Source organism: Rhinolophus hipposideros (genome assembly GCF_964194185.1).
Source record: "Rhinolophus hipposideros genome assembly, chromosome: 1".
NCBI classification, from domain to species: Eukaryota; Metazoa; Chordata; class Mammalia; order Chiroptera; family Rhinolophidae; genus Rhinolophus; species Rhinolophus hipposideros.
Genome location: NC_138047.1, coordinates 4,793,443 through 4,937,621, shown reverse-complemented (window position 1 = coordinate 4,937,621; position 144,179 = coordinate 4,793,443). Strand labels below are relative to the sequence as shown.

General features: G+C 39.5%; 4 protein-coding genes and 1 pseudogene across 16 annotated transcripts in view; 3 read left to right on the top strand and 2 right to left on the bottom strand.

Annotated features, from left to right (window-relative positions):
• DHTKD1 (dehydrogenase E1 and transketolase domain containing 1) overlaps nucleotides 1-17,397 on the top strand; it is a 42,623-nt gene extending 25,226 nt beyond the window's left edge. Inside the window, exons 8-17 of the mRNA XM_081053334.1 lie at nucleotides 395-707; nucleotides 1,585-1,669; nucleotides 2,164-2,303; nucleotides 7,121-7,271; nucleotides 8,329-8,435; nucleotides 9,198-9,362; nucleotides 11,583-11,665; nucleotides 12,010-12,179; nucleotides 15,076-15,161; nucleotides 15,999-17,397. Coding sequence (XP_080909460.1) covers nucleotides 395-707; nucleotides 1,585-1,669; nucleotides 2,164-2,303; nucleotides 7,121-7,271; nucleotides 8,329-8,435; nucleotides 9,198-9,362; nucleotides 11,583-11,665; nucleotides 12,010-12,179; nucleotides 15,076-15,161; nucleotides 15,999-16,100 — 1,402 coding nt within the window. The 3' untranslated portion in view covers nucleotides 16,101-17,397. The remainder of the gene's footprint in view (nucleotides 1-394; nucleotides 708-1,584; nucleotides 1,670-2,163; nucleotides 2,304-7,120; nucleotides 7,272-8,328; nucleotides 8,436-9,197; nucleotides 9,363-11,582; nucleotides 11,666-12,009; nucleotides 12,180-15,075; nucleotides 15,162-15,998) is intronic.
• Nucleotides 5,160-5,711, bottom strand: LOC308501205 (large ribosomal subunit protein uL22-like; annotated as a pseudogene). Its single transcript has one exon. The product of its transcript is annotated as a large ribosomal subunit protein uL22-like (transcript).
• Nucleotides 16,097-52,482, top strand: SEC61A2 (SEC61 translocon subunit alpha 2). 2 transcript variants are annotated; one of them, XM_081053351.1, is made up of 12 exons: nucleotides 16,097-16,190; nucleotides 25,519-25,586; nucleotides 26,944-27,009; nucleotides 32,188-32,266; nucleotides 33,257-33,388; nucleotides 33,512-33,621; nucleotides 41,729-41,882; nucleotides 42,850-43,010; nucleotides 43,528-43,725; nucleotides 48,248-48,439; nucleotides 48,918-48,994; nucleotides 51,383-52,482. In XM_081053351.1, the coding sequence occupies exons 1-12, from the start codon at nucleotides 16,100-16,102 to the stop codon at nucleotides 51,567-51,569; spliced, it is 1,515 nt and encodes a 504-aa protein (XP_080909477.1). In that variant the 5' UTR covers nucleotides 16,097-16,099; the 3' UTR covers nucleotides 51,570-52,482. The 2 variants fall into 2 exon arrangements, with proteins under 2 accessions (XP_080909477.1, XP_080909478.1); XM_081053352.1 differs by lacking the exon at nucleotides 16,097-16,190 and adding an exon at nucleotides 23,105-23,242.
• A 2,205-nt stretch (nucleotides 52,483-54,687) lies between these two features.
• NUDT5 (nudix hydrolase 5) lies at nucleotides 54,688-82,041 on the bottom strand. 10 transcript variants are annotated; one of them, XM_081053244.1, is made up of 10 exons: nucleotides 81,885-81,978; nucleotides 81,145-81,249; nucleotides 70,546-70,651; nucleotides 66,437-66,504; nucleotides 63,887-63,982; nucleotides 62,706-62,755; nucleotides 61,620-61,727; nucleotides 60,089-60,184; nucleotides 59,360-59,461; nucleotides 57,732-57,961 (listed from the first exon to the last, which is right to left on the bottom strand). In XM_081053244.1, exons 3-10 carry the CDS (start codon nucleotides 70,606-70,608, stop codon nucleotides 57,867-57,869), a joined length of 678 nt encoding a protein of 225 aa, XP_080909370.1. In that variant the 5' UTR covers nucleotides 70,609-70,651; nucleotides 81,145-81,249; nucleotides 81,885-81,978; the 3' UTR covers nucleotides 57,732-57,866. The 10 variants fall into 10 exon arrangements, with proteins under 10 accessions (XP_080909379.1, XP_080909378.1, XP_080909370.1 ...); XM_081053253.1 differs by lacking the exons at nucleotides 63,887-63,982; nucleotides 81,145-81,249 and adding an exon at nucleotides 54,688-54,928 and having other exon boundaries at nucleotides 57,765-57,818; nucleotides 59,356-59,461; nucleotides 81,881-82,041; XM_081053252.1 differs by lacking the exons at nucleotides 63,887-63,982; nucleotides 81,145-81,249 and adding an exon at nucleotides 54,688-54,928 and having other exon boundaries at nucleotides 57,765-57,818; nucleotides 59,356-59,461; nucleotides 81,885-82,033.
• CDC123 (cell division cycle 123) lies at nucleotides 82,024-142,534 on the top strand. 2 transcript variants are annotated; one of them, XM_081053221.1, is made up of 14 exons: nucleotides 82,336-82,477; nucleotides 83,044-83,172; nucleotides 87,364-87,435; nucleotides 93,204-93,261; nucleotides 93,519-93,551; nucleotides 97,987-98,082; nucleotides 100,158-100,264; nucleotides 117,494-117,542; nucleotides 121,186-121,261; nucleotides 124,091-124,213; nucleotides 125,096-125,124; nucleotides 136,582-136,710; nucleotides 140,083-140,220; nucleotides 140,736-142,485. In XM_081053221.1, the coding sequence occupies exons 2-14, from the start codon at nucleotides 83,165-83,167 to the stop codon at nucleotides 140,760-140,762; spliced, it is 945 nt and encodes a 314-aa protein (XP_080909347.1). In that variant the 5' UTR covers nucleotides 82,336-82,477; nucleotides 83,044-83,164; the 3' UTR covers nucleotides 140,763-142,485. The 2 variants fall into 2 exon arrangements, with proteins under 2 accessions (XP_080909346.1, XP_080909347.1); XM_081053220.1 differs by lacking the exon at nucleotides 83,044-83,172 and having other exon boundaries at nucleotides 82,024-82,477; nucleotides 140,736-142,534.
• Nucleotides 142,535-144,179: the final 1,645 nt, after the last annotated feature.

Here is a 144,179-nt window from a genome sequence, read left to right as displayed (position 1 = left end):
TGTAGGTCAGGCCTGTAAATCACCATCCAGAGTTTACAATTTGTAGAAAAACTACCATGAATTATTTCTACCTGAATGTAGACAAAAATTTATAAAAATAAATTTGTTTTCTCGTGCTTGCCTGGACAAGGTTTTTACTCACCACTGCTTTTTTTTTGGGGGGGGGGCGAGAATCTGTTGGAATGAAAATCCCATAACATACATGGACCATTTTCAAGTGAATAATTCAGTGGCACTTAGTACAGCGCTGTGCGGCCACGTCCTCCGTGCAATTCTAAAATGTTTCCTACGTGCCTTTTTACAGCGATGGCACTCTACAGCACCTTCGACAATGACCGTGTGTGTCTCTTTGGTTTTACAAAGCAGATTCTTTTCCCCCCTCTTTTCTCGACAGAGCCCGAAAGAGCATTCCAGACACATATGCAGAGCACCTTATTGCCATTGGATTGATGACCCAGGACGAGGTGTCAGAAATCAAAGCCTCCTACTACGCAAAGTTAAATGACCATTTAACGAACATGGCCCATTATAGCCCCCCTGCCACTCACCTGCAGGCCCACTGGCAGGGTCTGCTTCAGCCGGAAGCTCACATTTCCACCTGGAACACAGGTGTGCCCCTGGACCTGCTGAGGTTTATTGGCGGGAAGTCTGTGGAGGTGCCCGAGGAACTCCAGATGCACAGTCACCTTCTGAAGATGTATGTTCAGGTAGGGGCGCTGACATCTCCGGGTGTGACGTCTTAGTCCTGTGCAGCAAAGGGCTTGGTGTCGCTCTGGGCGCGGGGTTGCCTATCTCACTTGACAATTCACTTGTTTATTGTGTGTCATTAGGTTCTAGGAACCTCCTAGGACTGCTTCAGTACAGTAAATTAACTCAGAATTTGTCTACTTCTTTCCTTTTTTCCTTCCTTCATACATGTTTGATACATTACATATACTTCATGCACATTATCAAAAATACAGCAATACAGGAATGCGTGTTTTGATTTTTCTGACTAGTGGTTAGAAAACACTTTCATTCTTTTGGGTGGCTTAAATAAAATAAATACAAATCAACACACATACACCTGAAGTCGACTATCTAGACCCTTAAACCAGTTGAGATTTTACACATTGTCTCATGTTAAATATGGATGTGACAGACCGTCCCGATTTGCCTGGGACTTAGGTTTTAGTGCTAAAAGCAGGAGAACAAAGAGTTCAAGGTCTTCATCTTTCTTAAACCTGAATAAAGAAACTCTACTGTGAGTTATTTTTAAAACACTGGCTTCATTTATGGGTTTTTATTATAGGTAGAGAGACTATTAAAACAAACGATGTACTCACTGTCCAGCTGAAGAAACAGAATAGTATAAATACAGTTCCGTCTCCTCTCATTCATCCGCAGGTTTAACCACTAAGTTGAGCACCTGAGTGTTTGCCTGTTATAAAATGTCATAGAATTGCTACCAGACTCGCATGTATCCTTCTTCACTTAATGTTTTATTTAACATTACTTATCATGTTGCACTGCATTTTTTTGAATTCTGGGGAAAAGAATATGGACTCTTAAAAGTTTTCTTTTTCCTCCCCTTCACTTTCACAGTCCAGACTGGAGAAGGTGATGGATGGAACCAAGTTAGACTGGGCCACAGCAGAAGCTCTCGCCTTGGGCTCATTACTTGCTCAAGGTAAAACATTTCTGTTTAGCTGCACAGCTGGCAGGGAATGGTTTATATGACGTTTGTTACTCTGTAAATCACAAAAATCTGTGATCTCTGCAGATTTTTGAGTTACAACTGCCTCCTATTGTTTGACTAGAGAGATTCCAAAACATGTTATCTTTTCTTACTTGACAATGTTGTTTAATCTTAGTGTGACTCATGTTGACAGCCTTCATTAGAGAATAGAGCAATTATGCTTGGAAAACAAAGAGCTCAGGGCCGGATGCATTAGAAAGATATTCTCCTCTAAAAATTGTAGGGCAAATGATGACTCTTCATTCTTGTACAATCTCACCTTGACTACAGACTTTTGGGCAGGGATATTTTAATAAAGATAATCTATTATCCGAAGGGAAATTCTCAGGATGAGCTGATGTATAAAAAGTCAGGGTCACCATGTCTTACCATTACTACATTATTTATGGCAATCTGGATTTTCTTTTCCTTCTTGCTTGCTTAAGGTTTTAATGTGCGTCTGAGTGGCCAAGATGTTGGCCGTGGAACTTTTAGTCAACGGCATGCAATGGTGGTTTGCCAGGAGACTGATGACACCTACATCCCCCTGAACCATATGGACCCTAATCAGAAGGGATTTCTAGAGGTAGGATGTTTTATTATCTACTATAAAATCCAGATGCTGATGATTATAGTGACAGGATTCTGGAAGCAAATAGAAACAGATGTTGGCAACTTTGGGTTCAATGCTTTTTGAAGTGTTGGAATCCAATAATATACTAGCAAGCGGATTCAGTTATTTTTCTCTGGCTACTTAGCTATAATCCTGTAAATGTCAAATGGATGTTTCCTTTGTCACTCAAAAATTGACATTATAATCTATATGTGGCTGGATTCATTAAATAAGCCAAAGATGTAAGTAAGTAGCCAATATTTCTTCCCTGTTAAAAATAAAAGCCATTTCCTCAGGTTACTTTATTCCCTAAGGTTTAGTAGGCTTGATAAACATATGTATTATGTATGTTCGTGTGCCAGTCACTGAGATATACTTGTTAGAGTCAAAGGTACAGGCTGAGTCTTTTCATTTTTATCTCTCCAACAGTCAGCATGTGCCTGGCACATGATGTTTATTATAATAAATTATCCTTTAAGGTATGATTAGTGGCATGTCATCTTCCTTTGACAGCCTTTTGTTTGAGAGTAAAATCTGGAGTTCACTGATACTCAATATTTATTTAAAAATTCACGTATCTAAAGTAAAACTACAGGAAGATTACTTAAAGGACATACAGCTCATCTTTTCTTAAAGTTAGTTTAAAGTCCACACCTGGATTAAGTCAGATTGGTGATGTAGATACTAAAATGTTTAGTATTTCCCCATCCCACCAATGTCTCTTATTGAATTGCGATTTGATATATGGTATCAGTTACCTTTAAATAGTACTCTTTGAAAAGCCCCAATTAAATGCTTTGTCTCTATTATCAGGAGGCAAGGTATTATCTAATACATTTAATAGATAATACGTGATATTATCTATTATAATACCATGTTTTTTAATACCTGGGAGGAACTCCTGCTTGATCTTGGTTTGTCTTTCTTGTGTGCATACTATGAATTGTGTGACTGAAGAGCATTTCCTTATCAATAATGACAATAGTAAAATCAGAAAATAAAATAATGAATATATGCACTTTTCAAAAAATGTATATAATGGCTTCTAGGAAAGGGTTAGAGACCATTGTAGCCTTAGTAAAAGTGAGTAGGTGACTGGGTTATGTCTTTCCCCAACTCTGTTCTATTTCTCAATCTTAATTTCTCTTCTTTCCCACTACTTAGGTTTATACCATCAAGTTATATATTATGTATACGTACAAGTCATCTTAAATACTTTTTGGAATAAATAAAAACATTAACAGATTCAAGTAAATAAGATATGCAAGTGTACAAAGTACAATAGAAGGAACAGTTAATCTACTGGGGGAAGTCAGGAAAAGCTTGGGGGAAGCCAGATTTCAGCTGGCATTTGAAGGACATTAGGAGTTACCTATTTTAATACATTTAGGGAGAACATTTGAGGTGGACACAATAGCACCGAAGAAAACTGAAGTAAGAGGATCTGATGTGCCCAGGGAACTACAAATAGCTTCATATGACCAGAGGTTAAACTGCAAAGTGGATACAGGAGTGAAAAAAAGGAGACAGGCCAGACAGAACTACCAACATTGTGAAAGACTTTGAGTATTATCGAAAGGAGAAACATGGTGGAATTTTGAACAGATGAGCTGATTTGCATGTTAGATCACTCCTGACAATACTTTGGAAGCCTAAGATGAAAAAAGATGAGAACTCAGGACAATTTCTAAGGAGGCTTCTCAATCATCTAGGCAGAAAATCACAGGGACCTGAAGTAGGGCAATAGCAGTGCAGATGGAAGATGGGGCCAGATATGAGAACTATTCAGGAAACCACAGCTTATGGGACTTAGTGGCATGTGGGGTGTGAAGAAGAAAAACTAGGCTTGGCTATCTCCTAGCTTCCTGACTCAGACACTCTCACCTGATGGCACTCACCCAGAGAGTAAAGGAGAGAAAACAGGTTTGGTAAGGAAAGATGATGGATTTAGTTTTGGACATTTGACTTAAAGACAGCAGAATGACATAGAAGTTTCTATCGGGCAATTAGGTATGTGTATCTGAAGTTAAGGAGCAAATCTGTCTTGAGATACAGATTTGGAAGTGTTAGAGTATAGGAGTGTATGAAACCACAAGGGTGGGAGAATCCCCCAGAGAGAGAGCAGAATGAGAAGAGGGCCAAGGGATGGGGTCCTGGGAAAAACAACATTTAAGGGGCTGGTGAAGGAAAAGTATTTGCCAAAAGAGCATCCTGGAAAAGGAGGAGAATTGGAGTCCCTGTGTTACTGAACTCAAGGAAGGATGAGTCAGATAAGAGGAAGAACACCCCGGTCATTGGATTTGGCAACTGGAGGGTCAAGGGTTGACCGCATGGAAAGCTGTTTTTTTTTTTCCCCTTTGGCTATCCCTTTATTTTTATGTAGAACTATTTTAGTGGAGTGGTGAAAGCAGAAACTAGATTATACTAGTTGAAAGGTAGACAGGAGTAAAGGAGGTGGAGACAGTGGATTAGATCATTCTTTCTAGAAGCTTGACTGTGAAAGGAAGCAATAACTGGAGAAGACTGGTCAACGGAATATTACTAGTTTAGGTTTTAAGCTTTTGATTGTCCATCTGCTGAGAGGAGAAAGCCAATGAGGAGAGGTTCAGAAAAGAGAGTTCGGTGACGAAGCCAGGAGAAGTGGAAGAGGGATGGATTTAGAATATGAGTGGGTTTGTCAGCGTTGGGAAGGAAAAGAGATGAGGAGGGAGGCCGATGACCGGCAGAGGTGCAAGGGAAGTGGCCAGTCCAAACCCCATTTACAAAACGCTCTGAGAAACATAACAGTCTTTTTCCCCCACTTCTATTAGCATTTATTTGTTGCTGAATTTACTCCCAGGCCGTAAAATTTTGTTTCTTCAGTTTCTTCTGGGAGATCTTTTTCTTCTGCAGCCTCCTCTTCTGGTTTAGGGACCATCTGCTCTTTCTCGGTGAGCATCACCTCAATGTGACAGGGAGAGCTCGTGTGTGGGTTAACCTGCCCACGAGCTCTGGTAAGTTCCGCACTGCATCTTGGGAGCTTTGTTCACTGAATGTGCTCAGTGACCAGACAGTCTACATGTAAACCCTTACATTCAGCATTACTCGCTGCATTTTCAGGCATGTGCAGCAAAAATTTTGTAATTTTTTTTGATCACTGACCCTGCGTCCAACCCCACTGTTTGGCCTGGGCACACCTCCTAACTCCACCGTTGTGACAAAGGAATGGTACACGTTGCTTCTGTAATGTGACATCCTTCAGATACTTGGTGGCTTTTCAGATATGCATATCCTTGATGGCCTTGGCAGTTTTACGAGTGTTCTTGAAGTGAACACAAAGATCTGGACCTCTCGATTGACATGATTTGTGGGGTTCTCTGGGTCAGGTGAATAGTGAACCATTTTCAGAGTTCACCTCAGGTTTCTTACGGGAAGAGGAAGCCGTAATAGTCCTTTTAAAATTAATGTATTATATCGATATAACTGAAATCAAAATAGAAATCAGAAAAGACAAATTAAGCATAATCCTGCCATGCTAACAAATCATCTATTTTCATTTTCTGTTGTCATTGAGTGCTTATACATATAAACCATAAATTTTTATAGTTGTAATCATCACAGAGTTGTAATTTTTCTATAGAGTTTCTTTAAAAAATAAAAGCTTTATTGAGATATAACTTATAGAATTCAGCCTTTCAATGTGTACAATGAAATGGTTTTTAGAGTATTCACAAAAAGTTGTGTAACCGTTACCACTATTTAATTTCAGAACATTTTTATCACCCCAAAAAGAAATTCCGTATTCATTAGCAGCCACTCACTATTCCTTCTTCGTGCTACCTCAGTCCCTGGCAACCACTAACTCACTTTCTGTTTCTATTGATATGCCTAGTGTGGACTTTTTATAAAAACAGAATCATACGACATGTGGCCTTTTGTGGCTGGCTTCTTTCATTTAGCATCACGTTTTCAAGGTCCATCCATGTTGTAGCATGTCAGCATTTCATTCCTTTTTCTTGCCAAATAATATTCTACAGATACGTAACTTTCAAAAAATATCTTTTAGAAAAATTTTGAAACAAGCACAAAATTACAAAAAAGTTGGATGTAGAATGCAAAAGGAACTTTTTCTCATTCTGAAACATGTGAGACATCATGTTGGAAGCATCAGGCCCTCACCGTCTATTTCCTACAAAATAGGACATTCTCCTACATTACCATGATATCACCATTCAAGTCAGGAAATGCACACTGTGGCATGGCTGCCACCTGGTCCTCACACCCAACTCAGAATCATGTTGCATTTAATTGTCATGCCTCTTGAGCGCCCTCGGAGATGTAATTGTGTATTCTGCCTTTTGTACCTTAATGTATCATGATGGTACTGTGGTCTCTTATGCAAGGAGGGTATTCGAATGATGGATTCTAACCAAAGGTCAGCCTTTGGGGGATCATTTTCCCCCTTTGTTTTGGGGCATGTTTTAAAAAGCTCATATGTCACAGTTTTACTCTCAGGTCCAAAGGCGGGTCATCTAAGAAGTGAATTTTGCTTACCCATGAGGAAAACCTTCAATGCCCATATTCCAGCCTCTTTCATCTCTTCCTCTCTTTGTCCCGACTTCCCTATACACATCCCTCATAGAGGGCATCGAGCTCCTTTCTCAAAGGCACGGAGAAGATTAAACAGAGCCCCTCTCTACACCCTTCCGCCCTCTTGAGAGATTGCTGTAAATGGGAGGCTTCTACCTTTACTGACTCCTGTGGCAGCTTCCCTTGCTGCACAGTGTCTCTGTCCCCTTCCTGTGCACTAGGTCAGCAACAGCCCACTGTCAGAAGAGGCCGTCCTGGGATTCGAGTACGGCATGAGCATCGAGAGCCCTAAGTTACTGCCCCTCTGGGAGGCTCAGTTTGGGGATTTCTTCAATGGCGCCCAGATCATCTTCGACACATTCATCTCCGGAGGTTGGTGTTGTCACATGGGTGTGCAGGGGCCACATGGTACCGGCCTCATGGGGACAAATACATGAAAAGGGGCCATAGCTGCTTACGACACCCCTTGTACCACAGCCCCTTGGGAGAGTTGGGGGTTGCCCTTAACCCACTGGGACATGGCTGCTTTCAGCTCATTAAATAAGTGGCTGGAGAGTGGGTGCCACTCAGCGGCTATGCAGAGAGCACCTTCCCGTCTGCGGGGCAATGTGCCTGGTTGTGGGGAGCAGGACATGGACCTGCCAGCTCCTTGGTGGTTTGACTTGCAGGTCTGCTCTTGGGGTTTGTTGAGTGGCTATGGAATGAATCCCCAGTAGGCGAAGATGACATAGTGAGGATTTGTGATCAGAGTGAATGGCAGCCTTGAAAATCTGCTTCCCTCGATCCAGGGACACTCATGTATCTGAACGTTGGGAGCTGTACATCTTTATTATATATAATCACCATTTATAAAATATAGTACCTGCTTCCTGTAACAATTGAAACTATATAAAGTAGAAGTCTGAGTGTCCCCCAGGCTCTCACCCCATTTTGGGGGGCAACCGCTCTTGGATTTTGAGTGTGCACTGCACCTCCTTCCCATGGTTGTTTCTCTGTAACTTTGTAGTGTGAGAAAGAGAAGTGCCTTAGGCAGACTAGACGGTGACATGTCCAGCAACTGTTCCTCAGCTTGAGGACAGAAGCAGGTGTTGTCAGTGGTGCTATGAGGAACGATAGGGGTTGCCCAGTCCTGGCAAAAATTATGCCCGAGATGGAGTCAGAGTGGCCACACTGTTGCTGGAAGCCAGATGTTCACCATTGAGTTTGTCTTCTATTTGCTAAAGCCCAGAGCACGTGTGACTCTGGGGTTTTGGCTGGTAGGATGGACATTTTTCTCCCAAGTATGGGGTGGCAATGCTAGAGAGTCCCTGTAATGAAAACAGTGTTAGGGGCTCAGGCAGCAAACTCACATTTGTTCTGCTCCCCAAGTCACGTCAGACTGTTTGTTCCTGCCTCATAGAAGCCTCACTCCCTCCCTCTGCTTTTCCAGGAGAGGCCAAGTGGCTCCTCCAGAGTGGCATTGTCATCCTCCTTCCGCACGGGTATGATGGGGCTGGACCTGACCACTCATCTTGTCGCATAGAGCGTTTCCTGCAGGTAGGTTCAATGGCTCCTGGATTCCCAGTACTGTTTTCCTGTTTCCCTGGTGCTTTGAACTAGGACTGCCTCTTGTGGATACTTTATGTGCACCCTATACTGTCAAGACATTGTAGTATTTGAAAGAAACACATTCAATGCCTTGGAAGTGGCAACCTGGCAGCCCCACCGCCTCCACCGAGCTCTGTAGGGGCTTCTGCTCTTGATTTTGCCTTTATTTATCCCCCTGGGTTGCCTACTCACACCCTTTCTTCTAGCTTTTCTCTTCACTGCTTGTGGGGTGGGGTTAGGAGCTATGCCTCAGCTTTCTATCCCACCAGGATCTTCTGAGATTTAATTCCTTGCTCTTAACTTTTCAACCTTGTTAGCTGCTGTGGATTTTGTTTTTGTCTTTTAAACAAACAAACAAAAACAAACCAAACTATAATTGTGCTTATTTTATTAGGAGAGTGGGATTCTGACAAGGGTTTCCTTCCACCATCTTACTCCCAACAGTGATCAGAATCTGTATTTTTTAAAAGATCACCTCCAGGGGCTTCTTGCAATCAGTTGTGTTTGGGAATAATCGTGTTCAAATATGTGGACTCAGGCAGATGGAGGAGTCATCATACCTCTCCTCTGTTAATTCTTCATAGGCTGTAAATTTACCTTCTAGTATGTTCTATAATGGCGGGAAAGTCTTTTCTCCTTATTGAGACCTTTGGCAAGCATATGTCATTATGATTGAATGCGATGATCTGAACGTTCTCCTTTCTCCCCCAGATGTGTGACAGCACAGAGGAGGGGGTGGATGGAGACACAGTGAACATGTTTGTGGTACACCCCACTACTCCTGCACAGTATTTCCATTTGCTCAGGAGACAGATGGTCCGGAACTTCAGAAAACCCCTCATCGTTGCTTCTCCGAAGATGTTACTCAGATTCCCTGTAAGTAGAAAAAGCTGGTTGGAAGCCTTTGTCCTCTCATCATTACCACATTTTCCTGTTTTCTGTATCTCATTATACTTCTAAGGTACAGAAACGTCGTTTTAGTTTTAGTTGGCTTTCTCTCTCTCTCTCTTCCTTCTCCCTCCCTCCCCAACCTTTTAAGAATAACTATAAATATAGATAGCTCTCAGTTTCACTGTAATGAAGTAGATACAGTCACACTGGGATCCTGATCTCAGCAGAAATAATTTTTTAGAAAGAGTTGAAAAGTCCAAATGATCTAGGCACTACTATGTTACTAATAGCAAGTTGGGAATTTGGACTATTTTTATGTAAATGAGTGGTCTTCTTCATTGACTTTTATTTAGATTTTTTCTCTTAAATGATTTATCACAGGTAGATTCCTGTTTCAATATGCATATTATAACCATGTAACTATTGCCACAGTTTTCAAAGTCCACTTTTTAAAAAGTGTACATTTTCTCTTGATTTACCTGAACTAAGTATTAAGTGCACAACATGCTTTTTAAATCACACAAATATACTAATTTTCAAATGGCAGAGTTCAAGGTAATAAATACTCGTCAGCATTTACTTGTCCCATCTTCTATAAGTTATTTTCAGTTTTATATGAGAGTCTTAATTAGGATTCACATTCGGAAAACTTGCATTTACTTGGACACTACTACTGCAGTGAAATGTCACTTAGGATTTGGCTGGTCAAGACAATCTTGTGCTCCTCACAAAGGTGTGAGAGCGTAGACTTGAAAAATCGAGGGTGTCAAGGAAAATTGTGATTGATCTGCTGTCACTGCATGTGTGTTTAAGCCCCGCCTAGCATTTGGAGGGGGTACGGAGACTGTCACGGTCGGCACTTGTGTGACCTTGGAGTGAGCACCTCCTTACACTTTGTACCCCAGGTACCTCACCGGCCTCACCCTAGTTCTGACTCTGCGAATCAATTATGAATGTCATGAAATTAAGTATAATGTATGTATGTTATCAAGTATTAAGTCACCTATTAGAAATTTTACTGAGAATCTCTTTTGCTGTTTGAAACAGAATAAGAGTTCATATTCTGGACATAATATTCCATCCCTGACCCCAAGTCTGATATATAACTTATCAAATAAAAGAGGCCTTATTAGGGAGCCTTAAAAAAATATCAACAACTATCCTATAGATTTGCAAGTGAAAAACTACTCTTGTTAAGTAGTCAAATATTTTCATTAAACATATGTCCTTTTATTAACTGAAATGACTATAAACATTATTGAATTCTGATTTCCTCCTAAAATTTGATTATTGGTATAAGTGATCTATCAGAATATAAGTCAACTCTTTTTTTTGATGGCCTATTGGGAGATGACTTCCCGTGTGGCAAACATGACTCGGGGCTATGGGAAGTTTATTGAAATCCCACCCCAACTTCCCACCCAACTCTGAACTGCCCTAGGAAGTGGGGACTGACAAAGGCTCTATTTCAAATGGAGAAAGATGACATGTTATTTAGTCGTAAGAATGGCTGGGTAGTTAATATTAATTTTTTAGGTTATATCACAATGTCACACAGCATTAATGTGCTGCCCACATGGCCTACTCAACGTGCCACAGCCCCATTTGGGACTAGACTGCAGGGAAACTAACTAGATGATGGCAAAGGGGGTCAAATCCCCAACCTCGGTTTCATCAGTTTGGTGCTCTAAGTTCTTTGCAACAAGTGTTTATTTAAATTGAGCTCATCACTAAAATTTCTTTTCATCACAGAAATATTCCCATATTGTTCCTACTTGTTCTGACTGAATAGGTTTCACTCATAAATTATAATCAAACACTTAAAGACAGAAATGATTGCCCTAGCTTAGCTTTTTTGATTCATAATATACATTGTATAAAATGTTGTTTGTAATGCCAAAGTATTAAAATGTGCTTTTTATTGGTAATAAAGGTGTATGATCAAATGAAATTTTGATTCTTAAAACTTTATTATGGCGCCAGACAGAAGGCTATCTTATGTTACCGCAGGAAAATAATTTCATTCTGAAGTATTCAGAACTGATACTTTTTAGAAAGCTATTGTATTTATTAGTGCATATATTTACTTACAGTCCTAGGCAAGAGTTTCGATACTATTTCTTGGTAAAGATCCCTTATAAGTAAAAGCATCTTCAACTCCTTCCCACTGGTCGGTAGATTTGTGGCTTTTTCCTCCCTCCTTAGGCAGCTGTGTCAACTCTTCAAGAAATGGCACCAGGAACGACATTCAAACCCGTCATTGGTGATTCATCTGTGGATCCAAAAAAGTAATTTGATATGTATCTCTGTTTTCATACTCGGCAATAGAATTTTAAAACGAGCTCCTGTTAAGGAACCCAAAGTGACCCAAATCTCCACTGTCCTGACATAAAGTCCGTTAAATCGGGGGGTGGGGTGTGGGGGTAGGAGTTAGAATGTGCATGGAGAATGAAATTTGGAGGCGTGTGTTGCTCAGGAAGACTTGCCAGGGTGTCGCAAATGACTAAACCCAACGACAGAGTCCCCCGCCCTTCATTAGTGAAGCATTGAAATCTGTGTGGTCTCCTTTTCGCCTGGTACAATTCTTTAAGGTATTTCTCCCCCACTCCACTGTCCGTTTTCTACACAACAGCGTTAAGAGTCTAGTGTTCTGCTGCGGCAAACACTTCTATGCCCTGCTGAAGCAGAGAGAATCTTTGGAGGCTAAGAAGCGTGAGTTTGCCATCATCCGAATAGAGGAACTGTGCCCTTTCCCACTGGACTCCTTACAACAGGAGATGAGCAAATACCAGCATGTTAAAGGTAAAGGTCGTTAGGTTGCTTCGCTCTTCACACACCTGAAACCTATTTGAACTCTCTCAAAGGAAAGGAGGTTACGGGGGCAGGGAGAGTTATTAGAAAATTTCATCTCATGGAATCTGGAGATAGGAAAATAATACTGCTAGAGCCAGTATCCCTGTCTTTTTTGGTCTTTCTTTCAGTCTCCCCTTCTCCCATTCAAGACTTCTAATTTCTTGGGCGTTTGGAGGGAATCGATGCTATACTACCAGTTATGATAAATCAACTATAATTGTGAAAGACAAGCCTTTTCAGCAACTGGGGCTAGAATAATTGGATGTCTTTATGTACCTTAACTTATGTACCTTAACCTTAACTCAAAATTGATCATAGACCTAAATGTAAAATGTAAAGCCATAAAACTTCTAGAAGAAAATTTTTGTGACCTTGGGTTTGGCAAACAGTTCTTAGATATAACGCCAGAAGCATGTTCCATAAAAGAAAAATTAGACTTTATCAAAATGAAAAACTTTTGCACTGTGAAGGGTACTGCAAAGAAAATAAAAAGACAAGCCACAAATAGGGAGAAAATATTTGCAAATAGATATCTGACAAAGGACTATCCACAGTGTTTAAAGAGTTCTTAAAATTCATCAATAAGCACATATATAACCCAATTTTTTTTATTAGTTTCAGGTGTACAAAAATGACATAATGATTAGACATTTACAACCCCTCACAAAGTGATAACCCCAACAAGTGTACTACCCCTCTGACACTGTACATAGCTATTACAATATCATTGGCTATGTTCCCTATGCTGTACTTCACACTCCGTGGCTATAAATTTTTTAAATTATAGTTGACATTCAATTTTATTTTATATTAGTTTCAGATGTATAGCACAGTGGTTAGGCATTTATATAATTTATGAAGTGTGGTAAGTCTAGTACCCGTCTGATACCATACATAGTTTTTACATTATTGACTATATTCTCCATACTGTACTTCACATCCCTGTGCCTATATTATGACTACCAAGTTGTAGCTCTTAATCCCTTCACCTTTCTCACCCATCCCCCAAACCCCTTCCCTTCTAGCAACTATGTTTGTTCTCTGTATCTATGAGTCTATTTCTGTTTTGTTTGTTCATTTATATAATCCAAATTTTTAAAGAACTGAATGGGCAGTTTACCAAAGAACCAGGTGGCAAATAACCATATGAAGAGATGTACAACATAATTAGTGATAAGGGAAATGCAAATTAAGCCAAACTGAGATATGGCTGCACACTTATTTGATTGGCTAAAATGAAAACAGAACAACAAATTGACACTATCAAGTGCTGATGAGGATGGGGAGCCAACTGTAACCCTCCTTCACTGCTGGTGGGAGCACAAACTGGTACCTACACTCTGGAACAGTCTGTCAGTTTGTTATGCAGTTACACATAGAGCTACTATACCACCCAACAGTCCCACTCGTGGGTGTTTATCCAAGAGAATGAAAAACACGTTCACAGAAAAATCTGCATGTGAATGTTTATAGCAGCTTTATTTATAATTGTCCCAAACTGGAAATGACCACAACGTCCTTCCACTAGTGAGTGAATAAACAATCTGTGGTACATCTCTACAATATCATATGACTCAACAATAAAAGAGAGTGAACGATTGCTGTAGGCAAAATCACAAATGGATCTGCTAATTCAGTGAAGCGAGACCCAAAAGTCTATGTACTGTATGATTCCATTCATGTGACATTCTGTAAAAGGCAAAAGTAGGGCAGAGGAAAGGTCAGTGGATGCTGGAGGTTGGAGGTGGGAGGAGGAGTGAGTACAAAGGGACAGGATAAGGGAATTTTTTGTGTGTTGATAGAGGTGCTCAGTATCATGATTATAGTGGTAGATACGTGACGACGCATTTATTAAAAAAAAAAGGACAAGCAACACTACACCATATTGGAAAGATGCATGCATGTGTGTGTGTGGTGGGGTGGGATGGACAGAGCCAGGAGTGCAGTTTCCAGGCTCTCGGCCTGACATAGAAAGGTGCTGGCTCAGGTAGTAAATGGCCATCAACTGTGATTGGATGGCCGTCAGCTGTGGCTAGTTGGCCGTCAGGTGTAACCAGTGAGCCATTGGCCACTAACATAACTGCTGTGGCTACGCTAGCAGAAAATGGGGGCTAACAAGAAGATGGTGGCTGAGCTAGCAAGAGCAGATTGCAGAGAGGCGGATGCCGCCAGCGAGAATATAGTGGTATGACTCCCTGTGGGGACAGAGCCAGGAGTGCAGTTTCCAGGCTCTCAGCCTCACATGGAAAAGTGCTGGCTCAGGTAGTAAATGGCCATCAACTGTGATTGGATGGCCATCGGCTGTGGCTAGTTGGCCCGTCAGCTGTACCCAGTGAGCCACTGGCCACTAATATAACTGCCGTGGCTACGCTAGCAGAAAAATGGGGGCTAGCAAGAAGATGGTGGCTGGTAAACGCGGATTACAGTTAGCATGGCGGATTACAGTTAGCGAGTAGAGTCGAGGAGAGTCGGTCAGTTGGCAGCAAAGTGGACAGCAGGTCACACGTTGTGTGAACCCAGCCATGTCGTATGAACCCAGCCTCCAGTGAGACTATAGTGGTATGACTGCCCTACCTATGGCTCCGTGGGGGTTCCTTTTTGGCCTCAGCATATCCTGTGTTTTTGTGTGGGGACCAGAGGCCCCACCTGTCACCCTGCATGACACTCCCCCATGTATGGCTCTGTGGGTGTTCCTTTTTGTCTTCACCATGTCCTGCGTTATTGTGGGGAGCAGGACCAGAGACTCCGTAGGCCGCCCCGCATGACAAATGGCGCAGCAAGCAGAGTCTCCCTCTCAACAGTGTGTGTGTTTACTTAAGGCACTGAGATGAACTTTCTTTTATAGATTTTATTTGGAGTCAGGAGGAACCTCAGAACATGGGTCCGTGGTGTTTTGTTTCTCCAAGATTTGAAAAGCAACTGGCCTGCAAGGTAATAGCTTTGTCTCTCATGTAGTGTTTTATGCGTGTGTCTTGTTTCTCCTGGAGCGCCAACAAGTTGGGTTTATTTCCTGTTTTGAGTCCAATTCTTTTAAAGATAAGCTAAAGTATAAAATCTAGTTTTAAGCTATTTTTTCAGAATAAGATGCTGAGTGTTTATCGAGCTATCTATGTGTACGTGCTAGTATAATGTAAAAAAAAAAAGTGACTATACTTACAAAAGTAAAAGCCTTTACCTGTGGGCTACTTTCCCAGTAGCCTACTCAGTATTCTCGTCCTAAGGTCAACATCCCAGCCTGGGGAACAGCGAGATGAACAGGCTTGTTTTACAGTCTGGGAGCAGAGCTACACAGTGATGCTTGTTCCAGGCCCATCCACACAACTGGGATCATCAAAGGCCCAATTCCTCCTGATCGTGCTATAGGAAGGGAAAAACAACGAGAAGGGCAGTTGTGCTTCTGTTTTATCTTTCTATTTTGCTTTGATTAGAAGGAATTTGCTCATGTGATACTAGTTTGCTGGGCCCAAATCATTTTCACATGTAAATAGTTCTAAATTAGAAAACTCTACAACTAAAACCAACAAATAGTTATTGAAGAATAGGACAAATTCAAGTGTTTATCTTACCTTATCATGCCTGGAATTTAGTTAATTTTTAGTTGTGACATACTTGTATATCTCCTCTAATCCGTAACTCATTATTTTTCTAAAAAGATGACTTATATTAACCAAGCTAAGAGAAATACATGTACCTCCTTGTGTGAACTAAGCAGAGCTCTGATTGGGTGAAAATGTCACTTTATTTTTTTTTCCCCGGCTCCAATGACAGCTCCGCCTTGTGAGCCGCCCCCCTTTGCCAACACCCGCTGTAGGAATCGGCACCGTTCACCTGCAGCAGCATGAAGATGTCCTCACCAAGACCTTTGCTTGATGATGTCCTTTGAAGAAAGACGACTTCCTGTTAAGAAAACTGCCGTAAAAAGAAAGGCCTGCTTCCTCTACTCTCTCCTCTTGCCGTTAGGTAATATGGAAAGCTAAGATCTGGGATTGATGAAGACCGTTTAATCTGGAATATGTGGACTAGCCAAGGAAATCAGTACTAGGAACTTTTATCCTTAAAAGTACCATAGTGTTATATTTTGCTTAGATCTGAGTGCGTTACACAGGTAGGTCATTATCCAGTTTTCAGATGCCACTCTTTCTCATTAACTGTATGTGCCCAGAAAAAGTTCTTAAGGTTGATTTCATAGATACATATAGATTGTCTCAACATTACCTTTCAATTGGTTTGATGCATATCACTGTCATTAATTTTCCCCTTCTTTATTCAAAGTCTAATATTTTAATTTGTGTCATTTTTGGTGCTGTTTTCCTGCTGCTGAAAAATGTTTCCCCAAACATTGTAGCAAAACTATGTTAGCCCTAATTTGTTTTCTTCTAGATCGTTGTACCCATTATCCTTAAATAAATTAAATTCCAATCTGTAGGTATGATCTTTCAGCATAGTATTAAGTTATACAACAAAATTGATTTGTGGTCTGTTTCACCATAATATCTATCTTTCCTAAATTGTTCTTGCAGTGATATTGTCATATTTTAAATTGACGTTCGGTGTCTGATACGGTGTCTGATACTGGTTGATTAACCAGTCTTGCCTCTAAAAGTCCCTGCTGCAGTATGATGTTTATTTGTGGTGTTTAAGGAGCTCTGTGACTTTGACAGTGGGAATGTCCCAAAGCCAGGGACTTGGGGATTCACCAACCCACTCCCTTACTCTGAAATGAAACTTAGTGCTGGAAGCATAACTAAACAGCAGAAACTGTGCATCTTTCCGTGGCTTGTTGCTGCAGAGGCCATCGACCATTCTTGTGCTGTGCCACTGTTTTACTCAGAAATGATGAGGAAGTACGAGGACACTGGAATGCCCTGTCCACTTTTACTGGTAAATAACTGGTAATGTCCTTCAGGATCAATGTATGAGTTGTTCTGGTTACAGCAGTAGACTCGCGATTCACATCTTAAATGTATTCATTAATGTACTGATTTAACATTTCTGTAATATTCACATCCCTTTTATTCCTTTCTGTGTCAAGCCTTATAAATCATGTAACTTGGTGCCACTCATGTAAAATTACAAAGTAAAATTACAAAGGACTGTTTAATAAGAATAGTTATCAATGTTGTATACCGAACTAGAAAAAAAATAAAAGCAGAGCCTTTTTTTTTTTTCAGATCTCTTGGTTTCCTGAGTTAAAAAAATTTTAAAAATCTAAGCCTAATATAAGAGATGGAATACTAGATTTTTTTTTTCAAGTTTAGTTTAGATCTCTCCAAATTTCTTACTTTATACCTCATCAGTCCTTTTATGGTTTCTTGTTATATCTTCTCCAACTTGAGCCATGAAATGTGCCTTTTGTAACTTAACCTTATTCTTAATCACTACAGTAACATGGGTAAGAGGAAGAGACCATTTGAAGAATTCCAAATTAAATACTCCCATGATAAAATATGGGATACAAATATAATAAGTTAAAATAAAAATATTTTACTTTATTCCTCTTGAAAATTTGACAATGTGATATTTGTATCCCATTTATAGTTATCTGTGCTAAATTACATATTCAAAGAAATATAGAGCTCAAATTGGGTATTCAGTGAATAGAAATATTAACAACCAGGAAGAAATTTTAATGTTGTTTAAAATGACACGTTCTTAGTAAAATAAAATTTTCTTCCTTATGAGAACCATTTATGTCAGTTTTCCTATGTTTTCTACACATATACTCTAAGGAATCATACTATGTTCTAAAGCATAACTTTTTTTAGGCTGACTGTATTACCTTTGAAGTTTTATTTTTTTTAAAAATTCCTTGACTGACTTTAAAAACAATGTCCCTTTTATGAAATTGAGGATTTGTGGTTTAAAGAAATTAGGGGTTACACAGGAAGTCATAGATTAAGAATGACGACTTTGGGGTTTTCAGGTTCCAAATGCTGTGCCTACATTTTTCTTGGATGTACTTGGATATTTGGTCTTCAGCTCTCACAGGGTTCGGGCTAAAACTATTATATTTTTGGGAAATTTGGACAAAATCTTTAAATCCTCCTCAACATTTATAAGACACTATTACACAAACAACTCCTAAATTACTCTGTGGAATAGTAATTCATTGTCTTTTTTATATTTAGCAATGTAAAGCAGACTGTTATTTCCCCATTGCCGATTGCAAAATCAGTTAACTTTTTAAAACTTTTAATGAAAGTATATTACTTTAGTGTTTCCCTGTGTCTTCTCTGACTTATATGGAGAACCAGCTATAATTGAACAAAAATAAGAAATGAAAGTATTTCCTCAATAAATAGTTTGTTAGACACCTGTTGCATATATGGCATTATGGCATTGAACTGGACATTACTAGGTGTGATTAAAGAATATAGTGAATGTTTAAATAAAAAAATTTATCCCAATAAAAGAAGCAATGCCATTAATCCCCCTCAAAATACCCCCCTTGCTTTGAAAACACTTATCCCATCATTCTTGCCACTTTCGAAAGCAGTTCTGGAAGTCCTCTTTCGTGAGCCTCTTTAGTTGCACTGTCGTGGCTGTCTCAATGACCCAAATCATTTTGACTTTGGGTAAGAGCCAGAAGTCGCAAGGTGCCAGATCTGGTGAACAAGGTGGCTGCGGACACACCGTAATGTTTTTATTTGACAGAAATTGCCGTATACCAGAAGTGATGTGTGACACGAAGTTTTGTCATGATGGAGGCTGATTTATGGCACACTTTAAAACACACCTGCTCTCAACCGTAGCTCACACTCAACTGACTGCACTGGACAAGTTGAAACTTGTCACACACTGTTACTAAGGTTTGACGCACCACTTCCCGTATTGAAGATCCCTGCCTTTCCGTGGGATGGCACTCGGTAGCAGCATTCACTGTATTTTGTGATCACAGCAGAAGGCCTCTGTGTCACATATTGCTTGTGGTATGCCAATTTCTGTCAAATAAAAACATTATGATGTGTCCTCATCTAACTTATTCACTGGATCTGGCACCGTGTGACTTCTGGCTCTTCCCCAAAGTCAAAATGACCATGAAAGATAAACGTTTGGATCCATTCAGGATATCGAGGCAGCCACAACAGCAGAACTAAAGACACGAAAGAGGACTTCCAGAACTGCTTCAGAAAATAGCAAGAACGATGGGATAAGTGCGTTCTAAGCAAGGAGGAATAGTTTGAGGGAGATTAATGGCAATGTGTCTTTTACTATAACTTTTTTTAATTTAAACGTTTACAGTATTTTGTGATCACACCTTGTAGAATTATTTAGACATAAAAGATAAAAAGTGTTCTCTATCTTCAGTGGACTAACAATCTATTTGACAAGACAAACCATTTTACTTGTAGAGAGAGAAATGTTTTGTTGGATGTACTAAAATAGTGTGGGAGGTCAAGGAAGAGGGATATTCTTAATGTACATTAGGTAGCATATTTTGGTTATATAAGGAAAAGTCATCAGTAGCATGTACTGGTAGAAAGTACATGCTAGAAAGACTGAAGAATGTTAGAAGGGTAGTTAAGAAAAGTTATCTAAAGTGTCAAAGCTTATTTCCAGGCTCTTACTTGAAACATGGAGCTGTCCCAGAAATAGGCAGTAATGAGAGGTGCGGGCTACTCTTCTTCTGTCAATTAGATTTTCAGTTTAGTGCATCTTCATTGACAGAATACTATATTCAGGAAATTGGCTCACAATCTAGTGTCAAACTATATTTAAGTCAACCATTTGCAGGTTACTATAGATGATACAAAACTTAATTAAGACCCTCCCTGCCATTTAGAAGTTTATGGTGTAGTAATGGAGATTAAACAAGTATGAAAATGACTGATACAAAGTAGAATGAGGTAAAAATGAAGTCATGGGATGTGAGATTGTGACTATGGTAGATTGCATTTTCAAAAGTGGCCAGAGTACTATTTTGCATCCCACATGCTGTTCCAGAACCTTGCCACACCCCCACCTAGAGGTGGACTCTTTTCCCTTCCCTCTTGAAATTGAGTAGGCCTTTGAGTGGCTGCCTCTATAAATAAAATGCACTGAAAGTGATACTGCCTCACTTCCAAGGACATGGCTTGGTACCCAGCTGCCATGTTGTGAGGAAGCTCAGGCCACATGGAAAAGTCTCATGGAGATGTTGGAGCTGACAGCTTCACCTGAAGTCTTAGCTGACAGCCAGCATCAAATGATAAACTTGTGAGTGAGAAAGCCTTCTGATAAGCTAAGTCCCAGCCTTCGAGTTGTCTCAGATGACTTCAAGTGGAACAGAGACCCATGCAAGCTGTGTGTGTGTGTTCAAAGATAAAGCCAGACACTAATGAAGGTGGTCTGGACAGATTTTAATCAGTAATTGTGGGAACAGAGCCAGGCTCTCAACCTCACGTGGAAAGGTGCTGGTTCAGGTAGTAAATGGCCATCAACTGTGATTGGATGGCCATCAGCTGTGGCTATTTGGCCGTCAGCTGTAACCAGTGAGCCATTGGCCACTAATATAATTGCTGTGGCTACGCTAGCAGAAAATGGGGGCTAGTAAGAAGATGGTGGCTGGCAAGCACGGATTGCAGTTAGCAAGTTGGTTGGTTGGCAGGCAGAGAAGCAGACAGCAGGTTGCAGGTCGTGTGACTCCAGCCTCCAGTGAGACTATAGTGGTATGACTCCCCTATCTATGGCTCCGTGGGTGTTCCTTTTTGGCCTAGCCATATAGTGAGTTCTAATGTGGGGAACGGGACCAGAGACCCTGCAGGCCGCGCCACAGGAGAGTAATATACTGTTGCAAGAGTTACAACAGGCCAGCATGAACTAAACTCAACTTTGATTTGTTGACTATTGATTTGGTGACTGGGCAGTTTAAAGGAGAATGAGGGAACAGAGAGGAGGGTAAGTGGGGGCTCATAGATTCAGGGAAGTAGAAAATTACAAAAAACAGGAAGGGGGGGTTGGGTCAAATGAAACCCATGTGGATTGTTAACTGAAGCTTATGGAAGTTAGACTCCAACCCTCCCACGACCTACGGAGACAGAGACCATAGGTGTTGGATGGAACAAAAGGTAAGTTCTTTGGCAGCCGTGAGCTTTCCCAGGCAGAGCCATCCTAGGGATGGAGCTGTTAGAAACTCTGTTAGTGTTTGTTGAAGTGTTTATAGGCCAAGGGAAGGCCTAGTGGAGAAAGGGCTTCCAGGAGTCTGGCTGGAGTTTGCTCCAGGAGAGAAGCATACACGTATTTTATTTCCTTCTTGGACATAGACCTAAGCATTAGAATAAATCATTGGATTTGGTGATTATAGGTCATTAGTGATGTTGTAAATAGCTTATTTCAGCAGATGTTAGAGCATAAGTTATATTGCATGGGTTTAAAAATTTTTTTTTAATTAATTTTATTGGGGTGACAATTGTTAGTAAATTTACATAGATTTCAGGTGTACAATTCTGTATTACATTGTCTATAAATCCCATTGTGTGTTCACCACCCAGAGTCAGTTCTCCTTCCATCACCATATATTTGATCCCCTTTATCCTCATCACCCACCCCCCACCCCCTTACCCTCTGGTAACCACTAAATTATTGTCTGTGTCTATGAGTTTTTGTTTCTCATTTGTTTGTCTTGTTCTTTTTGGTTTATATACCACATATCAGTGAAATCATAGGGTTCTCTGCTTTTTCTGTCTGACTTATTTCACTTAGCATTATTCTCTCGAGATCCATCCATGTTGTCACAAATGCTCCTATATCATCTTTCCTTAACGCCGAATAGTATTCCATTGTGTATATGTACCACAACTTCTTTATCCATTCATCTGTTGAAGGACATTTTGGTTGTTTCCATGTCTTGGCCACCGTAAACAAAGCTGCAATGAACATTGGAGTACACGTGTCTCTATAGAGAAATGCTTTTATATTTTTGGGGTAGATACCCAGGAGAGCGATTGCTGGGTCATATGGTAATTCTATTCGTAATTTCTTGAGGAACCTCCACACTGCCTTCCATAGCGGCTGCACCAGTCTGCATTCCCACCAACAGTGTATCAGGGTTCATTTTTCTCCACAGCCTCTCCAACACTTGTTACTATTTGTTTTGTTGACGAAAACCATTCTGACTGGGGTGAGGTGATATCGGGTTTAAAATTTGAATAAGGAAAATAAATTTGAGGGCCATCTATGTGTCCATCCCTTAATTTTTACACCTATAGGAAGTGGTATTATTATCCTTATTTTATGGTGTAGCTCAGAAAGGCTAATTGCACAAAGCTATTAAGAAGTAGAAAAGGGTCCACTGCAACTGAAAAAATATTTTTAATTAAAAAAAAAAGTAGAAGAAGAATTAAAATGGAGGGCTGGCTGATTTCTAAGACTTGTGTGTTTTCCTTTACACCACACCGTCGAAGAAGGGCTAAAAAGAGACTAGCCCAGGGGACAAAATTCTGATCTCTGAATTTTGGAGAAGCTAGATAGTGGAGAGTTCATAAGCTACTAACTATAAAGAACGTGTCATAAAATTTTTAAAACTTTCAAGACGTTGCGATAAGATGGAAGCAAAATAAAAAGGCCCTGTGGTTCACGCTGGCTCTTGGGGCGACGCGGTCTCATGCCTCGGGAACGGAACCCTGGGCCGCTGCTCCTTCGCCCAGGGTCCCGGGTCGAACGTGGCTGTGTAGGAAATGGCCACTGCTAGGCACTGAGCTCGGAGACGTGCTCAGCGAGTAAGGGTCCCGACCGCCTAGGCCTCTCAGCCTGTGCGGAAAGCCCTAACCGGCTTGAGCACGCCGGTCTGAGCGCCGGCGGTGGCCATGGCAACGCGCAGGATGTCGGCTGCGCTGCCAGCCAACCGCCAGTGTCTCGTCAGGGGGCGGGGCCACGCCGGCCGGACACGCGGTCCACGTGATCCTAGGCGGAGCCTGCGCGCGGCGGCTGGAGCGCGTCGGGAGCGGGCACAGAGGCCCGAGTCGCGGGACCGAAGCAGAGACAGCGCGGGACCGCTGTGCCCGGCCGAGCCGCAACAGCCGCCGCCATGGGCAGTGAGTCGTGCGGCCGGGTCGCTGGAGCCGGACTCTGGCCGGGCCCGGCGGGGTGCAGGCGGTGGGGTGGGGGCCCGCATGGGGTCGCTCCGCCGGCGGCCTGGGGAGGCGCGGGCCGCTGCCCAGGGTGCGGGTTGGAGGCCTCCGCCCGGGCTCCTCCAGCGGTGCGAGGCCTTGCCCGGGCCGGCCGCGGGGACCGGGACCTGGAGGTCCGCAGTTTGCACGCCGGGTGGCCAGGCGCGGAGGACGGCGCGGGGAGGCCATTGGTTTGGGGGGGGGGGGAGAGTTAGGGAACCGGGAGAAACCTAGCCACTGAATTTTTCAAATGCTTAGGAAACTCGTGTTTTTATTCCCCAAATCACTCTTCCTTGGCATGTTGTGATGAATAAAGCTCCCAACTTGTTTAATTTTTAGGAAAGTGATGCATGGCATGTATTTTAGGGGAGGAAAGAGAGCGATTAGTAGAATAGTGTTTTCCTTAAAAATTTCATTTCAGTCATTCTGTAGCGTTTAAAGAAAATTCGCTGTGTAAGGTTATGTATGCCTTAAGGATAAGACCGTGTGTTATGGGTTCCTTTGAGGGCCCTCTCCTAAACACTCAATACGAGGTATGTTCACGTATGTGCTTACAGAGCTGTTTGGATGATTGTAGGATGAATGGGTGACTGCACACCCAAGCCCCTCAACCATTGGCCAACTAGTGGACTTTTGGGGGAAACTAGAAAGAGGTGGAGGAGACCTGGCCTTGAATTTACAATTTAAAGGGTAAACTTCTGCAACACAACAGTAGATATGTAGCAGACAAAAGCATTGTTTGAGCATGGATACTTTCCAGCAGAGGTGATCTGTGAAATGTCAAGAAATCTGGGAGGGTGGCTTGGATTGAGATGGGAAGGAAAAGGAATAAAGGGACTATAGGAAGTTTCCTGATATGATTGCTATTTGTTTTGCATTAGAGATGAATGCTTTTGAAATTCAAATTTACTTTCCAAATGGTCCAAAATAGTCCTTGGGTTACAAACATCTGCCCATAAGAATTTGTGAATTCTTCTGTGAATTCATCCGTGAATGCCATTATTTTGAGAGGTTATCTAAAAAGTTGACTTTTGGCCACCTCTGGAAGTTTAATTACTTGTCAGTTCTAAAACAATTTCGTGGTATTAGTATACAGAATCCAGTGTTTGGAGGGGTAAATGATCATAGCTAATAGCTGGTTGTGGCCTCTTGTGTTTCTGCACATGGCAGATACTAGCGAGACTGAAGTTAGAGAGATTGTCTTTATCCTCTAGTTCTTTGGCTGAATTTGATTTCAGCCATGCCAGAAGATGGTGTTTATCCTTAATGAACCTTGGTTTATCTTATTTTTATATATTAGAAGAGTAGTCTAGGAAAACATTACTCTCTAATGAAATTGTCATTCTTGCGGCTGATTATTATACACAACCAAGTACTTTGAGATCACTATGTGGGAAAGCAAGCAGTGAATAGTGACTAATGAAATGAAGTAGAAGTTATCAGTAAAGGCGATTCATTGATCCCCCACACTTATTCATAGCATGCAGCGTCTTTCAGTTTTAAGTCATTTCTGCTGTCTCAGCCTATTTCCTTTTGTACTTTCCTCTGATATCTCCTGTTTTCTTCTTGAATGCATTGTGTTGTGGGTACCATCATAGGCTGCATTTGCTCTATGTTGATGTAGTGGTTCTCATTGAACTATTCCTTTGTGTATAAAAGGATTGGATACAAGTGTGAGGAAGCAAAATCATGGTAAAGGATACTTCCCTATTTCCCCGAAAATACGACCTAGCTGGATAATCAGCTGTAATGCATCTTTTGGAGCAAAAATTAATGTAAGACCTTGTGTTATATTGATATCATATTTTATATTATGTTATATTATATTGTATTATGTTATACCTGGTCTTATATTACATAAAACTGGGTCTTATATAGACCAGGTCTTATATTAATTTTTGCTCCAAAAGATGCATTAGAGCTAATTGTCTGGGCTAGGTCGTATTTTCCGGGAAACACGGTTGTATTACTTGTCTTTTACTGACAAAGCCCTTAAACCTTTTGGATTCTTTTGTCCTTTGAATTACTTCTCTTCCTCTGTATATTTGAAATGGAGAGCATTATGATAAAATTTGCGAGTGGGGAAGGGGTGGATTGCCATTAAAAGTTGGAGAACATTTGTATTTGATGCTGTAAAAAAAATGTATGTTTTTTAAAAACTTTGTAATAGGGACATTTCTTCTTCTTCTTTTTTTTAACAGTCAAATTTTTAGAAGTTATCAAACCTTTCTGTGCAGTATTACCAGAAATTCAGAAACCTGAAAGGAAGGTAAGTATAATATTTTAGTAATACAGATGGTACCCAAAGAACTTTACTAAACCACCAAGATTGATTTACTTTCCCCAACCCTGTTGTGGTTGTAATTGGAAAAATATTGCCTGCTGCTCCTCCTTGCAGGAGGCACAGAGTGAATAAAATCAGTATACACCCATTTAAATCTTGGTAGGGTATCTTATGATTTCAAAAATAACTCTTCTTAGCATTAGGAATAGAGACAGTGGAAATGTAATGGCTATATGCGATGTCAGAGGGGTAGTAGATTGGGGTAGGGGGTGTTATCACTTTGTGAGGGATATAAGTGATAAATGTCTGTTACATTGTTTTGTACACCTGAAACTAAAAAAAAATAAAATAAATAAAAATATTATTTGCATTGAAAATAAATAAATAACTGTTCTTTACGTTCTGACCTTTCCAAGCCAAGTTTTCTTTAGCCTGGGTGTTAGATAAGATACGGTGTTTTCCTATCTGCAGTGATCTTTATAATTCCTCTGGTTGGGGTATGCGCTGTGCTTGCTAATGATGTGATCCACTGCACTAGGATCGACCCTGTCTGCTGGGTTGGTTTGGATGAGTACAACCGTTTTACAAAACTGAGAGGTATATATACCTCGGAGGTATATATATATATACACACACATACAATATAATACAATATAATATACAATTCAGTGCACAGAAAAATCACAGAAATGCATATTGTGTCTGCATCAAATTGTTCTTCCATCATTGTGCGCTTTTGGAGCTAAGATACTTAAATTTCAGATATATTGTTAATTCCAGACTGGCCAGTTCCCAGACATTCCTCTTCTGCTATTTCAGTTTCTCATGAAACTAACAGGCATAGGGACATAGATAAGTAAAAGTTTTGTAAAACTTACTGTTTTATTTAGAAGTGTATTTGTTTTTTATATTGCTTTTAGATTATAAATAGATGTTACAGTTACATGTAAGGTATCCCAAGAAACTCTAGCTTTCCACATGAATGACATATTTATATAATACTACACACAATCCTAGCTTTGCACGATACTGTGTTACCTGAAATGTGGGCATATTGGATCTGTGTCTTGCTTTGCCTCCTTTTCAGTTTCAGTTAACATAGTATAGTGTGATGGGGACTACCTGTTTTTAAATTATTCTTGGAAAAAGGTAAGAAGGTTATGTTTGAGAAATGCAGCTGTTTGCTTTAACTGCTGCTAAGGAGGGTGAGAGTGTTTAAAGAGTAAATAATAGGAGCACTTCTTGATGGGGAATGTTAGTTGGCTATGCTTTAATATGGATTTTTGTTTCATATTTGCTTTTTCTTGGTTTTGATTGACCATTCTTTATATTTTGTTGTAAGATCCAGTTTAGGGAGAAGGTACTATGGACTGCTATAACTCTATTCATTTTCTTAGTATGTTGTCAGGTATGTAACCATAATATTAAATGTCTGTACTCTTATTCTAAAGTTTTGGTTGGTTGAAATTTGATAAACTTATTTTAATTAAAATAATAAATCTACTGAATGGTTTTGAGTATTATTATTCTTCTTAAGGAGTTGATTGTGAAAATGGTTATCTTGTCCTACTCTGTATTTCTTTTTAGTAGTGATTTTGAACATTCTTTCTTCTCTTAGTTTTTAGTTAATGATATTTACCCACTGTTTCCGTGAGATTTTTTTTTTTCTTATAGACTTACGACAGTTTTTCTATATAAAAGTGTTAAACCTTTGTTCTAAATACTGGAAATATTCTTTCCATTTTGTTTGCTTTTTATCATGTTATAAATAGCATGTATTAATTTAAAAGTCCCCAAAAGCCAAATTCTAGAATCCTAGGGATATATACTGTGTTTACGAAGTCTAACAATTAAGTTCGCAAACTCATCTTAGAAAAAGTACAACATACCTCATTGCTTAATATCACTACTGTCACCTTCGAAGTACTTCCCTTGGGAAGCTATGCACCGACGCCAGCACCTAGTCCACCCTTCAAAGCAATTTTGGAACTCTTTTTCTGGAATGGCCATCAGAGCTGTCTTCGTATTACCTTTAAATGTCCTGAATGTCATCAAAATGGCTTCCTTTTAATATTTCTTGTATCTTCGGGTAAAGAAAGAAGTCCAGATCAGGTGAGTAGGGAGGGTGTTCCAATACAGTTATTTGTTTACTGGCCAAAAACTCCCTCACAGACAGTGCCGTGTGAGCTGCTGCATTGTCGTGATGCAAGAGCCATGAATCGCTGGCAAAAAGTTCACGTCGTCTAACTTTTTCAACGCAGCCTTTTCAGCACTTACAAATAGTCACTTGGTTAATTGTCCAGTTGGTACAAATTCATAATGAATAATCCGATATCAAATAATAAATAATCTGATATCAAAAAAGTTTAGCAACATCATTGCAACAAATTTGCGAACTTAATTGTCTGAGCTCGTATAAATTAATACATTCCAGTGATGATGCCTTAAAAAAATTGCTGCAGAGATTAAGTTCATAAAATGTGAGTTCTTGTCAGAGGATTGTTGTAAGGATTAAATTAGATAGTTTGGGTGAAAGTTTTTTGAGGATTTTGAAAATCTATTAAAATACATACACAGAAGTTTTAAAAATTATATTAAGTAGTAAAGCAGATTAGGTTCATAATTTGGAGAAAAGCCAAATATATTTTTTTAAAGAGTGAAACCATTTGATCATTAAAGTATCTTATTATTTATTGTACTTAATTTAAAATTGATATGGGTGGCCAGGCAGAGAGAATTTTTTGAAAGTACAGAAGTGTACAAAGAAAAAAAGCATAATCACCCTCATCCTACCATCTACTTTTAACATCTTGGAAATTCCCCTCCCTTCTATTTAGAAAAAAATCAGCTTATGAAGGTATAATTTATGTATGGTAAAGTATCTACCCATTTTTTAAGTGTACATTTTGAAAAGTTTTGACGAACGTATACACCCACGTACCTACAACCTCACTGTATATAAAACATTTCTGTCACTCCAGAAAGTTCCTGTAACTTGTCTCAGTGAATCCTCACCTCACCTCCAACCCCAGGCAACCACTGACCTGCTTTCTGTTTCTGTAATTTGATTCATTTTTTCTAGAGTTTGATATAAATGGCACCATAGCGTATTACTCCTTAGTATCTAACCTCATCTGCTTTTTGAGATTCATCCATGTGGTGGGTACAGCAGTCATTTATCCTTTTTCATTTCTGAGTAATGTTCTACTGTGTAACTGTATCACAGTTTGTTCATCCTGTCACTTGTACATTTGGGTTGTTTCCAGATTTTGGCCATAACACATAAGTTGCTGTTAATATTCAAGAACAAGACTTTTTGTAGACATTTGTTTTCATTTGTCTTGGGTGAATTGCTGGGTGGTATGGTAAATATCTGTTCAGCTTTGTAAGAAACTGTCAAACTCTTTTCCACATGGTCACCCATTTTATGTTCCCGCAGCCACGTGTAGGAGTTCCAGTTGCTCTGCATCCTGCCTGCTCTGGGTGTTGTTGAGCATTTTAATATTAGACATTCCGAAGGGTGTGGTTTTGATTTGCATTGCCCTAATAAATGATATGGAAGTTTTAGCTTGCATTTTCCCGGTAAATGATATTGAGGAACTTTTTTATGTACCTATTGGCTACTTGGTAATCTTTTGTAAAGTGTCTTTTCAAGTCTTTTGCCCATTTGGAAAAAATTGGATTATTGTCTGTTATGGAATTACATACATTTTTAATATTTTCTGTATACAGTCCTTTGTCAGATATATGTACAATGAGTATTGCCTCCTAGCTATGGCTTGCCTTTTCATTTTATTAATATGTTTTGAAGAGAAGTTTTTAATTTTGATGAGATTTAGATGATTGTTTTCTTTGATGGCTCATGGTTTCTGTTTCCTATCTAAGAAGTTTTTGCCTATTCTAAGGTCGTGAAGATTTTCTCCTGTGTTCTTGTAAAAATTTTATAGTTATAGTTTGTATGTTTTGGTCTCTGATCTATTCCAAGTTAATTTTTGTGTCTGGCATGAGGTAAAGTTGGGGTTCACTTTTTTTTCTATATGGATAAGCCAGTTGTTGAAAAGGCTATCCTTTTTCTGTCGAATTACCTTGGCATCTTTGTTGAAATTAGTTAACCGTATAAGGATGGATCTATTTCTGTACTCTCTGCTGTTTTGATCTCTACATCCATTGTTATGGATGTGGAGATCACATTGCTTTGCTTACTGTAGTTTTATACTACTGCAGTTTTATACTACTACTGAGTCCTGTAATCACGTTGTAATAGTCCTCCAACTTTGTTCTTCTTTTTCAAAATTCTAGGGTCTTCATATTTGCATATAAATGTTAGAATCAGCTTGTCACTTTCTATAAGAAAAACTGCGATTATGATTTGTACTTGAATTTATAGATCAATTTCAAGAGAATTATCATCTTGGCAGTAGTGAATTTTCTAATTCAGGGGTGAGCAAAGGTTTTTCTATAAGGGTTAGATAGTAAATATTTTAAGTATGACGTTTCTCATGACTATTTCATGCAGTAAATTTATGCATTTTATGTTACTTCATTTTATTTTCTCATCATCTGTTTACATAGTTGCCAAGCTGTGTCTTTTGTCTTTCTCCTGCTTAGGCAGTATAGCCCAGTGCAGGTGATTCATTGATTCTTTTTCCACTGAACCTCAAGCAAGTTTATTTCCCCCTTCCAGTTGCAGTTAAGGGTTTGGTGTCTCCTGTTTGTACCGTGTTTTCTTCAGTTCCAGGGGATGGTAGCAGGTGAGATAAGCTGAGATCAGTGCAGTAAATGCCTGGCTCTGCTCTGTGTTTCTTCGATTTTTGTTCAGTGCCTTGTGAGGACTCTCCCCACCTGACTGAGGAGGGCTCTGTTTCATTCCCGACGTCAGAGTAAGACTAGTCGTCAGTCCCATCAGAGAGAGCCCCAGGGCCCACTTCTCTCATCGTTGCTTCTCACCTGCTGTCTGTGCTCCTCCGCTAGCCAAACGAGGTGGAATGATAAGGCTCTCTGTGCAGCCTGCTCTCTTCCAGCTGGGTTTGGAATGTAGAGGCAATTCTGAAGCCTCTGCTGCCTTCCCTTTGCGGTGGTTGGGGCAGCTTTGTGTGGAGTCTCTGCTCTTCCATTGTCTGCTGTTCTTCACCCTGTGACCACCCAGTACTTCAAGTTCATCATCCCTTTTCTTGTTTGGCTGCCTATGGATTTTGTTTTGTTTTCCTTAGCTTTTATAAATTCTTGTTGGCTTTTACTCTTGTTACATGTTGTTAAAAATGTTTTCTTGTATATCAGGGAGGGAAATTATGTGAATTAATTGCAACTTGCCATCTTAACCCAGAAATATCTTGCTTGGTTTTCGGTTCCTACTTCCTTTGGAAATCCCTCATGCTAATTTTTTGTTTGTCCATCTTTGGTTCAGGGTTTCCATTAAAGCATGAAATTATTGTTTTTGTGAAGTGCTGTACCAAATTTGTCAAATTGAAACCGATTATTATATGTCAGATAGTACAAAGCCTGAAACTCTGCAGTTGTGACAGTCACATAGTGCAAAGTCCTATGCCATCCAGCTGCTGTGCATGGTTCTGTAGTATGGAATTTACTGAGAAGGACAAAATTAGAGACTGAGTTTGATAATCCTGTTGACTACGGGAGGGAGGGAATACCACTGCTTAGGGGAGGCTGGCTGACGTTTTCTTGTTCAGTGTCCCACGTAGCATCTAACCATGGAGGTAATGCCAATCTCTATCAGATGCAGTTAAGGAAAGTCATTTGACTGATTGAGGGAATATTGTAATACTTTTACTTTTTACATACTTTCTTTTTATATACTAGCATTTCTCAACAATGGCAGTAAGTTTTAGGCCCAGTAAGTCTTTGTTGTGGAGTGCTGTCCCTTGCACTGTATGTGTTCAGCGGCGTCTCTGACCTCTACCTATTACATGACTGTACCATCTTCCCTCAAGTTGTGACAACCAAAAATGTCTGCAGTATTGCCAGATGTTCCTGGGGGCGCGGAATTGCCCCAGATTGAGAACCACTGTTTTGTACTTAATATTACAACATAAGTACTTCCTCATGCTTAATAAGCTTCATAAGTGTAATTTTTATTGGCTGCATGATATTCTCCTGTATTCATCCTCTTTAGTCTTACATTTGGAGCATGCCCATGGCTATCATTAGTAGCCATAGCTTTGCAGAATTATTCTGTGACTAGGTAGGTATATCCTATAATTTACTGATAGTATTTTTTAAAGTGTGGTAAAACATAAAACTTGCCATCTTAATCGTTTTTAAGTGCAGTTCGGCAGTGTTAAGTCTGCTCGTATTGCACAGGAGTGTTTACTAGTGAAATGCTGTAAGTAATTACTGCTGGTGTTTTTATTTTCGTTAAAGAACTTTACTTTTAAGGTATGCTTCTTTTATTAAAGAACCTGAGAAGTGTGCTTTTTTCCTTTCACTTTACTGTTTTTTTAATTGTCTTCACTTTATTCTTTCAGGATTTTTTTTTTTAAGTATTTCACACATTAAGTGAATGCATTACAAAATAAGTTCAAACTTAATTTGTATAATGCATTTTTATAAAATATTTTATGTACTGTAGATACCCCTATTTGGAATCATGTCATCTGATTCTGCAGATCCGTTCTACTGGATGAGAGTTATTCTGGCCTCCAACAGAGGTATGTACTTTTTTATTTTGCCTCTATACTAGTACTAGACATCAGATAGATCTGAAAATATGGCAACAACTATTTTTTGATGTCTACAGGGAGGGGGAAGATTTGATAAAAGAAACCTATTGTCTGAGAGAAGAGGCCAACATGTAAATAATTACAAGACCATGTGTTTATTGTAATAATAGAAATTTATGCAGACAATAGAGGTACAACAGAGAATGAAGTGATTAGCAGTGTCTAGAGCTTTGGTTCTCAACCCTTTTATGGATTTTCTATTTTTTCCATATTTTTCTATTTTCTCATTTTTTTCCTACGTTACTATGTCAAGAACATTTTTCATGTCATTATATATTCTACAACATTATTTTAGATGACTTTCTATTTAATTTTAGATTTTTGCATTGGAAGAGTGACAAATATTCTTAAGTATCATTCTTTTTTATTAGCTTGATATATAATGTTTGAGCTTTGTATACAATTTTAAATTTTGCATTAAAATAAAATGTTTAGTGTAAGTTTTAAAAATGTTTAGAACTGAAATCTTGGAAGATTGCCCTCAAAGGACTTCTTTAACATTTTAAGTGTAGAATTTATAGAAATTTACATCTTTATGGTATTTATAGTAATTTTTAAAAATTAAATTAAATTTAATTACTTACTTAATTAATTTTTTTGAGGAGGGCACAGCTCCCAGTGGGCCATGCAGGGGGATCGAACCAGCAAACTTGGTGTTATTGGCACCACACTCTAACCAACTGAGCTAACCGGCCAACCCCGTATTTATAATAATTTTTATTCAATGCATTGTTGCAAGGTTTTGTTAATAAATGAGAGGACTTTTTTTTTTAAGCAATTAATATTAAAGGAATGAAAATCTGCTTGTTGACATTTAAGCATGTGTTTCAGTAGACCTAATTAAGGATTGGGACACTTCTAAAGTCATCTGCATTGTGTATAGTAAAGATTCTTTCTTTCTTTCTTCTTTCTTTACAGGAACTTTAATGGAATTGGGTATCTCCCCGATTGTAACATCTGGTTTGATTATGCAGTTGTTAGCTGGAGCCAAAATCATTGAAGTTGGTGACACACCCAAAGATAGAGCTCTATTCAATGGAGCCCAGAAACGTGAGCATATTACAATTAAAGAGCCTTTTCTAGATTTGGGGATTTTGTGGCAGAGATGCTTTTCTGCATTCTTTTATGACTTTGGTTATAAGCATGTACTCCTTTTCCTCCAATTTTTGTCAGTATTTGGTATGATCATTACCATTGGGCAAGCCATTGTGTATGTCATGACGGGCATGTATGGGGATCCTGCTGAAATGGGTGCTGGAATCTGTCTCCTTATCATTATTCAGGTAAGAAATCCTATTCTTCATTTGCAGATAACAAAGCATTTTGATGCCTTTTTCTAACAATTCTTTAGGTGATTGATATACTCATTGTCTTACTTTTGAATTATTTCATTATAATATTTTGAGTATTGAAGTGACATGTAAATTGTGTTGATGTGAAAATTTTAAATTCTATAGCCATACAGCGGTGTGCTATAAAGAATTATATTTCATCAGTTCTAAGGAGCATGTATTTTACATTTTGATGTCTCTGCAATCAGGATGTTTTCTTACAGTTGACAGTGTCTTACAGTTGCCGTCAGGCAGGTGACAATCATGATAGTTGTCATTGCTTGCATATGTGTGTCACCATGGTCATAGCTGTCCATGTCATCGTTCCATCAGATGGTTATATGCAGTGTTGATATAACATGTGTTTGACTTCAATTGCTGTTTAAGATGTCTTCCCAAAATCTGCTGTGATTTGTTATTGAAATGAAAAGTTATTGCGTATACGCAAAGGCACAGAAAAAGCATGATAAACATCTGTGTCTAAGTCAAAAAGAACTTCTTTTATAAGTAGAACATAAAATTTCTTTGTAAGAAGTTATGTGAGAGTTTAATCGACAGTATATTTTTCTTTCTTAGTGGTACACAAAATGATGGCTTTAGAAATAATATCTTTGAGTCAATGAAATACCATATAAACACCCCGTACGTGTAGTCTATGGATTTTTAAAATGGATGCGTTGGAATGGAAGTTTTAAAGGCTGACATAATTCTCCCTCTACTAAGTATCTTAAAGTGTGTAAAGTTTGGTAGATATTTCTATAATGTATAATCCTTAAAAATTATTTAGAGAAGTTGCCAAGAATGGATTGTACTTAAGTTATGTAATAGTTATTTATTGAAATTTCACAAGAAATTTGCTTAAGTTAAATACAGGGCATCTGGTTATCTTGGAAATGCCTCTTCTTGCTCACTCTATGAAATTACGATTAATTTAGGAAATTTTTCTAATGGTCAAAAAGATCAAGGTCAGGAATGTGGTTTGAAATAAGATCAAAATTATATATTAAAATGTATGACCATCTCAGACTGGCATGGTCAACCATTCTGTTTTTATAAGAAACCTTATATAGAAAGCAGATCATAATCAGATCATTTAGTGAGTATGACTCAGAACAAGGAGAGTTAGATTGTCCAGGTATTTATTGGCATTATTAACAATAGGGAAAGCTTTTCCAATGAGATGGAAATTTTTTGTCTTTTGACCAAGGGAGGAATTTTAATGAATATCAGAGTCTTTGGTAGTTCTCTGTCCCTGTGTGTTCTCATTTGATATAAAGCACATTTCTTTAAAGAATAATATTGTCGTCATTTCTCCATTTAAAAAAAAAAACTTGACTGTCAAATTTATAACCCTTGGGAATTAGAGGAAGAAGAATTGGAATGGATGAGAGAAGAGCCTCTGAAAACTAATTTTAATATCTTCCAGTGATTAGGATCTCTTCATATACTTTTGGCATTGTTGAAGTTACTAATATACCAATTGTTGCCTTATGTTTTTTTCTTTATATGCAACCCATAATTTAGAATAGGCCTGATTTTTAAGAGATACTCAGAATTTGCATCTAGCTCTTACCATGTTTTCCCAAAAATAAGACCTACCCCCAAAATAAGACCCAGTTAAGATCGTCAGCCAGACGGACGCATTTAGTACGTTATGACGGTGTTCCAGAAGAAGATGACATGATTGTATTTGAATAAATGTAGATGGTCGTACATGAAAAAATGAGACATCCCCTGAAAATACATCCTAATGCATCTTTTGGAGCAAAAATTAATATAAGACCCGGTCTTATTTTTGGAGAAACACGGTAGAACATTGTGCTTCAGTAAAATATTTCTAGTATTTCCCTAAGGATATAATTAGACTCTTAAGGAACCTCAGCTGAGCAGTTCTGGGTTAGTAGAATAAAGTATTGACTTCTTACAGAATTAGTTATGAATTTGAATTGATACAAAATGAAATTTAAGCTATTTTAATTTCTTTTTCAATATCACAAATCCAGGAATAGTTATATTCTAGGAAGGAAACAAGTAAAGTAGATATATATTAATTTGTTTACATGAATTCTAGTGTACAAATATTTGTGTTGTGGTGAATTCTACCAGTGTTAATGTACAGAGAAATTTGTCATGTTTCATCATGGGTGGGGAGTGACTCATTTGTGTCTTTTTAAGGCATTGCTAACATTGAAAATGTGTGGGTACACCATAAAGATGTGATTGAATCAGTAAGTGTGTTTTTACCTAGAAACAGGTTTTAAAAATGGTTTGCATGTTATTACATAAGGTATCTCACCTTAATTATTCTTGTTTCATTCACATGGTCAGTGTCTTTCAACTAGTGAGTTTTGAAATCCAAATAGTGGGTCTTGATTAAAATACAAAAGAATTGAAACTATCAGTGTGCATGGCACGTAGTAAAGGTAAGTATTGTTTTGAAAAACTAAGTTGGGTGTCCATGCTCACATGCACGTGCAGGATTGAAATGTACAGTGTTATTTTTATACCTACCTTAGAGATTCATACATTCTACAAGAGCATGCAGTTAGTATTTAGTTTTTATCACTGTTCTAGGCAGTGAGATGCTGTAATTTCCTGGTGTCCAATTCTTCTCATAGGCAAGCATGCTTTTTACTACCTATTATTGTATTCCTTTAACTATAGAAACCATTTCTCATTTAGGTTTCTCTATAATTCCTTTCTTCAATTAGAAAAATATGAGTTTGATTGTCATAGGATATACACAAATCACTCTGTAGTCTGATGGAGAATCACAGTTTGGAGAATCACAGTTGATTAAGAGTTGCTCAGGTGACTCTGGACAGGTCATAAGTCATTCAGTCAGAAGCCCACGATAACACCGTGTTTCCACGAAAATAAGACCTAGCTGGACCATCAACTCTAATGCGTCTTGGAGCAAAAATTAATATAAGAACCGGTATTACATTACATTATATTACATTATATTATGTTATATTATATTATGTTATGTTATATTATATTACATTACACTATTATATTATATAATATAATACCCAATCTTATATATTATATTAAAATAAGACCAGGTCTTGTATTAATTTCTGCTCCAAAAGACGCATTAGAGCTGATGGTCCCACTAAGTCTTATTTTCGGGGAAACACAGTAGTTTTTGGTTAGCTGATAGTTTGTGGATAGCTATTATTCCCTGCACGGGCTTGGGTTTCTGCATGATTAGGAGTATTTATTTATTTATTTATTTATTATATAACTGTGGTCAAAATAAAATCTCAGTAGTAAGTCCTAACTTCTCTTATCTTGTCAAAATGTCAGACTAAGTTTTCAAACAGTAATGGATTTGTGAGAGCTGTCTTAGAAGTTTTGAGACTTGTACCCTTTTTCCAGTCCATTGAACGTCAATTTACAAGATTAATAAAGTTAGGCTCTGTACAACTGCTGGAATGACAGCCAAAAACCCTGTGTAAGCTAAGCATGCTTAAAATGGTGTCTTGTAGCTTGTTTGCTCTCTCTTCTAAAGGGATATTGGGGAAACTGAGTCAGTAATGGGGAGTGTTAAAAAACAGGGAGGATTGGAAGGGGCATTTCCTAGCTTCTGGAGGAGGGTGTCTTTAAAGTGGAGACAGGTATGAGTTTGAGGGCACAGAAGCATATTTTCTATCCCTCTTGATTAGGCTACTGAAATGTGGGGGTGGAGTCATGACCACAGAGGTCACTTGCATGGTTAGGGAGTTTTTAAAAAGATTTTTATTGGGGGTGGGGGGTGGGTGATGAGGGTAAAGGGGATCAAATATATGGTGATGGAAGGAGAACTGACTCTGGGTGGTGAACACGCAATGGGATTTATAGACGATGTAATACAGAATTGTACACCTGAAATCTATGTAAATTTACTAACAATTGTCACCCCAATAAAATTAATTAAAAAAAAAAGATTTTTATTAAAACATAGCTAACATACAGTATTATATTAGTTTCAGGTGTCCCTCACAGTACCCACTTGGCACTATACATAGTTATTACCATATTATTGACTGTGTTCCCTATGCTTTACTTTACATCTCCATGACTATGTTGTAACTACCAATTTGTATTTCTTAATCCCTTCACCTTTGTCACCTAGCCCCCAATCCCCCCTTCCATCTAGCACCCCAATAAATTTAGTACTCATCTGATGCCCTACCTGGTTATTAAAATATTATTGACTGTATTCCTTATGGTATATCCTGTATTTCTGTGACTACTTTATAACAACCAATTTGTACTTCTTAATCCCTTCCCCTTTCTCACCCACCCCTAACCCCCTCCCATCTGGCAACCATCAAAATGTTCTCTGTATCTGTGAGTTTGTTTTTGTTTCATTTGTTTGTTTAAAGTGGAATCATATGACGTGTCTTTTGCTGTTTGATTTACTCCACTCAGCACAATAGCATCTGGGTCCATCCATATTGTTGCAGATGGCAAGATTTCATTCTTTTCTTACGGCTGAGTAATATTCCACTGTATACATGTACCCTTTATCCATTCATCCATTCAGGGACACCCAGGTTGCCTTCATATCTTGGCTATTGTAAATAATGCTGCAGTGAACATATGATGAGCACATCCCCTCGAAGTAGCATTATGGGTTTCTTCAGATAAATACCCAGAAGTGGTATTTATCTGGTATTTATATTACTAGGTCCTTCTTTGTCTATTGTTAGTCTTTGTTTTAAAGTCTGTTTTGTCTGGTATAAGTATTGCTACCACAGCTTGTTTCCATTTTTATGAAATATCATTTTCCATCCCTTTACTTTCAGTCTGTGGGTGTCTTTTAATCTGAAGTGAGTCTCTTGTAGGGAACATATGTAAGGGTCTTGTTTTCTTATCCATTCAGGTCCCTCCCCACATCTTTTGATTGGATTATTTAATCAATTTACATTGAAAATAGTTGTTGATAAGTATGTAGCTATTGCCATTTTATTCATATTCTTGACTCTTTTTTTTTATCTTTAAGAAGTCCCTCTAAGTTTCCTTGTAATACTGGTTTGGTGGTGATGAACTCCTTTAGCTTTTTCTTGTCTGGGAGCTCTTTCTTTGTCCTTCAATTCTAAGTGATAGCTTTGCTGGGTAGAGTAATCTTGGTTGTAGGTCCTTGCTTTCCATCAATATTCACTTTGAATATTTCATGCCAGTCCCTTCTGGACTGCAACGATTCTGTTGAGAAATCAGCTGATAGTCTTATGGGAGCAGCCTTGTAGGTAACTGCTTTTCTCTCGCTGCTTTTAAGATTCTCTCGTCTTTAACCTTTGTCATTTTAATTATGATGTGTCTTGGTGTGGGCCTCTTTGGAATCATCTTGTTTGGGAGCCTCTGCACTTCCTGGGCTTTTATATCTATTTCCTTCACAAGATTAGGGAAGTTTTCTTTAAATAGGTTTTCAATTCCTAGCTTTCTTCTCCTTCCGGTACCCCTGTAACTTGATGTCCCAGAGGCTCCTTAAGCTCTCCTCATTGTTTTTGGATTCTTTTTTTCATTTTGCTGTTCTGATTGGGTGTTTTCTGATACTTTATCTTTTAAATTGCTGATTCAGTCCTCTGTTTAACCTACTGTTGAAGCCCTGTTATGTAGTCTTCATTTCTGTTATTGTATTCTTTATTTCTGACTGGTTCTTTTTTATATTTTCTGTCTCCATTTTTATGTTTCCTATCTCTTTGTTGAAGTTCTCCCTCAGATCATTGAGCATCCTTATAACCACTGTTTGGAACTCTGCATCTGGTAGATTACTTGTCTCCACTTTGTTTAGTTTTTTTTCTGGAGCTTTGTTATGTGGACATGTTTTTTTGTCTTCCCATTTTGGCTGCCTACCTGTGTTTGTTTCTATGTATAAGGTAGGGCTGCTATTCCTCCTGGTCTTAGTAGAGTGGCCTTATGTAGGAGGCGTGCTGTGGGGCTCACTGGTGCGGTCTCTCTGGTCAGCTGAGCCTGGTAATCCAGGTGTGTCCCTTGTGTCGGTTGTGTGTGCCCTCCTGTTGTAATTGAGCCTTGGTTGTTGTTTGTACTTCAGTGGGAGGGATTGACACTCTGACTGTTTGGTTGTGAGGACTGGCCATGAGTACAGTGGAGGAGTTGTGGTGCAGGGGCTGATTTTACAGAGCAGGATCTGCCTCAGCAGGGCTCTGGTGCCTGTGCAATCTGCCCCTTGGGTGTGTCGTCCTTGAAGGCTGCTGGGTGACGCTGCAGCTCATTTGGAAGCTCTCCGCTGGGGGGGCCAGCCCCAGGGCCACCTGGGAGGGGACCCACTGCAGGTCAAGTTCAGACACAGCCTGTGCCCCACCTCGGGCCATCTGGCAGGAGCCACAAAGCAATCTGCAGATGGCTGCCACCTGTGCCATGCTTGTAAATGCTTTGAGAGGCCAAGCCTCCAACCAAGGCCAGCTACCGCTAGTGTCAGGCTTAAGGCTGCTCAGTAAATGGTATAGGACATGCTCAAGCCATGATGCTGTTTGTTTGGTTTCTACGAAACTTTGAGAGACCTTAGTAAAGTCTGCAGCATGAGCCAAGGCAGGTGGTTTGTCAGAAAAAGCCACTGGAAGCGGCTTGGGTGTGCCCGAAAATTGAGTGAACAGTGTTAGCTAGCTTGATGGAGACTCACATATGGCGGCCACCTGTATCTGTATACTGGAAGGGGGGGGCTCAACAAAGAATCTGGCTTCCACCAGCTCCCCTGTCCAGGAGAAAGCTGACCCTTCAGTCCCTGTCCTGAAGCCAGACAATTCAGTTCCCCGCTGTATGTCCCTGGCGCTTCTCCAGCTGCTGCCCCAGTGCTGGAGCTCATAGCGAGTGATTCCATTGGTGGGTAAGTCCATGCGCAGTCCCTTTAAGAGGAGTGCCTGGGACTTCCACTGTCCACTATCTCCTTCAGCCACAATGCTCTGCTGGTTTTCACGGCCGGAAATTATGGGGACTTCTCTCCCCAGTACTGGAGCCCTGGGTGAGGGAGGGACTGGGACCCCTCCCTCGCTCCTTCAGGGGGTGGGAAGGGACCTCTGCAGCAGAGATAGCCCTCCTAATTTTTCATGGTCACACGTGTGGGTGTGGGAGCAGTCCTTTCCATGTCTCTGCCCCACCTACCAGCCTTGAGGTGGCTTCTTCTGCATGTCTTTAGTTGTAGGGCTTCAATTCAGCAAGATTTTAGGAGATTCTCAATGATGGTTGTTTTGTAGTTTAGTTGTAATCTTGATGTGGTCGTGAGTGAAGGTAAGCACAGCGTTTACCTACTGCACCATCTTGACCGGAACTCCAGCTAGGGCTTGTTTTTAATTGATGCATGCTTTTACAGAGAAATGTCATCTCTAAGAGGAAAATTAAGAATTTTCAATTTCATGTAAATTCAAGTTAGTATATTTTCATTTTTTTTAAAAATTAGGAGCTTAAGAACCTGGTGAACTCTTCACTATCTTCAAATTTACATTCAATCTTGTCACTGTATGTATAGAATGCATTTTTACATTGTTATAATCTGTGTACATTTTAATTTGTGCTCTACTTCTTTATTCTACAGCTATTATATATAATATACACATAAAATATGTACAATATTATATATAATACTTTAAAAATGTATCAACATAGTTTGCATACTTTTCCTTTCATGGCAGTATGCATTCGCATTTTGTTATTATACCATAATTTATTTGGCCTTTCATTTACTTGCAGGTATCTGGGATATGTTCAGTTTCTTGCTGTCATAAATTCTACAACTGTGAATATTTTTGTTTTAGTGTTCTTTCCAATAAGCCTTATTTAACATTGTAAGGGAAATTGTTCGGTGGTGTATAAGTCTATTTTAAAAGTTGAAATGTCTGCTCTATAACATAGCAATATTTCCAATCGTCTGATTTTCAGAATTGGCTGCTGACTAAACTAAAGCGGGTTAAAAGATGCAGTCATAGTAGTGATATTTCACCAGTTAGGTTTGAATGTCAGAAATGCCCATACTTTGAAAGTAGCTAGTGGTGCTCGTCTGCCCCCTTCTTGAGTTTTTTCTTGCTTCCGCTTACTTGCATTTCTTTCCCCACAGTTGTTTGTTGCTGGTTTGATTGTGCTGCTGTTAGATGAGCTGCTACAGAAGGGTTACGGCCTGGGTTCTGGTATTTCCCTCTTTATTGCCACCAACATCTGTGAAACCATTGTCTGGAAGGCCTTTAGTCCCACTACCATTAACACTGGCAGAGGTACATGGCACAGTGACTGTGACTGCACGAGTGTTGCTGGGTGTGTGCGACTGTTCCTAACACGTAACAGCAGTTTGTGCCTGTAGACATCCTTTCTGGTGGTCCTAGCGCAACTGATGCTGTTCAAAAATTAATAAGCAGAAATTTGTGGAGTCTGAAATATTACTTAGAATGATATCTAAATGTTAGCCTCTGCTCATTCAAAATATCAGTGGTTGCAAACAGATTTTTAAAATTTTATGTGCTGACGTCATTGCTGCAGAAGTCATTGATTTGACCGATTACAGCATTCCTAGGGGGATCAAAAGGTAGTGGATTAAGATTTTTCAGATGAAAAAACTTATTTTTTTGTATCATTAGGGAGCACTAATGCTTTTGCTGCTATTTTACTTACCTTGGTAATAGCACCTAAATTTTGAAATATTTTATTCTGTCTTTGCCCTTACTCATCTCCACTTCTCTCAAATGGCATCCTAGATTTGTAATGGTTAACATCTAATCTGATCCCAGCCTTAAGAAAATAGCAACAATGGTTTATTAATGCTCTTGGTTAAATAAATTTGAAGGCAAGCTTGATAGAGGAACATGTATCTTTTAAATCTGACCTCTTTATTCTGCTTTGCTGCTGGTACCCCTCCCCTGCCCCCCATATTTTCCTCCCTTCTCTAAAGTAAAGGAGAGGCAAAGCATTATGAACTAAATATTTGCTTTGGTTTATTCTACTTTGGCTGTTTTCATCAAGAATAGTCTCTTGAGAAAACTTCAAATTTATGCAAAAAGATACACTTTTCCTCAATGATCTAAATATTATTAGAAGCTCCACACATGGCTATATCATAAAGTAAACATTGATGAATTATTTTGACTCATTTTCTGCTGTTCACTGGGGTTTCAAAGTTATTTGTTTTGACCTTTGGGACAACTTTGGATGATGCGTCTGTAGTTAATTTCTCTCTTGGTTTCTCAGGTACCGAGTTTGAGGGTGCAGTTATAGCTCTCTTTCATTTACTGGCCACCAGGACAGACAAAGTCCGAGCCTTAAGGGAGGCATTCTATCGTCAGAACTTGCCCAATCTCATGAACCTTATCGCTACTGTGTTTGTGTTTGCTGTTGTTATATATTTTCAGGTAAGTGCTCTCTTTGCTTAGGTAAGTGGGATGTGGGCTTTTATTTTGCTCTTAAGAAGAAATGACATTTGAAATGTTAGTATCTGCTAAGTCAGTGTTTAAAAATCTAGTCAAGCAAATAATTCCATTCTTTATTTTCTTAAAAATAATTCCATTCTTGGGGGCGGCCGGTTAGCTCAGTTGGTTAGTGTGGTGCTCTTAACAACAAGGTTGCCGGTTCGATCCTTACATGGGCCACTGTGAGCTGCGCCCTCCACAACTAGACTGAAACAACTATTTGACTTGGAGCTGATGGGTCCTGGAAAAACACACTTAAAAAAAAATTCCATTCTTTAGACCGAGGTGCAAATTAAAAAAATAGGATGAAAATGAAATAGAAAAGGTTTCCTATTTGTGTCTCTGTGTAGAAGAGTTTCATTAGCATTATATTTTCTTAATCCTACTGTTACTGTTTTGGTTCTTTGTATTCTTTATGTGATATGTACAGTTCCTCTTACTCTTAATTTTCACTTTTTAGGGATTTCGTGTTGACTTGCCCATTAAGTCGGCCCGATACCGAGGACAGTACAGTAGCTATCCCATCAAGCTCTTCTACACCTCGAACATTCCTATCATTCTTCAGTCGGCCTTAGTGTCAAACTTGTATGTTATTTCCCAGATGCTGTCTGTTCGATTTAGTGGCAACTTTTTAGTTAATTTACTAGGACAGTGGGCGGTGAGTATTTTATTCTGTTTAAATTTATTGTAATTTGCATTTCAAGGTTACATTTTTAACTGAAAGATGAGCCATAATTGCAGCAGTTGCTGTAATATTTTCAGGTTCATTTACAGAGTTTATAAATTATTTGGAAGAATTGATGTGTTGTAAAACTAAGATTGACCAGGTACTTTTTCTTATTATTTTCCAGTCTAGGAAACATTTTCACATCTCATTGGAATGATCCTTCAGGCTTAAATCACTGTTGCACTCGTGAAAGTGATCCCGTCTTTTGTAATCTCACTCCACTATTGTCTAGAATGTTTTTTAAAAAGCAGCTATTTGCTGATAATATATAGGATACTAAAATCATCCTTTCCTGTTTTCCCCCATTTTTCATGGCCTAAATGGCAATAAAATGGTTTGTGATTAACTGGGCTGGAGATAGGCATGTAATTACTAGTCTGAAGAGAGAACAGAGTTGCTAGAAATAGAATCCAGTAAAGTCTGACTGCCACTTACAGATTCTCTTCCTCAGAGCTTCTATAGCGATCCGGCCACATTGTTATTGAAGTGTTATTGTAGGATTGGATTTTGATCAGTTTAAATTCTGTCATCTAAATTCCGCCCCTTCCCCCGATACTATAGAGAGTATTTTTCCCCCTTAAAAGTATAGAATTAAAAAAGATTAAGATTCTTTATTCCTTTGCAGAGTATGTTATTCTAGAATTTGTATTCCACTAAAGAATATTATGTTTTTACAGTTATTGTGCCTACAATATGGTGCCTATTCTGTGCTTTTATCTTAATATGATGTGTTTTGCATTATAAGTTATAGTGACTGATATCTTTCTGCTTTTACTGAAGATGGTTTTTTTTTTAATTTAAAATTTAACAGGATAAGACAGTGACTCTTGAATGTTAGTTGGAGGAAATAGAATTCCCTTTGTAATACTTCTTTCTGCTCTTTTCCTTTTATAGTAAAACAATTTTTTTCAATTACAGTTGACATACAATGTTACATTAGTCTCAAGTATACAGCATAGTGATTAGACATTTATATAACTTATGAAGTGACCTCCTCCCCCAATGAGTCTAGTTCCTACCTGGCACCACAGATAGTTATCACAACATTATTGACTATATTCTGTTTGGTGTACTTTACTTCCCTGTGACTGTTTTGTAACTACCAATTTGTACTTCTTAATCCCTTCCCACTTTTCACCCTGACCTCCAAACAGCTTCCCATCTGGCAACCATTAGTTCTCTGTATCTATGAGTCCGTTTCTGTTTTGTTTGTTCATTTATTTTGTTTTTGTTCCACATATAAGTGAAATCATATGGTATTTGTCTTTCTCTGTCTGGCTTATTTCACTTAGCATAATACCCTCTAGGTCCATCCATGTTTCAGATGGCAAGATTTCATTCTTTTTTTATGGCAGAGTAATAGCTCATTGTATATATGTACCATATCTTCATCCATTTATCATATGATTTGAGCATTTAATCCACTTACAGTTAAAGCAATTTTTGATAGATATATAGTTACTGCCATTTTATTCATTGTCTTCTGTTTTTGTAGTTCTCTGTTCCTTTCTAGCGCTTTTATAGGTTGATGACTTTCTATAGTGTTGGATTTGGAGTCCTTTCTCTTTATTTCTTGTATGTGTTGTAGATTTTTGGTATGTGGTTAATATGTGTTTCATATATACCAAGGTATGTTTATAGTAGTTTATTTTAAGTTGATTTTTGCTTAAGTTCAAATACATTCTAAAATCACTACCGTTTTTACTCAACCTTTCCATGTTTATGTTTTTTGTTGTTATTTTTTACTTCTGTGCATGTGTGCTTGCGTGTGTTCCTTAATTTACTGTTGTAATTACACACGATCTTCCTACTTTTGCCTTTTAACCTTTGTACTATATATAGTGTTGGTTGATCCACGACTTTTATTATGAGTTTGCCTTTGTCAGTGAGAATTTTTTTCTTTGAGATGTTTTCTTACACACACACACACACACACACACACATACATGTTTCTTCTCCTCCTTCTCCTTCTCCTTCTCCTTCTCCTTCTCCCTTTAACATTTCTTGTAATAGTGGTTTGGTGGTGATGAGCTCCTTTAGCTTTTCTTGGTCTGGGAAACAATCTGTCCTTCGATTCTAAATGATAGCCTTGCTGGGTAGAGTACTCTTGGATGCAGGTCTTTGATTTTCATCACTTTGAACACTTCATGTGAATCCCTCTGGCCTGCAAAGTTTCTGTTGAGAAATCAGCTGACAGTCTTATGGGAGCTCCCTTGTAGGTAACCAACTGCTTTTCTCTTGCTGCCTTTAATATTCTCTCTTTGTCTTTAACCTTTAGCATGTTAATTATGGTACATGTTGTCATGGTCCTCTTGGCATCTTATTTGGGACTGTCTGCACGTCCTGGGCTTTTATGTCTATTTTCCTTTGCCAAGTTAGGGAAGTTTTTGGTCATTATTTCTCAAATAGGTTCTCAATCCCTTGCTCCCTGTCTTCTCCTTCTGGTACCCCTAGGATGCAAATGTTGTTACACTTGATGTTCTCTTAAACTGTCCTCATTTATTTTTCTGTTTTTCTTTTTGGTGTTCTGATTGGGTGTATTCTGCTAGCTTATCTTCCAAATTGCTGATTCAGTCGTCTGCTTCATCTAATCTGTTGATTTTATCTTATGTAGTCTTCATTTAAGTTATTCTTCATTTCTGATTGGTTTTTTTTTATGTTTTTTATCTCCTTTTTTTGTGTTTCCTATCTCTTCTGAAGTTCTCACTGAGATCATGTAGTCTTCCCCTAAGTTCATTGAGCATCCTTATAACCAGTGTTTGCAACTCTGCATCTAATAGGTTGCTTGCCTTCATTTTGTTTAGTTTTTTTTCCTCAAGTTTTGTCCTGTTCTTTCCTCTGGGACATGTTTCTTTGTCTTCTCGTTTTGGCTGCCTACCTATGTTCATTTCTATATATTAGGTATATCTGCCTCCTTTTCCATTCATGTAAACAGAAATTTGATTACTGGTGATGAGGGGAGGAAGCTTTCTCTTCCCTCATGAGCTAATAGTCCAGTAATTATCACTATAATAATTTCAAAGTAATAAATGCATTGAATTGTTGTATGGAGTATGTTGTGATCTTGTCTGAGATTCTTTTTAATGAGAGAATTATTGGGAAATTGAATTTGTCTATAAAGAGTGCTTTTGATTTGCAAATAGTAATTCTAGGGGCCCAGTAAAGGAATCATTTGGAAATTGTAAATTCAGGAATCAGATATTTTAATCATTGCAACGTGTAATTGCTTTTCCATAGCCTGTATCCCAAATTTTTATTTTTATTTATTTATTTTTTTGGGCATTTTTGTAGGTTTTGTTTTTATTTTTTTTATTTCTTTTATTTTTATTTTTTTTAATTAATTTATTTACTTATTAGTTTCAGGTGTACAAAACAAGGTAATACTTAGACGTTCATCATTTATATCCCTCATACTGTGAACCCCCCTCCCCCCATCCACTATCCCTCCGACCTCATACTGAACCATCACATTATATATATAAAATTATTGTTGGCATTCATTAATGTTTAGCTTCTGGTGTACAATGCCATGATCCAGGTATCCACTGTATCCCTGAGGTGGTCTCCCAAATAGGATGCATGTCCATTGGATACCCAACAAAATCTTTACAACATTATAGAATAGCTTCCCCAAATTAATTTTCAAAAAAAACCCTGAGGCCATCTTGTGGTTACCAGCTGCTTCCAAATCCCTTCACCTTTCCCCTTATCCCCAACCCCCTCCCACACACCCATCTAACCACTCTCGGTTTTTTCTCTGCGTCCCCAAAACTGTCTCTGATTAGTTCATTCACATAGTCTTTTCTTTAGATTCCATATATAAGTGAGATCATATGGTACTTGTCTTTCTCTCCAAATTTTTATTTAATATGACCAAATACATGCTGTTTCCATTTTTGTTACTATAAAAATTCTTAAATATTTGTGTGGATAAAAATCCCGTTATAAATATTTATTAAAGACTCTTCCTTTTAATATTAAAAAAAATAAAGTTTAGGCAGTGAGTTGTTAGACTTCTGTCACTGTTTCAGTTGATTGCATTCTTAATTGAATACTTTGAAATGAAAGAATCATGTGTAAAGGTCTTAATATGTTGCATACCCTAATATATTTCAGAAAATTTCGTATTCTAAAAGTAATCAGAGATCGACTATAAATGTAATCATGTCCCTATATTCAGTAAGAGAAGGAAGAGTCTTCTTATAGATGTATTTTAAAATCTCTCTTCTGTTAATAATATATTCACATCTTTATGTAAGACGTGCTCACTATATCATTTTGAAGGAGTGAAGATATTAGATACCAAAGCAAATCCTTAAGTTATATAGAGACATTAGTTGTAGGTGCTTTGAGCTTAAAACATTGTCATAATTTTTTAGGAGTTTGAAAAGTTAAAAAATGTGTGCTTGACCAATTCGTTTGGCCATTTGTCCTTTTCATTCTTGTTGTGTAGGATGTCAGCGGTGGAGGCCCTGCCCGCTCGTACCCAGTGGGAGGTCTTTGTTACTACCTGTCTCCTCCCGAGTCCATGGGTGCTATATTTGAGGATCCTGTCCACGTGGTTGTGTATATCATCTTTATGCTGGGGTCTTGTGCTTTCTTTTCTAAGACGTGGATAGAAGTGTCTGGTTCCTCAGCCAAAGATGTAAGTATTTGGTTTATTTGAAAAATGAAAATTTATAATTTTTAGATGTCAAAGTGGTAATTGATACACTGTTAATTACTTTTGTAATTTAAACTTTAATTCAAAGATTCTTAATGAGTTATGTTACCCCAGGGGGTTAAAAATTGGTTCCTGGAGGTGAAACATTTATAGATTTTACAATGGCTTGTGACCCTGCAAAGCTCAACCCTAACCGACAAAATCTTTTTCCTTAGTACGTATTTAATTTTCTTGAGGGTTGTGATAAAAAGGACCGGGAAAAGCTGGTTTAGTGTATGGGTAATGGAGCTGTGCAGTATTGTGGCCTCAGTGGCCTCAGGTTTAATGAGAATGTGACAGTACCTGCTTCAGGTTTCTTTATCTTACTTGTTAGTGTGTGCAAAGCACTTTACACATAACCTGGTAGAGTGAACAGTGAGAAGTTAGAGTTTGATTTTAAAACTTGTTTTTCTCCTGGCAGGTCGCTAAACAGCTTAAGGAACAGCAAATGGTAATGAGGGGCCACCGAGATACCTCTATGGTTCATGAGCTTAATAGGTAAGGTCATTAGATTTAATCCTTGATGGGGGGACACATGCACGCATGTACTCAGTATTTCAATCTGTCTTTCATTTATTGGCAGATATTATTCTTTGTTTACATTCAGATGTGAAGCATTTCTCTTCTACTTCACACAAAAAAGACCAAAATTTAACACAAAACTTTGTTTTCCACATCAAAATGATACCTAAATTATTTTAATTGAAACTGTGTTCTCTTCACTGCTTTGCCAAGTGTTAACATGTACATAGGAGATTCTCATTGTTGGCTGGCTGTACATAAAATCACCTGGGAGCTTAGAAACACTGATGTCCCACCTCCAGAAATTGTGATTTATTTGGTCTGGAGTGGGTCCTAGGCATCAGTTTTGTTTATTTTTTTATTGGGGAATATTGGGGAACAGTGTGTTTCTCCAGGGCCCATAAGTTCCAAGACAAGTTGTTGTCCTTCAGTCTAGTTGTAGAGAGCGCAGCTCAGCTCCAAGTCCAGTCGCCATTTTCAGTCTTTAGCTGCAGGGGGCACAGCCCACCATCCCATGTGGGAACTGAACCAGCAACCTTGTTCTTAAGAGCTTGCACTCTAATCAACTGAGCTATCAGGCCACCCATCAGTTGTTTTTTGATAACAGTTTTATTGAGGTGTAATCCACATACCATGTAATTCACTCATTTGAAGTATATGGTTTAGTGGTTTTTTTCAGTATATTCAGAGTGTGTAATCATTACACTCTAATTTTAAAAACATTTTCATACCCAGAAATAAACCTTGTACCCATTAGTTATTCCCCATTCCTACCCCACTCTCCCATCCCCTCAGCCCCAGGCAACACGTTTTTACCTTCTATCTATAGATTTGCCTGTTCTGGACATTTCATATATGTGGAATCATAATATGTGATCTTTTGTAAGTAGCTTGTTTTGCTTAGCATAGTGTTTTCCGATTTCATTCATAATCTGTGAATATTCCATTGTACGGATATACCCAATTTTTTATCCATTCGTCAGTTGATGGAAATTTGGGTTGTTTCCACTTTTTGTCCATCATGAATAATGCTGTTATGAGCATGCTTGTCTAAGGTTTGTGTGGACATGTTTTCATTTCTCTAGGAGTGGAGTTGTTGGCATGTAGTCACTGTTTAACATGTTGAGAAACCACCACACTGTCTTCCAGAGTGGCTGTACCGTTCTGCATCCCCACCAGCACGCTGAGGTCCAACTGGTGCACATCCTGCCCAGCACTAGTTTTTGCTTTTAGATTAGCATAAAGCCACCTAGAGGGGATAAAGTGTTATCTCATTGTGGTTTTGATTTGCTTTGCTTTTCCCTGATGAGTAATGATGTTGAAGATTTTTCATGTTCATCAGCCATTTGTATATTGTATGTTGTTTGGAGAAATGTATTCAATTTTAATTGGGTTGTTTCTTGTTACTGAGTTGTAATGTTTTTAAAAAGTATTTTGGATATGTCTCTTGTCACGTACATCCTTTGCAAGTCTTTTGTGTCATTCTGAGTTGTCTGTTCACTTTCTTGATGGTATCCTTTGATGCACAAATTTTTAAGTGAATTTCAGTGTATCTGTTTCATCTTTGGATGGTTTGTGCTGTTTTTGGTGTTGTATCAAAGAAACCATTTCCTAACCCAAGATCACAAAGACTCGTTTTCCCTTAGGAGAATCAACTCTTACGTTTAAGTCTTTCATCCTGAGATAAATTTTGTGTTTGGTGTGAGATAGGGGTTCAGATGCCTTCTTTCGCATGTGGATATTGAATTGTCCCATAATCGTTTGTTCCAAAGGCATTAGTATTTATTTAAATTTTCTTTATTGGGAACACAGATTTCAGAGAATAGTATAATGAGTCTCCACGCACCCAAGTATATCCAGCTTCAGTAGCTATCATTCTTTCATTCTTGTTTCATTTACCATCTCCCCCAATCTTGTTTTTCCCTTTCTTTCTAGAATATTTTAAATACAATCCCATTATTTTTAACAGTTCTCCAGGTGAGTCTAATGTGCAGCCAAGGTTGAGTTACTGTTGGAAGAGAACCATCCAAATCTTTCACATAAATTTAATACTTAGGAATCATTTTGAAATTTACTCACCTAGAAGAGGGAGCTAAAGGTTATCGATTTAAAAAATACAACATTTTCACACCAAATCTCACTTGAGGATTCTAATTTTCCATCAAAATCATGTACTGCTGTGGCTATTTCCTGGTCTCTCAAAATCAGGGAGTCAACTCATTCTTTTCATCACTTTTCATCAACATGTAAGTGCTGTGGACAGCCCTCGCTGGGTACTGCCCGTGCCCTGTGGGGTTAGATTGTTACACTGGGCACCTGGCTGCTTCCGTCCCCTATGCGTCCTGACTCGGCTTTGTCTTCTAGGTATATCCCCACCGCGGCGGCGTTCGGAGGGCTGTGCATCGGCGCCCTGTCCGTGTTGGCCGACTTCCTCGGGGCCATTGGCTCTGGCACCGGAATTCTGCTCGCAGTCACTATTATTTATCAGTATTTTGAAATATTTGTTAAGGAACAGGCTGAAGTAGGCGGGATGGGTGCTTTGTTTTTCTGAATGTTCCCATACTTTTGTGTGTGTGCAAGGGAAAACATTTCGACGTTCTTGTCAAATGCTGGTTCCCCTTTTCTCCCCACTTTGTTTTCAAGTGCTAACTGCCCCATTTCTGAGATGGGCACCGAGCTACGCCTGTGTGCAGCATTTAGTACCAGCTGCCTTAAAACTCAAGTTTACATTATTCGTTAGAAAACGTACATGTAGTGTCGCCTGTGATGCTGGAAACCAGTGTACCCGCCTTGCCGTGTTCAGTTGTGACGGTGAGATGGTGACGTGGCTCACTTTTGCACACAACATTCAAAACACTCAGTATTCCCCCCACTTGTTTAAAAATAAATGTAGTTCAGATCGCCACTTTCCAGTATTTTTGGGCTTATTTAATGAGTTCTGGAACATTTATATCTAATCTATATTTTAGATATAATTACTTTTTATACTTTTTAAAATCATAGTATCCATATTCCCACCCTCCTTCCACGTCCCTCCCTTTATTTGTACCTTCTCAAAGCAGCCACTTAGCCCGATGGGCACATCAAACTTCCGAATTCCTTCTGTCACTAGAAACAACTTAGAATTACTCTTCCTGATTTCCATCCCTTTCTTCCCAGTGACAGCACAGTCGCTGCTGTTTTTACGTATTGGCTATGCCTTCGAATTCCAAGTCACTTGAGAATGCTTTTAAGATACTATGCCCCAGTTTTGTTTTTTTTCTCTTAAATCCCTAAAGCGAAGATCTAATTCTCAAGCAATGTCTGTAGCTCAGTGGGGGTGAACAATGAGTAATTCATGCTAGGAATCTGTGTACGTTATTGTACTTTATAGCAGCAACATGAGTGTAAACAGTAGACAATAAACTTTTATTTACAACTGTTTCAGTTGTGTTGGAAAAATAAAAAATCTGGTATTAAATGCATTGTACAAGTTTTTTGTGGTTTATTACTCATATAAAATCCATCCTGAGATGCTTATTGCAAGTGGTCACATGTAATTAGTTTAGTGTTTCATCCTAAAATACTGAGGGATAGTGACCAATGTAAGGTTACTCAGTTATGTGACTAACATTTGCAAATAACAGGAAAAAAGTGGTCTCAGACAATATCCCAGTCTCCATTTGAAATAGCAGTTCTTTGTCAATAAACAATAATCCACGTACTTTAAAAAATGAATAAGTATGTGCATTACTGTCCAAAAAGAGAAAAAACTTAATTTTTGAAAGACATCCTTTTCAGAAGTATGGTTTTCCACCATTATTTACCTTCTTTGTAAGTGCAGGAAGCGTATCCTGTTTCACATAGGATCACAGCCAAATAACGACGGGCAAGGCAGATAAAGTGCAGGCAGGCAGGACTGTAAGGACTGTCACCCGAGAACACCTCTAAGGACTGCAGACCATTGTTCCCATAGAAATAGGGGCCCAGGTGTAGAGCTGATTTTCCCCCCAAAAGGAGGTAAAAATATGCTTTTATAGGAAAGCTTCAACTTTTAAATGCCGACATTAACAGTGCCAGCCGATGAAAATGTCCAGACAGCCAGTTCTCAAACTAATTTCCAAAGCATAGCCTTTGGTATATTTATAGATAACATAAATACATAGGGTATATTCTAGGATTTAGGTATCACTTCTAAATTGCACTCTTAGGAAGAGAAAAAAAGCAGCAGGGACAGGTAGGGGTTACAAATCTCCATTAACAGTTATGAATAGGTCTCTCAGTTCCCATAGGGAGTGGCTTTGGAAGAGCTGGAGAGACTGCTGGAGTCTGTATTTTACATATGCCTTGTCTCTTCTGATTTTGAAGGAGGGTAGTAACAAGGGAAATTATAGTACTTGGTTCTTAAGTGCTCAGGGAAAAGGATTAAGAGCTCTGGAGAATTATGACTATGACTCCCATGTTTAAAAATAAGGATTTTATAAAAGGGGTTAGAGGCACAGGGGAAGGCTACTATTAGAGCAAGTAGTTGAGGCTTAATTTCATAATATTTATGGGGAGAGTACACTTGATCTCTGCAGATCTCTCCGTAATTCTTTCCATACTTGTTTAAGAAGTATAAAGATTTTATATTTTTGCTTATAAAAATATCTCTAGAAAAGACAGCGACCCTGTGGACAAATGAGCTATACTGCAGCATTTTAGCATTATTACGCCAATCATTACGTGGTTCTGTGGGGCCTGGTCTGACCCGTGGTTTCAGGGATGGAATCATGATTTAGGGCTGGCTAATGAGAATCATCCTGAGACTTCTGTCAGGGGCTAAGCTGAAAAGGCTCTGATCCTGGAGCTACTGGAGGCCATAAAAGGCGACCCAAGAGCCAAGGTCAGTAAAGAGGTAAGATGGCGGCCCACTAACCCTGGTAGACCTTTTGGATGACGGACTTCAGGCATGCGTGGGCCAGAAACAATCCCATTTTTTCCTTTAAATAGTTTTTATTGTGTTTCTGGTACTTGCTAACCTTGCTGGCTACACTCATGGTTTTTAACACCAAGACAGGGATGACCCAAACCATGTAAATCTTATTACTATGCATTTGCCTTTTAGAAACTTCAAGTACTTTTTAGTTTAGATAAGGATAGGAAACGAGATTCTAAAGTACGTGCACACATTTAAGGGAAGGGCCCTGTATTTTCATTAGCCTCTTGATACAATGAGTGGAATCAACTGTTTCTCTTTACATAAGAGATGGTTTACTACCTCAGTAATAGGTGGATATGATGACAGTAGCTAAATGTAAACATTTGCTTATTATGAAAGTTATTCTCTTGATGTTATATCCTCTGCTATGCAGATTAATTCCATATAGTAGATAAATTCAGTTAGCAGGGGCTAAGAAAGTCCTTATGTTTGTTTTAAAACTGTTTAAACACTAATATAGTAAATAGTTATTTGCACACAGAATTTTATGTTGTGGGTTGAGGGCTGTCATAGCTTACCTACTCTGGAATTCAGGTCTCTTTTCCTATAGAAATACCCCTATCTCCTGGACTGGATTAGAAAAGTAATAGCTGAAGTTTTTTAAAAAAAAAACAAAACCCCAAACTGTATAAACATCTGCATTTATGTGCTTTTTTATAATATTTGTTTAGCTACAGCCTACCTGTAATTATAATTCCATACCACCACGTGCATTTTTTGTTGCCTTTATTTTATGAAAAAGCTCATTTCAAATCTACATTAAACGAAGCTGAATACAAAGTCTTAGAGGAGGAGGGCTGGGGGCCTCATTTACAAAAACATGGCTGTTGTCCTCTGGCCTTAGAATTTCAGGAAGGGCACTTCGAAGGGCTTTGTATTTGCATGTTTCAGTGCCAGAGCGTAGGCATAGACCCTGGCGTCCACTATCAGATTTTCTTCAGCTACCAGAGCTAGAGGAAGCAAAGGAGACATGTCAGACAGTGATGCCACGAAAGGGTAGTAGCTCTTACTCCATCAGTGTTTACTGTGCAGCTCCCATGTGCCAGTGCTGTGCTGCATGCTGGTGATACTGTGAAGGAGGCATTTTGTGCCTTCACAGCTCTTACTCTAGTGGAAGAATAAAGGATTACATACGTTTCCAGCATGAGACAAGCAAACAGGAAGAAGAAAGACAAGAGCACATATAACAGATGATGATTTTCTGTTAAAACAGGAAAGCTTTGTAGATCCGATTGGTACTTCATTTGTAGCTCACTATCGGGCTTTGCTACTCTGAAACTGTGCATGGTTATTCAGTACCTGACTTAGAGACTCACGTGTCTTTCTCACCGCTAGGGAATACATACTTTCCCCATTCAAGTTAACTACTATGCATGATAGGTCTAGAATTCTATAAAGGATGACATCTCAGAACCTTCTTACAAAGGGCTTTAATGACAATTTCGGTTTCGCTCAGATGGAAGTTATCAGACTTCAAATCTGTCTCTTATTTTTCAAGCTACTCATTTAGAACAAGCTCAGAGACACTTTGATCCTTGAAGGCAGGGTTATGTCCTACTCACCTGAATGACGGGCTTGGTAAGTGCTGAAAGCTATTTCTTGTAGCAAACTGAACTCCAAATACCTTTTGCAACTTCTCAAATGTTGCTTGTTGAGGAAATGATTTGATTACTATATTTTGAGTCTAGTAAAGCTAGGAAAACTGGCTTTTACACCTCCCCCCCATATAGCCTTCTCTATCTGCCTCCCCCTCTTTCTCTATCTGCCTCCCCCTCTTTCTCTATATTTTCCCCTCTTCTAAGGCCAGAATGGAAGTTTAATTAGGTGGAAGGGAGAAGGAAAGGTTGTTTTTTTATTAAAGAATACTTTCCGAATATAAAAAATGATAAAAGATACAGCATATAACATTTAAGCACTATGTGCCAACATTCTCCCATTTTCTTTTACTTATGTCTCCTCAGAGATAGGGGCTGTCTGTTGTTCCTGTTACATGAGAAAAGCTTAGAGGCCGTGGAACTTGTTCAGCTGGACCTAATACACGGTCCGCTGAGCTCAAATCCGGGCAAACACATCAGACTAACTTACGGTGTCTGTTACTGAGAGCCATGCTTCTCTGAGTAAATGCCTAATAAATGACTGAGTCTTCAGTATGAGTATTTCTAACTCTGACTTTGAATCTGGAGGTGGTTTTTACCTCAGATCCAGTTTTTTAAAAAGTACAGTAGGAATGGCAGCTTTCTGGGAACCTGAAATCACTGATTGAAAGATCCACTTTACTTTTCACACAAACAACATAGACATTAAAAAATAGAACTGCAAATAGTAACAAGTGTAGGAGAGGCTGTGGAGAAAAAGGAACCCTCATACACTGTTGGTGGAATGCAGACTGGTGCAGCCGTTATGGAAGGCAGTGTGCAGCTTACTCAAAAAATTACGAACAGAATTACCATATGACCCAGCAATCCCTCTCCTGGGTATCTACCCCAAAAATCTGAAAGCATTTATCCATAAAGACACGTGTGCTTCAATGTTCATTGCAGCTTTATTTACAGTGGCCAAGACATGGAAACAACCAAAATGTCCTTTAATAGATGAATGGATTACGAAGTTGTGGTATATATACACAATAGAATACTATTCAGTGGTAAGAAAAGATGAAAATAGGACCATTTGTGACAACATGGATGGATCTTGAGAGTATAATGCTAAGTGAAATAAGTCAGACAGAAAAAGCAGAGAACCATATGATTTCACTGATATGTGGTATATAAACCAAAAACAACAAAAGAACAAGAAACAAATGAGAAACAAAAACTCATAGACACAGATAGTTTAGTGGTTACCAGAGGGTAAGAGGGGCGGGGGGGTGGGAGATGAGGGTAAGGGGGATCAAATATATGGTGATGGAAGGAGAACTGACTCTGAGTGGTGAACACACAACGTGATTTATAGATAATGTAATACAGAATTGTACACCTGAAATCTATGTAACTTTACTAACAATTGTCAGCCCAGTAAACTTAAAAAAAAAAAAAAAAGAACTGGAAGCCACTGGTACTTATGGGAGAGAGAGGTTGCTCTCAAAGCTCCAGGTCCAACAATGCTTCAATTTTTGCAGTAAAAATTAAGTGAGTGAATGTGGACCTACCGAGCGGCATGAGGAGTTCCGTGACGGGCCCGGTCCTGTCTTCAGTACACTCCATCCTAGTAGTTCTTTCAGGGACATCTGTCCACATAATCTACTACAGAATCCCTGGCCAGGGATGACACACTAACCACGTGACCTGTACGTTACTAAGGGCCACACTGCTGGTTAGTGTAGTTCATTGTGTCAGCACATGGCTCTTGGCGTAGAGTAGATACCTCAGTATTTGTATTTATAGAAGGAATACTGTTCAATTCTCCTCTAACATACACTTTGCACAAAGAACCATCTAACACCCCAGCATAGCTAACAGAGAGCTCCTTAAACCTCCGTATCTCCACGGTTAAAGATTTAAGGTATAAATAGTTCTGGCTAATAAGAGGGAATATAAGCTGGATTTATATAGGGAAAGAGCCTCCGCTGAAAGCTTTCACTTGATACAATGTCTTACTCATATTTTCAGACTCTATGCCACCTGGAAAGGACAATTATTTTTTCTTGGTCAAATGCAGTTTTAAAGTAGTTGCTATGTATTTGACTTGAATGATAAAGAATATAAAGAAACAATTATATTTAGTACCCCTTTTCTGTGAATGGGTGGGGAAAAGAGAGAGTTGGATAATAATGTTAAGAATGCTTACCTTCAAGTCTCTTCAGCAAGTCATTCTTTGGTAAGGAAATTACTTCCATAAATTCTAAATAGACAAAATGCAAGTGAAAACAAAGCTGAAGAATAGGAGAGCCTACCAGAAGAACACAAAAGGCCCATAGCCCTCACCACTCCACCAAACCATAGAGGTGGACAGACACTGGAAGCTGAGTAACATACCTCCATCTCCTGCAAAGAAACAGAAGGAGGACATTTTAGCAGGGCCTGGAATGCCAAGACATGCGTCTTTTGTGCAGGACCTTTCAGAAAGACTCTAAGAACTTAACAGAAACCTGGGTCTCTACTAATTTGATTTGTATACACAGTAAAAAATTCCATAGTACAAAGTTATCGTTCTCCCAATCAAATGTTTGATAGCAAAATTTAAAGCATATTCTGTCATACGTATCTATGTATTTTTAAATTGTATGAAAATATACACGACACAAAATTTACCATTTTCACCATTTTTCAAGGTGTGATTCATTGGCATTAAATACATTCACACTGTGTGACCATCAGCACGATCCAGAATGTTTTCATCATCCCAGTAGGAACGTGGAGCCCGCTACCGCTCCCTTCCCCGTCCCCGGCGCCTCTTCTACTTTCTGCCTCTGGGAATGTACTGACCTGAGGTGTCTCATGTTAGTAGAATCACACAGTGTTTGCCCGTCTGGCTTATTTCACTTAGCACGATGTTTTTAAGGTTTATTCAAGTTACAGCGTGTATCAGACATTTCGTTCTTTTATGGCTGAATATTCATTGTATGAATGCTGCATTTTGTCTTCCATTCCCCCTGGTGGGGACTGTGAGCCACACTGTATGAACGTGGGTGGACAAGTATCTGAGCCCCTGCTTTCAGTTCCTAGAAGTACACCGGGTATGTACCCAGGAGGGAATTACCGGATCTTCTGATGATTCTGTGTAACTCGGAGGAACTGCCGTTTACATGTCTGTTTGCTAGCTTGAAAATTGAGCGTTTAAAATCAGCTGCAATGTACAAAACATTTAGGAACAACTAAGGAAGATGAGAACTGGAAGACTCACTTGCACACATGGTTTTCTGTGGTGTATATATCAACACCTTTAAGGGCAGGTGAGGACATGGAACGGCCATGCATTAAAGCTTCTGAATCCAAACTTGCTAAAATATATTACAGAGCAAAGAATTTCCAAAAAGCTTCTCTAAGTATGGAACTCAATAAGAGTAGTTAATCAGCTGCTGTCCTGTAACAGTTACTTAGCCATTCTTTACATATATGAAGACAGAAATCAGAATGACTTTGAAGATTTTCATTGTTTACTATTTTGGATGTAGGCCTGTAGCTCATATTACTAAGTAAGAATAAACTCAATACAGAAAATATGGAAATATGTAATTTAACATTTTATATAAAGAAAGCATAAAAATCAATGAAGTGGTAAAAAATGCTAAAAATACACAAGATTACGAAAATAGACAAGAATACTGAGGAAGCATCTGCAAAAGACTGTTACTTTTTAACCAGTCAGAAAGGAAACTACTAGCAAAGCAAAGGTAAACAATATTCAATGCTGTTCAGCCCTTAAACAGCCAGTGCACTCACCGGGCTTTGGCTTAGGTCGCACGTTTTCAGCGTCATCTCCATTAATAGTTACTGTCACAATGTGTGTGGTACAGTTTGACAAACCCGGATCCATACTTACAGCTATGGAGAGAAGCAACAGGTCATCTTTACAGGCACCAGTCAGAGGTCATTTGTCTCATGACTTAAATGCCTTCGGAAGAAGACAGCTCCTAAGTCCTGTGTAACAGAACTGACGCAGGAACACCAGTTTACCCGCCACTTAGTACGGGCTGGAGGACTGTAGAACATATGTAGCTAGCATCCCTATCTTCCCCAAAGTTCCTGCGCAAACTTCGGTAAGTCTGAGCGGAGATGGTACTGACATGATGTAAAATTCTTTCACATGAAGAAAAAAAAAGTCTTAGGCGCATGACGTGAGTTTGATGGGTGAGCCAGAGGTGAGTACGTAATAAAGCTCAGGGTGTGGGGACCTCTGGAAGGCAACATGATTTCATAATTCTTCTCCGACTTCAGGTCTTTCTTGCTCAAACTTGCTGTCATGGGGAGGGGAGGGTAAGTTCACATGTAGAGGGTGACCAAATCTAATTATCATTTTTCTTCAGTGAATTAGCCAAAATAAAAGCCATCTGAATTCTGACTATAAAGAACACCCCAAGAAGCAATGCTTTTACAACAGAAGAATCCACTGCTTGGCTAATTTTCCTAGGTTTGCCCCCAAATGCACCACCCCTGGAAAGCAATACAAACCTGGGGACCATTCAGCAACGTCACCTTTATAGCCGGTTTCTTCCTCCAGCTCCCGCAAAGCAGCTGCCTCTGGGCTTTCGTTATCATCTATGAGACCTGGGAGTTCAAGTTCAAGTGAGGTAGGAGAGGGAAACCCACGTTTCTTTGAATCTCTCCTTCTAACATAGCTGCTGCTGAGCTATGTGAGAAGAATCAGAGGATAGTGAGAAGTGGTCTTACTGGTAAAACCGAGGTTTGGCACTTTTATAGAAAAAAAAGGTAAATGCATAAAACCCTAGGCAGATTAAGTAGGTCCAGATAGCTTTCGTCTGTTCATCGTACTTAGACCTAGATTGGTTTTCACGAGCATCTTAGCACTAATGATTTCTACAGCCCGGGTAACAGATTTCCTGGGAGGACAAGTGGCTCGGTGATGGCTGAGTGGCCCAGGTTTTGGACCTAGCTGTGTGACGACAGCACCGGAAGCCTATTACTTCCCGTTTCCTCCTAAGATGGGGTCAGTGTTACCTATCTTGCCTTCCTCCCTCACAGGCCCTGTAGTGAGATGCCAGGATGAAGATCACCTCTGAGGGAGAACAGAAAAGACAGAACTGAAGGCTGGTGGGCTTTAGGGAACCACTATGATACTGTGATGAGGAAGAGAGTCCAAGTGGGAGAGGGACAGTAGCAACTCTGAGTCTTTCCTGAAAGGAATAAAAAATTACCAAGAAAAGGTGAAATACAGGCTATTCAGTTACTTTTTAAAAAAAAGATTTTATTGGGGAATTGGAACAGGATTTTATTGGGGAACAGTGTGTATTTCTGGGACTTTATTGGGGGAACAGTGTGTTTTTCCCAGGACCCATCAGCTCCAAGTCCAGTTGCCATTTTCAATCTAGTTGCAGGGGGGCGCAGCCCACCATCCCATGAGGGAGTCGCACCGGCAACCTTGTTGTTGAGAGCACGTGCTCTAACCAACCATCCGTCCGCCACTTCAGTTACTTTTAAAGTTAAATAGCGAGTAAATAAGAAAGGAAATAAAGTTAATTATATATTAATATGGGATGGACCTTAAAAATACAAAACTTAAACCACTAATGATAGATGAGATCTAATCTCTCCTGATGGTAACAACCCAATTCAGTCCTATAACAACACACTGCATAAATTCTAGAGAGCTTAACTTACTGTACAGCTGAAAAAAAATTTTCTATTCCATTGATAGTTTTTGGAGTTAAGAGTCTGGCCTAGTTATTACTGCAAATTTCTTGGCAGAGGGAGATCGCTAGTGATAGATGAAATAAGTTGACAGATGAGGGAAAAGCAATTCCTCAGAGAGGTTAGAAAGAATGTCACAAAGAGGAGGACAGGTGGCGTGGAAAGGTGAACTGTGACACGCCTTGGATTGCCTCCATGGGTGACGATCCCTGAGGTGGTTGGAGGCGCCTCACTGCAGAAAGGGTTCTGCTGAGCTTGGAACCCCATGGACAGATAAAACGGCGTTGAATGACAAGTCCCAAGAAACAGTCCAGTTCCAAGCTGGGTGACTCACCTGCGGGGAACTCCAGGCAGTAGCCCCCTAGGGGTGGCCGGAACTGTTTCACCAGAACGATACATTCATAATGCAGAGTTCTTTGCAGTACCGGGATAATTGTCACACCTGTTGCCAGGAAATAAGATGCAGGAGAGTCCTAATGAAAGCTCAGTCACGCCGGCAATCTGCTTACAGCAATCTCACTAAAACCCCGTATTTTAAGAAATGTGGCATTCGAACTCTACCTTATGTTTGCCATTCCCAATAGGAAGGTGAAAGCCACAATATTGTTAGTTAACGTGGAAGTCATTCTCACTTAAAAAATTAATTAAAGAAAAAATAATCACACTTCCATGTTTATAAATAAGTGATATGTTACTTGGCCCTAAAACAAAATCCCACTCAGTTCTAGGGAAAAGCAAACTTCCCAGGAAAGGTATTCACATCATCCCCTCAACTTTCCCAGCAGAGAAAAGCAGCAGCTGTGGCAGATACTCTGTTTGCTTCCAGTAAAAACCAGAACAGAATGGAAAAAAAATGAAAGGGAAAAACAAGAAAAGACCTGTCGCCCAACTTCTCCTAGACCAGAGGTGAATTTCAGAATTGTTTCTGGGACCTTTGCAGTCAAAGCATTTACAGCTGGAACGGAAAGTGAACTGAATGAACAGTTGTTTCCTAATTCCATTTCCTCATCAACATCTAAAGCAAGTGGTCAAGAGCATTTTTCAGTGCAAATAAGTTTTCCAAACTAGGGCTCTCCTAGATCCTTTGAACAGAACACAAAGGATTTCTAAAGTCATAGCATAGCAAGACACAGTATGTGGCTTCAAATTATTGATTTGTGTCTGGCTATGAATATGTCTTCTCCTCAAAAACACTGTTTGGAGTCTAGATAACAGGCTCCAGAAGTTATTTATAAAGAAAGCTGATTTAGTTACAGAGCACTGCAGAAAAGAATACTAGATTTAAAGATAAAAAATCATAATTGGAGGTAAATGCTCTGACGTCTTGGTTACAGTAGAAGGAAAAACCCTGCACCTAGCCTTACAGAGAGTGATGTGGGCTAACTTCCCTCACGAGGTTATAATAGGTTTGCACCCATACCATCAGCCGACTGTCCTTTCCTGGTTGTACGTTTCACCGTTTCCCAAGTTCTGTTCAGTCAGAAGAAAAAACAAAATCATTAGTGCTGAAGAGGAGAATGTTCTTAGGTTTTGAGTGTACAGCCAGAACTCTACAAATGCAAAGCATGCAAAGATACTAATGACAATGGTCAACACAACCCACTGTGCTGTCCTACAGCTTCTGAAAATTACCAGAGAAAAGCTGCCACCCGACATCTAGCCCTCTGGGTGCTGTCACTTGAGCTGCCTTTCAAATCAGTAACTGGAGAAATTCTTCAGTTTGGACCACAAATCTACAGGGAACAGCACAACTGGTGATCACAGCTTTCCAGGCTGTTCAGCAGTGGACGTACAATATGCCCCTGCGAAAATTCCAGAGGGGATTCTGCATAATGAGAGCTGGTGAGATAGATAGTTATACAATTCAGATGTTAAGGTCTGTGACCTAAAATACACAATTTAAGAAAGCAGGACCTTCCCATTTATTGAGGAATTCTGAAATTTAGGAGAGTGCTCTTCTTTGCGTGTGTGACATCTTATCAAAGGAGAAAATGTCCCTGGAGGAAAGAGTGAGATGAGTGATAGCCCGTCCCTGATCCCTTTTATGGCATCATGCTGATTAGCTATTTGTTCTGGGGGAGCACTGCAAGGAAAGTCCAGTTCTTGTGTTTCTAGGGGGAGGGCATGAGGGACAACTCCCCCTTCACCCTCTCATTCCTCAACTAGGAGAAAGCAGTGCTAAGAGATGGGAGTGAAGAAGCAAATAATTTTGCATCCAAGGGAGACATTTGAGTGGCTCTGGGTATTGGGATAAGAAAGGCGTCAACGTCTGTCTCCCTACAGTAACGCTGAGTATAAGGTGTACTACTTGGAGGAACCCTCCTACTTTTTATCTGCTTATCCTTAAGGGTTTGGATCTTGCCACATTTCTATTAAAAACCAAAATTTCAGATAATGTAATCTAGTTTTAAAATAACTTTCTGTAAACTAGATACTTCAGTATTGTACCCAAATTTTACAGGGCAAATATGTCAAAATGAACCTGTGGAAACCAAACAGACTTTGACAACTCACAGCTGCCGACATTCCTGTTAGTAGCAAGAAGCCAACCAACAAGCACTTCTGATAAGTCAGTAATACAAACTGCAAGAGACAAAACACCTTTGATATAGCTCTCTCTGCTGCCTCTTAAGGTTAGTCCTAAAGACTGAAGAAGACAGTGCTGGGCAAAGCACTGAAGGTCCCATCCCAAATACACTAGGAATAAGGGAGACAGAAAGAGTAGCATCAATATAGTGGTTATAATGAGGTAAATAAGCAGTAACGAGCCAGCAATTATGAGCAATAAAATACAAATGCATTTATAAGAGATACTAGAATAAGAATGCCCTGTGAGAGCTCCAGTCACCTTAGCGGGACTCAGAGAGCGACGTACACTGGACTGAGTCAGAAAATCTTAGTCTCCACTTGCCTACTAGCTGACCCCATAGCCACAACCTTGAGACTTTTCTCATTTGTAAAACTAGGGAGTTAAGAGTACGTTATCTCACAAGTCTCTTGTAGCTTTAGAATTCTGATTCTAGTTAAGTTACTCTATTTTTTAGTCTTTGTTATGGGAAGATCTGTTTTGCTTTCTTCCCTCTAGTCAACCAACACAGGAGGTAGGAAGGGCCACAAGATGATGACTTCACTTCTGTCCTGAATGTCAATAAAGGGATGTACTGCCAGCCTATTTTCACACTTGTAAAATTAATTCTGTACCCTCTTTCAGGAATATGACAGTGGAACAAAGGATTCTCTAGCTGCTATTGTATCCTTATCCTTACATGCTTTTATATGAAATAGATGAAACATTTTATAAATTTATAAATCACAGCCTAAAGTACAGAGCTTCATCCTTCCAAGCTTGACATTCTGTGTGACATGTTAATGCTGCATGTAAGACCCCTTTGGAGCTGCGAGAAAGACCTATGTGAGGAGCTGGAGGTGAACATACGGAGGCCATATGAGCAGGGCAGTTGGGTAGACTCTAGAACCTGCTCCCAAACTACTGGAGCAGACTCTCTGCAGGTAACACCTAGTGGGTGTTTTGAAAATAATCCCCTAATGATTCTGCTGCACATCCCTAACGCAGGAAGGAAGGGAAGAAGGAGTCAGGTGACGAGACAAGGTGCTGCGAACCAACACATCCTCCTTAGACTAGTGTTGAGGGTTTTATTTGGTGTTATAAACGTAAACATTATAAGGAAGAGAACCAAATGATATCACTACAGCTTGGGTTCTAATCTGTCTATATTTTCACAAAAAGAAGTACATTTGAACATGTTGTGCTCCCTAAGGTGTGGGCCTTGCCGCATTTCCGAATCCCTACTTAGTTCATATTTAATTTTGTACATCAATCTCACTATAAATAATAGCTATACTCTTTACTGTGGTGATGATCGTGGTGTGCTTGGCTTTCTCACTTTGGGGTTTTAATTTAATGGTGTTATATATCTTAATGTTTCCCATAGCTCGCCAACATTGGGCCTTACCAATATTTTTGCTGGTTTAGTAGATATAATCAAAAGTTTAAATTACTGGCAAGTTCACGTACTTTAACTTTGATGATAGAAGTATTTCCTCACAAGGAAACTCTATTCTTATTTGATCACTTAGTAAATGGAATTTTTATATTAATTTATATCATATAATTAAGATACATTTAGTTGCATTTTCATATTTTCTCATTCCATTTTATTTTTTATATTTCACTAAGTAAATGCTTAATCTATTTTAACACATTTTTCCTGATATTTAATATAAAAAATTACTGAACAGAAAATCTGTAAAATAAAAGAAAAAAGGTTAATCATACAGCTGCCATTAACATTTTTCTACAGTTTTCCTTCTAGCCTTTTCTTACACATTATTTGGCAGAGTTTTAAAAGCATACATACAATTTTGAATTTTGTTATCAAACATTAACTTTTCTTATATTGCTAGGCTGTCTTCATAATCTGCTTTGTAGGTGGTTGCATAGATTTTACCAAATGCATACACTATAACAATTATTTCTCTCTCTCTTTTTTTTTTTTTATGTTCAGGTTGCGTTCAATTTATTTTCGTTTTTTTAAGTTTTGATGAACCTTTTTCAGGCCTAAATCTGATTCCAAATAGTTTTCTTAGCAGAGTCTCAGGCCCCACGGTGACCTGGTCCCAAACTCTCCCCTCACACAACATCTTTATGGCATATAATACATATTGTGAAATGCTTTACAAAAAGTTTTCTTTTCCAATTTACATTTCCACATGCAAGATATAAGCATATAACTTTTACCTCAAACCCAGAAATGTTTCCTCTTTAATTTTTCTAATTTATAGATTAGAATTGGTTTACCTAGAAGGAAGCAACCTGTACTGTTAATCATTTTGCTGCTTTATTAGCTTAAATTAGGCTTGTCCCCAAAGTTTTAGGTTCACACTAATCTACTTGGGCAGAATGGTGTTGAAATAGATTTCTGACTAATTACGGTAACAAATTTACAATGTAATTTTTTCAGAGATTATAAGTGACTCAAACATTCTAACAATTTGAAAACAGCTAAATTAGACTTTTTAAATTTAAGATAGGAGTTTACAATGAGGAAAATATCAAAATTATGCCAAACAGTAACAGAGACCCTGAGAACCCAAATACTGAGCATTTTACAAAAGAAAAAAATAGGTTACCTTGTTTTACCAGTAGGATCCATGTAAGTTGTTTTCTCAAGCTTGACCCATTTTCCTTCTGCAGTTAACTAAAAGGAGATTAGATGGATGATAAACTGGGAAATTTTCAAACTGAGTTGTTTTTTATTTAGATCCCCCCCACCCCAACACACACACACATTTTCTCTACGTGGCCCTCCCAATTATCATGTTTATTTTCTGGTAATTCACGTCCAAGTTTTCAGTTGAGCGTATTAAAACGTGTTTTACTGAAGGGTGGTTCTGCTTCTGTTTGGAGTTTTGGAGGTAGTACTGAGAGGGGAGAAGAAATGAGAGCAGAAACCTGTTGGGGTGGGGCAGGGAGGAAGACTAGGGGTACGTATTAGGGAGTACAAGGAGTGAGGGGTCCTCTGGGAGGCGCCTCATGGTCTGGCCGCATAGGTGTGTGTGTATGCTCATCAGTGGCATTTTACAGTCAGCGACTACACAAGAAAGCAGCCTATGGGGAAACCATGTTGAGTGACTAGACTTCCCATAATGACACCTGGGTTTCCCACCCAATCTGAGAGGCACGCCAGCATCGTTCTGCCTAGACAGTGAGGAGTTTAGGTTACCAGGACTAACTCGCCCATGCCTGCTGCACTAACAGGAAGGTGTCACTGTGGCTCTGAAGCAGTAGATGCTTCTGACTATCGGACCTTTTACTTCTTACCAGCAGCAACCTAATGATTACCAGCAGACCTATTCACAGGTAACATGGAAAGATTTTTAAATAAAAAAGAATTGCAGAAAAGTGTCAAGATCAGAGTTCCAAGATGAAGGATTTAAAATGTATCCATTGCAGTGGTTCCTACAAAGAGCCTCTAAAAAAGCTAAACTGAGTAACATACAAGACATACATTAATTCTGGAATGTAGACTACAACTAAGAACTTAGGTTTTTATTGTTCTCATACATAGTGAGGCCATAAACAGCTAATTAAGATGCGATACCTAAGTATGAAATGTCTAAGCCTTAAAACTCACATATGATTTATTCTTCTACTCAGGGAAGCTTCTAACAAAAATTGAGAATTTTGATATCAGCAGCTAAAATCCACTTTAAAAACAGTCTCGATTTCACTAATACATGTAATGGAGAGGGAAACACTATGGCTCCCACACAAGAGCAAAATGTCCCTGAGTCCTAAAAAGGGAGCAGGAACAATGTTTAAAAACCGTTTCCTAAGAATTAGAGATGGGACAACCAAGATGGCGCAGTAAATGCTGCGTTTACCTTCTCTCACAACCACATCAAAATTACAACGAATCAACAAAACAACCACTATTGAGAATCGCCTAAAATCAAACTGAACTGAAGCCTTTCAACTAAGGATCCGCAGAAGCAGCCACCTCCAGACTGGTAGGAAGGTCAGAGACAGGGAATGGGCTGGTCCCACACCCCGCGTATGACCCTTAACAATCAGGGAGGGCTATTTCGGATGTGGGGGTCCCCTCAATCCCCTAAAGGAGTGAGAGATCCCAGCCCCATCCCAGTCCAGGGTTCCAGTGCTGGGGAGAGAAGCCCCGTAATTTCTGGTTGTGAAAAACCAGTGCAGATTGTGACTGAGTGAGACAGTGCGGCTGCACTCACAGGCGTCCCTCTTAAAGGGACCGCATGCGGACTTTCCCACCAATGGAATCACTTGTTCTGAGCTCCAGCGCTGGGGCAACAGCTGGAAAAGCGGCAGGGACAAATGGTGGGGAACGGAGTTGTCTGGCTTGGGACAGGGGCTGGAGAGGCGGCTTTCTTCTGGACGGGGGAGGTGGGGGAGACCACTGTTTCTTTCTTGAGCCCTTCCTCTTCCCGGTTACGAACACAGGAAGCTGTCTCTGCTGTTTGTTCGCCCCATGCTGGTGATTTGAGACCTGACCCCACCCAACTTTCAGGCTTCCAGATGCCTGCCTTGGCTCCAGCTGCAGACTTTCCTAGGGTCTCTCAAAGGTTCCTGGAACCCACACAAGCAGCGTCTGGCTTGAGTGTGTCCGGTATGTCTGGCTGAGCAGCCCTAAGCTGGCACTAGTGGCAGCTGACCTTGGTTCATGGTTTGGCCTCTCAAGGCGCTTCTAAGCGCAGCACGGGCCACAGCCATCTGCGGATTCTTTTGTGGCTCCCACTAGGTGGCTCTGGGTGAGACATGGGCTGTGGCTGAAGTAGACCTACAGCAGATCCCTTCCAAGGTGGTCCTGGGGCTGGCACCCCCCGTAGCCAGTTTCAAAACGAGCTGGAGCATCACCCAGCCACCTCCAAGTACGACGCACCCAGGGGGTAGATTGGGCAGGCAGCAGGGCCCTGCTGAGGCAGATCCTGCTCCATAGGGTCAGCCCCTGCACCACAACTCTTCCACTGCAGTCAGGCCAGTCCTCACAACCAGAGAGCCCAACGGTCAGTCCCTCCCACTGATGTGCAATTATCAACCAAGGCTCAACTACAAGAGGAGGGCACACACAGCCCACTAAGGGACACACCTGGAGTGAGCGGCTCAGGTGACCAGAAAGACTGTGCCATGGAGCCCCACAGCACACCTACTACAGAAGGCCACTCTACTAAGACTGGAAGACATAGCAGCCCTACCTAATGCATAGAAACAAACACAGGGAGGCAGCCAAAATGGGGAGACAAAGAAACATGTCCCAAATGAAAGAACAGAACAAAGCTCCAGAAAAAGAACTAAGCAAAACAGAGATAAACAATCTATCAGACGCAGAGTGCCAAACACTGGTTATAAGAATGCTCAATGATCTCATAAAAATGGAGATGGAAACCATGAAAAAAACCACTCAGAAATAAAGGATACAATAATTGAAACGAACAAAATATTACAGGGAATCAACAGTAGATTAGATGAAGCAGAGGATCCAACCAGCGAGAAGGTAGCAGAAAACACCCAACCAGAACAGCAAAAGAAAAAAGAATCCAAAAAAATTGAGGCGAGTTTAGGGAGCCTCTGGGACAATATCAAGAGTACCAACATTCACATTATAGGGGTACCAGAAGAAGAGCAAGGAATTGAAAACCTGTTTGAAGAAATAATGGTGGAACACTTCCCTAACCTGGTGAAGTAAACAGACATACAAACCCAGGAAATGCAGAGTCCCAAACAAGATAAAGCCAAAGAGGCCCACACCAAGACATATCATAATAAAAATGTCAAAGGTTAAAGACAAAGAGAGAATCTTAAAAGCAGCAAGAGAAAAGCAGCGAGTTACCTACAAGGGAGCCCCCATCAGACTGTCAGCTGATTTCTCAACAGAAACTTTGCAGGGAAGAAGGGCGTGGCAGGAAACATTCCAAGTGATGAAAAGCAAAGACATACAACCAAGATTACCCAGCAAGGCTGTCATTTACAATTGAAGGACCGATAAGGAGCTCCCCAGACAAGAAAAAGCTGAAGGAGTTCATTGCCACCAAACCAGTATTACAAGGACTCTTAGAGGGACTTCTTTAACATGGGAAGGGGATAAGGGTGGGTGAAAGGGGAAGGGATTAAGAAGTACCAATTGGTTGTTATACAGTAGTCATGGGGATGTAGGTTATAGCATAAGGAATATAGTCAATAACACTGCAATAACTAGGTACGGTGCCAGACTAGATCTATCGGGGTGATAGATGGGAATGGGGTTGGGGGCAGGGTGAAAAAGGTGAAGGCATTAAGAAATACAAATTGGTAATTAATACAGTATGGGGAATATAATCAACAATGTAAAGATCATGTAAGGTGCCAGATGGGCACTGGACTTGTCAGGGGGATCACGTCATAGACTGTGTCCAAAGCTGAAATAGAATAATATTGAATGTCAACTGTAACTAAATCTATAGGTCTATATAGTCACGGGATGTGGAGTACAACATAGGGAAGATAGTCGATGGTATTGTAACAGCTATAGATGTCAGAGGGGTAAGGTAGTAGCTTGGCGGGGTGGGTTATCCCTTTATGAGGGGTTTAAATGTCTTAACTAGTATGTTGCTTTGTACACCTGAAACTAATAAAAAAAGAATTAAAAACATTCATTTGAAAGCACAGTCTATACATTTCTTTGAAACTTAGTTTTATGTGGGGAGGGAGAAGGGAAGTGAAAAACAATTTATACCTCCTCTGAAATAATAAACTGTTTGGTATTTTGAGAAGAATCCGTTGGTTCTTGGTTATCCATTTTCAAACTAGTCTTTATACAGTCCTCAGGGAAGAAGTTCACGCTGTAAGAGAATGAGATTTATTTAGGCTACATTTATTTTTCTGAATGAAACAGTTGTTCATAGGCCACTAGTTACAACACTTTAATGGTAAAAAACTAATCTGTCATCAAAGCTGCTTTTCTCATGTGAGGATCTGGGAGAAGTGCCCCAGGTAGAAGAGTATACAAAAGGCCCTAGAAACATCCAGGGAAGAACGGAAAGCCATCCCAATCAGGTCCAGCCCAGGGCAGCACATTCCTACTACGCACGCGCGCGAATTAGGACTCCAGATACAAGCTTAGATTTTCTGATTCTGAATTTAAAAAACTTTCCAAGGAGAAACAGTACAAAGATTGTACACCACTCCCCTGACCTCCCCCACCCCCGCCACTACTGCCCCTCATCAACCCTTTACAACTCTGAGTGTGTGGGCTGGCTGTTTCTATCTCCCATCTATCTTTTTATTTAACTTGCAAATTGATATACCATTTTAATAATTTGAAAATGTACAGTTCAGTAGCAAGTAAATACATTCACATTATTGTGGCTCATTCATGTCAAAGGTAACCTATCAAAGCCACAGCTGTGCATAATAAGTTATGCACAGGATCTGGCGTGGAAGAGCGGCCCTGGCCCCGGCCCACTTGTCCTTCGTTACTACTGTTTCTTCTGTTTTGGCTAAATCCCCTTATTCTGTACCCGGAATATCTGAACATCTTTTTTCTATCCTCAAAGTTGATTGCTAATCTGGCTGCATATAAAATTAAGGGCTGAAAATATTTTTCTATCACAAATTAGGGGACGATGCTCGGTTGTCTTGCCTCTGGTATTGCTGTTGAGAAATCTGAAGCCATCCTGATTCTTGACCCTTTTTCCTCTGTGCCTTGTTTTCTTTCTCTGGACTCTTATTATAGTTATTCACATCTTCCTGTTGATTTTACTATAGTGGGTCGTCAAGTGGGTCCTTTCCTTCTGGAAACTTCAGACTATGCTTCTTCACAGGGAAATTATTTCACTGATAATTCCCTTCCCTCCACTTTCTCTGTTCTTTCTTTCAGGGACTGATATTTAGCTGTTGGATTTCCTAGACTGATTATCTGTTTTATCTTTTTCATTCCTATTTTCCATTTCCTTGTTATTTTACCTACATCTCTCAGTGGCTATTCCAACCTCTTAAGTTCCTTATTCACTCCTCTTAAGTTCCACCATTGCCTAACCCACCCTAACTCCCAACTTTAGCTCCTGGGAAAATACAGCATCAAGCATCATCACTTCTCTTACCAACAACTGTCGTACAGGCTTTGCTCTGTTCTTTCGGAACCTACAGTGACAAGTAAACTACCCATCACATCTCCAATTTTCACCTCAAACATCAAGTTTCCCCCATCCTAAAACACAACCAACAAAACAAACAACCACCTCATAACCCTGTTCTCTCCTCCAAAGTTGCTGGACTTCTTGAAACAGACGATACTACTGTGTATCTTTCCTCCGCCCATTGCATTCTACTCTCCTAACTACATCTATCCATCATCCCCAAGCTAGAAATATAAGTATCTCCAATCCCTTATTCTTTACCAACCATAACCTCGACATTACAAGTTCTAAAAAGCTACCTCAAACATTTTTTGAAAGAGTCCTATCCCTACCATCCCTGCTCCCATTTGGGATGAAATGATTTCCAAAACTATCGCCTAGACACTAGATCTTTCTTTACATTGTCCAACTTTCAACACTACTCAGTTATGTTGCTATAAAAATTCCCTAAAAATCACTGCTGAAGACATGAAGGAAGGAATAAAGTGAATCTGGCTGGCCAAGTTTAGATAGTCATTCTGTTCCTAAGAATTAAGTTAGTGTGGGGCCTGCTTATACTTGTTCTGAAGAGTAATAGCTCCTCATCTACTTGTCTGTGTTGGACTAAGTTAGTTACATTCAATTTCAAAATTATCTTGGCACAAGTTAAAAGAATCACACCACCTGATTTCAAAACTTACTGTAAAAGCCACAGTAATCAGATGGTGTGGGACTGGCATAAGGATAGACATCTACGTTGATAGAACAGAATTCAGAGTCCAGAATTAGACCCATAGATTATGGTCAATTGATTTTCAATAAGGGTGCCAAGACAATTCAGTGGGGGAAAGAATAGTCTTTTCAACAAATTGTTCTGGGACTAGATACACACATAATAATGAAAACGAACCTCTACCTATACCATATATAAAAAGTCAAAATGGATCCAAGATCTAAATATAAGAGCTAAACCTATAAAATTCTCAAAAGAAAACGTAAGCATAAATCTTCATGATCTTGGTTAGGCAGTGGTTTCTTAGATGTCACAGATAAAGCACAAGCAACCAAAAAAAAGGTAAATTAAGACTTCATCAAAATTAAAATCTTTTGTTCTTCAAAAGATACCATCAAGATAGTCAAAAGACAATCCACAGAACCGAAAGTTTGCAAATCTGATAGACTTGTATCTGAAATATGTAAAACATTTGTAACACAATAATAAAAGACAAATAACCTAAATGAAAATAGCCAGAGGATCTGAATAGATGTTTCTCCAAAGGTCTACAAATGGCCAATAAGCACATGAAAATATGCTCAACGTCACTGGCCATCAGAGAACAGCAAATCAAAAGCACGGTGATACACCACTTCACTCCCACTAAGATGGTTATAATAATAAAAGACACAAGTGTTTGTGAGGATGCAGAGAAGCTGAGACCCTCAAACACGGCTGGTGGGAATGTAAAAAGGGTGCAGCCAGTTTGAAAACAGTCTGGTAGCTCCTCAAAAGGTTAACCAGAGACTTCCCACAGGTCCCAGTAATTTCACTCCTAGGTATATAACCAAGAGACATGAAACATACGCTCACACAAAAACTTGTACAGAAATGTTAATGGAAGTATTATTCCTAATAATCCCAAAGTGGAAATAATCTAAACGTCTATCAGTTAATGAATGGATAAATAAAATGTGGTATTCCATACAATGAAATATTATTCAGCCATAAGCAGAAATCAAATTTTGATTCATGCCACAACATGAATGAACCTGGAAAGAAAGAAGTCGGACACAAAAGGCCAAACATTACAAAGTTGCATTTACATGAAATGTCCAGAGTAGGCAAATCCAGATACAGAAAGCAGACTAGTGGTTGCCAAGGGGCTGTGCGGAGGACTGTTTAAGGGTATGTATGGGGTTTCTCTTTGATGAAAATGTTCTGGAGTCAAGCAGTGGTGATCATGGCACAATCTCATGAAAATACTAAATACCACTGAATTTTACAGTTTAAGGTGAGTTATGGTATGTGAATTACATCTCAACAACCACCACATTTGTAGTCTTAAAATCCCCAACAGGCAAATGTTCAGGATAGTGGGTAGCTAAAGGTCACTTTGGTTTGAAAAGATTGACAAAGCCAGGAGACTAGGCAAGGAGTTCTGTCCTGGCCGCGGCGGGCTAGGGATGCCCAGCACTGCTGAGCCAAGCGACCACTCTGCTGTCCTCTGGGGGTACGAGGTTGGACGATTAGGTTCGCGAAGTCATCCTAGAAAAAGTGCGACATATCTCATTCCTGAATGTCAATACGGTCACCTTCGAAGTCCTCCCCTTGGGAAACCCTGCACTGACGCCAGCGCCTAGTCCACCCTGCAAAGCAATGTTGGAACTCTTTTTCTGGAATGGCCATCAGAGCTGTCGTCGTATTACCCTTGATGTCCTGAAGGTAATCAAAATGTCTTCCTTTCAATATTTCCTGTATCTTCAGGTAAAGAAAGAAGTCACTGGGGGCCAGATCAGGTGAGTAGGGAGGGTGTTCCAATAGATATTTGTGTACTGGCTAAAAACTCCTTCACAGCCAGTGCTGTGTAGGGTTTCCAGGCAGGAATCCCTGTCCATTCTCAGGAATTTTTTTCACTTTCCCGTTCCTGAATCCCAAGAAAGGTTGGTCAGGAAATCGGAAAAATCAGCTCTTTGAACCCAGGTGGTTAGTAGTATCGGCCGTCACTTTGTGGAAACGTTTCATCGTGGAGAACAGAAAACAGTTTATATCTCAGGATTCAGGAATGGGAAAGGGAAAAAAATTCCTGAGAATGGGTGGGAATTCCCGCCTGGAAACCCTACTGCCATGTGAGCTGGTGCATTGTCGTGATGCAAGAGCCATGAATTGTTGGTGAAAAGTTCAGGTCGTCTAACTTTTTTATGCAGCCTTTTCAGCACTTCCAAACAGTCAACTTGGTTAACTGTTTGTCCAGTTGGTACAAAGTCATAATGAAGAATCACTCTGACATTAAAAAAGGTTAGCAACATAGTTATAAGTTTGTGAACTTAATTGTCACATCACATATATTCTGCCTGAGCTCAACATGTATTTCTGTTGTAAAGTTAATGTATTTATGTTTTATTCAAATGTTACCAACATTGTTGCTTGCAGATTATGGGAAAACCTAGGAAGTCAATTTCCAATAAGGACTTTGGCAAAGAAGCAAAATTTGAGGCCTTAGGTAAGAAAAGATGACTATATGCTAAAGAAAGAAAAACCACTTAATGAGGAAGAAAGAGATGTCCGTACATCTTCACGCTCATTTAAACCATGAAGTACGCACAAAGTGTATCAATAGTTGTAAAAACCAAATACCAATCAAGTATCTTAGGTAACCAGGCTAAAGCAGCCGGTGGCAGAGCCACTGTACATGACAGGACATCCTAGGTATTAGAAAGACAGCAGTTGGCGCAAGAAAAGCCCTGCCTTCCCGGAGCTGACTTTCTGGTGGGGAGAAAGGGAGAAAAAGTAAGGAACGACAGACGATTTATGCAAAGTTACTAAATTATGGAGACGGATTAAGAAGGAAAAGAAAAGTGAAGATGATGGGGGTGGGGGCTTGCTAATCTACAGTGATCAGAAAAGGCCCCCTTTAATTTAGTGATATATGAACAGAGGCTTGAAAGTAATAAAGAAGCTACGTGGATATTTCCGTATGTAGAGACAGACATTTAGCATATTGACGACGAGTACATGCATAAAGCATAAGAAAGCAGGCAGTGACTCCTTTGAAAGTATCCCAGATAATAGTTTACTAAGTAAACTATTAACTGGCATTGGTTTCCATTAGACAAATAGTTTACATGACTATCATCAAAGCAGAATGCCGAGCCAGATGAAAACTTACCAGAGGTTGGCTATTTGTCTCTACCTGTGTGTTCTATACCCACATAAAAGAACTTTTATCTAGACTTCTACCTTCTCGATGCCCATTCCTTTCTATTAATAACATCAGAGAAGGAAAATTGCCTCCCCTTATAATTCTAACTTATGAGAAAATACCATCGGCAACCAAGCCACCCCACTGAGGGGACACAACATACCATGTGTCCAGACTGGTACAGGACGCTTACATTAAGTGGATTTTCACCTCCCCTTTTAAAAAGGAACACTCTGACCCCAAGTACCTTTCTGTACATACCCAAACTGCTGAAAAGAAAAGACCCGCAGTCCTCAGAGGCGTTAAGACCCACCGGTTAACACTGAAGGCAGAGCTAGGCAGTCACTAATATTCTCTATGACAAGGGTTCTTGGTCTGGATTCCCACAGAGCCTCCAAAGGGTCAGTCACACGTGTTAGGGCACACAAGTCCTCGCCCCACTCCCGTGGGGGCATCTTCAGGGGCTAAGGAGCAAACTAGTTTCTTCAGATTTACAGAAACTTTAAAGCGTTTAAGTTATCTGCTAGACACCTGCCCCCTGCCCCCGCCAGCTTTCTATCTTTATATCGTCCCTCAGCTTTTCAAAGGGATTGTGGATGACCAAAAAGATGAAAAAGTATTGTTCTTCATCTGCTCTTCATTTAACCAAGTTAGTTAAACTCAAATTACGAAACAGTCTTTAATCAAAAGATGGACCTGGGTAGGCAAATGTGAAGGTATAAACAGTTCCATACGGATTAGAATGTTAGAGAGTCAAAAGGCATAAAGGACAAAAGAGAAAGTGGCAGACAGGGCTGGGCCTCTCTAGGGTTTCCTGTAATGCAGTCAGCCCCAAGGGGGAACACTGGAGCAATCTACTGACAGTGCGAATAAAGAAAATGTGATTCAAGAGTGATTTCAAAAGTATGTTCTGTACTGTGTAGTCCCCAAATGCTCAGGACTATAAAAGCACCTCCAAAATACTCCTGAAACATTAGAATATCATTTTCAGCACCATTTCAGTAGCGAAATGGTGTAGTGTGGGGGCCAGTCACTACAAGTAATGCGCTGAAGAATGAGCAAACGAGGTTTCTACTCCATGCCGCACAGCCTTCTCCGAAAGCTCTTGTGCCAGAGCTTTCCCAAGCTGATTCAGTGTTGTTTTGAGATTTCCAAAGTTTAATTTGCATGTTTTCCACTTCATTAGCCAGAATTTAAGGTTGTCTAAGGTTATCTACATGTGGCTGCTAAGGTAGTAGTAATGCTTTGTTTTGTTTTTTAAGAAAACAACCCATGTACATAGTGCTTAGTGCTCTACTGTTTCAATCTCATAAGCCATTTTAACTGTTTGGATTGAACACTGACGGTCTAAGGTGTGTCAGATGTATGATTTTTCCAGGGCACAGAAGACCCTAGTGAGGGAGTATGTGAGGGATTTAGAATTCCTGTACAGTGGCAGGCAGGAGTCTCTAACTAGCTTTGTAAGCACGAACAGTTGAAATGTTTGAGCACATACTAAGTGCAAACGGACAACTATTCCTCCCCTTGGGGACCTTACACTTTAGCAATTAACCAGAGGGGCAAATGCCTGCTGTAGAGATAATGTAATAGCAGGGTGCTTTAAAGGAGGGGCAAATCACATCCACGTGGGAGGCAGGGAAAATTGTGAAGATTTTTAAACGGCAGTTTGATATTAACAACAGATTTACAGACTAAGAAGGTGAGGAAAGCATTCCAAATAGAAGGAATCACAGGAACAAAAGCATAGGCATTATCTGGGGGAAGGGTTGAGGAATTACAGGGCAGTTTGCAAGCCCTGTGGTTCTCAAGCTTTTCCTCCCCACCCTCTCCAAAAAACCCCTTACAATGGATTTAACATTTGCAAACACATCTCCAAGGGCTGGGTTCCACTGGATGCCTGCCTCCTTCCCCTAAATCTGCAGGCAAATGAAGCACCCAACAACCTGTTAAACAACAAAAAAAATTAACTTCCATAGCCCAGTCTTTTTAAAAGAAAGGATTTATTAGGCCATTGCTAGCAGAAAAAGACTGGTTTTGGGGTATGGAATCTAATCCACCTGCAGCATGGCTAGTTAGGAAAGACAACAGGTTGGTCGTCCCCCAAAGTCCCACAAGTGTTTTCTACAAATGGGAGGCGGGGAAGAGAAAGATGTAAGCTGTTCAGAAAGGCTTTACATTAGCTGTAGACAAAGGGGATGGGAGAAGGTGAAAAGGGGCTAGTTCTGGGACAGGCAGCAGAGTCTGCAAGGACATGTCCTGTGGCTCCTGTGGATAGCTGTGGGCAGCAGATCGGGAAGTTCACATGTAAATAAGCGGAAGCCCTGGGGGGCTTCCATGGCCCCTGGCTATTGTCTCTTTTGGATAATCCCAGCAATAGCCACCTGGAAATCAATCCTAAATTTCAACAGATGTACAGGAATGGGAGCACTCTGTTAGAGCTGGTCCACAGGTATTAACAGCCTGTTGTCTCTTTTACTCTCCAAGCGCTGTAATTCTAATTTACAATATCTCAGAATTTTTTTCTTGTCAAACCCTGACATGCCACAAACTCTCGTTGCTCCGTAAGCTCTTTGGAGTTAGCACTTACAATTCTCCACTGAAGGGAGGAAGATAAGTGATTACTTTTTCACAAACTTGGATATTTCAATATTAGTAATAACAGCTGGATTAGCGGGAAGTGGGAGTTAAGATTCAAATTAAACTGAGAATCTCAAAAGCACTCATTATTCAAATTACGATACTTGAATCGCTGGTTTCCTGAGGTTGCAAAGTGAAGCAAAAAATCACAGGAAATTTTACGTTGGCTAGTCGCTCCCATATCAAAGTAGAATACTGTAAACACCATCTATTCTAAACCAAATAGAAGATGTCGGAGCTCAAATTATAAGCAAGGCTTGTGATTGACAAATGAAGGTCAGGCAGTTGGACGAGTTTAATTGGATAGAGAAATCAACAAAGCACTCCAAAAGAAATTAAGTGGGAGAGGATCTGTTTGCAAAAATAATTTATGAATGTGTTGTTAAAGTCAAACATCAAATGCTTAGGCATATTTAAGATTCCATTCTACAATTCTTTCAGAATTCCACAGAAAAGCCACTTGACTTGTAATGAACAAAGAATCAAATTAGTATAGTTCTATTTAATAATCTTAATTATAATCATAAGATTTAAATTGTTTTTAAAGATGGTATTTTTATCGGTCCTTTTGTACCATTTATGGTAAAATTGTTATCCACATCACAAGGGTTCACTTGAAGTGAGCTTTTCTTTGCTGACAACCATTATCCTCAGATAAAGAAGACTTCCTGTACTTGATTTGTTAATGATGGGAAGACACTGAAAATTTTTCTTCTTTTCTGTCAGGTGTGGAGGTTGGGTAGGCAGGAAGGGAACTAACATTTTATGAAATGATGCTACTTGGTGATTTATAATCACATTTAGTTCTGGTTGAGCAAGAGTGAACTGACTGTAATTACCCTTAAATTTAATGGGTTACAGCAACATAGTAATGAGACCAGTAAAGAACCTCTTGTGAAACCAAGGGTCCTTATGACTTTGATTAAATCTAGTTTTAAATGCTAGCTCTAGAAATCATCTATCCCTCAGACACCTAGCCTTTCCCCTGATCATCACCAATTCCTATCCCCTCCCCGCTGACCCCTCCCCCCATCTCCCCCAAGCAGCAGAAGACAGTAGCCCAAACCTGACTCAGGGTCACATGTTGGGACTGCTGGCCGGCTAAATGTAAAATTTCGGCCTAAGTTATGTTTTAGCGCCTCCAACAGAAGGTGGAAGGAACCCCTGGTTACTTTCCCATGAGATCAGACAGATCTACACTGGACCCTCACCTCACCTCTGACCAATCAGTTCCTAGCATGACCGGGAACCACTAACCCACGATGTCTTATGATTTTGCCCTATAGAATATGCATTGGGTGAGTCGGTTTATTTAGAATATAAGCTCTCCTCTGAATTGGCCAATTCAGTATTCAACTATTTTTCCTTTCTATACTGCAAACTCCTGCTCGTGCATTTCTTTGGGCCAGTGCACACTGGCAGATGGACTCAAGACAAAACAGTGGGGTTCTGGTAACACTTGTAATAGCCCAGGCAAGAGACATGGTAGGTTTGGCCTAGGGTGGTAGCAGAGGCAAGAAAATATTTAATTCCTTGCAGGTGAGACTTACTACTTTTCCTAAAACAGCATCTAGGGAAGGGGTTTCCCGAGCTAATTCCAAGGAGATGATCTTTTAGGACATTGGGACATCAAAAGGAGAAAGGGGTGGTGCTCTGTTGTTCATCTCGAGTTTGAGATGTTGGCAAGATTTCCAAATGGAGAAAACCAGTAGGCAGTTGGAAATACTAACCTACAAGTATTAGTCATGTTAATTGATTCAGAGAAGGAAATGTTTTTCATTATTTAATTTGTAATTGCACAATAACCCTCCCCCCACTCATTTGGCTACCAATATTTTTTTGGCATGCACGAGAAAAAGCAAGTATTTCCATTGTTGTAAAGGTTTTATTGAAGAAACTTGAGGAATATGAACACTTCATGGCTAAGTGAAGAAAAGACAAACATGGTGGCTAAAAAAAATAGTGAAATTGAACTTCGCTGTATCCATTCACAATACTGGAGCATGTTTGTAATGTAGATTTGATGCTGGTTAAATGTGTACCAAGTTATGTAAAATCCACTGTGAATTCATGCTAAAACGTCACTGAACAACCTATCCTCCACACACACTCAAGTTTCCTGGGTGGTTAACGTGTTCGTCCTCCCATAACGACTATATTTCCAGTTTCTACTTTCTCCTCCATCTATTGATTCCTATCTTCAAGAGAAAACACCTTACCCAAATTCACCCCATCAGTGCTAACATTTCCTTCGCTGTAACTCCTTTATTTCTAGGTCGATTGAGAGACCGCTCCATTTGGCATGAGGTCACTCTTAAATCTGGCAGTCTGGCACCATTTCTCCTAACATATAGAGAATATTGCTTCTTCCTCTCCCTCTCCAGAAAGGATTGCATAATCGTGGCTCTCAGAGGTACTGATAACCCCACCTCACCCCCAACACACACACTGCAACACTGTGTTCTATTTACCTCTGCTTTGAAAACATATCTTTAAAAGCAATGCTCCCAACTAAACCACTTAGCCAGTTAGCATTTTGGAGAAAAACAAACCATGAAACAATGCGTATTCCAGGGGGGGAAGAATTTCTAACTCCAAATAGGCAGAGGATCTAGTAATTATTCGAATGAATATCTTTCTCAAGAGGCCTGGAAAGGTTCTTACCTTTACAACTGAAAACTGCTTAGGTGGACCCGTAAGTGTGCAACTTTAAGGAGACATCTAACGGCTACATTCAAAAGGTGCTTCTCAGCAGCTAGTCGCTTCTCTCTTAAAGAGAAAAAGCAAACGTGAGCTGCCTCGATATTCTCCTCTCTAGTCGCCCTCAGATACATCATTTGGGAAGGAGTATAGAAAATAGATGACAGTGTAATGGGGAGGGAAGAGGAGGAAAAATGAATATTAGAAGTTCAACTGGATTCCTTCCGTCTTGAGTCCAGCACGGCGTGGACACTGGTACAGCCTGGCTTTTCCAGGCTGCTCCTCGCGGGGCTAGACTACATTAACTCGATGCCCCAAGGGGAGCCCTCCCCCTTCCGCCTACTCTCCTGAACGTGCCTCTCCTCTCGTTCCTCCAGAGTCGCCCTCACACCCAGAGGCCCCTGCCCTCTCATCACCCTCCCCCCTTCGCAGATGCCTCAACCACTGCACTCGCATGAAGACTGAACTGTGGCGCTGCCTGCTTCCCTACTCCGAGGAGCCCGGGCTCTTGTACCCCAGCCCCTGCTTTGCCTCTGCACTCGCTCTGCTTTCCGCGCCGTCGCGGCGGTCGCCCCTCGCTGCCCGGGACGCGAGCGCCGTCCGCGCCGGAGACACGCGCGTGTGAGTGCCCGCACGCTCCAGATGTGCTCCCTCCCTCTTCCCCAGAGACCTTGTACGTGACTGGCCCGCGCCCAATTACCTACTCCAAGGTGTGGGGTGGAGGGAAGGGTACTCCTTTGGGAAGGGGGACGAAAGAAGAAAGCACGAATCCGAAGCAGCAGTCTCCAGAGAAGCCGGTGCTACTTACTGCTTGAGAGCCGCGCCTAGCGGTTATAAGCAGACGCGCACTTGCTCCCTCCCGGCACCCGTAGAGCCCCCGCCTGCGGGTGACCCGGCCTGAGATGATTACCTTCCGGGGCAGTGCGCGCCTAGGCGGGAAGGCGGAGCCGTGCCCTTCTTACGGTCCCCTTCTTAACGCTTCCGTGATTCCTTTTCCGGGACCAGAACTCTGTGTCTGTGTGTGTTCTTACGTGTATGAGTGTGCACTAAAAGTACGGCCCGCGATTTTCCTCCTCTGCTCCCCTTTCTGGCACTTCCTCCTTGCTTTATGGACCGGAAGCGTCCTAGAGTCAAACTAGCTCGTCGGGCACTTCCGGGACGGGAGAAGAGGGTTCCGGGAGGCTGCTGGAAGGAGGGCGCGGGACAGCGGCGGCAGCTGGAGGATGAAGAAGGAGCATGTGCTGCACTGTCAGTTCTCTGCGTGGTACCCGCTGTTCCGGAGCCTTACCATCAAGAGGTGAGACGGGAGGGGCTACGTCGGTGCGATAGGCAAAAGGGAACTGCGACGTTTGGGGCGAATCCTATCTCCGTCAGAACATGCAGGCCTTGTAACGACTGGAAGGGAGCGCCGGGAGCTCCAGGACCGGGGTTTCCACTTCCCAGGGGTATTTCAGGTGGGGAGATTAATGGAGTCCGTCCATCTCCGCCGCGCGTCCTGTTGCGTGTCAGGGAGTGTGCCAGGGGAAGCCGAGGTGGGGAGGTCGCGGTTCGGAGCGGGGCAGGGGGGAGCGGGGGCGGCGGCGCGGGCTGGGGCGTTCACCGTCCCTGCCTTTGGCATTGCGCGTGACGGGAGGTGGCCCGGGGCGCTGCGCAGGCCGGGCTCGCCCCTGGGGAGCCCCCCGCGGGACTTAGGACAGCGATGCCGACCCCGGCTCGGATCTGGTGAGGCTCCAGCACACAGTGTGCACGGTAAGCGCTGGTGCAGTGTGGCTACGTGTTGCTGCGGGTGGCGGTGTACTGCGAGCGGGAGGCATCTGGGAGAGCTGCGGAGCGGCGTTTGTTTTCTCCTTCTCTGGCCCGCAGCTGGCAGGGCCAGCGGAGGAGTAATTGTTTCGTCCTGCACCCAGCCATTCAAGGAGTGTAGGCAAGGCAGCTGGCAGAGGAGTCCCAAAGGTTCCAAAGGAATCATAGCACCTGGAGCAAGATGCACGGGTAGGCTTTCCCTCCCTGTGAGGGGACAGATCGATAACAAGAACTACAGACCTGTGCGTGTGGGTTTCTGTACTTAGCCCGCTCCCTCTGTCAGCCTCAATTTCCACTTACTTAGACAGGAAGTGTCCCTCCCTTCTCCTTCTGTCCTCTTGGTGCAGAGAGTGTGAATGCAGAGAGGGAGAGAAGCTTCTCTGAAGTCCTGAGAGGTTGGCATAGCACAATGAGATTATTCACAAGACAATTCTTTGCCATCCTCTTATGCCTACATAGAATCTGCTTCCAGTCATCCGTGGTGGAATGGAGGTTAGAGCAGCCCCAAGGAAGGTAATGTCTGCATTTGAAGATGCTCAGAGTCACACCAAAACAAGGAAGAGCTTCAACAGAAGCAGTGGACATGTCCTAATATAGAAGTTATCTTCCCACTTTCCATGCCAGTTCTTCACTACGTGGCATAATTGAAATAGGCTTTGCGTCTGAGATGATGCTAGACTTCTTTATTTCGGGTTGGTATGATATAAGGTATGCTTGTGAACTTGTCAGACATTTTCACACTGACTTCCTTTCAACCTGTCCTTTGCTTTTGGTGCCGGTAGATTTCGTAAGCACTGGCTTAGTTTCTCTACCTTCAGCAACATGCTGTGATGGTGAAGAATTGGACTCTGCCGTCAGAGCCATCTGCCTGGCTCTGAATTTGGGTTCCACCAGCCTTTTAGCAAGTTGCTTAATTTTTCTAAGCCCCATCTGGAAAATTGAGAAAATACTAGGATTGTCATGGGAATTGAATGAGATAAAGCATTTAAAATGCTTGCTACTCTGTCTGGCATGTAGTAAACACACAGATACACATATGGTGCTTGTTGTTTTATGGTGCTTGTGGATTTAATCAAAGCTCCATTGGAGCAAAATCATTTTAGTTCACTTAAAATGTATACCGTTCATATAAAGCTGAGAGTGAAAAATAAATGAAGAGGTGGGATTTTTTGAACAGTCCACCACCAAGCTGTGTTGTCAGAACACATTCTTTTTTTCTTTTTTTTTTTTTAAGATTTTATTGGGGAGGGGGAACAGGACTTTATTGGTGAACAGTGTGTACTTCCAGCACATATTTTTTTTCCAAGTCAAGTTGTTGTCCTTTCAATCTTAGTTGTGGAGGGTGCTGTTCAGCTTCAAGTTGTTGTCCTTTCAGTCTTAGCTGTGGAGGGCGCAGCTCAGCTCCAGGTCCAGTAGCAGGGGCGCAGCCCACCATCCCTTGCGGGAGTCAAACCGGCAACCTTGTGGTGGAGAGGATGCCCTCCAACCAACTGAGCCATCTGAGAGGCAGCTCAGCTCATGGTGCCGTGTTCAATCTTGGTTGCAGGGGGCGCTGCCCACCATCCCTTGCGGGACTCGAGGAATTGGACTGACAACCTTGTGATGGAGAGCCCACTGGCCCATATGGGAATCGAACCGGCAGCCTTCGGAGTTAGGAGCATGGAGCTCTAACCGCCTGAGCCAGCGGCCGGCCCAGAGCACATTCTTTTACTCTGTGTTTAAACTCTTCAGTCTAGTGAGTTCTGTGGTGACATTGCTGGAACCTACCATGTGGCAGGCTACCCCTCCGCGCCCAGGCCAGTCTGGTGGTGTTGTGACAGCTTTGTCATTGTCATCGTCAGCCTTAATGCTGAGAGACCATATTCTGGTTTTGGACTCAGCATTACTATTCAGTGTTTATTAAACAGGGTTCAGAGATGATTACGCAGGTAAGAATAGAAGGACATGTTCTGACAAGTTCTAGAACTTTGACTCAGACTTAAGAAAAATTAGAAGACTTTGGGCCATTTACCTTTCTAAGTGTGTTTTTTTCCTCAAACATGAAAGTTACGTTCATCTGTAAAGTCCCTTTCTACCTCTAAAACTCCTTTCGAGTCACTTATCTGTATATACAGAGCTGTGTCAGCTTGATGGTGTGGGTACTTTGTCATTCAACTCTTTTACATCTGTCAGTTAATCCTTATTGGATTCTCGCCTAATAGTGGATTTCAGTGATGGATTTAAGCTCTTCTCTGACAGCTGTATTGGCTTTCTGTAAAGTGCCTGGCAAGTGACTTGTGTATGGCTGCAGTCTTTCGGGCATGGTTCCTTTTTCCTCCAAGTTTTGGTAGCACTTGGTACATCTTGGTACAGCACTTACCATATCGTACTGTGATTTTTTATTTTTCTATTAGAATCACCTTGGTATCCTCCTTGACTTACATAACAGTGCAGGGTAGCTTCCTGAGGGAGCTGTGACTGAAGAGTGCAGTGACTCATGAGAACTATGCAAAATCCAGCGTGGTGTCAGCTAGTAATATCTGTAAGAAGTGTAGACCCTCCAAATAGGAAGAATGTGTGTGCAAAGAATTCAGAATAGAATCAAACAGTAAGTAGATGTTTTGAATCCAATCAAGGATTGATACCTGGAGGAAAAGTCCAGATTCAAATCAGACTTGAGAATTAGTGTAACTCAAAAACAGTGAACGTGGACTCTGAAGTCATTGATTTGGGGACTTAGAGACATTGTTGATATAAGAGATTCTCTGTGTGCTCTCCCTGTGGTCAGCAAAATCACCCTAGATGCCTAGGAGCTGGTATTCTATCAACATTTCTCAGTCTCAGGCCCTGGAAAAGAAGGTAAACAAACTTGCTGTTCTCTTGGAAAGGTTATCTCTGATTCTCTTGGGATGATATTGTTACTTTCATGGGTATCTTTATTTAACCCCAGGAAGAACTAAAATTAAATATAGAGGTGATGATAATTCATACTTAAGATTTTTATCTTCTTTTCTATTTATTTAATAACTTTAAGAATTTGCCACTTTGAGGATAATAGGCATATATGAAAAACAGATTAGCCTTGCAGTTCCGATTTAAATTGTGTAATTGGTTTAGAATTGTGATACATTAAAATGTATAAGAAAAACTTTCAAGTTTTTAAATAGTATCAGATTGTTTGCAAGAACCTTAGATTCACTAACAGGTTAATTTGCTGGCTTCATATGAGTGAAATATCAGGGAAGGCTTATTTGTAATTAGACAGTTGACAATTAAAAAGAAAATTGAATGGATTATTTTTGTAAAAGAGTTAAAACTTCAAAAGCAACTTTTAAGTTTCAAAGGCTCACTTGAAATTGGTTAAAATTTAGCAGATTTACAAAGAGAGTAAGGTTTGGTAGTTGACCTTTTTTAAAAACATGAAGAACTAGGCTTTTAAATTTGAAATTAGAACTGATAAATCAGGTATTATTTTAAAAATTGAAGTAGCCCATGAATAATCTATTCTGTGCACAAAAACCATTGTGATGTGCCCAAAAAACTTATCAATCAATAAATGAAGTATATTTATAAGTTGATGTTCTGTTGACCCTCTGAAAGCAGGCCATAATGTTTTTCACTTAAAAAAAGTACACGTCTCACTATCAAAATAATAATATTACCTTTAGGTATCTGTGGCAGGATTTTTAAATGGTTTATTACTACAGGGTAAAAAACAAATTGTCCCATGAGTTTTTAAAGTGACTTCTTAAATGGCTTTGCCATTCCTTGGTTATGATGATCGAAACAAATTACACTAAAGCATGGCCCGTGAAGGAGCTTTATTGCTCTGGTCATCAGTTAAGTCAAATGCCACCGAAACATCCACAGAGAGCATGAATCCTTCAGGGTATGTGTTCCTTGCTCACCAAAGAATGGTTTCCAGAGTCTTAGTCTACTTCTGCCCTCTGTCTTCGAAGGTGGTCAGATGCTGTTCAGCTTCTGATTGGTTTGCTACATTTCCCGTGCTGTTGCAAATACCTGCTGGTCTCTAATTTCTTAGAGGCGTTACATAACAACTGTACTCAAGCAGAATTCTTTTGAGTTGGTCTCTTTCACACTGTGATTTCAGCCCGGTTCTTTGGATTTGGTTGGCTTTTGTTTCTGTACCACAAAGACAACTGGCAATTTTATGAATCTAATTCAGTTTACTACAAATTTTATTCATGTTATTCTAATTTCTAGTCTGTTGCCACCAAATGTACATCATTAACATTTCCCACTTCCTATTCAAATAAAGGGGACAAGTAATTAAAAAATTAATTGAGTTTGGAGTTTTTTCTCTTTGCTTATGCATGGTCTTTTTACATGATGCCATTTTTTGATATATGCTTGCCCTTTTATTTTTATTTTTTTTTTTAGTGTCATTCTTCCACTTCCTCAGAATGTGAAGGATTATTTACTCGATGATGGAACTCTGGTGGTTTCAGGAAGGTAAAGTACATCAGAAAGTATTTTTAACTTTATCATAGAGAAATATTGTGCTGATGAAATCTCAACTGTTGCCGTGTGAAATAAATACATTAGCTTTGACACCATTCTTTCCCCTTTTTTTCCTAGCTAAAATCATGTGATCTTTCGCCTGTATTCCTTGTAATCTTATTAATGCTCAATTAATAAGATTTTCAGAATGGAGTACTTCCTCTAATTATTGCTAGATATGAGATTGAATGGCTCCGTTCATCTCTGCTGTTAGAAAATGGATACGTTGATAACGATGCCTTCTGGAGATGGGTTGGGGTTGGTGGGGTGAGAGGGCCTGTTATGACCCTTTGAGGTCCTTCAGTTTTTAAGATAAAAAATTCATTGTCCATTGCAGACAGAGCTTTACTAGGGCATATCATTTAATGTGTTAGCATTTTGTTCCCCACAGTTAACCCACCATGGCCCCACCTCCACTTTCTCTGTCCATGTAGTTCCTCTGTAATAGAAGAAGTTACCTTGCTTTAGTCTTTTTAGTGCAAACGTGAAAGTTTAAGAATCATGGAATTTAAGGACGTTCCTATTTATTCATCCAGCTCTCTGCTCAGAAGTCCTGTTATTGTAGTGCTTCAGCATCCTTCCTACAACAGCCTGGGAGAAACCCTTGCTGGGACCCCACTCTTTTTTGTAGAATTATAGGTTGGAAGTAATTTTCCCTTAGGATTATTGAACAATTTGTTTTATCGTGATAAAATACACATAACATAAAATTTACCATGTTAACCATTTTAAAGTGTACACTTCATTGGTTTTAAGTCCATTTATAATGTTCATCACCATTCATCTCCAGAATTTTTTTCATCCTGTGAAACTGATAGCTCTCTGTGCCTCAGTTTTCTTGTCTGTAAGTCGGGTGACTGATATCATAGAACTAACCTCATAGGATTGGGGCATGGATAAAAAGAGATCGTCTATAAAATGTTTAGCCCAATGCCTAGTCTATTGTATGTTCTTAAGAGATACTGCTCTCATCATCATTAATCGCAGTCTGAACATTAAACACATCAGTCAATGTACAAGTGAAAATTGTGGTAAGTGCTATGAAGGAAATGGGGAGGTCACTCACATATTAAATTACTGGGGTTAGGGGCAGTGGGGCTGAGGATTGCAGGGAGGGTTGGAACAGCCTGAAGAAATAACCGAGGAACCTCTGAGATACGAAGTTAGGGTGTCAGTCAGTTGAAGGGCGGAAGGAAGAATCTTCCAGGCTGAGGGAACAGAGCAAAGGGGGGTTCTGAGGCATGGAAGAGCTTGCCATGCATGAAAGTAAGGGTTACATGTTTGGAGCATGGTAGGGGCAAGTGGTGTGAGACTCAGCTGGGGACATGGGAGAAGTAGTTAGGGTTCAGGTTGGGGTGGGTGTGGGGGAGTCATGTTGAAGATTCTAGAATTTATTCTGAGGTCAGCAGGAAGGCGTTGAAGGGCTCTGAGCAGATTTCCGCTGTGAACAGTGACTGTATGAAAACCGAACACCAGTTAGGATATTACACTGGACCAGGTGAGAATGGATGGCGGCTTGCACTAAAATGCTGACACTGCACGGGGAAGAAGTGGATGAATTTGACACGTCTTGGATCTTGTTCATAACACACAGGGCACTTAGCATCTGAACAAGTTGGAGTTTTTATTAGCAGAGAAGTGGGGAAATAGCTAATCGGGTCTGCCGTAGTCCTGATTCTTCATGTCTCATCTCCTGTGACTTCCACGTACAATACATTCCTTTCACTCCAGGCTGTAAGTTCTTCATGGTGTCTTATTTATAACCTAGCATGGAGTCTGGAGCCAATAAATATTTGTTGAATGAGTGAATGAATGAACATAGTTACGTCACTCCTTTTCGTGGTGGCCTGTACTGAGTCGGATGAATAGTACAGACCAAGGTACCTGGGTGTATCTTGTTGCCAACTCAGATCTACTGGCAATGGTTTCCTGTTGTGACGTGTTGAGAAGAATTCTGAAGCTGCAGCCAGGGTTCAGGCAAAGAGAACGTCTCGCTTGATTATCATTGCCTAGAGTGGGTATTGGAAAGGCTGGTAATATGCATTTCTGGTGGAGACTGATTCATTTTCATTGGGTGCCTTCTATGAGATGGGTGCTGAGCCCGCTACTGGACTAACAAGATGGTTGGGTGGGACATCCTACCTTGGGAATCCAGGCTTAGTAGTCAAGTCAAAGATGTAAATAAATAGATGTCTGGGGTTTTTTGAATAAAAGCATCCACTATTCTGATAAGCAATATTTTTGGAGCTTAAGCAATCACTGCGAGTGGGGATGATCCAGGAAGTTTTTATCGTACAGGTGATAACTAGAACTTGGCCCACAAAATGGGGCTCACAGTGTGTCCAAGTACTAAGCCTCACCGTCCCTTTCTGGTCCTGAGTTCTTTCTTAAGGCAGAATAATACTAGATGCCAATTATAAAACAAATGTTAGATATGTTCATGTTTTGAATCACAACTCTGTCAAGAAATAATACCTAAGGTAGAGATAATATTAAAAAATGATAGTATAAGTATCTTGTTAAGAAATAAATACGAAGCTACCAGGAGTGGTTCTGTTCAGATTTATTGAGTGTATATTTTATGGTAAGTGTTATGGTAGCAGTCATTGCAAAGGCATATCCTCCTCTGTAAATCAAGGAATTGACACACTGGTTAATCAATCAATCAATCAGTCTGTTGTGGTTTTGGTTAATGTATACCAGTTTCCCAAATTTGAATCAAGTCTTTGTAATCCTAAAGAATTGAGCTTCCAGATCCGCAAAGCAAAGAACGAGACACTGTTATAGGACAGGCAGGCTCACTTGTTAGGTAAAATCTCAGAGCTTCCGTTATTTATGGCACCGCGTGGGTCTTCTGGTGGTCTTGCAGAGGTCACGCCTGCAGCTGTAGTCATATGGGGGCTTGACCGAATTGGACAGTTTTAAGATGGCCTCACTCACATGTTTGGCAGTTGATGCTGACTCTTAGCTGGGCCTCTCTTTCCATGTGGTCTCTCATCCTCCGAAAGACTAACCTTAGCTTCTTCACATAGTGGTGGCTGTGTTCCACAAAATGTGAGTAAGCTGTGAAGACTTGACACCTAGGCTCAGAATTGTGGGGTCACTTGTGCTACGTTCTGTTGTCCTGTTGTCCGCAGTGAGTCCTGAATTTAACCAGTCTAAATTAAAGGGATGTGGAAATAAATGCTATTTCTTCATGAGAAGAGTGGCGAAGTCACCCTGGAAAAGGGCATGCCTAACGCAGTACAAGAATTACTATAGCCATCTTTGCACATCATCTGAGGTTTTCCCTCCATTCATTGTGCTATATACTTCGTGGTCCCTTTCGTTCTAGAGACTTAACATTTTTCAGTTTGGGGACATTTAAAAATATTATATCATTGATGATTTCCTTGCTTTTCCTTCTAGAACTCCTATTATTTAGATGTTGGATCTGATGGATTAATTCTCTGAACTGTATAATTTCTTCTTTATTGTCTATTTCTTGGTCATCGTAGTTCTACTTTCTAGGTAATTTCTTTGATTTTGCCATTCATTCCTTTGAATTTTTAAAATTCCGCTGTCTGGTTTATAGATTCTACAAGTTCAATCCTGTCCTCTGTTCCTCTCTTCTGGCCTCTTGTTATTTCATGGATGCAATATTTTCCTGTATCTTTAAGGATATTAATGATTTTTAAAAGTATTTTTTATTTGCTGCCTTTATTGTCTTATTTCTTCCATGTACCTTTTTCTTCTTCATTTTCTAGAAACTTTTTTATCTTGGAGCCTTTCTGTAGTTTTCTAATGATCTTAGGCCTTTATTTATATTTAAGAGTGAGGGACACACATACACATTTGGAAACTGTACCTGGGTGTGTTACCAACCTCAGGTGTGGCTGCTTGTTGCCTGTGAGCCAATAACTGAGAGAAAAGGTTGGTGGAAAGAAAAGCAGGTTTGTTCAAAATGCCAGCATTCCAGGAGGATGGCAGATGCTTCTCCTGTTCCCAGCACGCCCAAAAGGTTTTATAGGCTCTTAAGATGAGGCAGAACAAAGGAAGAGGGAGTTTTCTGGGTGTTGAATGTGAAGAAGGACTCTGGTTTGTTTCACAGATAGTTATCTCAGTCTCGTTGGAGTGGATCCCAGCAAGAGGCTGTCATAGCTTCTTTCCAGTCAGTAATTTTGCCGCGGGTGGGTGGGGGGGTGGGTGGGTGGGGTTTAGGAGATTAACAACAGGTAAGCCTGCAGCCTTGAGAAAACACTAAATCCAGTTGTTCTGCAAATTAGCGAAGGATGAATATGGCCTTGAGTAAACAGCCATTAAAGTCATAGGAGGGGAAGGAAGCAAAGAAAAGAAAGTTTTAAAAAGCTTTAAACTAGATTACATTGGCAAACCGAACCAAACTATAGTGTTGAATCTTGAAAATAAAAACTACAGTGTAGCCCTTACGGGGGGGGGGGGGGGGGGGGCTCCTTGACTAAGATTGATGGAAGATTCCAGCTGCAGTACCTGTAGGTGTTTCCTCCGGGGTTCAGGCTCCACAGAGGGGAATCATTGAATCTGTCCGCATTCGGGGAGCAGGGTGGGCGCAAGGGGACCGGAGGTCTTACTGTTCGCAGGACTTGCACATTATGGACCTGAGGTCTGAGCCTCTGTACTTCATTTTTTTCCGAGAATAAACTTGCTTACCCCCAGGGGTGCCGGAGGTTAGCTGCTTGGGTGTACAAGTTGAGGAAGGCTGAGTGAGTTGTCCTGCCTCTGTAGGGACTGGAAACCAGTCACCCTGTTCGTAGCCCAGGGCTACCGTCCCATCACTCACCTTGACTCCTCGTCCTGGGTGCTGCTCCATGAGTTACCCCCACACTGGCGTTCTGGTTTCCAAGCTTTTGTTGTCATCTTTCTTCTACAGTTGTCTCCTTTTGGGTCCTTTTTCACTTGGGATCTTTCCTGTCATTTTAGTGGAGTTTCAAATACCAATGGTCAACCAGAGTCTCCATTTTCCTTTTTCTTGTAGTTTCTTTGTATGGATCCTGTGCTGGCTCTTATTCTGATTATTACCTGTTTCAGTTAGTGAGTGAGTTCTTCTTAGGGCAGTAGTTTGTAGTTGACTGTTAAGAAGGGGCCAGGACATGTTATTCCCCACCCCTCCCCCCCAGTTCTTTCAGCTTTTGCTTCCCTCAGGCAATGCAGATGGGCTGCTCCAAGGCCCCTTCCAACACCTGCTTCAGGCAGTGGCTTCTTCAAAGAGAGTGTGTCTGAGTATTTCTCTTGCCCTCTATCCCCCACAGCTGTGTGGTTCCGGTCCAGACGCCAGCCCACTCGCTCTTTTCACTGTATAAACAACGATTCTCGCTTTGTCACACGAGTGGTGCACAACAGCTCGTCAGGTTTCCTGTGGTGGTGGTGTCTTCCCGCCAGTGCTCCTGTCTTTGGCGATACTTTCTCATTCACTGCATTCAGACTGGTGGGTGACTCTTAGTGTCATCACAGGAGGAGTCTGAGTTTTCCTTACCTTGTTTCTAGTGATTTCAGAGCAGAGAAGTTTTTATTTTGTCATCTCTTCTTGACAGTGGACTCATTAATTTCATGTTGGTTTTTAATAGTTTGTCTCAAAAAGTGAACTTTTCCTAATATCACCCTCCAATCTAAGGCTGTTTTTTAATATCTCAGTACACCTGAAATTATGACGGCATGGTACGAAAGCCCTTTTCTTGGTTAATTTTTGCTTTATGGTCTTCTAGAGAGGATCCCCCAGCACGTTCTCAGCCAGACAGTGATGATGAGGCAGAAGAAATACAGGTTGGTTCAGAATGAAGTACTCTGTTCTATAGACTGTTCTAATTTAAATGATCTCAGACATGGTTCTGACATTTAGCATATATTCAATAAAGTGAGAAATTACACGAAAATCTCACTTTGACTTACACTTTTATTTATATATACTTTGTGTTCAGGAAAAGATATTTTGCATCATTTCTAGATTGTAGCGCTACTTTCTGGAGCTCCAGTGCACTGTCCACATTTAACGTTTTGTTTCTATCCTTTTCTCCATGCAGTGGTCGGATGACGAGAACACGGCCACACTTACGGTAAGAGCGGAGTGCCCACGTGGGGACAGCCTCACTCTGTCACACAGGGTGCCTTAGGGTTTTAGTGCGTGTATCTCTAAATTCTCACTTACTCACCATTTCAAATATTGTTTTCTGTGTTGCCTGTTATGTATGTATTATTTGGAAAAACAACTTGAATCATACAGGCAAACATGGCTGCCCTTTCCCCCCGTGGGATTACAAAGGAAATAATTGCATAATTGATGATTTGACTTGTTTCTCTTAAGCCCTGAAAGAAGAGATCGAGTCTAATATTAAACTCTGAGGTTCCCAGATCTGTGGAACCTAAGTTAAAGGGAAAATCTGTATTTACTTATTCAAGTATATTTAAATCGCATAAAAATTAGTTTCTTTCAAGTGAGAATAGAATTTATGACATTAATCAGTAGCTTGTATAAAAATGTAAAAGTTGATCGAGTGTATTATAGTCTTTCAGGATAAGAGTGCTGTTGTGAAATTTAACTTATAAAAGCATTCTTAAAGGAATGAATGAAGTACAAATGTATTTCTAGAAATAGAGTAGGTAAGTGAAACTCGTCATACCTTACTTGAGATAATAGAGAAAGGTTTTTATAAAATGTAAAGGCACAGTAAAGGAAACTAGTTTTAGGGGAAGGTATATTCTAATACAATTCCTAATAAGAAGATACTTCTGTTTATTTTAATGAAAGAGATGTGGTTTCCAGGGTACAAGAAAAAAAAGTGGAGATGCCTAAGCTGATACATTCCCTTAGGTATAAAGAACATGCCAACATACTCAGAAAGGCGAAGTTTGCATATTTTATTTTACTCTGGATGTCATACAGGTCAGTCAGTCCCCTTTTATGAGCACTCTGTTCTGTCCAGCGTGCCTGTAGTTACCCACCGTGCCCAGGGTACTGCGGTGGGTTCTGGGAAGTAGACAAGGGTGACTGATTGATTCCTGTCTGTTACTGATCAGGGAGTTTATGAACCAGTGGGGAAAGATGCCCCATTTTGGGGGAGATGATAAAGTGTGTCAGAACAGAGAACAGTTACAACGGAGGGGCTCTCGACATACTGAAAGGGAAAAGGGACATTTGACCTGGACCTTCAAAGTGGTAAGAATCATCAGTATCAACTCGTGTTTTTAAACATAGGTAGGTAGATACAGAAATGAGTATATATGCGTATGTGTGTGTATGTCTGTTTACCAAAGTCTGCCAAGGTCTAGACGGTGACAGAGGATGTCATGTTAGCAGCGAGCATCCCTAGTGTCCTGACCTTGGTTTCTAAATGCCATTCTCCATATAAAAGAATGGAAGCCCCATGGAGAAACTCAAGACTGGGGGCAGGAAAGCAAAGATGAGCCTGAAACAGCTTGTTTCGGAAGTGAGGAAGTAACCTAAGAATGATGGGCACATGACAGACAGGTACCTGGAGCCAGCTTGGCTCGGCTGGCCAAGTGATTGCAGCATCACAACAAAGAGCAAAAGGAATGGAGTTTGATCACTGACTAAACTTAGAATCCATGAAGCCATACTGACGGCATTAAATGATTCAATTAAATCAGTGGAGCAGAGGCGAAAGCCCTTCTTTATAGTAAAAAAGGAACCAACTAATAAATGTAGAAGAAATGATAGAATTAGAAATCACCATTTGGCAGCTATCACAGTAGTAATTGATGGAATAGATGTTAAAACTCATGGGTGAATATCTGATAAAAAAGAGGACACTTGAGTATTCTCAAAGTATCTCCACCAAAATTACTTATTAATTACAAAGGGAAGAATAGTAACTTCCCAGTGGAAAGACCTGGCAGCCACGTGATCACAGCTAACCTTGTCAGGATGGCAGACCTACATTGCCTGCTTCCTGATAGAATGCACCTCGGACACATCCCCTGCACGGGGACCCTGAAGGAGGAATCACCCAGCGAACTCTGTGCTTGGGAAGTTGTGCAGAATACCTGCCCTGTATGCTTCAGAACTGTCAGGGTCATGAAAGGTACATAACAACAGAAGCAGCAGTTACGCTAACATTTTAAAATGTATTTAATGACAGGCACACGTATCGTAATTGATATGTGTGATTACAGAAGGGTCACCCCATTTTGTACTGGTGTTGCCTGCGGTTGGGGAGAAGGAATAGGGACGAGAGCAAGGAGGCAAAGAGCTTCGTTCAGTTTCTTCCCTTAAGAAATGTAAAGGCTAGGTCAAATATGCCAAATTGTTGAATGCTTGGATTATGATTTTAAAAAGTGTTTAAAAGACACCCTTTCTGAATGGGTGTGGTGCAGGGGTGCGGTGGTGGGTAATTTCAAAAGACAGGTGAGTCTAGGTCATCGAAAGTCTGTATATGTGATTAAAGTGTGGATTTTATCCCACTTAGAATGGAACCTTTTCCCAAACAACTGAGGTGTTATGTAAATTTAAAATCCACTAGTTGAGCCAGGAGCTTAAAAGATTCCTATTAGTTAAATCTGTTAAAAGATAATTTTCAGACAGGAGGTAGAATCGTGACTCCCGTATAGATATAAAACTAACGCATTTTGAAGGTTTTATTTAATTCATGAGGGAACCAGGCAAATGTTACACCTGGTTCAAAGAGAATCAAAGAACAAAGAAAGACATTTATAGATTAGGAATATTGAAATGTATATGCAAATGAGACAAAACTGGTTTTTCCTCCCTCAACAGTGGGAAGACAACTGAATTTGAATTTTCACGGCCATATAAATAACTTTTCATTGTTATGCTTACCTGCAGTTTACCCAGTTGTAGAATAGCTACAGACCCAGCTAGAATCAGATAACCCAGGAGGGAGGGCTGTATGTAGACGATAGTCTTCCACTGAAGCACAGATTTTTCTTTAGAATGCGTCAACTTTTTGTAATTTAAATTAGAGTCCTTATTGGAGGATTTCTTCAAGTTCAGTAATTTGAGGGTTTAGGGAAACATTCACCTCTTTTAAAACGTAATACATAAATTTAAAGCAGTCCTTATATGTGAAGTTTTATGGGATAGCAAAATCAAATTGTTTTATCTTTGAAGATTGAATCCCTACATGTTGTAAAATTTGTGTAAGTGCCATTTAATTGAAATTACTGCTAATGCAGATCTTAGATAAGTGTTTTTGTGGATAGAGCTCTGGAGGAGCTAAATCAGCAACTTTGGGGGATTGTAAAGAAATGTTGGCTTAGCATAAATCATAATTCCTTTTGATGGGGAGAGGCGAATAGAAAATGAAGGACTCAAGGCTGTTACTCTAAATTGTTGGCATTTAATTTCGTATGTTTAAGCTGCGGAAGTCAGACAGAAGATAGATACAGCGGATAGGTACAGTTGTTTTGCTGTCAGACAACTGAAAGATGCTGTTAAGCAGTCTAGAGATTTTGTACATCCATAGAAAAAGGAAAGGGTGTCAGGCCTGCCATGATCTCTCATCATTACTCACTAGCCTTGTTGTTTAAAACTGCTGTCTGGTTTGTGGGATATATTTACCATTTTTTTATACGTAACGGTTTTTGGTCTGTTTCTCAGATTCTTGTCACAGTTTTGCCGCTGTCATAATTGGTTTAGATGTTTGGGATTAGCATGCACCATTTGATTTATTTATCTTTGCAGTGTGTAGTGTAGCTAATCTAGACCTATTCTGACTCCCCCGTCCCCCCCCCCCATGGAAGAACTTGTCATTACAGGACTTTTTCAGAATTTGCAGCTGCTCAGCAGGGGGCAGCAAATACAAAGGGATAATGTGACAGTAGAGAATACTTGTGTGTTGTCTCTCCTCTTCACGCCTCTTACTCCCCTTTTCTCTACTTTTTTCTCTACTTTTTCTCTGCTTTTCTCTGTTTGCTACAGTCATAGTGACAGGCTCGAGGCAGAGCATAATACTGAACACTTTTAAGTTCCTTCACAGCTGTATTTCTATTTCCTTCCTGATTGAAACGATACTTAGAATGTTTTGGTTCCTTGCTTATATGAAATATGCATTTTAAAATCAACCAAAAAGGAACGGTTTAACTTCACCAAGGTCCTATTTTTGAATTTTGTTTAGATTAAAACTTGTCTGGAAATAGCAGTGTGTAAATACAGTTAACCACATAATTTATTTCTCATTCTCATGAAGATTTGGGATATGTCCGAGAATTTTTTCCTGCAAATGCAAAGGCTTCTGGGCCTTTCAACGTGAGATGTTATTTCTGAGAGTTGGTGACATTCCATCTGTCTCTTTTCACTTAATAAATAAATACTCATTCCTTCCTCACGTCCCCAGATGCCTCGTGACATCTGTCTCTTTAGCTTTGTGGGTTTTAATTGTTTTGGAAAGGGACATTTGGGCACTTTTCCCCTTTAATACCCTAAATAGTTTAACCTTGAGATTTTGATTTTGGTTTCTGTATTTATTGTGATGATATTAACTTGCCCAAATATTTTCTTCTTTCTCTCTGTAGGCACCGGAATTTCCTGAGTTCACCACTAAAGTCCAAGAAGCTATCAATTCCCTGGGGGGCAGTGTATTTCCTAAGCTTAACTGGAGTGCCCCACGGGTAGGACACATTACTGAATCTCATTGTTTGCATATTAATTGCTTTGCTATTCCTTACATTTTATATTCCCATAGAGGGTCTAATTATATTCCTCATTCTAGGGAAAATGCTGGGACATTTATTTTTATTTTCTCCCCGTTATTTTATTTTCTGATTTTTCAGTACACTTTCCTGGCTCTGTAAAGTACCATCAATTTTGCCAAAAGTCAGTTCAACCTCTTGTGGTGCTGATCGTGCTAGAAAGCTAAGGAAATCCATACTTTGTCCTTTTCTATTCTTCAGGTGTTTAGTTTAACAGAAATTTTTCTTTTGTAAAGTAATAACTTAAAATATTGTAGGATCCAGAAATAGAGCAGTTTGAGAAATCAACTGATGCTTTTTCAAATTGTGTTTTATTATTTTAATGTTGCATTGGCAAGATTTTTTTAAAGTTACGATATGAAAAAATTCCTTTTTTTTAATCCAATGGAAAACAAATTTTATGTCAGCAAAGCTCATTGAAAGAATCAGACTTAATTGCATTTTCAAAAATCATCTCATTTGCTTATCTCTTGTTCTAAAATGAATGACAAATTGTACTTAATCTAATTTTTGTTTTTACTTATTGAAATTAGTTACACGTATACATAGTTTAAATTTTCAAAAGATCTGGAAGCTTGCTACAAAAATCAGCGGGTCCTGACACGTTTTGCTTCATCATTTCCCACTCTTCAGAGGTGTTCAAGTATTTTAGTATATTATCTTGTTATTCTTCAGTTTGAGGTATTTATTATTGACCTCTTACTCTAGAACAGAAAGATTCAGCTCTCTTTCATCTCCTGTCCTCACTACTATTTATTCTGTCCTCATTATAGTAATCTCAGACTTTTGATTCTGTTAGTAGTCAGTGTTTCTAACATTTAGGATTATGCAAACATTGTGTACACATCACATTGTGTACACATTGTGTACACATATGTACTACGATACTATGGTTACTTACATTTTCCTGTTCAACATTTTGTTTTCCCTGAAGTTAGTAATTGTCTCATTTATTCAGTTGCATGGTTTTCTGTGTGTATACTGTTGTTTCACTAGAGTTAAATCTGTGTGTTCAATATGCCATCTTTTTTTTTTTTCCCAATATGCCATCTTTAACCAGAAGTTCATCATCTTTGTCATTGGGAGAAATTATAAAAGAGTTACTCTAAAGAAGCTGTCGAAGCTTGTTTTTAGTTTATATGTGAGAAGTAATTTGAATCGGTCCTTACTACTGAATTGGGTTGAGGCTTTCCACTTAAGATGGGGAGATTATTTGTGGTTTTAAGTTATTCATTCATTTTTTTATTTATTGAGTGCCTACTATGTGCCAGTGCTTGCTTTCACGTAGCGTGGATAGTTGGATATTTTTTTTTTACAATCATAATTTTTTCAAAATTATATTACTGTTCTGTGTCTGATCTATCTATGGGAGGAGTATCTATTTTATCACTTTTAGGCATGTTCCACTGAGCTTTGTGCCTGCTGTGCCTGCCATTCTTATTTTTTATTTTTTTGGTTCATATGTATGAAACATTTACCATTTAAAATTGTGGTGGTTCAGAATATTTCAGCTCCTGTCCCAAATTTGATTAGACATGAGTCCTTATTGCTCCAGTCACAACAGTCAGGTGGCCCAGCCATCACTCCCCAGAAACAGGAAGAAAGGCAAGGACCTCCTTTTTCTTAGAGAATAGCTGATCAGGCTATTTCTTTACACCTTCATCTTCTAGCTGAAGCATCAGCGTGTCTGATGCCTCTTGATCCCCTGCTTTCATCATCAGTAAGCAAAACACAGGGCAGTTCTTGGGCCTGAGCTGAAAGGTGAAGACCTTAACATGTCAATGTTCGTAACTGAGTGTCAGCATGTAATGGTGATGCTAGTCATTGTTTCCAAGTATAATTAGACATTTGACAGTATAGCTGAAATTCTTACCTGATTTGTTTCTTTAAACCCTTGAAGTAATATGCATTATCGATTTTGTGTATAGGCCTGAGCATCATTCATGGCAACTAACTTGGACTATATAATAAGTAGCATGTGTTTTATTATTTAGGATGCGTACTGGATAGCAATGAATAGTTCTCTGAAATGTAAAACCCTCAGCGACATCTTTCTACTTTTCAAGAGTTCTGATTTCATCACCCGTGACTTCACCCAGCCGTAAGTGTGTCTCTTGTTCTCCCACGTCAGAAGTTTCTGTACTTGTGAGAGTTTTTCTACAGATGAAATTCCATTAGTTCTAGAACTATTGTAAACAACTGTTCCCTATAACAAGTCTATTTCATATTCTCAAATGACCTATTAAATATTAAAGCAAACCTTTTCTTTTTACAGTGAATGATACACAATGAGTTTCTCTAAATATCAAGGTCTTTCTGCATATCTGCCCATTAAATATTTTGGTAATTTTCTGCTTCTTATAAAACCAGTATGTGCTTATCAGAGAAAAACAAAATTAGGAACTATAGCTAAATAAAAACAGGAGATGTAAAAGCACCCATGATCTCACCAGAGTTGGTTTTATGTACTTGGAGAATTTTATCTATGCATAGAATATGTCTTTGACGATATTCCAATTTTTTTAAAACAAAAACAGGATCGTATAGTAAATATGGCCTAGTAGGCTATTTCTGCCTTTATAGCAAACATCTTTATGTGTTATTAAATGCTTAAATGCATCATTATTTTAAATCACCTTAATAGTATACCACTGGATAGTTACAGCATAATTTGTTTGACTAGTCCTCTATTCTTTTTTAAAAATTAAATTTACTGGGGTGACTGGTTAATAAAATTATATAGATTTCAAGTGTACAATTCTATAATATATCATCTATATTGCATTGTGTGTTCACAACTCAAAGTCAGATCTCCTTCTGTTACTATATATTTAATCCTCTTTACGCTCTCCTGCCTCTCCCCTTCCTCCTTACCCTCTAGTAACCACTGAACTGTTGTCTGTGTTTGAGTGTTTGTTTGTTTGTGGCTTTCAGTTTTATGTCCTACATTTGAGTGAAATCACATGGTTTTCCACTTTTTCTGTCTGACTTACTTCAATTAGCATGATAATCTGAAGATCCATCCGTGTTGTCGCAAATGGCACTATTTCATCTTTTCTTAAGGCCAACTAATATTCCATTGTATGTATCTACCACATCTTCTTTGTCCAATCATCTATCGAAAGACACTTTGATTGTTTTTATATCTTGGCCACCGTGAATAAAGCTGCAATGAACAAAGGAGTACATATATCTTTACAGATAAATGTTTTCAGATTTTTTTTGGTAGATACCCAGGAGAGGGATTGCTGGGTCATATGGTAATTCTATTCGTAATTTTTTGAGGAACCTCCACACTGCCTTCCATAGCGGCTGCACCAGTCTGCATTCCCACCAACAGTGTATGAGGGTTCCTTTTTCTCCACAGCTTCTCCAACACTTGTTCCTATTTGTCTTGTTGATGAAAGCCATTCTGACTGGGGTGAGGTAATATTTCACTGTGGTTTTGATTTGCATTTCCCAAATAGCTAGTGAAGTTGAACATTTTTTTCATATATCTGTTGGTTATTTGTATGTCTGTTCAGGTCCCTTGCCCATTTTTAATTGGATTGTTTGGTTTTTGGTTGTTGAGTTGTGTGAATTCCTTATATATTTTGGATATTAGCCCCTTATTGGAGACGTTGTTTACAAATATCTTCTCTTCTTAGATTGGTTTCTTTTGCTGTGCAGAAGCTTTTGAGTTTGATATAGTGCCATTATTTATTTTTGCTTTTACTTCCCTTGCCTTTGAGGTCATAAAATCTTCATAAAAATTCATAAAATCTTCTTGACGACCCAGTCCCACAAGTTTAATACCTATGCTTTCTTCTATGCAGTTTGTTGTTTCAGGTCTTATATATGGCCCTCTATTCTTACGTACAGTTCTGCAGTGGATATCCTTGAGTTAAATCTCTGTGCACTTTCCTAATCTTTCTTTAGGACAAATTTCTAGAAGGGGAATTGCTGTTTTCTTCCTTAGCCAGTTACTCTACCGCTAAAGGCCCCAACTCTGTTGTCCTCGTCGCAGGCAGAGAGCACACCTGCACTGGTGAGCTGTGGGGATGTCTTTATGCCTCTTTCCTTCTGTCATCAAATAGCAGTTGTTCTTCTAGATTTCTCGTCCTTTCCCATCTTAAACAAACCAGTATCACAGTTAAACCAATCTTTTTTTTTTTAAATTAAATTTATTTGGGTGACAATTGTTAGTAAATTTACATAGATTTCAGGTGTACAATTCTGTATTACATCATCTATAAATCCCATTGTGTGTTCACCACCCAGAGTCAGTTCTCCTTCCATCACCATATATTTGATCCCCCTTACCCTCATCACCCACCCCCCACCTCCTTACCCTCTGGTAACCACTAAATTATTGTCTGTGTCTATGAGTTTTTCTTTCTCATTTGTTTGTCTTCTTCTTTTGTTGTTTTTGGTTTATATACCACATATCAGTGAAATCATAGGGTTCTCTGCTTTTTCTGTCTGACTTATTTCGCTTAGCATTATACTCTCAAGATCCATACACGTTGTTACAAATGTTTCTATATCATCTTTTCTTACCGCCGAATAGTATTCCATTGTGTATATATACCACAACTTCTTTATCCATTCATCTATATAAGGACATTTTGGTTAGTTAAACCAATCTTTGAACTGACCTCTAAAATAAAGCATCTCACAAAATCTAGAAACTAAGCAGGTGAGCAGGGATGAAAATACTGTGTATTTATGCCACTTCTTCCCTGTCCATCCAGTTGAATTTGCCCTGCCCATTCACCCATTTCAGCCTCAGATCTGTTTTTGAAGAGGGGCCTGGCAGAAGAAGATAAATTCACTCCATGTGGGTCGTGCATCAACTCTTTTGCATTAGAGTTCTACAGCTTGGGCATGTGGTTTTATTATTATACTAATTAAAGAAAATGAAATTAAGTAATAATAAAAGAGTGTGGCTGTATTGCAAGTTTATTATAAAAGGATTTTACCTGTATTGGCATTTCTTGTTCATTTATAGAAAAAAAACTCCATATTGTTCTGACATTTAGTTGTCAACCTTTTACGGTTGTGTTGACACAGGTGTTATTAGGTGGTTGGTAGCCCTTGTTTTAGTAATAATGCAGTGGCATTTTCATTCCAGGAGATACCCTCTGATTAGAGGAAGTTGTGACTATCTTTTCTTTCATTATAAAGCCGCCTGGCATCTAATGCTTTAAAGAGTGAAGAGGCCTTGAACTATATTACATACAAAGTACTATTTACCTGTTAATTCATCCGATACGGATTTTTATGTACCTTTAATGTTAGTTGCAATGAATATGAGGCCATCTTTTACCCCCCAAAATAATTATAAATCACTTTTGATTCTCTGTGGCTGATGGTTTTCTAAATTGTCTTTGCAATTTAGTGATCTGCTGTCTCTCTTAGCCCCTCTCTCCTTTTATCGTACATGAGTTTAACCACAATTCCAGTGGAAGGTAGTTTTTTTTTGCATTTTGTAATTTTTGACTTTTGCATGAAGTTAAATCAGCAAGTGGATTTCAGGCCTTGGAATAGGAGTGTTTACCCACAGAGTACTATCCTTCTCATATAAATAATTGGGAATTGGCAGGAGCTGATGCCAAGCACTGAGTTTTTAGCCGGGCAGCACTATTATGCCACCCTTTTATGGAAATGTTTGTCAGTATTCAGTTGCATAACAGTTAACAAGTCTTATTGCTACATAAAAATCCTTATTCCTAGGACCTTTCATGGAAGGTGGACTTTTGTCACAGAGGCCTTTCGGGATCCCTTAAAGATTAAATTAAGAGTATAATTCTTTACGTTGGACAGGATTATATTAACGACCTAGCCTGACTCTTTCCTTCTGTCGGTTAGAAAATTGAGGCCTAAATCTGTTCAGTAATTTGTTCCCACAAGCTAGTTAGTAGAAACAAAACTAGAATATAATTTCAGTAGCATCATTCTAAATGTTCTCTGTGTTTTCAGTGAATAAAGTTATAAATTCCTCCTTTTCACAATGCTTCAAATTAAAATACAGAATAGAATAAAATGTGGAATATTATAATAGATAATTACATATATATGTAATTATGTAATATTATGAAAGTGATATAACGTTGATGCTATTTGGGGCATGCCTTGAAAAGAAACATGTTATAGTCGGGATTGCAATAGAAGGCCAACTAAAAATAGCTTACACGTAATAGAGTTTAAAAACAGTATTTAACAAGGAATCTGGAGATAGGCTGTTTCTAGGGTTAATTCAGAAGCTTGTCGGGACCCAGGTTCTTTCGGTCTTTCCCTGCTGTGACCCTTGGCTACTGGCTTGGCGTTTGGGTTTATCCTACTGGTTATAAGATTGCTGCTACAGTTCCAGGTATCGCATGGAGATATGACAATGTCTGAATTAAAAATAGGAGAGGTGGGTATATTTCCTCTCATTCTTCTCTGTATGTGCGCAAGTAAAGCATTCTGGAAGCTTCCCAGGAGACTCCCTGTCAGGCTTATTGGTCACATAGACAGTTACTTAGCCTCATCCAGGAGTTGGCAGAGGGAACAGAAATGCCATGATTGGTTTAGACCAGGGGCTCTCAAACTTCAGCACACATCAGAGTCATCTGGGGAGTTTGATAAAACTCAGATTGCTGGTCCCACCCCTGAGTTTCTGACTCAGTGGGCTGGGAGTGGGGCCCAAGAATGTAATTTCCAGCATGTCTGTAGGTCATCCTGCTTCTGCTGGGCCAGGCCCTCACCTTGAGGACTACTTAGATTAGTTAACACGGGCATCTCTGGGACTCTGGAGGGCACGTCAGAACACAAGTGCTTCCTTATATGAACAGTCACAATTCTGTTAGAAAGGATGAAGGTTGGGAATAGCAAGAGGGTAGGCCACCATACTACTTGCCGCCATTGTGATAGAATGGTAAGTATTGTCCCTCAAATGGTTACTGTACACAAGAAGCTTTCAAAAATGGAAGTCGAAATAAGACATATTTAACATACTCTGTGAGCATTATACTTGCTGAGTGAATTATTTGCCTAGATACAAACATTCTGTGTGGTTAGACTTATTGAGTCACAAGGTTGCTTTCATTAATTATTTTACTGATTGTCACTTTGGTAAAAGAAAGATCTGGTGTTCACTTAGCACTTAGAAGAAAGGGCTACGTGAGTGAAAAATTAATGTGTTAATTATTTCTCTGAGGGACTCGTAACTAACGAGATAGGTTTGACTAGAGGTCAGGAAATTTCACTTGTCTTGGTAATTTAAACTCAGTTATGTTCAACATAATTTTTGTACATTTTTTTCTCAAGATTATCATAAAACTAGTTATTAATCCTAAAATTCAGCAGCATACAGTTTCATGAGTAAAATTCTGTGTGTAAGTTGGACCTCACAGAACCTTTACCTTGTGATTTTTAAGGCCTATTTATTTAGACAGTTTTTCTGCTTTAAGTTGTTTTAATTTAAGATAACAAATTTTATCTTTTTGAAGAAAACGTCTATAAAAATTAGAATGAACACACCTAATCACTCTTTTTTAAAATTTAATTTTATTTTTCATTATTTTGTTTTTATTGTTTTTATTAGTTTCAGGTGTATAAAGCAACACAATAGACATTTAAACCCCTCATAAAGGGATAACCCACCCCGCCAAGCTACTACCTTACCCCTCTGACATCTAATATAGCTGTTACAATACCATCGACTATCTTCCCTATGTTGTACTCCACATCCCGTGACTATATAGACCTATAGATTTAGTTACAGTTGACATTCAATATTATTCTATTTCAGCTTTGGACACAGTCTATGACGTGATCCCCCGACAAGTGCAGTGTCCATCTGGCACCTTACATGATCTTTACATTGTTGATTATATTCCCCATACTGTATTAATTACCAATTTGTATTTCTTAATGCCTTCACCTTTTTCACCCTGCCCCCAACCCCATTCCCATCTATCATCCCGATAGATCTAGTACCTATCTGGCACCATACCTAGTTATTGCAGTGTTATTGACTATATTCCTTATGCTATAACCTACATCCCTGTGACTAGTGTGTAACAACTAATCTGTATTTCTTAATACATTCCTCTTTCACCTATCCTCAACCCCTCTTCCCCCTTAAAAAGGTCCCTCTAAAATTCCTTGTAGTAATTGTTTGGCGGTGATGAACTACTTCAGCTTTTTCTTGTCTGGGAAGCTCCTTATCTGTCCTTCAATTCTAAATGACAGCCTTGCTGGGTAGAGCAATCTTGGTTGTATGTCTTTGCTTTTTATCACTTGAAATATTTCCTGCCACTCCCTTCTTCCCTGCAAAGTTTCTGTTGAGAAATCAGATGACAGTTTTATGGGGGTTCCCTTGTAGGTAACTAACTGCTTTTCTCTTGCTTCTTTTAAGATTCTCTTTTTGTCTTTAACCTTTGACATTTTTATTATGATATGTCTTGGTGTGGGCCTCTTTGGCTTTATCTTGTTTGGGACTCTGCATTTCCTGGGTTTGTATGTCTGTTTACTTCACCAGGTTAGGGAAGTTTTCTGTCATTATTTCTTCAAACAGGTTTTCAATTCCTTGCTCTTCTTCTGGTACCCCTATAATGTGAATGTTGGTACTCTTGATATTGTCCTGAAGGTCCCTTAAACTCTCCTCAATTTTTTGGATTCTTTTTCTTCTGCTGTTCTGGTTGGGTGTTTTCTGCTACCTTCTCGCTGGTTGGATCCTCTGCTTCATCTAACCTACTGTTGATTCCCTGTAATATTTTGTTCGTTTCCATTATTGTATCCTTTATTTCTGAGTGGTTTTTTTCATGGTTTCCATCTCCATTTTTATGAGATCATTGAGCATTCTTATAACCAGTGTTTGGCACTCTGCGTCTGATAGATTGTTTATCTCTGTTTTGCTTAGTTCTTTTTCTGGAGCTTTGTTCTGTTCTTTCATTTGGGACATGTTTCTTTGTCTCCCTATTTTGGCTGCCTCCCTGTGTTTGTTTCTATGCATTAGGTAGGGCTGCTATGTCTTCCAGTCTTAGTAGAGTGGTCTTATGTAGTAAGTGTGCTGTGGGGCTCCGTGGCAGTCTTTCTGGTCACCTGAGCCACACGCTCCAGGTGTGTCCCTTAGTGGGCTGTGTGTGCCCTCCTCTTGTAGTTGAGCCTTGGTTGATAATTGCACATCAGTGGGAGGGACTGACCGTTGGGCTCACTGGTTGTGAGGACTGGCCTGACTGCAGTGGAAGAGTTGTGGTGCAGGGGCTGACCCTATGGAGCAGGATCTGCCTCAGCAGGGCTCTGGTGTGTCATTCTAGGAAGCAGCTGGGTGATGCTGCAGCTTGTTTTGAAGCTGGCCACTTGGGGGTGCCAGCCCCAGGACCACCTAGGAGGGGATCCGCTGTAGGTCAAGTTCACCCATAGTCCGTACCCCACCTGGGGCCCCCAGCGGGAGCCAGAAAGAAATTCATAGATATTTGCTGCACATGCTGTGCTTAGAAGCGCCTTGAGAGGCCAAGCCGCGAACAAGGCCGGCTGTCACTAGTGCCGGTTTAGGGCTGCTCACTGAGAGGTACAGGATATGCTCAAGCTGGATGCTGCTCATCTCGGTTTTGCGGACCTTTTAGAGACCCTAGGAAAGTGCAGCTTGAGCCACGGCAGATGGTCTGCACGAAAAAGCCACTGAAAGCAGCCTGCCTGTGCCCGAAAGTTGGGTGGGGCTGGCTCTGGAATCACCAGGACTGTGGTGAAAAAATTGCGAAGATTCAGAAATGGCGGCCACCTGTCTTCATGCCTGGAAGTGAGAAGGCTCAACAAAGAAACAAAGGCCTCTGCCAGCTACCCCATCCAGGAGAAAGCCACCTCTCCAGCCCCTGTCCCAAGCCAGACAACCCAACTCCCCACCATTTGTCCCTGCCGCCTTTCCAGCTGCTGCCCCAGCGCTGGAGCTCAGAGCAAGTGATTCCATTGGTTGGAAAGTCCTCATGCGGTCCCTTTAAGAGGGATGCCTGTTGAGTGCAGCCGCACTGTCTCACTCAGTCACAATCTGCACTGGTTTTTCACAACCAGAAATTACGGGGCTTCTCTCCCTGGCACTGGAACCCTGGACTGAGGTAGGGCTGGAATTTCTCCTTTAGGGGTAGCGGGTACCCCCACAGGTGAAATGTCCCTCCCGATCTTTAACGATTGCATATGGGTGTGGCACCACCCCGGTCTGCTTCTACCAGTCTCCTTCCTACCATCTGGAGGTGGCTGCTTCTGCACGTCCTTAACTGAAAGTCTTCAGTTCAGCTTGATTTTAGGCGATTCTCAATAGTGGTTGTTTTGTAGATTAGTTGTAATTTTGATGTGTTGTGAGAGAAGATAAATGCAGCGTTTACTGCGCCATCTTGGTTGTCTCTCTAATCACTCTTAACTCATTATCATTTTAGTTTTTCCTTTTCTTCTCTGCTACTAGTGAAATCTAAGGAAATGGAATCTGTGTACCAGAACTCTTATTTCGGTTCTTGGTGAGCAATAAAAGTTACAACACCAAAACTCTGATGCTTCATTTTCCCCTGGGTCTGTATTTTTTCTTTATTTTTCTGTCCATGATTTAAATTTTTTTCTTATCGTCAGGAGTGATTTACTGTGAGGTATAATGTTGTAACCTTTCAACATTTTAGAAAAGCTTATCAGTGAGTACCGTGCCCTAGTAAATATCTAGGGCGGTATGCCACTTTAAAGCGTTCATGATTTTGTTTTCTCCCACTTTATAAACCTTTAATGGTGCGGTTTTCTCATTACTCATACAAATGACAAAATTGTGATCTTAGTTCATGGATTTAGGTAATTCCTAGGTTGTCAAGAGTAAATTCATGTAGTTGTTATTCTCAAAATATACTAATACTGTGATTCTCGTCCTCCCGCTCCTGCCACATTGACTGGCCCAAAGCAGAGACAGAACTGCCAGAATCTGAGCGGGTGATACTGTAAACCTATACTACCAGTGCTCGGATTCCACATCTTACCCACCGCAGACAGGACTCATCTTCAACTGCAGTGTCCGTCACTAGAGTCCTCTTCTGTTTCAACCTCCATCCAGCTTTTTCTTGCACAGTATGTTTCTTAATTGTAGCACAGCTCATCACAGTGATTCCATGGATACTTTCTCATTCTTCTTTCCTTGTAACAGCACAGGACACATTCCACCTTATCTTCTATATGCACCATCCATGTTTTTCTGATTGTCCATGCTCCCCTAATTCCGTACTCGTGCATCATTGTCATTAAATATGTTAACATTTGTTCTCTTTCAGTGGGTGAAATGTTTGGAACGGCATGATAAAACGGGGGGGTGATCACATTTAGGAAGTTCACAGAAAAAAAGGATGTCAATCTCAAGACATGTTTAGGGCATAATGAATATGCCTAATTTTAGTAAGATCCACTTGGCTGGCAGAAAACACAACTGTGTTTAAATTGAAGTAATGATTTGGGAAGTATCTTGGGGAGAAAGAAAGACAAAAAAGGTGACACTCCTATCAGTCATCAGTGCTAAGTACAGCTCATGCAGATTTTGGCTAAGATTTTTTTCTTTCTTTCTTTTGTTCGTTCATTCATTCGTTCATTTTTTTAAAAATTTGGATCTAGAACATTGCTTTCCAAAATTCCTGGCTATAATAATTTCAAAATGGATTAAAAATATACAGCATAATTTTATAGTAGTTTTCATCAGAGTAGACCTGTATTTTTCCCCAATAGAAGAAAAATCTTTTATTGTATCTTTACATTGTGATTTATGTAACATTCATTATTTAATAAGATTTGTGTATATTTTGGAGTTTCAATGGCTGGCTAGAGGACTGTAATTATTCTGCTAGAATTATGAGTTCATAATGCAACATAGAAGCCTCCTTTCGACCTAGATTGTAAATCATTAACTTGGAGTTAATATGACCTTCTGTTGCTACCTTGTTCAAAATTTCAAAGAAGTCTTCCAAAGTTAGGATAAAATACTTACTAAACCAGGAAAACATTTTAGAAGTGGATTTATTTTTTAAAATATGCTTCCAAGTGCATATGAAGATGGCTGTTAAGTGGTAATTATTGCTGTTCAGGTTGGCAAGAATCTTTACATGAAATTCAAAATAGAACCATATGATTTCACTGATATGTGGTATATAAACCAAAAACAACAGAAGAACAAGACAAACAACTGAAAGAACAAAAACTCATAGACATAAACAAGAGTTTAAGGGTTACCAGAGGGTAACGGGGGGGAGCGGGGCTCTAGAAGAGGGTAAACGGGATCCAGTATATGGTGGTTGAAAGAGAACTGACTCTGGGTGGTGAACACACAATGTGAGATACAGATAATGTATTACAGAATTGTACACCTGAAATGTATGTAAGTTTACTAACAATTGTTGCCCCAATAAACTTTAAAGAAAAAACAGAAATTCAAAATGTTCTTCTTTGTAATTACAGAAGAAACTGACCATTAATTTCTGGTTTTAACTAAAAGGCAGACTAAGATAACTTGAAAAATCTTCTGTTACAAACATCTTGAAATGCTGCGTAAAATATAAAATAGAACATAAAAATTGAAATGCACAGCTTAATTCACAAGAAATAAAAGGGAATCCCAGGTACAAGAAACAGCTTTCTGTTTCTTGGTTGAGAACCAGAGGGTTAGGTCGATAAGTTTTTTGGGGTGGTGTCGAAACTGATAAGGAGCATAGGTTTTAGTACCTTTAGAGCAGGGGTGTCCAAACTGTGGCCCCTGGGCCAACTGCGTTCCGCAATCCATTTTTAATTGGCCCGCAGCAAATTCCCAAAATATATTTAGTTTACTTAAATAAACCAGGTGAGGCAATACGTACTTCTCCTCGAGTGAGTGGCCTGGCTGTGTGTATTTTACCGCATATGGCCCTTGGTGAAAAACGTTGAAAAACGTTTGGACACCCCTTCTTTAGAGGGACAGGAGCCTGAGCATTAAGCCAAAATGAAGCGAGGAATTCAAAAAGAGACCCCTGTGCACCTTCAGGAAAGGATGAACAAGGAAAAAATTCATCCACAGAGACGGAGACAAAGAAACACCACTGAAACTGCTTGGGCTTTGGAGTTTTTTTGTTTTGTTTTGATTCGTTTTTTTTGTTTTGTTTTTTTTTAAGTTGAAAACTCTGGCTTAGGTTGAACAGTCAACTTGGAGTACAAAATTTAAACCACCTGCCTGGTTGGAGAACTCCCAAACTAAGAAAGTACCATAAAAATCAGTCCTGACTGGTTTTACCATTGACGCACCTGGGACATGCCGACTCAAAGTGCTCTGAGAAGACCCTCGTACCCCAGGCCTCCTTGGACCCCATAGAAGAAATAATCCCCACTAAATCTGCTCTCACAATGAAAACAACATAACAAGGAAACCGTACATGATGTTTGAGAATCAGACAGTAGACAAGAGGATACAGCTGTTCGATTTGAAATAACAGAAGTCTAAAATATAAAGTAAATATCTTTATTGATCAAACTCATAAAAAAATTAGAACTCTTAGAAGTTACTAGGGAAAAGCAAACAAAAGTTCTAGAAGTAGAACTTCTAGAAAAAAATGTGTTTATTAAAATTAAAAATTTGGTTACCTGTGCAAATAAGACATAGTTGAAGAAGATAATTCGTTTTCCGAATATAAGATACAGGGAAAGTACCCAAAATATAGCACAGAAGGATAACGAATTGGCAACTCTGGAATCTGGAGACATAGTGGATAAGTGAGAATGGTTAACATATATATAATAGAAGTTCAAAAAGGAAAGGAGAGAAAAGGGTGATTGGAGAGGCACAGTTTTGCATCGTCTGTGTTCTTGGTTCAGTCACTGAAGGGACTAATACAAGTATTTTAAAATTTCATGCAACTGAAGAGACTTCCTTGTTTCTATTAGGATATTCACATTTTCTGCTAGTATTATTTCTATGAGTATTCTCAATGGAGTAAATAGCCATGGTTTAAAGATTTCTTCCCTCCCTTCCAATCTCCCTGCCTTCCTTTTCTACCCTCCCCCCAACCTGGAGTGCTTTTTTTTTTTTTTAAGATTTTCTTTTTTTATTGGGGGAGGGAAACAGGACTTTACTGGTGAACAGTGTGTACTTCTAGGACTTTTTTTTTTTTTCCAAGTCAAGTTGTCCTTTCAACCTTAGTTGTGGAGGGCGCAGCTCAGCTCCAGGTCCAGTTGCCATTGCTAGTTGCAGGGGGCACAGCCCACCATCCTTTGCAGGAGTCGAACCGGCAACCTTGTGGTAGAGAGGACGCACTCCAACCAACTGAGCCATCCGGGAGCTCGGCGGCAGCTCAGCTCAAGGTGCCGTGTTCAATCTTAGTTGCAGGAGGTGGAGCCCACCATTCCAGGTGGGAGTCGAGGAGTTGAACTGGCAACCTTGTAGTTGAGAGCCCACAGGCAGGCCCATGTGGGAATTGAACCGGCAGCCTTCGGAGTTAGGAGCATGGAGCTCTAACCGCTGGCCCCCCCAACCTAAAGTTTTAAGACCATTTGTTTATATAAGGATTGTAAAAATTCAAGTGCTGTTTATATTCTAATTATATCACTCATTTTTGCTTTTAAAACCTACCTCCTCCAGAATGTAAATGGAGCCTACGTATCCACACACAACATTCTGTGCAGTATTTTGGCTGAGCTTCTGGTAGTATTATTATTGACCTTTACATTCAGTCTTAACTGGAGGGCTCTGTACTTCTCTCCTTTAAGGGATGATAATTGGCCACCTGGTTAATCCTATTAGTAAGAAAAAGTCTTGTACAGTAATCTCACATGCCACATATGTTCTCACTTCTACCTTCTGAAACTAGTCAGGTTTTTAAAACATTAAATGTTAAACTAATCAATACTTTAAAAATAATGTTACGAGACAATGGAATGCAAATATATATTAAAAGGTATACCTATGTTAAAGTAGCAATAAGAGGATTAACCCACAATTGAAATCAATATTTATAGGAATAAAGGAGGATTAAAAAAATATATATAATGAAGACCTGTGTTTTGGAATCATTCCTTTTGGTTTTCCTCTAATGTTTTTAAAACAGGTAGATACAGAACCTTAATCCAGCTTGTTTTATTTAGAATGCTATATTAATAAGTACTATCCTCTGTTTACAAAAAAATACGGTTAAAACCACATTTCAAAAATGAAAATGGCAGTAGTTATTCCTACATTAACCATTGAGATAATGCTTTGTTATTTTGTTTATTTGAATTCCTTTGTCATTTCTCACCTTCCAACTCCCTTGTATCTTTCAGATATATTTAAATTAAGAAAAGATAGACAATTGGTTCAATTTTAGCATGATAGTGAACTATTGGTTAGTTGGAAGCTAAAATGCTAACTTTTAAAGTAAACTTGAATTGGCTTATTATAAAAGCAACACGTGTACTTTGTACTTTTATGTATTTTTAAATTCCTCAAGTTTGAAGGTAATGTATTTTAAATTCCTCAAAATAAAAGTAGTGTATGTTCTATTTGATAAATACAGTGTTGTCAATACTACAGTTAAGCAACAGAAGAAATTAACAGTCACTTCTGAAGAACCATTGTTAACATTTTGATATTTATCATTCTTATATTTTCCTATGTATGTTTTAAAATTGAAACTACTGTGTATAGTTTTGTGACCTTTTTATTATTTAAAAGTATACTGTATTGGGAACATTTTTGTCTCTTATGAAAGATTCTTTATCACATCTTTTATCCCTCATAATAGGGTATGGTTTTTTAACATTTTTTTCATGTTTTCATTTAGAATTTAAAAAGACGTTGAGGAAAAATGTTTTAAGGGTTAAAATGAATTTGTATAATAGAATTTGTAAAATAATTAGCATTTTATTAATTAAAATGTTCAGGCTGTAAAAATAGAAATAAAAGGTGAGGGAATCTTTTGAAATGATCAAGGACTTCAAATTCATTTTGTTTTAACCACACAGGAGGTTTTGTGCAAAGTGGGCATTTTATAGCAACTGCAAAGTTGCTGAATACTGTGGTGACTTTCGTGGATTTTAGGCGAGCCTGACTGACAGTTTTCAGCGGAAGCCATGGTTTGAAGACCATGCTTGGTCTACCAGCTGCTCAGACTAGACCCTTCTCCCTTTTCCTTGCTTCTTCATTTCCCCAAGAATGGTGCAGGTCCACTGAAGGGGCCTAGAATGGGCCAACAGGCATCTCATATTCATTTTCCCAAGAACCTCTTAGTTTTAGGACTGGAGATACTGCTCAGAATCACCTTTTCTGTAATGTGTGCGTCTGGTCTCCATTTTGGACCCGAGGGACTGGGTCAAATCTCTTGGAATGTATTTTGAGAGAATAGCTTAGGTCCATTCTAATGTACATTTGTTTTCAAACTTGTGTTCTAGAAACTCTGACATCCTGAAATTCAATGTGTAGGTTCATTGGTTTACTGAAAACAGAAAGGGAAGAAAAGGAGACCTGGCAAGTTGTCTGCAAATTTGCACAGAAAACTTCAGAAATCACCTAATTCCATCTCCCAGTTTACTGCTGAGGCGACTGACATCCAGCCAGAGAAGTTAATTGACTTTTCCAAGATCATGTGATGCTTGTACAGAGCCCAGGATCCTGATATTTTAAAACCTCTGCCCATTGTTTTTGTTTATATTCGTTGGAACATTTTCCTCTATGCCTTATGTAGAAGTAGAAATCTAGGATGTTTCGCGTGTCTCTGTCCAGGCTATGCCAAGCATAATTTTCTTAAATGTTAGAAAATGGATAGCAGAGAACTTCAGAAATGTGCTTCATGCTTATCAGTCTGCTGATCCTGAGGGAAAAGGGTGAGGGTTTTTTTTAAGGATAAAAAATAATTGTTAATTTTTACCAACTTGACAGTTCATGACCTTAATTTTGATTAACATGAAACAATCTATGAGATGAATTTTTATTTAAAACATTTTTAAGTAAATGAAAAGCTAGTTTTCTGATTTTAGCTTATAACTCCTCAGGGTAACATACCTTTAAATTGGTTTGATTTGAAGGAAGGGATTTTTGCTTTGTGAAGAAAATGAGATCTTAAAATAGCATCAGTGTGTGCTGGAATGTATAAAAAGAGAAGTTTTACAAATTGTTCTTTTGGAAGATTCATGTTATATTGTGGAGGTATGATTTGCTTAATGGTAGGTCTTTTTGTTTCTTTTTTTCTTTTTTAGCGGTGGTAGTGCTTGAGCCTAAAGTACTGACACTGTATGTGGCTTTTTGTTTGTTTGTTTTTTAAATTGATATCTGAGAGCTTTAATAGCATTTCTAGAACCTTCATCCCAGAGGGAAATGTGCAGCATGTGGCTCAATGTGCTCGCCACCACTTACTTGATTTCTCACCTTGTATCCTCATGTGATAAATGTGGACAATAATAGCACTCTCTCAGATTGTTGCAAACGTAAGATGGTAAGACGCTTCATCTGGTGCCTGTGCACTAACAGAGAAGCGACGTTAGTAAAGCAACCTCTGTGTAACTTTCTTTGTAATTCAGATTATACTGGTCAGTGCCCCATTACTAGTCAGAATAAAAGACCTTATGCCTGAGGATTTTCAGCCAGCCAAATAAATTAGAATTGCTGTTGTTTGTAGTATAAAACATAAAGGATCACAGAGAATTTCAACCTAATTAAATATTCAGGGAAATTTAAAAGCTTTTCAAACTCAATTTTACTTGTATACTGCTTAAGACATCTTGAAAGATATTTTTTGTTTTGCTTGTGTGTTATAAAAAATACCTCTTCGACTGCAAGTTTTGCTCACTCTTTCATTGTCAGTATTCTCCAGGATTCTGTCATCTGTCTGAAGTGATCACGTCTGCTTTTTTGACTTGAGCTCTTCTCCCCCCATATGATGATTACTTCCAGATAATTCTCTTGAGCTCCTCCCTGTGTTTTGAGTTTCCAGTTGCTTATTAGACATCTCTGTGTGGTTCTAGGATGTCACCTACATAATTGTCTCCCTTCTTTTCCTCACCCCGTGTCACCTGCTTTTCCTCTGCCTTAGTGAGTAGCCTTCCCATCGCCACTCAGTGAGTCATCAAACAAAGCCAGACCCCCAGACTCGTCCTGGACTCTCCCCTGTCCCTCAGTTTGAGTCAGTCACCAAGAAATGTGACTCTGGCTCCAAAATATCTCCACGTAGTGCTTCCCCTCTCTCTCTCCTCCCGTCGCCTCCTCTATCCCCAGGACTGTTTTAAGCAGCCTCCCAGCTAGTCTCTGCCTCCAGTTGGCCACCTTCCTCGAGCTGTCCAGTACCATTGCCATCGGGATCGATAGTCCTAAAGCCTGAATGGAATGATCTCCCTCTTGCTGTGAAACTTCTAGCTCCCCATTGTCTGCATAATAAAATATGACTTCCCGCGGTAATCAAACAAGACCCTTCGTGGTCTGGAGACTCCTTGTCCAAAATTTCTTCCTGACTTCGCCTTTTGGTAATTCTCCCCTTGTATTCTACACTCCATTGGTCCTGCTCTCTGGTAATTCTGTGATACTGCGTGACATGTGTCACCTCCTTCCCTGCTTCAGCACGCAATTCCCTTGTCTTAAACGCAGACCTTGCTCTTCCTGTTGAGTGAAGGCTTCTTGACTCCCCTCCCCCCAACAGAGCTAATCAGCTCTTGCTTTGTGTTAGCACACTATTTTCATTTTTATTTTCAGTGTTTTGAAATTCTTCATCTACTTGTTAGGCTTTCCTCACCAGACTGACTTCAAGGGCAAGGACTCTTAATCATGTTAGCATTCCCAGTGCCCAGCCAGGCCTTGCTTAGATAGACCTTTAATAAACAGTGTGAAAAATTGTTCATGAAACCGAGGATTCTTAGAGGAGGGGAAGCAGTATACTTAATGGAGGAATGAAAAATTCTAGGATAACTTTTTAAATGGCATGTGGGAGAAGAATTAGATGAACTCTGTGTGGCGTTAGATGGCAGAGTTAATGTCTGCAGAGACTTCTGGTTCAGCCGTAAAGAACACCATGAGAACTGAAAACCAGCAGGGCCGTCCTGCCTGCATCTGGAATCTGCAGTTACACAGCGGGAGTTACAGTCCTGGCGTGGTCACTCAGTTGGTCTTTTCTGGGTCTTAGCTGCTTGTTTGATAGAACAGTAGAGATTTATAGTAGCTCATAGGGTTGTTTTAAGGATTAATGATGTGACTTTTCAGGGTGCCTAGGGTAACCCCGGCATCGAATAGTGCTTACTATGTGCTCTATGGATTCCAATTAGTTTCCTGTTTTGGGGTGCTTAATCCCATGTTTAATATAAATAATGTGTCTGCATAAACTGACACCATTAAAAAAAGATTCACTTGCCTTTTTTTGTCCCCTCCAAGGTTTGTCCATTGTACTGATGACTCCCCAGATCCTTGTGTGGAATATGAGGTAAGAAACTTTATTTTAATTGCAATGAAGTTGATAATCCTAGATGAAAATGCGTTGAGAACTGCTATTCATTAAGTGAAACGAGTGGAATTTTTTGGATTAATTTCTCTGGAAACTTAGGGTCACTGAATTTTTAAATTTATGAAATAGATATATAAAAATACATATTCTCTCAATATAGAGTATATATAGAAAAAATATATGTACACTATATACATACAGTTGTCCTAGGTATTCATGAGGTGTTAGTTCCAGGACCTGCCAAGGATACCAGATTCTGTAGATGTTCAAGTCCCTTATGAAATGGCATACTGTTTGCATGTAACTAATGCCAGTCCTCCCTATATTACTTTAATCTCTAGATTACTTATAATACCTAATACAGTGTCATTGCTTTGTGTATTTATACTGTACTGTTTAAGGAATAATGCCAAGAAAGAAAAGTCTGGACTTGTTCAGTGCAGACCCAAAACATCCTAGGCCTAACTATACGCTACACGTCAGGAACAATGACACGTCAGGAACAATCCTAGGCCTAACTATACACCACACGTCAGGAACAATGTAACATCTTTTTTCAAACATTTTTGATCTACAGTTAGTTGAGTCTGTGGATGCGGAACCGCAGATCTGGAGGGCTGACTATACCACAGAATACACGTATTTTGTAATAAAACAAACACCTTTATAATCACCAGCCAGCTTTACCTGGTTAATAAGCTTTTTAATCTGGCATACTAGGAAAAATAGTCATCACCATTTTACCTTGTAGGCCCAGTGGACCTTTTTATTACTTTAATGTTGTTTGCTCATTTTACAAATTGCATACAGAAGTAAGAATAAAAGGATAGTGAAAGACTTTACTAGAAATAAACATAGCAAACCCAAATTTTTATTTCGTATTTTCCTAGTTTGAAGATGTACATACCACACACACACACACACACACACACACACACACACACACACACACACCCTCTGAAATGGACAGTGTTCTTGGATGCGACTTGAACTGCTCATCAGCTGTTAGGAATGAATCTGGAACATACTTTTCCAGGTTTATTTAAATGTTGATTGTTGATTCCGGTTTCCAACTGCATCCCCAATAGGCGTATCATTACTTCTGGTTCTTCCTGCCCTAGCTTTGTCAGAATGTGGTGCTTTGAAAACTTTGACAGCTCGTAATTTGTTGAAGAGAAGATGGCCATCCTTGCTCCATAATTGCAAAACATTTGCATTTTTGGATTGATAACACCATTTAGAATTAGTACAGTGATCTTTTAAAAACTATTTCTTTATACATTTGCTTCAGTCACCTTTGTATATACACATGCTCTCAAAATTTGTGCACTGACTCACTGTGTGAAGTAATTTTTAGTGTGTTGAGTGTATCTATTGGCATATCTTCTGCAATTATACCGTGTGTGGGACAGTTAACTTACTATTCACCAGGCCACCAATTACTAGATCTTTTAGCACTTGTAATTGAGATCTTTGCATACTATTTGTGAGGGTTTCTTTTTTTTAATTTAATAGCATAGTATGAGCATTTTCCCAAGTGATTAAAATTTTTATAACATTATTTATATGTATATAATCATATCTGTTGTTTCACTGAACAAACATTTGTTAAACACCTGCTATATCTTATTACTTTGTGCTGGAAACACAAAAATGAAAAAGATTGTTCTTCTAGTCTTGCCCTAAGGCATAATCTTTGTTGAGATGTCATTATATATCCCCAGGATTTATTTCATCAGCAGCTTGCTCTTATACTGCTTTTTTGAGAATATGCCATCATCATGTTAGTGTATAGGGCTTAAAACCCAGTTTTACAAGCCTACGTAAGTGATGTTTGTAGAGTAATTAAAATGAAAAAAGTTACAAGCAGAATCCTATATATCGTGTACTCTCGTCCGTGTGCATTTAAAAAGATATATGTATTCACTATATGTTCATATATTCATGGAATGCTTCTGGAAAGGTGTGTGAGAAATTGACAGCATTGGTTGCCACTGAGGTGAAGGACAAAGGGATTGGATGGAGGGAAGATTCACCTCTTACCGTTCTGTATTTTTGTAGTCAACTGCAACATATGTAATACCTGTCTAAAACGTTATTTTAATAAAGATTATGTAAATTTTCTAAAAATTTAATATTAGTATGCAACAATTGTTTATGTCTTTATTGCTTAAATGAAAATTATCATAGCCACAAAAATATATATGCTACTATCAGCTTTGAATAGATAAGAACAGTGTAATATTTTAGTTTGGGTTTCTTCATTTAATAATTAGGTCTTTTAAAAGATTTGACACATACAAAGCTTGACCAAAAAGACACAGTGATAAAATTGAAATCAGTGCATTTTAAATTTGTAAGGCATATTTTAACAATTCAGTTTTTTTTTTTAAGTAAAGCAACTTATTAATAAAAATGTAAAAATACAAGAAAATATGAGGAACCTACCACCACCCAGATACATCCTCAGTGTTAGCATTTGGGTCTTTAACTTTCTTTTCTTGAAGTGTGTGTGTGTGTGTGTACTCTTCTTAAAGTACTTTGCGTACTGTTTTTCCCCCACTTATAGCATGTGTGAGCACTTTCCCAGTTCATTAAATATTTTTTTTTATCATGATTTTTAGTGGCTGCTTATTTTATCTATTTGCTGTTTCACCTGACAAACGTTTCTTAAGCACATGCTATCGCATGCTTTGCTGGAACACAAATGAATAAGACCCAGTTCCTTGCTCTTAGGGAAGTTACAGCTTAGTAGGGAAGCAAGACTTACATGAAATTATTATAGTGCAATATGGTATATATGTGCTTACTGTAGAATGTCATATACAGGAAACTACGGGAAACACAGGATGTAGGACGGGAGGATACTTAACTCACTGGGCGATTCGGAATGGCACCAAGAATAGTTCAAGTGCCATCTCACAGGTCTTAAAGGACAAAGAACGGTATGCCAGGATAAGGGAGGCTGGAGGTCGTAGCCATTTATTACAGTTGATAGTTCAAAAAAGAGGACTGGTTTTCTCCAAAGAACAGACTCAGAAGCATGCATTGTCAACTGTACTACCTATGAAAAATCACAGCAATGAAATAGTGTATAAATAGTATATTACATAATTACAGTAATGAGAAACATTTACTTGGGCCATTGATAGAATTGGTTTGTTTTAAAATAATGGGAACATCATGGAAGGGCTATACGATTCTTTGTGATAAGCCATAATAATTTTATCAGAGTATGTATTACAGAGTGTTGCTTATAGTAGATAATTTGAAATTTTTGTATTTTTTTGATACTTTTAAAGAGGTGAAGAACATGAATTACAGGGCAACTTATGGAACAGCAGTGATAAGATTTGACTTCATCAATCTTGGGATTCTGCATTATGTTGGAACTCTCAAAATTTATGCATTTTGTCATAAAAAGTGTCAACCCAATTTTCCGTGTTTATTAGACTAATAGATTCCAACTTTTCTCTACATCCCATGTCAAGAATGTTTTGTGATGTCTTTTTAAAAAACCATTTGATAATGACAATTGTGATAGTTGGCATAAAGTTATCTATTAGACTAGTACACATTCCCTTGTTACATAGTTGTGTTACATTGTTTCGTTTTTCTATAGCTTGTTCTTAGAAAATGGTGTGAATTAATTCCTGGGGCTGAGTTCCGATGTTTTGTCAAGGAAAACAAGCTTATTGGTGAGTTTTTATTAACCCTTGAAAGTATTGTTGAAAGAAGACAAGCTTTTGATGGAAGGAAATTTCTAGTAATTAGGACAGGGGTAACAATCTGTATTTCTCTCAGATGTTTCCTCTGACCAATTAGTACTGACTCTCTGGAATGCTGTATTGACAAGAATCCTGAGGCCATATTCAGTTTCCATAGGACATGTGAGGTGTGGTCAAACAATATGGTGAATGTTTAAATTAAAAAAAAATTATTACAATAAAAGACACATTGCCATTAGTCCCCCCTCAAAATATCCCCCTTACTTCGAACACTTATCCAATCATTCTTGACACTTTCTGAAGCAGTTCTGGAAGTCCTCTTTCATGAGTGCCGTTAGTTGCTCTGTTGTGGCTGCCTTGATGTCCTGAATCGTTTTGACTTTGGGGAAGGGCCAGAAGTCGCATGGTGCCAGACCTAGTGAATAAGATGGATGAGGACACACTGCAATGTTTTTGTTTGTTTGTTTGTTTGTTTGTTTGTGTTTTTTAAAATTTATTGGGGTGACAATTGTTAGTAAAATTACATAGATTTCAGGTGTACAATTCTGTATTACATCATCTATAAATCCCATTGTATGTTCACCCCCCCAGAGTCAGTTCTCCTTCCATCACCATATATTTGATCCCCCTTACCCTCATCTCCTACCCCCCACCCCCCTTACCCTCTGGTAACCACTAAACCGTTGTCTGTGTCTATGAGTTTTTGTTTCTCATTTGTTTGTCTTGTTCTTTTGTTGTTTTGGGTTTATATACCACATATCAGTGAAAGCATATGGTTTTCTGATTTTTATAGGAACATTTGTGATAACATGGATGGATCTTGAGAGTATGATGCTAAGCGAAATAAGTCAGACTGAAAAAGCACAGTGTTTTTATGTGACAGAAATTGCCACATATCAGAAGCAATGGAGGAAATTTATGACACACTTTAAAACACACCTTCTCTCAACCGTAGCTCACACCCAACTGATTGCACTGAACAAGTTGAACCTTGTCACACACTGTTACTAAGGTTCGATGCGCTGTTTCCCGTATTGAAGATCCCTGCCTTTCCATGGGATGGCACTTGGCAGCAGCATTCACCATATTTTGTGATCACAACAGAAAGGCTTCGTGTCACACATCACTTCTGGTACGGCAGTTTCTGTCAAATAAAAACATTACAGTGTGTCCTCATCCACCTTATTCACTAGATCTGGCACCGTGTGACTTCTGGCTCTTCCCCAAAGTCAAAACGATTCAGGACATCAAGGCAGCCACAATAGCACAACTAAAGACACTCAGGAAAGAGGACTTCCAGAACTGCTTCAGAAGGTGGCAAGAACGATGGGACAAGTGTGTTTGAAGTGAGGGGGAGTATTTTGAGGGGGGTTAATGGCAGTGTGTCTTGCTGTAATAAATTTTTTAAATTTAAACATTCACTGTATTGTTTGATCACATCTCACAGTATTGTCAATTCGTCATGTTGGTGTGGATTCTGGAGATGAAAGTGATGGTCTTTATCCTTTCCAATTTAGGATGTGTCTAATGTTACCTGCTTTCTCTTTGGGACTTTTCTAAGTATTACTGTCTACATACTGTTTCTTTTAAGCATCATAAAAAGCCAAGTTTTTAAACGTTGATTATCAGAGCACTGTTTATTATTCTAGCAAGAGGAAATACGTGGACAAATAAATAAGTGTATTACTTTAAAAGTCAACCATTTTCTTTCCTCTCAGGTTTTTTGTTTGCTATGGTTCATTCAAATTACAAAACACCAGTTACAAAGTAAACATTTGTGAGTTTTTAAGAATTGAAATTTATTGTATATGAGAGTTTTAGTGCATCTTAAAATGATATCTGCTATGATTTATCTTTGTTCTGCTTGCCAAGCCTAGTTCAATGGCAGATTAAGCATAGCTAGATATTTTGTTTTCCTATTAAATTACTGAAGACAATTTGCATTTTTTTGTGCATGTTTTCCATAAAGTAAAATTTGTCTTCACTCAAGAAAAGTGTGATTTGATGTTGACATTTGTTAGCTTACCTAAAAGAGACTTGGGGTGCTTGAATTTATCATATTGTCAGATATTCCTGGAAAAGCTGCACTGTTAAGTCCAGCTAAAGACGGGCATCATATTGGCATGTGATTAAGAAACTGGATGGAAGCCCTTCTTTCAGAGCAGAGAACTTTTTCCTAGGCCTAGAGCAAATTGAGGGAGTTCTTAACAATAGTCCCTTTAGTGTATTTAGAATAATATCAGTAAGTCACTCTGAAGAAAGGAATGTTTACTTTTCCATGGCTTGAAGCATCAGGCTTGGGAGGCAAGGCTACATGTATGAACAAGAAAAATAGACTGCCTCCATGAAACACAACATGAATATGGAAGACATATGGCGAGGAGTATTTTATATTTTCCCAAAGAAAGCACAAAAGAATACCAATTTGTGAAGAGTTCGTTGGAAAAATCAATGAGAAGCAATTTATGTGTGCAGGTTTAAAATTGCTTCTTTCATTTTTTGCATAGTCATTTTTATGAATTCGAATTCTGTCCCTTGTACTAAATAAAAATAGCTACTATTTCTAAGTAACAATGCATGACTTTATGGAACTTTAGGATTTACCTATCCATACAAACCTTTGCAACTTATAAGTTTTATATCTATAAGATGCTGAATAATGTACAGTGCAATCAGTGTTCTTCTGGTTGGTCTTCTGATCCGCTTTAATGTTTCTTTCAAGAGATGGTTTAAATCACATTTTGGTGTTTTTGAAAAGAATATTGTGTAATAACAGATTATAAAATATTTTCTTGTCAGGTATTTCTCAAAGAGATTACACACAATACTATGATCATATTTCTAAACAAAAGGAAGAGATTTGCCGATGCATACAAGACTTCTTCAAGAAACACATACAATATAAATTCTTAGATGAAGACTGTGAGTATTTTTTATTCACTCAGTGAAATGAAATGAAATCCATAATGTGAATGAATCTTATTTTACAGTAGTGCATATTTTAAAGCAGGATTCAAAACACTGTATTTTAAGCATTTTATTATATTACTATTTGGTATTGTTAATGGTTTGCTTGTTAATTTTACCTTATTTAATCAGAGTTCCTTTTTAATATTGAGACAGTTCTCTCTCCTGCCATTTTAGATAGTTTATTATGCATTTCAAAGGGTCTACCTACAAAGGATAAAATGCTTCTGTTATCAGTATTAAATTAGCTACATGACTGATCTATCGTCTAGATTTTTTGCGTGATCAGATAGCACCAGTTACAGAGTAAATATTTGAGTTGTTTTTAAGAATTGAAATTGTATACGAGAGTTTTCATGCATCTTAAAATTATATCTGCTATGATTTACCTTTTTTCTGCTTGCCAAGCCTAGTTCTATGGCAGATTTGATTGGGAAAAAAAGATTAATCATGCCATAAGCATAGCTAGATTTTACACTTTCCTACTTTCATTCCCCATCAAACAAGTAAGTGATTGGTGCTTCTTTCACTAGTACATTGAACCTGTATATAATGGTGAACTGGTTGAGATGATGTCAGTGTTTGGTTTGAGTTTTTAAATAGAAGGGTAAATTATGGCTGAGGGTAGAGAATAGGAAAACAAAATTACATAAAGTAAAACATTGCAGGATGCTTTTTTATGTTTGAAGTTTTGAGATTTAGAAGCATTCAGTTCTCAACATCAATTATATTCTGCTGTTGGAGTAACTAATAATAAAATGCATTTTAACTTTCAAAAGGAGGCTTAGTTCATGATAATTGTGGTTATTAATTTGAAGTTTTTTTTCTTTCTTACAGTTGTATTCGATATATATAGAGACAGTAGGGTAAGTGAAAACTATATTTAATTGTGCTTTAAAATCAGGGCTGATCTTAAATGAAGTACGTAGCCATTATGTATGTAAAGGGCCCACTGCTCAAAAAATATTTTCTCAAACCAGCTAAAGTGTTTGAAATTCACAGTGGTCAGGAATCTCCCCTTAAAATATACTTAACATTACAAGACATCTTCAGTAATGATGTATCACAAGTTTAGGGATTATTTATTTAACAGATGGCTAAATGGTCACCTTATGCCCTGCTTTCCACTTTTGTCAGAAGTCTGCTTAAAATAGCTCAGTTTGCACACTTAGTTGTGGCCAGGAATTTGTCATTTGATATTTACATAATTATTTTTAGTCACCTAAAAGATCCTTAGCATGATTTGAGTCACTTTTATCTTTTGATTTAGAATGAGGATTGGAGTAGTGTATATTTATTCTTTTAAACCTTAAAAGTGATGGAAACTTCTGTAGTGAAAAAGAAAACAAAACCCCTACTTAATGAATCCCAAAACAGAGATTTCACTGTCTCAAGATATGCAACCTTTTTAAAGAAATTTGGGTCACTGACTATCCTGTGGTCAGTGCTCATTGACTTAGATGCAGAGGAGACAGTAGGTGTGTCTTGTAGGGGTATGGCCCATATGTCCGCAGATGTTTCCCATGTCATTCTCATGCTATCATCCTCACTGTAGTGATGCTTGTCATGCTGTTGAGTCATGTTTTTGGACATAAGGATTTGGCCTATATGGTCATGTCTCCAAAAAACTGGTGACTGCTTACTTTCCTGTGTTAAGTGAAAAGATACCACTTACTCTGTTTTTCACCTTTCTGCCTTCAGGGACCATGTATCTATTAAGGATTAGACAGAGGAGTTATAAATTGAGATTCGGTAATAAAAGGGACGTTACTTGGCAAAGTTTCAACTTAGTGGAAACAAACCTTAGGCAAAGGATGGGAAGCCAGTGTGGGAGAGTGGATAGAAGCCTGCACTGACAGACAGAGGCCCAGGGCCCTTGTCACCGCTGTGCTGCTCACACGGAGCCACTGGCCACGTGGAAGCAGGCAGGCAGCCACTGTCTGTCGAGGGCCTGTGATGTGTTAGATGCCATGCTCCTAACAAGAAGCTTTTGAAAAGATGATCTTCTGACCTCGAGGAGCTTGTCTTAGAGACTTACACATTCCACGGAGGTGGCCAGGTAGCAAGCTGTATCACATCCGTCGGGGAGGAAACCTAGCCCTTCGCCCTGGGTGTGCAGCTCAGAAGGGCTTTATTCTCACTTAGTTCAGTATCGCACATAAACCGTAAAGCCCTGTGAGGTACCTGTTATTTGTCCCCATTTTACATGGATGAACACTGAAGCAATTGCATTTTGATGCAATGATATTTAGTAGGAGTTGGAAGTTTGGAATTTGCCAGGGTCTCTCAGTAGTTTTTTTGGTAAATGTCCAGGGCTGCAAATGTCTTCAGTGAAGTTGGACGTGTGCCTACGTAATCACTGCTGTGATCTTACACAACTGAAAGTGGGTGCATGCTTTTCAAGTGAGAAACGGGCCAGCATAAACACCCTGACAGTTTCCGAGAAGAGATTTAAACCATGATGTAAAACTCGGTTGCATTTAGTGGCACTTGCATCACCGTCTGCTAGGCACTCTCTTGAATATATAACTTGATGACTATTCTTGTAGAAAACCTAACTCTTCCTTGTATGGTGGTCTCATACACGGAATATAATTGTGTTTGGGCTTGGAACATTTTGATGTGTTTCTGACTGGGGCAGGCAAGTTGAGTCAAAGTTGATAGATTCTTGTGTTATGTAAGTAACGTGGTGGCCTGCTCAGTCAGTAGGTCTGGGATGAGGTCTGAGAATAAGTATTGCCAGAAACCCCTTAAGAGATGCTAATGCACCATTAGAATTTAGAATAACTGCCTTAGATGCTTGAAAAATTATTCTGGTCCCTTATATGTTCTTTTTGGTTATGATTACTGTTTTGTGTATTTCATTGCTTTCTGGACTGACTGTGTCTGATCTTGAGTCTTTGATATTCCTGAGATTGGCTTTGAGACTTGGTCACTTTCTTATAACCCTTCTATGTGATTGAAAAAGAAAGTATAATTTCTAACGTGTCAAGTATTCTGCAGATGTTTGTTCAATTACACTTGTTATAATCTTGTTAAAATCTTCTTTATCTTACGAATGAAATGATGTCTGAGGATACCTTCAGAATAATATAGATTTGGGGGGGGGGGATGGGATATAGGTAAAACAAGATTGGCTGTAGGGATTTATCAGCAAGATAACTGTTGAAACTGCCTGTTGGATAAATGGGGTTTTTAATACTGTTTTGTTTACTTTTGTATATGTTTAAACTTTTCCTTATTAGTATATTTTTAAAAACTTTAAAACCATGAAAAAAATCTACGTTTTTCTTTATTGTCTACTTAATTTACCAATTACTAAACAGGGTTGTGTTAACGTCTGCTTTTTAATTTTGTCGATTTTTGTGTCATACTTTGGGGTTATATTCTTCTTCCAGTGCTAGTTCATAATGGTTTTGTTTCCCCAGTGAATTCTCATCGTAACAATGGCCCTCTGTATTCCTAACAATGCTTTTGTGCTTTTGGCATTCAAGTATGTTTTGCCTGCTATTGATAGTGTTAGTACAGTTTTCTTTCATCTTAGAATTTATCTTAGTCCTTTTCTTTTTAGCTGTTAGGTTTTAGATGTGTATCTTGTCCGTAGCATATTGCTGGGATTTTTTTTTTTTTTAAATCACTGACAGTTTCTGGTTTTAACTGGTAAGTGTAATTTGTATTTACTGTATTTGATATTTGAATGTTTTCCACCATCTTATCTTGAGTTTTCAATTTGCTTTGCTTTTCTATGCTTTTTCCCCCCCTCCTTTTAATTTATATTACTCATTTTTCTTTAGTCTCCCTCTCCCCCGATAATTTTGAAGTTATGGTTTCTTATTTCTATTATTTTGGATATTTTGTGGATATTTAATAAACTCTAAAGCTAATTTTACTTGCTGTCGCCCTCATGATACAAGGACCTTTGAACACTAATTTCCAGCACTCACTTTTGTCTTTCATGTGATTTCTGACTTTCAGTTTCACTTTGTACCCCCAAATTAATCATGACTGTTGCTGTTCACTTTCTTTGCTCACCACTGCTTCTTGCCTCTCACTGCTTTCTGGATCCAGTTCTTCCTAGTAGTATATCATTTTGTAGTCAATTCCCACAGCCGTTGGCTGGAAAAGCCTTTGTTTAGCTTTACACGATGACAGGTTTAGCTGGGGATAGAATTTTCTGTTGCCTCAGCACTTTGAAGACACTGATGCATTGTTGTTTGGCTTCTTTTCCTTTTTTTGAGTCATGTTTTCAAGGTCTAAGAATTCATTTCCTCTGTTAATTGTAGAGAATTCTCAGCTGTCTTTTCAAGTATCACCTCTTCCTTTTCTGTCTTTTGGCCAATGGAACTCTATTTACAGGTATGTTAGAGCTTCTCACTTTATCCTCATGTATCTTGACTACTCGGTTTCCACCTCTTTCTCTCTCTTTACTTCGTTGAAATTTTCTCAAATATGTCTTGAAGTTTATAAGTTATCTGTCAGCTATGTCTGATCTGATACGTTTAACCTATTTACTAAGTTTTAAATTGTATCCGCTATATTTTTTCATTTCTGTAAGTTTGATTTCGTTACTTTTCAAATCTTCCTTTTTTTTTCTCATAGTGTCTTGTGTCTTAGGGTTTTGATTTCTTTATATTTTCAATCTTTTAAAACCACTGAATATTTTTGCATAGATTTTTTGAGATATAATTTACGTAGAGTGAAATTCATCCTTTTTAATGTGTAGTTCTGTGAATTTTGACAAACACATACAGTAGTAACCACCACTACTACAATGGTGATCGTGAACTACTCCATCATTCCCTGAAATTTCCTCATGACCCTGCCTGCAACCCTTGCCCCTGGCAAGCACTGCTCTGTAAATCTACTTAGTTATTTTTAAGTTTTTAATCAGTAATATATGCACATTGTTCAAAAATCGTATCAGTGTGAAGTCTTTTTTAATAAATTTTATTGGGGAACAGTGTGTTTCTCCAGGGCCCATCAGTTCTAAGTCCTTGTCCTTCAGTCTAGTTGTGGAGGGCGCAGCTCAGCTCCAAGTCCAGTCACCATTTTCAGTCTTAATTGCAGGGGGCGCAGCCCACCATCCCATGTGGGAATTGAACCGGCAATCTTGTTGTTGAGAGCTCGCGCTCTAACCAACTGAGCCATCCGACTGCCCCTCCGGAAGCTCAGTGGCAGCTCGTTGTCTTCCATATAGTTGTGGAGGGCACAGCTCACTGGACCATATGGTAATTGAACCAGCAACCCTGCTGTTCAGAGCTCGCGCTCTAACCAACTGAGCCATCCGGCAGCCCTGACCAGTGTGAAGTCTTGCTGTTACTGATACTCCTGACTCTGTGCTCTCCTTCAGTTCAGTTTTGTTAGTTTTTTTATACATCCTTTCAGTATTTTTTGATGCAAAAACAAGTAATATGCTTATTTTTTTCTACTTTTCTTACATAGGAGTTAGCATATGACATACATCCTGCACCTTCCCTTTTCACTTTTTTAAACCAAAGTACAAGGTCTGACAATTAAGTTCATGAACTCATCCTAGAAAACGTGCTACATACGTCATTGCTGAATATCACTACGGTCACCTCTGAAGTCCTCCCCTTGGGAAGCTATGCACCGACGCCAGCGCCTAGTCCCCCCTTCAAAGCAGGTTTGGAACTCTTTTTCTGGAATGGCCATCAGAGCTGTCATTGTATTACCCTTGTCCTGAATGTCATCAAAATGTGTTCCTTTCAATATTTCCTTATCTTCGGGTAAAGAAAGAAGTCAGTGGGGGCCAGATCAGGTGAGTAGGGAAGGTGTTCCAATACAGTTATATGTTTACTGGCTAAAACCTCTCTCACAGACAGTGCCGTGTGAGCTGGTGCATTGTCGTGATGCAAGAGCCATGGATTGTTGGTGAAAAGTTCAGGTCGCCTAACTTTTTCATGCAGCCTTTTCAGCACTTCCAAATAGTAAACTTGGTTAACTGGTTGTCTATTTGGTACAGATTCATAATGAAGAATCCCTCTGCTATCATAAAAAGTTTGGCAACATCATTTTTGACTCTTAATTTGGACTGACAGAACTTCTTTGGTCGTGGAGAATCGTCTGACTTATATTGTGCACTTTGAAGCTTTGTTTCAGGGTCATATTGGTACACCCATGTTTCATCACCAGTGATAACACGGCCCAAAACATTGTCTTGCCTCTTGAAAAGTCTTGGCAAACTTTGACTCTCTTTTGCTTTTGTGCATTGGTGAGCTCCTTCAGGACCATGTCTGCACACACCTTTCTCATGCCAAGATTTTCAGTTAAGATTTTCCTAACTGTGCTTGGTCTGCTATGCTTCTCACAGTCAAACGATGATTTTGAGGAACAATTTGACAAATTTTTGCAATATTTTCATCAGTTTTGTTCGTTATTGGTCACCCTGACCTCTCTTCATCAGTGACACGTTCTCTTCCCTCATAAAAACATTTAATCCATTTGTACACTTCCCTTTTCTTCATGGCATTATCCCCAAAAACTTGGATTAAAATGTCCCTGATTGCACTTCCATTCTTGCCAAGTTTAATGACAAATTTAATGTTTGTTCATTGCTCTAATTCAAGCTCAGACATTCTCACGACAGCACACATTAACACACAACAACAATGATGAACGCCACTCAGCAAGACACCGCCCCACGTCGAGATGAACACAGCCATGAGACACTGATAGACCAAGTTTCTGAAACCTTACTGAGCTGCTTGTACGGTGCTGCCTCTGTAAGCGCACAGTGGCAAGTTCGCAAACTTAATTGTCAGACCTTGTGTCTTAGTTTTCCAATTTCTTACAGTGGCCCAGTGTTTTGTTCTGTGGATACACTGTGTAGTTTTTTTAGCTGCTTCCCTATCGATCAACACATAAAGTGTTTCTAGTCTTTTGCACACTGCTCTGGTGAATATCCCATCTATGTGTTTCATACATGTGCAAGTATATCTACAGGATAAATTCCTAGAAGTGGAATTGCTAGCTCAAGGCTAAATGCATTTTAATTTTGTTATATATATTGCAGTTTACCCTCTGTAGAAGTTACTCCATGTAATCCCACTGGGAATGTACCTGGATGTTTCCTCAAAGCTTGCCAACAGAATATGTGCTCAAACTTTGTAGGGTGTTTTTGTTGTTTTGGTAGATGAAAAATGTTTCAGTATAATTTCGATTTCTGTTTTTCCTATTATGAGTGAGGATGCAGTTTATCTTTTCATGTACTTAAGGTCATTTCTGTGAACTGTTGCTTCATATCTTTTCTATTTTTTTTCTGTTATTGATTTTCCTTCAAAATATAGGAGCTCTTTATATATTATAGAGATTAGGCCTTTGGGGTTACCCCAGTTTATTAGTCTTTTGCCATGAAGATAAAATATACTATTATTTTTTTATGATTTTTGAATTTGAGTCATAATTTTAAAAAGTACCTCCCTATTTTTCTTTCAGTAGTTCTTTTGTGATTTATTATTTTTGTTTGTTTGTTTCTTTGTTTTGTTCTTTAAATTCCACATATAAGTGAAATCATATGGTATTTGTCTTTTTTAATTTATTGGGGTGACAATTGTTAGTGAAATTACATAGATTTCAGGTGTATAATTCTGTATTATATCATCTGTAAATCCCATTGTGTGTTCACCACCCAGAGTCAGTTCTCCTTCCATCACCATATATTTGATCCCCCTTACCTTCATCTCCCACCCCCCACCCCCCCTTACCCTCTGGTAACCACTAAGCTATTGCCTGTGTCTATGAGTTTTTGTTTCTCATTTGTTTGTCTTGTTCTTTTGTTGTTTTTGGTTTATATACCACATATCAGTGAAATCATAGGGTTCTCTGCTTTTTCTGTCCTACTTATTTCGCTTAGAATTATACTCTAAAGATCCATCCATGTTGTCACAAATGTTTCTATATCATCTTTTCTTACCGCCGAATAGTATTCCATTATGTATATATACCACAACTTCTTTATCCATTCATCTATCGAAGGACATTTTGGTTGTTTCCATGTCATGGCCACCGTAAACGAAGCTGCAATGAACATTGGAGCACACGTGTCTTTATGGATAAATGTTTTCAAATTTTTTTGGTAGATACCCAGGAGAGGGATTGCTGGGTCATATGGTAATTCTATTCGTAATTTTTTGAGGAACCTCCACACTGCCTTCCATAGCGGCTGCACCAGTCTGCATTCCCACCAACAGTGTATGAGGGTTCCTTTTTCTCCACAGCTTCTCCAACACTTGTTACTATTTGTCTTGTTGATGATAACCTTTCTGACTGGGGTGAGGTGATATCTCATTGTGGTTTTCATTTGCATTTCTCTGATGATTAGTGATGTTGAGCATTTTTTCATATGTCTATTTGCCATTTGTATATCCTCTTTGGAGAAATGTCTCTTCAGATCCTCTGCCCATTTTTCAATTGGGTTGTTTGTTTTTTTGTTGTTGAGTTTCATGAGTTCCTTGTATATTTTGGATGTGAGCCCCTTTTCGGAGGCACTGTTTGCAAAAATCTTCTCCCATTCCGTCAGTTGCCTCTTTATTTTGTCGATGGTTTCTTTTGCTGTGCAGAAGCTTTTAAGTTTCATATAATCCCATTCGTTTATTTTAGCTTTTACTTTCATTGCCTTTGGAATCAAATTCATAAAATGCTCTTTGAAGCCAAGGTCCATAAGTTTAGTACCTATGTTTTCTTCTATTTATTGTGTCAGTTTATTGTGTCAGGTCTTATGCTTAAGTCTTTGATCCATTTTGAATTAATTTTGGTACATGGTGACAGATAGCAGTCCAGTTTCATTCTTTTGCACGTGGCTATCCAATTCTCCCAGCACCATTTATTGAAGAGGCTGTCTTTCCTCCACTGTATGTTTTTAGCTTCTGTCCATATTTGTCCAAAAATAATCTGTCCAAAATTATCTGTCCATATTTATGTGGTTTTATTTCTGGGTTCTCAATTCTATTCCATTGGTCTATGTGTCTGTTTTTCTGCCAATACCATGCTGTTTTGATTATTGTAGCCCTGTAGTACAAGCTAAAGTCACGGAGTGTGATACGTCTAGTATTGTTCTTTTTTCTTAAGATTGCTTTGGCTATTCGGGGTCTTTTGTGATTCCAAACAAATCTGATGATTTTTTGTTGTATTTCTTTAAAAAATTCCATTGGGATTTTGATGGGGATTGCATTAAATCTGTATGTTGCTTTGGGTAATATGGCCATTTTAACTATGTTGATTCTTCCAATCCATGAGCACGGAATGTCTTTCCATTTCTTTGTGTCTTCTTCAATTTCTTTCAAAAATGTCTTATAGTTTTCAGCATATAGGTGCTGTGATTTACTATTTTACATTTAAATTTTTGATTGATTTGGCATTTCTCCTTGTATGCGACATGGATCCAACTTTGTCTTTTTCTAGATTTTTACCCAGTTGTCCTAAGACCACTATCTCTATATTGTCCTTCAGATTGATGATGTTTTCCCTCAGTTCTTGGGGCTTTAACCCCTGGTTGGCCTATTTGCAGACTCTCATTCACGTTGAATATTTCCTTTTGGTTTTGTAAACCAGTCTATTTTACCATGAGTTCATCTACAGTGAAGTTGGTATTTTTATTTGTGGGAATCATAAAGATTGTTTTGAAGTTTTCATTTGCTTCTTCCACATTCCCCAAACCGCAGTCAGAGAAAGACAAGCTTCTTTGTCTCCTATTCCAGTCCTTAGGAGTTTTTTCTTATGCTCCTTTACTGAGGTGGCAGCCCTTTGGAAGTTCACTTCTTGGTTCTGATTCTCTTCCCCATGGCCAGTCTCCTGTTCCTGTGTGCATGTTAAAACCCTGCCCTGAGGTTCCGGGGAGGAAAACCCTCCCATGCGTTCCCACTGCATTGGTTTATATGCTTATTTCTGTTTTTTTAGTTCCTCCTCATTTCTGGCTCCAGGTATCCCCCTTCTTTCTTGTACTCTTGTTTATACATTTAAAGGGATTACTTTCATCCTGTTGGAACAAGAGGCTTTTGAAGTTCCCTTAACCCACCATATCCTGGGGCCCTCTAGAAAAGAACCTCTTCTCAGGGTGGACCGTCGTCTCATGGCCTGCACACCTGTTGGTTTTTATTGTTTTTGTTCTTTTCCCCTGAAATGGTCTGCTTTTCCTCCCACCACCCAGATCATCATCACTGCCATCTTTAAATTCCAGGTAACTTTGGGGAGCTATTTCAGCTTCACCCTCCAGATTTAGGTAGGTGCTCCTTATATTCTGCTCGTCTCATAATACCCTGTTCTCACTTCTATTAAAGCATTTGCCCCTCTGAATTGTAATTGTTGGATGGTGTTTGTTTCTCATTTTTTAGGGGAGCGGGGCTGTAGGGGAGTGGGGATGTCGGTGTCCTGGTCTAGACTGAACACGTTGAAGGAATTGATTCTCTTATTAGTCTTTAGGCCCCAGTGCCTGGCACAGAGTCTGGTGCATAGAGATTCATTTGGCTGGGTGGGGGCTGGTCAGCTGGGAGATTTCAGGAAGGTTACTACTGGGCCCGACTTATCTGATGGAGTGCTTAAAAACAGAATTTCTCAGATGGGTTGTGCCTGAGATGTCGCATGAAAAACATGTTATAGATACAAAATCCTCATCTTGATAATCGTTTTATGCCTGATTCCAGGCATAAAGCTGATTCCAGCTGCTTTTATTTTTCTTTGACTTGGAGGACAACTATGAACGATAGAACAAATTCTGCCAGCTGTTAGTTCTAGCAGTAGTGATCGACTTTTCTTTTTTAATTTGTTTTGTTTTTTACAGTATGCCATATTTTTAGTTTATAGATCTTAATATTCCTACGCTAACAGGTGCAATAGTCTTTTTCTTTTAACAATGAGATGGTTTTACTAGTTATAAAAATTCAAGTAGAAAGGGTTTGGGGGCTAGAACATTCCCATTTTGTTAAAATAACATGTAGCATGTCAAAGACATCTTGGTAATTATCCCAAAAGCAAAGCTGACATCATACCAAGAAGTTAATTGACAGCTGATGTTATTTCACGTAGTCAAAGAATGTATAAGTGGGTGCCGAACTGATGTGAGGAACCAGCTCAAGTGGCAAGAAAGAGTTGGAAGATTTCTCCTGGGGATTGTATTAAAATAAGAAACTTACCCAAATGGTGTGTGAAGCGTACTGCCTGTAGTGGTTCTCTGCCACTGACTAGATGTTTCTGATGTTTGAAGCAAGTCCTAATAAGATATTTCATCTTTCTTAAAATTTTCCTTTAATCCAGGTAAGAAATAGCGCTAGGTATTAGTAATTCTCGCTCAACAATCTAGTGCCTTCGGCGTATGTAATTTCACACATGCTGCATGACCAATCAAGACATGATTTCTACACATTTACAGAAAATCCGAGTTATCAGCAACAAAATGCTGTAATTATATGCAATGTTTCAATGAGAAAAATCAAGAGGAGCAAAGATAAAAGTTTGAAGGGAAAAAAAAAAAAGTTTGAAGGGAACATGTGTCTACTCAATGGCACCTGTATCTCTGTGGCCATCAGTTGGCTTTAGTATCATGGCAGGAGCTCCCAGATTTCCTGACTCTGTGATGCCACGTTAACCTCAGACGCCCCGACTCTAACTTCTCTCAGTCTGAGCAGATCAGAAATCTTTCCCTGATCCGGGAACCCATCACACTGCCCACCTCTGCTCTCAGAGTAGAAGATAGACACTTATTTTAAAGGTTGATGATAATTTTTGGATGTCCCCTTCGTTTGCTATTAAGCTCTAACATATAGACAAACAACTATTACATTAAAATTAAAGAAACCTGAGCATTTCTATACTTCTTTACATATGCTTAAAAAAAACGCACCCTTCGCAGCAGCGGTGGTTGCGTGGTGGGATTGGGGGTGCTCTCTGGAACTTGTGGCCTTTTCCTGCCTCCCAGGGCAAAGATAATCATGAAAGATAATCGAAGACACCCTTGAGAGCATTTCAGTTGTGCTACCATGTATAACCTTTCTGAGATTTTCCTTTTCCTGCTTGGATTTTTGACTTAAAACTCTCATGGTATCTGAGGCAGGATTTGGAACATATGTCTTTGTCAAGCTTTCTTTCCTCCTAGGTCCACTGTCTGCATTTACAGGTGACCTAACCTTTCCATGAGGCTATGGCACTTGACTAGGGACAGGTGGCCCTTTTTCCAGTGGGACCTGGAGGAACTGTCTTTTGAAATAAATTATAAGATTCTTTTACGATTATCTTTTGGGTAAAATAATATGAAGATCTTTCTGATAAGACAGATTATAGAGTTTATATTAATTTTTCTCTTTGTCCTGCAGGGGAAGGTGTGGCTGATCGATTTTAATCCATTTGGAGAAGTAACAGATTCACTGCTGTTTACTTGGGAAGAACTGATATCCGGAAGAAACTTGAAAGGTGATTTTAATGAAGCAGATGCTCTTGAGCAGGTAAGATGCTAAAAAAAGACACACAGGAAACCTTTTCGTCCCCTAAATATTGCTGGTTCTCTAGGCACTTGGAGAGGCTTGTGCCCTGTGGAAGTGCAGAATGTAACACCGATATCCTGACAGATGGAGGTGAGCAGAGAAGGGGTGTCCATGGGGATTCATTCATTTCACTTTAGATAAAGGCATAATGGTCATCTGATTTATTTTTTTCTAGTAATTTTTCTTTGTCTTGGCTCCTTACGTCCTGCCCATCTGAAAGCATCTTGACTCCGGGTCAGTTTGCACATCTGTTTGTTTGATCCTGACCCCAGGCCGCTGACACTGATAGAGTGAAATTGCCCAGATGTACACATGGGGTCTCTTCACAGTCACGACCCCAATTTCACGCGGGCCCCTATTACAGTTTCACTTCCCATATTGTCAGCTTTCTCTTCCATCACCCACAGTGGCTATTTCATACCTCCATACACCCCTCATACTTGCTTCTCAGTTCCTTTCCTTCTTCAGAGGAAAAGAGAAATCCACTGGTGAGCAGTGACTGTCACTGTCATCAAACCTCCGAACTTATCTGCAGCCATACTCCCAAGTCTAGCCCCACCTGCCCGCATACCATCCCTTCCCCTGTCTGCTCACCTTGTGCTGTCATCTTCTTTCCCGTTTTCTGGTCTCTTACGTCCATGAGCACCTCTCTCTCAGTAGTTAACCAGGTTCAGATAGATACCTCCCATCTTAACAACACAAAATCCAACCCCATATCGTCACCCAGCTACGCTCTTCTCCTCATCTCCACAGCCAGACTTTCTTTAAATAATTTTGTATAACTTTTTTTCCTGCCTATAAAAGTAGTTACATGCTCATTTTTAAAGAAAATTCTAAAATCAGCCACAATTTTACTGCCCTGAGAACCACTGCTTTTAATACATAACATACCTTCCCACATATACATAAACCTTTTTATATAAATGAGATTTTACTATATCTGAACATAGGTATCCCGAGTTTTTAATAATATTTAGTATTATCTTGTGAGAGTTTTATATCTTTTGAAAAAGTTTTATTTTTACACGGTCATTTAAAAAAACAGAGAATTAAAAAGAGGCAAGACTGGAAACCCTACCCCTTAGAAATAGCCATTCTTGCCACTTGAGTTAATATTTTTCCAGGCGTTTTTTGTATGGATACCCCACACATTTTTACGTAAGTGTGGTCACACCAGTTGTCCTCATGCTGTTATGTAATTTGCTTCTGTGTAACTGCTGAGTAGTCGTTTGTCGTCACAGCCGCTCCCTTACCTGGTTATCTGTCCTTGGTGGCTGCTGCTTCTCACTCGCCTCGCTTGCCGCTCCTCAGCCACGGCCACTTAGTCGCAGTCCCTGCCACTCCACACAAACCGCTGTTGGCAGGGCGCACTGATGGGTTGCTAACTGCAGTGAGATGTACTACTGCCCGTCTCTCATTCAGCCGCTTGGCACCATGTTCTTCTGACGCCTCTTCCCTGGGCTTCTGTGACATGTGCTCCCCTGCTGGGCTTCTTCCCGCCCCCGTCTATTGCTGCCTTGCCTCAGACTGAGCACCGTTCCTTTTGTTCCGTCCTGAGATGTTAGTCTTCGTCGTTCCTCTGTCCAGGGCCATCTCTGGCCCTGTTGTTTAAATCTGACTCAGATCAATGTTTTCCTTTTGGGGGCACTCGCCCTATTGCGTGGTGCCTGCCTGTGCCTTGCTTGTGTCCTGCTTGAGGCTGCAGGTCTCTGCACGCAGGGCACCGTCTTGTTCTCCATGCATCTGCGGGCCTCCACACAGTGCCAGGCACAGTTCATGTTCGTGGAATTAGTAGGTGAAGGAATTTTATCCCTGTGGGCATCTTACAGCTGTGGGCCATTAACTCTGAGCCTCGAGGAGAAGAATGTAAATTACTCAGCATAGGGTTATTTTTAAATATGAGGGACACAGTATTTGATAGAAACAGTTTGTACAAAAGACCCTCTGTGATCCAAATCCTTTCTTTCTTTTTTCTTAATTGAAACATTATCTTGGAGGTTGGGGGATAACAAAGGGGAATGGGAACTGGTTGGCCTTTTCACTAGCGTCACCTCCTGCCTGCCCTCCACTCCACGGAGACGCAGCCTTCCTTCTTTTTCTCGAAGCTGCAAAGCCCTGCCTGCTGTAGCGTCTCAGAGCCGCCTTCTGCCCTCAGACCTCAGGAGGCTGCTTTCATCACGCTTCCAGCTCAGTCTGGACATCCCCTCCTTAGCAAGCTCTTACCTGTCCGCCCCTCTGAAGCAGTCTGCCTGGCTCTTCTGATAACACCCTATTGTTTTCTTTTTATAACCCTTTTTGCTATCTGAAATGATCTTGTTTGTTTGTGGGTTTGCTTGCTTATTGGCTGTCTCCCAACTTTGTTACTAGTTTATCTCCCCTACCTAAAACAAGGTCCAGCCCAAAGTAGGTGTGTCATAAATATTTGTCAGATGATTGGTCTGTCTGTCATAAGGTATGGCCTGCTTTCTAGATCCTGTTCCATTCAAGTTTCCGGTTTGTTTCCACCTGCTGGACACCATCCATCCTTCACCTAGATATGTGCCACCCACGAAGTCCAAAACCAAGGTCTTCTGTCTCTGAAGTCTTGTTCGGCACAAGGCAGCATGTAAATACTATATGCAAGTTCTACGCAAGTACAGTTGACCTTTGAACCACATGGGTCTGAACTACTCGGATAATTTCCCCAATTGACATGTGTAGTTCAAAGGTCAACTCTGCATTGTTCAAGGGTCAGCTCTGTGGCTGGGGATCTGCATGTGCCGAGGGCCGACTGGACTTTACGAGGACTTTCGACTGCTCTGGAGGTCTGTGCCCCTAACCCCCATGTCCAAGGGTCAACCGTACATTGAAGGATGTGAAGCCTTGTTTAGTGTGATACTTGAATTTACGTAAGGGAGGAGAGAGATTCATAAACAAGTTAAACGACGTGCCCTCACTATTAACTTGATTCTCCAAGGCAGTGTTTCCTAACCGCACCTGAAGAAAACGATAATATTTATCAAGCATTCTGGCCGGTGTGAGATTGCCCAAGGCCTGGCATAACTAGCTTCTGGTCCCTCCGTAACCCATTTGCAGTGAGGACACACGGACTGCTCCCGGGAGCATCCAGCTCCCCATGAGGACGCTGTTTTCAGATACTTACATTTCTGTCCTAATGAATATGTAGGAACATCTTTAAAACCTCGGTGTCATCTTTTACTTCAAAGTCTTATTTTCTTCTTTACTGAGTACAGAGGGGACCATGCAGTTGAATTTGTTACACTGGAATCTTTTTCAGTTTGGAAAAGAAACTTAAAAAATTTTCCCCAGACTTTCCTTGTTTTCTTTGTAAAGGATTCTCCAGCTTTCCGTTGCACAAACAGTGAAGTGACAGTCCAGCCCAGTCCCTATCTGAGTTACCGGCTGCCCAAGGACTTTGTCGATTTGTCTACTGGGGAAGACGCTCACAAACTCATTGATTTTCTGAAACTGGTAAAGTCTATGTGTGCTTCGCATGTTGGTCCTTACTGAGTTAGGTCCTTTAATAATGAAGTATGTCATGTGAGTTGAAGGAGTCATTTATTTAATAATTACAATGCCGGGAAAATGTTTTTATGATGTGCATGCTTTTTGAATAATTTTCACAATACTTCTGATTTTGAAGACAGTATTTATGCTGTTAGAAGACTAAGAGAAGATCAGATCTTTGCTGTGGTTACTCAAGGGGGAAAGTGAATATTTGTATTGGGGGTGTATTTCTCTGGGTGGGAGTGTTCGAAAGTGTGGAAGAGAGAGTAGGAAATATTCAAATACCTGAACGCCCCGGAGCCAAAGTGATAAACACGTTGAGTGAATACATTCAGGTATGTTTTTCCAAGATAATTTTCACCCACGTCTTTTGCCACGGCCTCTAGAAAACGATACTTGCTTACAGAGAAAGACGTTGGCAGAAAAAATATTCTAGTTAGAATATGCTATTTTAATGTAGTCTTGGTTTCCTTTGACAGAAGAGAAATCAGCAAGAGGATGACTGACTAGAGTGCTAGCGTTCCAGCCCGAGTTAAGGAGGAAACCACCGCTCCTTCAGGAGGCAGTTCATGGTCCACAGCTTCCTGTGAACCCAGGCGGATGGGGGTGGGGCGGGCAATGTGGGAATCAGTAGCTTTTTATATTCATGTGTATTAAGCTGGGGGGAAAAACGGAGGGACTTTGCTACTTGTAAAAATAACACAATAAATAGATCTTAAACATAGGAAACCATACTGTTCTGATGATAAAATACTTTCTATGAAATACCTTTCTCTTTTGGCTCAGTCTGTTTAGATTTATCTGTTTCTTGTGCTATTTTTATACCCATCAGGTAGATGGGCAAATTTATATTTGTTATACAGAAATGGATTCTTTCCTAATCATTCCTTTTCCATTGAAAAAATATATTACTATGGAAAATATTTTTCCTACTTGGTGGATTTTCATATAATCTTTCCATCAGTTTAGTTTCAGTTGGGGTATAGCTGAAAGAATACAGACTTCTCAAACTGAAATAAACTTGAAAATTTCAATATATTACAACCACCTTAATATGTATTAATAAAAGTAGCACAGATTTAATTACAGTTTGGCCTTTTAAAAAAAATACTGGAATTGTTGGGAGGTAGAGTCCCCTTTTTAGGCCACCGTTTGAGTAATTATGCTTCAGTGGCCCAATTGATGATGACAATGATGATGGTGATGATGATGATGATGGTGATGGTGATGATGACGATGGTGGCGATGATGATGATGGTGATGATGATGATGGTGATGACAATGGTGACAACGGTGATGATGATGACACTGATGGTGACGATGATAGTGATGATGATGATGGTGATGATGATGGTGATGATGGTGATGATGATGATGATGGTGATGGTGATGATGATATCTGATTGACTCAGCACTGACTTTGCAGGATGACTGCTCAGTGCCCTATATGTGTTATTTGATGTCACGGAGCAATCTGAAGGAAACAAATACTATAGTTTCCCAGGGCATCTCTCTAACGTGGTGTCACAGGATGTTTTATTAGGTAGAGGGACAGTTTTCAGCACAGGACACACAAGTGCAGCCCATAGGAAGGTCTGGAGAGAGGGTGCCGGCAGAGTTCTCTCCACTGGTAAGGTGGAGTATGTATAATGATGAAACGCAGCATTTCTGTTTTGGTTATCTCAAACTCTGTAGCTTTTTATGTGGTTTCGAGTTATAATCACTCGATATTAGTATTTTAAGTACAAAATACAAAGATGGAATTGTGTTCCTTGTACTCAGTATCTCAGATGCCATTTCTGAGGCCAATTGTTTGAGGTCTAGATGCTTCAGAAATATTTTTGTTTCTTAAAACTGCTTTTGGGTGTCTGTTAACTCATAATGGAAGGATTTTTTATTATGAGTTGATTTAAGCTTAACTCTGGAAACGCTTCATTCACCAACATGGTACTTTATCAGTCAAAATAAAGGAAATGTATTTGCTACCAATTCAAAAAAATTCAGGCTATATATAATAAAAAAACAAGCAAAATTTGATAAATATTTCATAAACAGTACAATTTGTGGTGTAAAACTCATTAAGTTTTTGCATTAATTTTCCCAAGGAAATTGTTGGGTTCAACTTTCACTTTACTTTAAAAAATATGATTCTTGTACATTGTTTTCTTAGCACTGTATTTAATTTTAGTCGATTGTCCTGATGTTAATATTAAATATAGGGCAATATGCAGAAAATATTCTCTTAAATTCAAATGTCATTTACGCCTGTCTAAAACTTAGTTTTGAATGATCCTCTTATTTTATCGCCATTATCCGTTCTTTGTTGTAGGTACCTCAGGTTTGTGCTTGAATTTAGAAAGTGAATACCTGTGGGATTCCATTGCCTGGTCCTAAAATCCTGCTTTCTGCAGATAAGACCTTACAACTGGTGATTTCTGATAGGTTGGGATAAACATGTTTGCTTTGTCCTGCAGGCAGTGCCATGTAGCCTGAGCCTCAGTACAGCGGACTTTGCCCACAAGTTCTGTTTGAAGAAGTCTCACTTTGATTTGCATTTCCGGAGTTCATAAATTTTCCCTGTCTAAGCCATTTCTCTGTTTTTGCCAATTGAGGATTGAGTCTGTGACAAAAAAAGAAACAGAAACCTAAAGTGACTGAGTTTTTTGGGCTTAAGTTCATTTTCTTTCTTATAAAGTGGGAGAATAATAACCACCAGTTCGTGCATCTGTTAAATGAGCTAACCATGTGAAGCTTTTCCTGTAGTGCGTCTTGCATAATGAGCACACAGCCATGGGGCAGCTGTTGTTACCTGTCTGCTCTGCAGACCTCTGTGTATTATAGGACGCGTTTGTTTTTTTTTAAACTTTTGTTTTGTTGGTTTGCATTTCTTTTTTTTAAATTCTTTCTTCCTTTCTTTCTTTCTTTCTTTCTTTCTTTCTTTCTTTCTTTCTTTCTTTCTTTCTTTCTTTCTTTCTTTCTTTCTTTCTTTCTTTCTTTCTTTCTCTCTCTCTCTCTTTCTCTCTCTCTCTCTCTCTCTCTCTCTCCCTCCCTCCCTCCCTCCCTCCCTCCCTCCCTCCCTCCCTCCCTTCCTTCCTTCCTTTATTTATTGGGGTGACAATTGTTAATGAAATTACATAATTTCAGGTGTACAATTCTGTATTACATCATATATAAATCGCATTGTGTGTTCACCACCCAGAGTCAGTTCTTCAGGAAGCGTTTTCAACAGAATCAAAATTCTGAGTGGAAAGAGACTTGAGAGAGCATTCAGCCCAGTGTCTTTTCCTTTCATCCTTCCCCTCTCCTTTCCCCCATTCCTCCCTACCTCCCTCCTTTTTCTTCTTTCTTCCTTATTTAACAGAGGAGAAAACTGTTGCCCAGAGGAGCCAAGACTTTTCCAAAATATTTTTTAAATTTATTTATTGGGGTGACAATTGTTAGTGAAATTACATAGATTTCAGGTGTACAATTCTGTATTACATAATCTGTAAATCCCATTGTGTAATCACCACCCAGAGTCAGTTCCCCTTCTATCACCATATATTTGATCCCCCTTACCCTCATCTCCCTCCCCCCACACCGCTTACCCTCTAGTAACCACTAAACTATTGTCTGTGTCTATGAGTTTTTGTTTCTCATTTGTTTGTCTTGTTCTTTTGTTGTTTTTGGTTTATATACCACATATCAGTGAAATCATAGGGTTCTTTGCTTTTTCTGTCCTACTTATTTCGCTTAGAATTATACTCGAAGATCCATCCATGTTGTCACAAATGTTTCTATATCATCTTTTCTTACCGCCGAATAGTATTCCATTATGTATATATACCACAACTTCTTTATCCATTCATCTATCGAAGGACATTTTGGTTGTTTCCATGTCATGGCCACCGTAAACAAAGCTGCAATGAACATTGGCGTACACG

Excerpts from the sequence above, each read along its gene's own strand:
- SEC61A2 (XM_081053351.1), top strand. The coding sequence starts at position 16,100 with ATGATGTCCTTTGAAGAAAGACGACTTCCTGTTAAGAAAACTGCCGTA. Across the intron at positions 43,011-43,527 it reads CTGTTGTTATATATTTTCAG|GGATTTCGTGTTGACTTGCC; the intron begins GTAAGTGCTCTC and ends TTCACTTTTTAG. Across the intron at positions 48,995-51,382 it reads ATGGTTCATGAGCTTAATAG|GTATATCCCCACCGCGGCGG; the intron begins GTAAGGTCATTA and ends TTTGTCTTCTAG.
- NUDT5 (XM_081053246.1), bottom strand. The coding sequence starts at position 70,608 with ATGGATAACCAAGAACCAACGGATTCTTCTCAAAATACCAAACAGTTT. Across the intron at positions 63,983-66,436 it reads GATCCTACTGGTAAAACAAG|TGTATTTGGGATGGGACCTT; the intron begins GTAACCTATTTT and ends CCTTATTCCTAG. Across the intron at positions 59,462-60,088 it reads CGTTGCTGAATGGTCCCCAG|CTGTAAGTATGGATCCGGGT; the intron begins GTTTGTATTGCT and ends TTCTCTCCATAG.
- CDC123 (XM_081053220.1), top strand. The coding sequence starts at position 82,404 with ATGAAGAAGGAGCATGTGCTGCACTGTCAGTTCTCTGCGTGGTACCCG. Across the intron at positions 93,552-97,986 it reads AGAACACGGCCACACTTACG|GCACCGGAATTTCCTGAGTT; the intron begins GTAAGAGCGGAG and ends TTCTCTCTGTAG. Across the intron at positions 140,221-140,735 it reads TCATTGATTTTCTGAAACTG|AAGAGAAATCAGCAAGAGGA; the intron begins GTAAAGTCTATG and ends TTCCTTTGACAG.